General features: G+C 41.2%; 1 protein-coding gene across 2 annotated transcripts; it reads left to right on the top strand.

Moving 5' to 3' along the window:
- Nucleotides 1–31,157: 31,157 nt before the first annotated feature.
- Nucleotides 31,158–107,023, top strand: E2F3 (E2F transcription factor 3). 2 transcript variants are annotated; one of them, XM_012638677.1, is made up of 7 exons: nucleotides 31,158–31,871; nucleotides 94,264–94,375; nucleotides 95,611–95,830; nucleotides 97,172–97,330; nucleotides 100,319–100,433; nucleotides 102,086–102,221; nucleotides 103,475–107,023. In XM_012638677.1, exons 1-7 carry the CDS (start codon nucleotides 31,482–31,484, stop codon nucleotides 103,735–103,737), a joined length of 1,395 nt encoding a protein of 464 aa, XP_012494131.1. In that variant the 5' UTR covers nucleotides 31,158–31,481; the 3' UTR covers nucleotides 103,738–107,023. The 2 variants fall into 2 exon arrangements, with proteins under 2 accessions (XP_012494131.1, XP_012494132.1); XM_012638678.1 differs by lacking the exon at nucleotides 31,158–31,871 and adding an exon at nucleotides 32,927–33,067 and having other exon boundaries at nucleotides 95,629–95,830.
- The last annotated feature ends 15,836 nt before the right edge of the window (nucleotides 107,024–122,859 follow it).

Below are 122,859 nucleotides of genomic sequence, written 5' to 3'. Positions count from 1 at the left end.
CTTGCTCAGGCTGGTCTCGAACTCCTGAGCTCAAACAATCCGCCCGCCTTGGCCTCCCAGAGAGCTAGGATTACAGGCGTGAGCCACTGCGCCCGGCCAAAATACATATAGTTTTGATTACTTAAATAGTTATTAAAATTATCCCAGAGAATTGAATATTAACGTTAGAGCACTATCAGGAGTAATTCAGACCAGGAAACTGTTACAAAAAGAATATCAATAATAATATGTAGTTTGGGTACCAGTTTATTTCAAATGTTGCCTAATGAATATATTGACTGATAAAATGTTTGAGATCCTTCCTCAAACATTAGTATAGTGATTAAAAAAAAAAGAAATGAAAAAAGTAACAATATTTTTATTCTAAAAATAAAAACATGTTTGTGGTCTTTTTTAAAGAGTAGTATATTATATAGATTATGAGAAAACTATATCTTTGGCTACTGTATTATGAGTCTAAGATATTATGATCTGTTAAATTTATTAATGGGTTCCAAGAGACCTTGGCCTTGGGAAAGAGAACAATATGATAGGATATCAGAGGGCACCTGAGACGAGGACAACTTGGATATTCACTGGAGCCAAAGTCTGCAGCTGTCTGTCTTAGGTGGGGGCTAGACAAGAAGTGACAGTAGCCTGTTAACTCTGGTTGGAAGCTACAGATTTTGGGCAGGCAGGTTCCAGATATGCCTCTGGTGAGACTAGACACATCTGCTCATTTAGAACCAACCTCATCAACTCACTGGCAAATGCACATCAGGCACAGCAAGAGCAAAATGGGAGAGATGGTGGGACTCCAGTAATGACAGTTTGCAACTCTCAGAAAGGAAAAATATGAACATTTTCCTATGCATTAAAAAACTCTAACACTATTTTAATGAACATTCAACATCTTAGTGATTTACCAACATTTGTTCATTTTCCTACTGTTAGTCATTAAGTTTATTTCTAATACTTCATTATTATAAATTATACTGATATATATATATATATATATATATGTGCATAAAGCTTGGTCTACATTTTGAATTATTTTGTTAAGATAAATTCCTAGAAGTGAAATCACTGGGTCAAAAGACATAAACACTGTGGCAGTTCTGAAATATGACCCCAAAATTCTTTGACACTCCTCCCATGGAGAACTGGGGTCTATTTCCACTCCCTTCGAATCTGGGTAGGCTTATGACAACTTCAGCCAATAGAGTAAGCAGAAGTGACACCACGTGATCTCTTAACCATGCTGGCTGGAGCATTCAGGCTTGGAACCCTGAGCCACCATATAAATGATCTGACTACCCTAAGGCCACCATGCTGTGAGGAAGCCAAGCCACACGGAGGCCGCATGAGGCATTCCAGGTTCCTAGTTTTTGTGTCACACCAGTCCAGGTGCCCAACTCATGAGTGAACAAAACTTCAGAAGGTTCTAGCCCCAGCCTCTGAGTCACCCCTTTACCAGCTGACATGCTACACATTGTAGAACAGAGACGAGTCATCCCCACTGTACCCTGTCCAAATTCCTGATCCACAGAATCTGTGAACATAATAAAATGGTTGTTTTAAGCCAAGTTCCTGCATGATTTTTTTGTATAGCAATAGTAACTGGAACAAACATTTTTAGGGTTCTCGATGTATCCTGTCAAATTGTTGTCTAAGCAGCTCGTAGCAATTTGACCTCCCACCTAGAATATATGAGAGCACCCATGTCACTGTACTTGATCCACGCTGACATTTCAGAGTTCTATTTCATTATTTTTAAGGTTTTATTCTGTAAAATGAATATTCACAAAAATGAGAGAGGTATAATGAATACCTGTGTACCCATCACCCAGTTTCAGTAATTCCTGCTTATTTGATCTCTTCTGCTTCCTGTCCCCATTCCCGCTTCCTATCAGCAGAGCTGTTGTATTTCTACATCACTTCTGTTAAGTAAAAGTATATTTGCTTCTTCTGGTCAGTGAAGACCAGGATTTGTCAGAAATAGCTAGATTAGACACTAAGCAAATAAAACAGCAATAGAAGAAGAAAAGAAGATAATAGCTGCTATATAATAAATAGTCACAATGAGTTAGGCACCATCCTAAACATATTATGCAAAATAACTCATGTAAGTTTCATAGGAACCCTGAGAGGTGGGTGAAAGGAATTCTCATCGTCCCATTTTACAGATGAGGAAACAGAGATACAGGAAACTAAATAACTTGTCCACGTTTGCACAGCTTGCTAGTTAGTGGTAGAGACAGAAACTGAACTTAAGCAGTCTGGCTCCAAAATCTATACTGATAATCACTCTACTACATCACTGCTCTTCTGGGAGACCTGTTTCTATGGCTGGTTACAGCAAATTAGTTTGTGTGGCACATTGAACCAATTCCCTGCTCTACCATTACTTCAGTTCCTGAGGAGATATTTGAAAGCTGGAGATAAAATATGGTGCCATTTGATTAGGTGGCTCGAGAAGTATTGCTGGTTTATGTGCAGAGCCTTGTAAAGAAAAAGCCAGCCCAGAGAGAAATTATAGCTTAATAAGGTCAGGGTTTCTATTTCATAAGGAGTAGGTTCTCATCCATGCTAAAAGGAAAAAATACAACTTCTGGATTAACGTGGAGCAATGATGCTGCCTTCTAGCTAATTCCTGAGAAAACACTAGTAAAAATAAAAGCAAGCCCTCCAAAAATTCACCAGCAGCAATTAAATGAGGAAAGGAGCACATTCCAATACTATAAACCTCAGAAAAAGGTGGTCAAGGAAGAAAACAAGATTCTGGAGCTAAGCAGGACAGTGTCTTGGTGGGGCTGCCAACCCCAACGCCTTTTCTTATGAGCCATAAAATCTTAAGTATTCTCATCAATATTCCAAATCTGCAAAGAGCCAATCTGTGTGCTTTACCCTTATCTTTTCTGTTTTCCAATCGTAGTGAATGAAAATGGCCACTGGGGAGAAACTGGGTGAAACAGTCAACTGGAATAACATGAATGGGGAGATTCCAGGGCTACGCTCTGAATCTGAGTAGGGAGCCAAAGCCTGTGGAAATGGGGTACACCGGGGGGGAATGAACGCTGAGATGGAAATAAACACAAGCTCAGGTTATCTAATGAAGTGTACACACAGTCTCAGCTGAGACCCCTACCATGCAGAAAAACAGGAAACACTGAACCTGCAAAGTATACACTTTGGGGAAAACAAACTGGTCTCAGACAAGGTGGGAGGGCAGTCACGAAGTCACCCACACTCCATCAGAGCAAACAGGGGCTTTGACAGAGCTGCCTGAACTTGAGCAAGATAAAAAGAATCAGTCCTGGCAAGGAGGCAATGGTGCCTGCGGGGCCGGGGGCGGAGAGGGGGTGGAAGGAACATAGCCTCATGAAAGGCAGCGCACACCACAGCCTGCACGAAAACTCAACTCAAGGAAAAGAAGGAATTGCCCTTATCAGAGTCCCAAGGCCAAGGCAGAGCCAACTGGCAATCAGAGCTCTCAAGAGAGGACACTATAGAAAGGAGACATGGAGGAGAAGAGAATAGAGAACAAGAGAATCTCCGCATGAGACTTCCTCTTACTGCTTCATGTGATTCAAGGTGGTGAGTCAGCTCCAACGTTAGGCCCCCTACATGAACCCTTCAGAAGACAGCTACTTGAGCACACAGTGTGTAGGGCACTACGCTCCTTTCATATATTAACTCATCTAATCCTTACAGCAACCCCATGGGATAGGTGCTGCTATCGTCCCATTTTGCAGATGAGAAAACTTGCCCAAGAGCTCACAGCTCTGGATCCAGAGTCTATGTTCTTATCCATTAAACTCCCCTGGCCCTCTTTTACTCAAAAAAAAAGGTTTAATCTTCCTCTAGAGGTGGAGAATCCTGTGGTTTACCATGTAGACAGGAGAACTAGGCACAGGCTGCCCAGCCTGGGAGAAGTTAAGAGTTCTTTGATTCTCTTCCTACTCCTATCCCCAGAGAGTAGCTGGGCAGGAAGGAGGAAGGCAGCTCCATCCGGTTACACTTTCTTTTGCTAACAAACCTTATTTTATACGTAAATAACCCATTGAAATTAATCTGATCGCTACTAAGTGTTAAGATCTTTCTCTTAGGTAAATGAAAATCCCTTCACCAACAGGTTTAGCTTCCCAGGCTGTAGACTACACCCATGCATAAAACACCCACACAGGCATACACGGCTTGCAGCAGTGTTTTAATACACTCATAATTATGACTCACAAATAAGCATGGCTGGCGCATAAAGCACTCAGCTAGAAGTTACATAAGCATGGATGACATCCATTTTCTACTTGAGCAATACCAACATGATGCATTGTGGATCGGAGATTAAATTAACAGAGGGCAGAATAGGCCATTTATTGTGATGAATTCCTGCAGGCGGGGATTTGCCTTGTAATCACCAGTCCACTGTGGGGGTGTAATAGTCCACCAATTAACAATAAACCCGAATGTTGCTTCCAGAAAGGCACTTGGCTTGCAAACCAGTGACTCTAGAAGCTTTCTCTCTAGACCTCATATCTGCTGTTCTAGAGTTGATTATTCTTCAGTGATCCCATTACCACCTGTGAATGACGATGGGTTTTGATAACTCCAAGAAAGTATCTAAATTATATCAAACTCAAATCAAAAATATGAAAGACGAACAAAGCCAGGACCCTCAGCTCGGAAGTGTGGGGGAAATTTGAAGTGCCTACAGCACAAAGGGTAGCAAAAGTGTTTGGCCCCAATGTTGTTCCCTCCTCCCTAATTAACCACCTCTGTCTTATATTTGCTCTTTGATCTTTCTCTAGAATTTTTGATGTGTGAGTATGTGGAACACTTGTGAGTATAGGAGAGATAGCAGCTGATTACAGCCCTACCTCCAATGAGCTATTCTTCATAAATATTATTATATATTATTATCATTACTATAGAGAGTGCCAGTGACCTTACATGTTTAGAGGACAGAAGAAAGAAGTACATCCATGGAGGAATTAGAAAGAGGATAAGAGAAAGAGAAGGATCAGAGGGAAACCCACAGAAGCCAAGAGAGTTGTTTCAAGAAGGAGGGGGATCAGACCACGTTGAAAAACTGGAAGAAAAGAGAAAAAAAAAGAGGGGGAGACTTAGACTTGACACTTTTGCCCTTGAACATTTCCAAGTTCATTGCCTCATTTCCAGCCCTAGTACCTGCCTCATATCTCTCTCCTCTACCACCCCTGGAGTCTCCTGTTATTGGTCCCCCATCTCTAGTCCTGCCTCCCTCAAATCCTTCCTTCCCACATCCTCAGAGGCAGCTGGATGCACAGCTCACCATTTCACTCTCCTGCCTATTTTTATTTCTATTCTATTACATGCTGAGCTCATTGAGGACTTGCTGGATACCTTCCCTTTGCCCATCCAGATTCCTTCTCTATATATCTCTTCCCAGCTATGCTCCAGGCAGCTGATGTATGGACACCGTCAGTGGGCTTCCTCCCTCACTGGTTCCAACTGGTTTGGAAGGAGCACTGGTGGGCTAAGGAGAGTGAGGTCAGTGTACTTATTTCCCAGCTCCCTCTTTGCCAGGCAGCCATGGGCTGACTGCATCCTTGACTTACGGCCATACCCCATCAGGAAGCATCTCCACACAGCTTGGTGGTACTTCTCCCTCACTTCCATGTTCCAATAGCTGTGTCCCCTTCCCCCTTTTCAGGCCTAGGATGGTAATGGATTCTCATTATTACTAACCTTAGGAGACTACACTGGCCCATGTGGTTTCCCAAACTCTGTCTATGTTCTCTTTAAATTACCTAGTTTGAAGTGCTGTCTGTTTTCTGCCAGGATCCTAACTGGTACAGGGACAGATATGGCTTCTTATTTATCTCTGTAGCCTCATACCCAGCATAGTGCTTGGCATACAGTTGGTGCTCAATAATGGTTGTTGAATGAATAAATGTGTCATCCTGCTGCAGTTAGCCAAGTCATGCCCAACGATGTCTGAGATACCAGATAGTAGTGGTAATTAGTGAACTCACTGAACTTAGGTTCAAGAGGAGATAGAAAGAGATGCTTCCAACAGCAGAGGAGGGAGATTAGTCTCAGCAAGGGGATTTATAATCACTTAAGATAAGAGGAATGGGAATGGTCTGAATCTTCCTGGCAAATTTAGGAGAAAGGAAGTTTGCCTCTGGAATGTGAAGAAGGGGTGGAACGATTTGATGTGAGAGATGAGATATGGAAGATATAGAAACAAGAACAGTCAATTAGCAGAGTAAGCTGAGTGGATGTTAGCATTTGTTTGCATTTGTGCATATTTATAGTAGGCCAGGGCAATAATTCTCAGACTTAGACACAGGAACCAAGTTCAAAGAAACATTGATGAAACACTCCCATGTACCAGGCATTCTGCCTAGGATCTGGAGACATGGCCGTGAATAAGATTCGATTTCTAGCCTCAAAAAGTTCACAGTAGAGCGGGAAAGATCAATACATAAATAGATATTTCAAACCTCCTGGTAAGTACTGGGATAACAGCATGTGGGGAATGGCGGCCGACACAGCAAGAGCCATTCAACACAGCCTGGAGCAGAGGATGAGAGAAAAGTCCAGAAAGACTTTCTGAGGGGTGAGCTCTGAGAGGTGTCCCAAAACAGTCAGCCAGGTGAAGAAGGGCAACTTAAAATTGAGGATAGGTATAGTGAGCAGAGGAGACTGTCAAAGGGTGGAAAAGCACAGGATACGTATACCCTAACCCAAGCCCAACATCCAGACACTATGGCCTACTTGGAAACATCTGTCGTTTTTTTAATCGTTGGTTTTAATTACAAAAGATAAGATTAAAACATATCTATAAACAATTCAGAGGAAGCAAAAGAGGTTTTCAGAATAAAACTAGAAATTCTGCTTTCACCCCACTGTCAATCCTCCTCTTTCTCAAAGGTAAACCCTGCTAACAGCCAGACAGGTTTCCCAGATCTTCTTCTGTGTGTGGTGGGATAATACTTTGGTAGATCAATCACTATGATTTTGTCTTCAATATTTCTTGTTTTTGTTTTTAATGGTTTTAAAAAATACTTCTTGTTTGGCCGGGCGCGGTGGCTCACGCCTGTAATCCTAGCTCTGTGGAAGGCCGAGGCGGGCGGATTGTTTGAGCTCAGGAGTTCGAAACCAGCCTGAGCAAGAGTGAGACCCCCATCCCTACTAAAAATAGAAAAAAATTAGCAAGTTAACTAAAAATAGAAAGAAAAAATTAGCTGGGTGTGGTGGCTCGCACCTGTAATACCAGCTACTTGGGAGGCTGAGGCAGGAGGATCGCTTGAGCCCAGGAGTTTGAGGCTGCTGTGAGCTAGGCTGATGCCACGGCACTCTAGCCTGGGCAACACAGTGAGACTCTGTCTCAAAAAAAAATACTTCTTGTTTATGTTTTAACTCTTTTTGTCATACTCCTCACCACATTAAAGCAGGGCCACGAGGTGGGGGCGTAGCAAGAATCAAGATGACTCATGGCCAAAGCTTTCAACTCCAAAGACCTGAGCTTTGGGGGAAATGAAAATATTTTCAGTTTCCAAATCTCACTATTAAAAATCAACATCAGGGCTGGACGCAGTGGCTCACGCCTGTAGTCCTAGCACTTTGGGAGGATTGCTTGAGCTCAGGAGCTCGAGACCAGCTTGAGCAAGAGCAAGACCTAATCTCTAATAAAAATAGAAAAATTAGCTGGGCATGATGGCGTGCACCTGTAGTCCCAGCTGCTTGGGAGGCTCAGGCAGGAGGATTGCTTGAGCCCAGGAGTTTGAGGCTGTAGTGAGCTATGATGACACTTCTGCACTCTAACCCAGGAGACAGGAGCAAGACCCTGTCTCAAAAAAAAAAAAAAAAAAAGAGACATGCCCTGAAGTATTTGGGGCTAAAAGCTCATGGCATGAATAGTCGTTTGGAAATAGAATGGATGAAGAGCCCAACTTCCTTGCCTCGAGAGTAGACAAGAAATGGAATGAAGGCTCGGACAAGGTATGACGAGGGCCTGTGTGGCTCAGGTTGAGAGGCAGGACTGGATGCAAGCACAGCAATATGAGAGGGAACTGTCACCTTTCTCTCTCAGAGCACCAGAGAGCTGCCAGGGGCCAGAATGCTGTCTGCAGAGGGTCCAGCACCCGCCTGAATGAACAGAGCCGAAGAATACTTCAGCAGCTCTTCCTATGAGCAGCAGTCAGCTGGACGGCCATCAGCTGTGTAGCAGATATGAGAGTTGTTTACGCCAAGGTCACTCACAGGTCTCCAAGATGGAACGTGGAGCCACAATACATAAGAAGGTATTGTGGGAAAGCAAGCCCCAATACCCACATTGGGTAGACTGAGGAAAGCCAACTTGAGACCTTTCTGCAGCCTGGACAGAAGAGACCCCAGCTCAATATACATTTGTACACAGGTGCAGATAATTGTTTAACACTTATTGGATCATACTACATAGACTATTCCATGATGTAATAGTTTTAACTTTCAGCACCTGCAACCACGAGGACGAAGTAAGTCCTCAATAAACTTTTCATGGCTAAATGGATGATATATGGGTGATCTTTCCATGCCAGAAACATATAGACTTCCATTATTCTTTTTATTGGCTGCATAGTATTCTATCATATTTAACTATTCCCTACTAATGGACATTCCAGAAAATCCATTTCTGTAGATTAAATACAAGGTACAATTGCTGAGCCAAAGTATATGGACACTCTGATAGACACAGCCGAATTTCCCTCCAAAGAGGATGTACAAATTTATGCCCTAGCAAAGGTTAATGATAATGACAGCTACTGTTGACTGAGAGTTTATTGTTCTCAAGGCACCTTCTCAAACATTATGCATGGTTTGATTTGGTTATTCCTTAAAACAGTCTTTTAAGATAGGTGTTTTGGTCTCCCATGTTACATATTTAGAAACTGAAGCATAGAGAAGTCAAATAACTTGACCAAAGTCATGGATTAGCAAGTTGGAGTCTAGAGCATGTCCTTACCCACAAGCCTCTGTAGGGAGTGTACTATTTCCCTACACCTTCATTAATAATAGGGACTTATGTATTTTTGACAATCTCTCATGAGATGTGAGCGAACATACTATATGATCTCTAGAATGGATATAAAGGATAAGTTGGAAAGTGGACTCCGGGTGCCTACTTCTCCAATAGAAACAATTATTTATGTTTTTGTGGCTAAAAGAAAAGTTCTAATGTTCTTGGTGGCAGTGCAAGAGTATTAGTTAGGGATCTGAGTTGCAGACCACAGAATCTACTCTAGCTAGTTTCAACAGAAATAGATTTATCATTGCTATCTAATCTTAGAGTTTCCAAGAGGGACACAACCAAGTTTGGTGGCCACACAGCCAAGAATAGTGCCACCCAACCACACAAGGAGCCTAACACCAGGAAACCTCTCAGATACTGCTGAGACCAATGAACCTGGACAGTTAAGCCACCATCATGGCTGCCTGAGGAGAAAGACAGCCTCCACTACAGGTCCTATCTCCCCATGGGCTGTCACTCATATTATTCACTCCACCTTCCAAGTTTCTGGAGGAAGTTACTTGCTACAGTGTTTGAGAAACATTGTTTTAGCTTTCTAGCCTCTAAAATACAACCCAGAAGGTGTGGGGTGAGTTCTATACAATCAGCAAATTCTGCTACAAGAAAACATATAATTTTTCTCCCTAAGGAGTCAATAAAATGTCCTCTGTGAATGAAGAAAAAAAGAAGTGATTTTTAAACATCTTTATTTTTCCTGAATTGTCTCTCTTGTGATTTGTCCTAAACTTTAGGGTAGGGCTGAGCTGTGAGTGAGAATTGAGTGGCTTCAGCTGTGAGAACAAAGAGCAGAATAGGAAATCGGTGAAGATATAACATTGCCAAACCACTACAGCTGAGCACCTGTTAGTATAGACATAGCAGTGAAGGACATCAATGCATTGTCCACCCATCCTGCTCCTAAGAAGTGCACCTCCCACCCACGTGGCCACTACAGGACATGCCTTACTCATTGAGCTCTTCATAATTCTTGCACCATTACATGTCCCTGGCCAAATGTGATCCCACTGATTTGGCGTGGGCACCTGACTCAAGCTAAAACCACTTTACTGGTTTTGAATTTGCAACTCAGTGATAAAACTCATTCGATGTGAAATTGCAGAGCTGTAGGTAGCCCTGTCACTTGCCATGTTGGCAAAGCCAGTCTGCAGTCAAAGAGAAATAAAGCCAACCCAGATGGGGGGAGCCAAGGTCACAGAGAGCTCCAACAGTGTTTGCACTTCTGGTTCAAGTAGTCCCTGAGACCCAGATGCATTACCCTGACAGTCACAATTACTTTCAGGGTAATTTAATGCTCTTTGCAATTCTTCTGTAAAATAATTTTTCTTTCTCTTGAAACGTGCCATATCTGATCAAGTTTAAGATGCTATCAATTAAAAGATGCACCACTATATTATGTATATCTTCCATGTAAAATACACTTGCAATTAAACTATAACATGTTATCAATCATTAGATTCATTCTGTTTCAGAGATATTGGAAAGAAATGTAAGGCAGAGTTTAAAATCAATGAAATAGAGAAGTTACTCAGCTCCTCCTTGGAGCCCAAGCAAACTCAGGTTGGCTTGCTGTGATGTACGGTCACAAGCAGAACTTGTATATTATGGACTTACATATGTGAATATGATGCAGAGAAAAGTTCCAGCCTGGGAATAGGATAATGTGAAAAAGACTCGGCAGTAAGTACTTCTTAAGGGAAAAATTATTTCACAGAAGAATTATAAAGAGCATAAATTACCCTGAAAGTAATTGTGACTGTCAGTGTCCTCGTTTGCTCCAGTATTAACTTAGAAGCACTCTAGTGACCCATCTTGAGGTAAAGAACTAATGACAGTAACGACAGTTTCAAGCAAGCCAATTAAGATATTTCCCTATAATTACCATGCATAAACACAATTTTGGATATTGGATAATATACATGAGCTTCTTTTCCAGAGTAGCAAAGTCCTCAGCATCCATCATCATTTGATAACAATTAGTGATGAAAGAATGATTCAAACTGAAGAAAGCTTTGAAACTCTACAAATAAGCCAATTTTCTCTGGTAACAAAACAGTTTGGCAACTAAGATTTACCTTTGTCAGTGTAGGTAAAGGGCCCTGTCTGAAAGGCTACAGACATTTACAAGCTGTTAAAGATGGTAGTCCCAACGGAAAGAACGTAGGCAGCTAAAGGAGAGTTCATTCTCGCAGGTATGACTGCCCTGTAGCCCACTTTTACTTTAAATGTGGCTTGTGGTCTTGCTTCTGCTGTAATGTGAGCTGTGAACTCACACAGCCTGCCAGATGGCGGTGGGAAGCCCATTAGTTATGCATCACACATCCTGATCAAAACTGAAAGAAATTATGTTCAGATTGAGAAGAGAGGCTCGAGAGTGAGGCAACAATTAGAATTTTCTGTATTTCTACAGAAAATTTCACATAATCATTGTCCATAAATAAACTCATTCTTATGATCTCCAGACCCAAATCTGGGATAAGTTCCAGAGGAACTCCTCTCGTGATTTGGGTCATAACATGCACGTTCCCGTGGTACTCATTAAGGAATGCCATAGAGCTGATGCCCTTTCAAGGTTATCTAGAAAAGTCTGAGAGCCAAGGTGTAAGTTAATACATTGAATGTTGTGCCTTTCAGAGGAGATTCATTCTTTAATAGGTGCTGGGAAGGAAATAGAGGGATTCAGTTACAAGGGAAGCTTATTAGGATCTTTTTGAGAGAAGCAGCTTGATGAAAATACATGGGAAATGCAGTATATAAATACTGCTGATGAGGAAGATTCTAAGTAGTGCTTTGAAAGGGGCTGAGGGATCCAAAGTGTATAAAATAACATTAACTGATTGTAAAGTTTATAATCTTTCAAATGAAACATAAGATTGTGTTTGTTGCTCAACACAATCATGGGATTGTATTGTAATCATACGTTACCGGTTTTCCACTAAATAGAAGACATTTATATAAGGGCTTATTCTAATGTACTTTCCTGAGAAAACATTTTTCTTTTTGTTACTTAAGGAGAACCAACCACCGTAAACATGTCCATGGAAGCTAGTCCCAGCTCTGCTTCAAATTTTTAAATTGTCTTTTTGGGTAGGAAACAAATGAATAAATATTCCTAGTCCTCAATTTTCCCATCTATGAAATAAGAATGAAAATGCCTGTCCTCCCCCACCCACTGAGATGCTGTGAAGAGAAATGAGTAAGAGAGAGACATTTCAAAAGAAGAAAGCTCTGTCTCAGAGGAAGAGAAGGAAAAAAAATCTTTCTGCCCTATTGTCAAATTTTCTGAAAAAGCTACACTAAGTTAACAGACATTCACTGAGCATCTATTATAACTCTAACAATCCTTGTAATCCAAAATCAGCTATGAGGGAAACTTCGTAGACCTCAAACATGCAACTGCAGTAACAGAGGTAGGGAAATTAGTGCTGGGGTCTAAAGTTAACTTGATCTCCAGCTCTGAGGGATGCACGTGAACTCTCCCTGCCCTTGTGGAGCACCCAGTCTTGTGCTCAGTGTAGCCCCGGAACTGTGGTTTCCAAGCCTGGCTCTGAATCAGTATCACCTACAAAGCTTCCTAAGGACACTGATCGCTGGGTGCCTCTCCCCAGATTCAGTGAATTGGAGTTTGCAGAATGGGGAGGGGCGTGGCTGGCAGAGGTGACTGAATGACGTCACTGGACTTCCCATTTGGGTTTGCATCCGTGTAGCTCTGCCTTTATTTATGCTCAGCAAGGTTTCCTTTGAACAGAGAATTCAACATCTAAAATAAAACAATATCAAATAACTCTTTGATTTTGAAAAGCCATAGGTCTAATGGGGTTTCCACATAGACAAGAAATTATTTCTAGAATTTCTTTTATTCATTTATTCATTAACAAATATTTGCTTTGGTGCTGGGTCTCGGCAGTAGAAAGGACAGGCAAAGACCCAGCTCTTAGGAAGCAATCCCCCGCATCAACTGGACATCCAGGCCCCCAGCACTTTTTTTCCTTTAGGTTTTATTCTTTAATTGAACCAGATGTTCTTTCAATAATTCCATGCATTCCTTCTTACCGTCATCCCCTCTCTGCCACCCTTTCATCCCTACAGAAATCCATTTCTATTTATTTGCAAACACGGATTCTAACGCTTGTTCATCTGAAGTATATTAGTCCCTGCATATTTCTGCCATCGGCTCTGAACCATGCGGCGCCGTAAAACAAGCATTGTCTGTGTAACACGTGCGTGTTCCCTTGCTTCGTTTTCTTCTGCATGATTTGATGGGCAATGCAGACATAATCAATCAATCAGCAATATGTATGGAGACATTCTTGAAAATAGAAAACAATATTCTCGTTCTCAAGGAGCCTATTGAGCCTGCAGTGAGGGCCGCATCCCTTCAGGAATGTGAGAAGAGGAGAAGGAAGGATTTTTGAAGGTGAGGGGCAGATTATCTCCTCTTGTAGTCCAAAGCCAAGATAGTGACAGCCTCATAGAGAACAGCTTTATATTAAGGTCTATTTTTTTTTTTTTTTTTGGTGCCACGCAAGAACAGGACTAGTGGGTGACAGAGGGACAGATTAGATTTAGAGTTTCACCATTCCTGATGGCAGCTCAACAGCTTTGGGCAGGAGGAAAATAAGGTCAACTCTAGACAAAATCATCTAAAGGGAAAGATGACCCTCTGAGCGTTATTTTCTATTTGTTCCTGCTGTTCCCTCTCAGCTCTACTTTCCTGTCATCGTCACCTCATCAGCATCCAGCCCCATCTTTCTGCTCCTAGAACCCTGTGTGCTCCCCTCCTTACTAGGGCATGAGGATGCAGCATTTGCAGCATGCAGACTCACCCCTAACCTCCATTCATCAACAGGACCCACCCAGCCACTCCTCGGTGGGCTGGGAAGCCCTTCCTTCCTGCCTCCTGCAGACGTCCCTCCTGAAGCTGGCTGGTCCCAGGGAGAGGATGACCTTCCCAGATAGAGAAGGACCACTGTCCAAGCAAGAAGCCTGCCAGTCTCTTCAACAACCCTCCAAGTTCTTGTTACTGTGTTTTCTCCACCACCAAACAGGCTCTCTGATCCAGATTCTCTGACATTGCTGGTAACTTTTAGCAGGTCAAGTACATTATTTCATGTTAAGTGGCCAAGGGGAAAAGAGCCATAGAGACTCTAGACACTCACCTTCTACCTTTCTCAGATGTCATCTGGGAATTATTCCAACCTCTAAAGACAACAAACAAGGTCCCGACATTTATTCTCTAACCCAAAGGAATGACTGTAAGAAATTTCAGGCCAGCATAGGAAAGAGCTGGGAAATATATTAGAACTGGAGGGACCTTCACCTTATACTACTATATATAGGTCATCCTCACACAAAACCAGTTCAGAAGAAAAAATTCAATGACCTTACAAGCCATCTTCTGCAAGGAGAGAAAAAAATAATATATACTTCAGATAGTATTCATGCTTTATAAATTTTTCTGCCATAGTTTAAGTTGAAAAGGTTTTCCTACAACCACAACGTATAAGTATTTCTCTATACTTTTCCAATAAAATGACCTCAGAATTTTAAAACATTTTATATATTAAGTATTGGGGAAAATAACCTTAGAGACTATCAACTATTTGCTGTTAAACCAAGGATCCATTATTTTCTTTGAACTCTTAAACCATCGTTGAGTAACCGAAAGCTATAAATTTTGTTTGTTTGTTTGTTCTTTGTTTTTTTAGAGACAGGTCTCACTCTGTCACCCAGGCTGGAGTGCAGAGCACAATCATAGCTCACTATAATCTTGAACTCCCAGCCTCAAGCAATCCTTGTGCCTTGGCCTCCCAAAATGCTGGGATTATAGGCGTGAGCCACCACGCACCTACTTCTGGCTTTTTATAGGAGTTTTGTTTTTCTTTTTTTTTTTTTGAACAACTTAAGATATAAACAGAAAATATTATCTTGAACAAAAGAATATGATTTTTTTCAAAGAAAAAGTTGTTAGCCAAAGCATTTACCTTTCTTGTGTAGAATTTATTAGAAAGGAATTTATTTGGTGTATTAATATCCTCGGGCTACCACAACAAAGTACCACAAATTGGGTGGCTTAAACAACCGAAATTTATCACCTCACAGTTCTGGAGGCTAGAAATTTGAACCAACATGTTGGCAAGATCATACTGCCTCTGAAACCTTCTCTGCCTGTTTTAGCTTCTGGTAATTTGCTGACAATCTTTGGCATCCCTTGGCTTGCAGCTGCATCACACCAACCCCTGCCTTCATTAGATGGTGTTTTCCCTGTGTCTCTGTGTCTTCGTATGGCTGGTCTTCTTATAAAGACTATTAGCAGTCCTATTAGATTAGGGGCTGTCTTCTTACAAGGATGCCAGTCAGTCATATTGGATCAGCGGCCCACCTTATTCCAGTATGACTTCATTTAACTTAGCTAGTTATATTTGCAATGATCCTATTTCCAAATAAGGTCACATTCTGAGGTATTGGGAGTTAGGACCTCAATAAACATTTTCGGAGGGACAAAATTCAACCCATAGCATATGGGATCTGCAGTTTTATTTGAGAATAACTTGGAAACCAGATCTTTCTGTCTGGAGAAGCTGAGTACTCAGTTTAAACCAGTGTCCCATGTTCAGAGCTGTGTCATTTATAGGCCACTGGGCTTCCATTTAGCGGGTGTGAGCTGTAGAGGGAGCATTGAATCAAGAGTATGAACACCAGAGTTAGAAATTCTGCCATCTAGCAGGTATGTGGCTTTAGGTTAAGCATTTCATATTTGTAATGCTCTGTATTAGAGAGGGTAAAAATATCTATGCTTTACAGAAGTAGAAAACCTATGTGTTACAAAGGGTAAAAATACTTAGCCCCATTGTTGACTGTAAATATTTTGTTTGAATTTCTTACAAACAAGAATGCACTCATATATTACTTTTAAAACTAAGATATTTTATGTATAAAGCAGAAGACTTTATAATCTGTAAAGCACTCACAAATTAAGATATCATTATATTTAACAAATCAGACCCAATATCTTTAAAATGTTAACATTCCTTCTTAAGCATCTGCCATTCATCTTAGATTTCGCTGGTGCAAATAATTGGCATTTGAGGCCCTTGTCCGTAGCACTTCCAGAGTTCTGTATTCCACGTCTTTGTCTTCTGGCCTTTCACCTTTCCCACTTGTTCTTCTTTTACTTTTCCCCTGTGGTTTCTCTTAGGGCTTCTTCTCCATCCAAGGGCATTCCTAAAAGCACGTGGGATGAAAAGAGGTTGCTGACCACTAACACAGCATCTGTACCATTTGTAGCCTACCCTCTTAGTGCCCTGTGTCATACTCATCCCTGACACACCTTTGATTTCAGAGTAAATGCTGTGGATGGTTCCACGTACCCTGATGCTGTTGCACCTCAGAAATATGCCCAGCATCTCCCCACTCTTCTGCCTGGAGTTTTCTCCAAAGCTGAGGAAGCCGACTCAGCTGCTGCATCAGTGACCCAAAATTATTGAGGAATTAATGACCCCATGGTTAATGCTCAACCAATGAGGGATTATCAGAGCGGCAGGAAGAATGCCCCAGTTTCCTTTTCCTTGGAGGGACAATTCTGGGACATTCTACCCAGAGTATCCCCAGCAGGACTGAGCCCCAGTTGCTCTTAGTAGGAATCAGCTCATTAACAAACCCTCTTTATGGGCTTTTCCTCTTTTTCTCTCGCTGTTCCCTCACCCCTGCTTTCTGATATCATCTCCCCAAAGCAGCTGCCTGCACCCAATTACTATCTTAGGCTCTGGAACCCAGACTAAGACAACATCTAACAGGCTTGAGCTCTGTATGTCTTTAGATATGAATCATCCCATTTGAAATAACAGAAACCCAATTCATACTAGCTTAAGAAAAAAGAAAGTACTTATTGACTCACATAATGAAAAAGTACAGGAGCCCAGTTTCAAGTATACCTGGGCCTAAGGGCTCTAGTTACATTATTAAGACTTGAGGCTGAGTGCAATGGCTCACACCTATAATCTTAGCACCTCAGGAGGCCAAAGCAGGAGGATCGCTTGAGCCCATGGGTTTGAGGTTATGGAGAGCTACGATTAGGCCACTGCACTCCAACCTGGGCAACAGAGCAAGACACTGTCTAAAAAAAAAAGAAAGAGGCCGGGTGCGGTGGCTCTCGCCTGTAATCCTAGCACTCTGGGAGGCCGAGGCGGGTGGATCGTTTGAGCTCAGGAGTTCGAGACCAGCCTGAGCAAGAATGAGACCCCATCTCTACTAAAAATAGAAAGAAATTATCTGGACAACTAAAAATATATAGAAAAAATTAGCCGGGCATGGTGGCGCATGCCTGTAGTCCCAGCTACTCAGGAGGCTGAGGCAGGAGGATCGCTTGAGCCCAGGAGTTTGAGGTTGCTGTGAGCTAGGCTGATGCCACGGCACTCACTCTAGCCAGGGCAACAGAGCGAGACTCTGTCTCAAAAAAAAAAAAAAAAAGAAAGAAAGAAAGAAAAAAGATTTGGATTCTCTTCTCTCTCTCAGTCCCATTTTCCTCTGTGTTGACTTCATTCTCAGGCTTTCTGTCTTCAAGTGGTGGCCCCTAAATAATTTAGGCTTATTTCCTCCCAGCTTCAAATAGAGCATAAACAAAGGGTTCCTCTTTTCTAGTAAGTATAGAAAAAGTCCTGAGTTGAGTTTCATTGGTTTGGTTTAGCCTACATGCTCACCTTTACATTAGATTCTACTTCTATTATGTGCTGTATGTATGTGTGTATGTATTTAGGTGTCATGCAAGGACAGGAATAGTAAATACCTGGAGGGATAAACCTTTCACTTTTCCTGATGAATATCTCAGCAGCTTTGGGCGGGACAAAACTAAGATAAACTCTAGGCAAAATCAAAATAAAGGAAAAGATGGCCCACTGAGTTTTTAAGTATTAAAGTCAAATGCCTAGAAAAGACTGTCGAACCCCGGAGTACATTCCCACCCTTAGACTGGGGGTGGGGGGGGTTGATCTCAGCTAAATCAAGTGGCATAGGGATGGTTCCTGGCAGTAAAGAATAGGGGAAAAGCTAGCAAAAGCAGAAGATGCTATATATATCTATATCTATCTATCCATCTATATATGTATCTATCTACACATGTGAATATCACACACGTAAATCAACATGTATCTATCCAACAAACACTAAGCCAGTACTATGTACTAAGCACTAAAAAGACAAAGTTGACCACAGAAAGAAAAATCTTCTTTCAATATGTTCACAGTTTACTGAACATCTTGAGAGTAGAATAGAGAAGAACAGAAAACAATAAGAAATCAAGAGGGTGTCATTTTAATTCACACACTGTGGAAAAGGAGAGAAGAACACATATGCATTGGCCTGGGTTGTCTGGCCCTATTCACCAGGATGTCTCACCTAGATAGATCGGGAGTAGACAATTTTTTTATGTAAACAGCAAAAGAGTAAATATTTTTCAGCTTTGTGGGCCCAGCTGTCTCTGTTGCAAGTACTCAACTCTGTGCATATAGCTTGAAAGCAGCCACAGACAACACGTTCACAGATGTGCATGGCTGTGTTCCAGTAAAACGTTATTAATAGAAATCAAAATTGAATTTCGTTTAAGTTTTCACTTGTCGTAAGATACTCTTCTTTTGATTTTTTTCCAACCATTCAGAAATGTAAAAAGTCTAAATATCATTCTTAGATTGTAAAAACAGAGGTCCAGATTTGGCCCATGGGCCACAATTTGCCTATCCTTGGCTTAGATTATTGCTAAAGTCCTGGCCCCTCCAATGCATTCTCCATACTGTAGCCAAAGGAATTCTTTCTTTCTTTTCTTTTCTTTTCTTTTTTTTTTTTTTTGACACATGTTCTTACTCTGTCACGAGGTTAGAGTGCAGTGACACAATCATAACTCACTGCACCCTTGAATGCCTGGGCTCAAGCAATCCTTCCGCCTCAGCCTCCCAAAGGGCTGGGATTATAGGCATGAGCCACTGTACCCAGCCGGGAATTCTTCTTAGACCAAATCTTCTCATGCCACACACCTGTATGAAACTTTCTAATAACTTTTCATTGCCCTCAGGATAAAATCCAAATGTCTTGGTAAATGTTTATAAGCTTTTTCAGGATTTCATGCTGAACCACTTTCATTTCCTCCAACAAGTCATGCATTCCATGTTCCCTGTTCCCATCCCATATTACCAAAATAATTCCTACTCATTCTTCTACCATTACCTCCTCCAGGAAGCCTTCCTGGATGCTCCCCCAAGCCTGGGTTAGGCATCTTTCTGCAGTATTTTCATACCACCATGTATTGCCTCACATTGTAGCACTTATGCATTATTATTATTAATATTACATATTATAACATATAATCATATTATTATTATTAATCCCTGTTTGCTAGACTACATCTTCAAGCTTGATGAGGGCACCCTTAAGTCTATCTGTTTCTCACTTACATCCAAAGTTTCTAAATAGTGGTCTTGCACAAAGTAGATGCTATGCTGAATAAACATTTATTGGATAAGTGAATACTATTGGAGGCGGGGTGACCTGAGGACATGTTTCAGATAAGGCATTGCCTCAGCTGAGTCCTAGACAAAAAGTAATAATTTACCATTGACAGGGGAATGGTAGGCATTTTCAGGCAGTATAACAGCTATATCAGACATGGAAGTGGGAGAGAGCATTTGAAGAACTCCAGGTAGTTTGGCATGGTTGGAGTATATGCTGCCTGTTGGAAAATGAGGTGAAATGAGGCTAAAGAGATGACTTGAGAACTTGGAGGCTAAGATAAAGAATTTGGTTTTAATTCTTCAGGTAATGGGGAGCCTCAGAAAGACAAAGTTTGTTGGACTTACATTTTAGAAAGTTTAGAAAGATCTCGTTGCCCATGTAGATAGTCTAGATCCAATTAAAATGTCTTGGATGAAGTAGACAAGATCATCTTGGCAGTAGAGTTGACTGGAATTTGATGCCAACTTCACATTAGGAGATAAATTTGGAGTCTGCAGCAACAGTTCATATAAGAAGTGAGGGCCGCATGAATTAAAAAAATGTTCATGGAAACACATTGGAAGTATGTATTTGAAACTCAGAAAAAATGGTCAGATTGGAAGTACTGAATTAGAAAAAGCCACAGCCTATAGATATATACTGTCCAACACACTAGCCCACAGGTAGCTATTTAAGTTTGAATTTAAATTAATTAAAATTAAACAGAACTTTAAAATCCTGGTCATCAGTCATACTAGCTATATTTCATGTGCTAGTATGGCTACCACATTGGACAGTGCAGAATTATAGAACATTGGCACCATTGTAGAAAGCTCTACTTGACAACACCACATAGACTGTAGTTAACATTGTAGCTTAGGTGAAGATTATGCTGGGAGTTCCTCAAAAAGTCAAACATAGAACTACAATATGACCTGGAAATTCCACTCCTAGGTGTATATCCAAAAGAATTGAAAGCAGAGACTTGAAAAGATATTTATACATCAGTGTTCATACCAGAATTATTCACAATAGCCAAAAGGTGGAAACCATCCAAGAGTCCATCAACAGATGAATACATAAACAAAATGTGGTGTGTATACATATATATATACACTCCATGTGTGTGTACATATATATTTATATACACACACAGATATATTTATATTTTCATACACTGTATATATATATATATATATATACACACACACACACACACACACACACACATACAATGGAATATTATTCAGCTGTAAAATGTAATGGAATTTTGACATATACGCATAACTCAAAGATATTGTAGATCACAGCAATAAAACAAATATTGCAGTAAAGCAAGTCACATGAATTTTTTGGCTTTCCAATGCATATCAAAGTTATGTTTACATTATACTATAATCTATTAAGTGTGCAACATCATTATATCTTAAAAAGAATGCATATACCTTAATTTAAAAATACTTTGTTGCTAAAAAATGCTAAGGATCATCTGAGCCTCCAGCAAGTTGTATCCTTTTTGCTGGTGGAGGATTTTGCCTCAATGTTGATGGCTGCTGCCTGATTAGGGTGGGGGTTACTGAAAGTTGGGGTGGCTGTGGCAATTTCTTAAAATAAGACAATAACGGATTTTGCTGCATCCATTGACTCTTCCCTTCACAAAAGATTTCTCTAGCATATGATGCTGTTTGATAGCATTTTACCCACAGAACTTCTTTCAAAATGGCAGTCAATCCTCTCAAACTCTGCTGCTGCTTTATCAATTAAGTTTATGTAATATTCTAAATCTTCTGTTTACTTTATTTATTTATTTATTTATGTTTTTGAGACAGAGTCTCACTCTGTTGCCCGGGCTAGAGTGCCGTGGCTTCAGCCTAGCTCACAGCAACCTCAAACTCCTGGGCTCAAGTGGTCCTACTGCCTCAGCCTCCCGAGTAGCTGGGACTACAGGCATGTGCCACCATGCCCAGCTAATTTTTTCTATATATATATTTTTAGTTGTCCAGATCATTTCTTTCTATTTTTTAGTAGAGATGGGGGTCTCACTCTTGCTCCGGCTGGTCTCGAACTCCTGACCTTGAGCGATCCACCCGCCTCGGCCTCCCAGAGTGCTAGGATTACACCGCACCCGGCCCTAAATCTTCTGCTTTCATTTCAACAATGTTCATAGCATCTTCACCAGAAGTAGATTCCATCTCAAGAAACCACTTTCTTTGCTCGTCCATAAGAAGCAACTCATCCATTCAAGTTTGATCATGAGATTGTAGCAATTCAGTCACATCTTCAGGCTCCACTTCTAATCTAGTTTTCTTGCTATTTCCACCACAACTGCGATTGCTTATGCCACTAATGTCTCGAACCTCTCAAAGTCATCCATGAGGACTGGAATCAACTTCTTCCAGACTTCTGTTAATGTTGATATTTTAACCTCCTCCCATGAATCAAAAATCAATCTTAATGGCACCTAGAATGGTGAATCCTTTCCAGAATGTTTTCAAATTACTTTGTCCAGATCTATCAGAGGAATCACTATCTATGGCGACTATAGCCTTATAAAATGTATTTCTTAACTAATAAGACTGAAAAGGCAAAATTACTCCTTGATCTATGGACTGCAGAATGGGTGTTGTGTTAGCAGACATAAAAACAACATATTAATCTTCTTACAATTCTGTCAGAGCTCTTGGGTGACCAGGTGCATTGTTAATGAGCAGTAATATTTTGAAATTTTTCTGAGCAGTAGGTCTCAACAGTGAGCTTAAAATATTCAGTAACCATAGTATAAACAGATGTGCTGTCATCCAAGCTTTGTTGTTCCATTTATAGGGCCCAGGTAGAGTTGATTTAACATAATTCTTAAGGACCCTAAGATTTTTGAAATGATAAATGAACATTGACTTCCATGAAGTGTAACCACCTTCATCAGTGATCTTAGCTAAATCTTCAGGATAACTTGTGGCAACTTGCACATTAATGTGACTCTTCCTTGCACTTGAACAATTAGAGGCCATTTTAGGGTTATTAATTGTTCCAATTTCAATATTGTTGTGTCTCAGGGAATAGGGAGGCCTGAGGAAAGGGAGACATGCAGGAAAACGGCAGCTGGTGGAGCAGTCAGAACATATACAACATTTATTGATTAAGTTCACCGTCTTATATGAGCACATTTAGTGGCACCTCAAAACAATTATAATAGTAACATCAAAGATTACTGATCACAGATCGCCATAATAGCTATAATAATAATAAAAAAGTTTGAAATATTGTGAGAATTACCAAAATATGACACAGAGACATGAAGTGAGCATATACTGTTGAAAAAATGGGGCCAATCGACTTCCTTGGCACAGGGTTGCCACAAGCATTCAATTTGTAAAAAGACACATCTATGAAGTGCAAGAAAATGAGATATGCCTGTATGTTACAACATGAGTGGACCTCGAAAACATTAGGATACATGAAATAAGCCAGACACAGAAGGATAAATATTGTACGATTGCACTTAAATGAGGTACCTAAAAGAGTCAAAGTCATGGAAACAGAAAGTAGAAAACTGGTTACAAAGGACTAGGGGAGAGGGGAATGGGGAGCTTTTGTTTAATGGGAACAGAGTTTCTGGTGGGGATGATGACAATGTATAGGGTATAGATAGTGGTGATGGTTATACAACATTGTGAAAGTATTTAATTGCACAAAACAAATAGTTAAAATAACTACTATGTATATTTTACCACAATAAAAAATATAGTCCAGGGAGAATGTATAGAAGAGGAAGAAGAGATTTTTAAGGGAATATAGAAGAAAATGAAGCCATCAATGCGATCTGGAAAGTCAGAGGGGCAGAACGGGAATGAAGAGAGGGTGCTGTCGAGGAAACAAAGGGAGAAAAGAAAAAGTAATTTTCTACCCACAGGCCCATGTATGATATGCTGCCAACAGTGTTCCCTATTTAAACCCACAAGAAAGTGGTACAATCAGCCTATCAAACATGAAAATGTAGTGCGTGTTCCTCTGCTTCCTCCTGAAATGTGTGGGGAACCTATAGCCTCGGGGCCATGTGTGGCCTTCTGGATCCTTGAGTGCAGCCTTTTGACTGAATCCAGATTAATAAAGGGATTTGTTCTGTGAAATTTGGATTTGGTTGAGGGGCACACTTGGGGATCTGGAGGGTCATATGTGGTCTCGAGCCCGCAGGTTCCGCACCCCTGCTGGGCAGTGGGAGTTCTTTGACTCCCATCCTCTTCTTCAACTCACTTTGGCAAGTTCTCTCTGAGAAACTGAGAAGAAAACCACTTATAACTCTCCTTTCCCCTAATGCTTGGGGAAATGCCTTCCTACATGACTTTGTTTCCATGGCAATCCAATATGGTGGGTTCAAAATACAAGTTTAAAAGGAAAAGGAAGATCAATGTGAAGATGGGGATGAGGCAGCATCGCTCTCCCATCTCTCCTTAATCCCACAGGAAAACATAAAGGACATCTGGATAGCAAAACCAAAACCCACAGGCAATGGTTACAACAGAGAAACTCCATGAATTTCAAAGTACAAATGAGTGGGAACAAACCACCAACTGCTAAAAGAGCTGTGTGGTGTCAGCAGTGAGAAGAAGGGAAATCGGGTAGAGTCTGCCAGACCTAAGAACAGAACCCCCAGACAGCCCACAGGTCTTCACTGGGATGCCAGTGAGCTGGTGATGTGCGGACAGCCTCGGAAACTGACCAGGGTTTTGTCCTCCAGCAGCAGATGAGAGCAAGGGGCTGTGGTAGGAAGGCTTGCAGGCACTGGAGCAGTCTAGCCTGTCTCCCTCTCAAAGTCAACCCCCCACCCAGGGTCCCACACTGAGGAGAAACTGCTGGGAGTGGAATCAAAATTGATCAGGACAGGAATGAGAGAGAGGAAAGAAAGGAAAGGTCGAAACTAGACTGAAGTGGAGAGTGGGGGAGAAAAAACCAGGAAATCTCAGAAAGTCAGCCTCCATATTCATGAAAACAAAAGGAGATGGAGCTCTGTGCAGTTGGACAAGCTTTTCTGAATGCTTCTCACTCTAAAAGTCCAAGAATACTAACTTCACATAAAAACGAGCAATGGGTAAGTATTAAGGACAATTTTTTTTTTTTTGAGACAAGATCTTGCTCTATCATCCAGGCTTGATTACAGTGGAGTCATCATAGCTCACTGCAGCCTCCAACTGCTAGGCTTAAGTGGTCCTCCCACCTTGGCCTCCCAAAGTGCTAGAATTACAGGCCTGAGCCACCATGCCCGGCCTAAGGACAAATTTAAATACAAAATTATTGTAAGAAAGAAAAAAAGAAAAGGAGCACAATGATTGCTAAGATCACAAAATGAGGGACAAGCAGACATGATGTGCCTCAGATTTGCCAAAGGGATCAAACCTGAGCAGGACTCTCCTTGCGTGTGCAATCTGCCAACTCTACCATGAGGTTTAACAGCTCAGGTTCTTTGAATGAGTTTCCTGGAGCCATTGTAAAAAAATACTACATGCCTGGTGGTTTAAAACAATGAAAATGTATTCTTTAAGTTCTGGAGGACAGAAATCCAAAATCAAGCTGTCTTCTTGTTGGTTCCTTCTGGAGACTAAGGCAGAATCTGCTATCCTCTCTAGGAGTTTCTGGTGGCTGCCGGCAATCCTTGGTGTTCCTTGGCTGGTAGACACACCACTTCAGTCTCTGCCTGCAGTTTCACATGGCCCTCTCCTCTGTGTTTCTCCTCTTATAAGGCCACTTGCCATTGGATTAAGGCCCATCCTAACCCAGGATGCTCTCCTCATGACATCCTTACATTAATTATTCTGCAAACGTTCTTTTTCTAAATAAGGTCTAATTCACAGGTTCTGGCAAACATATCTTTTGGTGGAGCCACCATTCTGCTCACTACATTCCTCACTACATTCTTCAAGATAAATTGTAAGGTAAATGACAGGGATGGATGAGGAGCCATAGATGAAAAGAGACTTAAAAGACATGTCAACCTTTTTTAAATGGGCAAGACTAAACTGTATCTCCTAGAGATGCATATTTGCTTGGTGGAAGTTTAAAGAAACACAAGGCAGTGAAGACTGAAAATGCCAGGCTAACAGTTACATTTGGTGGGAGGGAGAGTGTTGTGCTCAGGATGGGGCACGGGAAAGGGACTTCAGGGATGCAAGTAAAGTTCTATTTCTGGACCAGGCTTTTAGTTACAAGGATGTTCACCTTATAATAATTCATTTAGCCATATGTTTGTTTCCTTTATCTGTATTTTATGTTACAATAAAAATCTGTTTCAAAAAGGCAACGAAACACATACCTTTGAGATAATACCTTTCTTTTCCATCCAGTATATTTTGTCTGAATCACATTACTTGTTAACTGTGCAAGAAGAGCTTTAGTAAAAGAGGCAATCTGCAATCACTCTACAGTCTAAATAAACAATGACACTCACAATGGTAATATTCGTTGCTCAAAAGATACTACCTACAAGAGAGTTTTCCATGCCATAATTGCCAAATAAGCCAATTTACAGTGCAGAGATTGCTAGGTCTTGGATGGCAGTGTTTCTCAAAGTGGGTTCTGTGGACCACCTGCATCAAAATTATCCTGCTTATAATGCAGATTCCTGGTTCCCAACCAGAGATAGAGATTCAGATTCAGAAGACATAATTGAGAACAGTGCTCTATGGCAAAAGTTCATCCTAGATTTATTTAAAAATACAGAATCTCTATCCAGACAGTACCTTTCTGGTCAATGAACTGAGGACAAGAAATTCTACACTGGTATCTACACCACTATCTATAATAATTACATGGTCAATTTTCCAGGATAAGCACTTGGAAATTTTGTTAATGGTGTTTGATGTGGTAATGGCTCAAGAACATACTCCTCTTTTTTTTCAAACCAGGAAGATAAAACAGAGAATGTTATTTCTTTGTGGGCAACTAACTGAATTGCAATTTAAAAAAAAACCCTTAAACTCCAAAACTTGTCTTCTCTAGACCCTAAAATTTAAAATGTACACTCCAAATCTAATGTGGCAACCAGATTTGGCTGAACTAAATTAAAGGCACATTTAAACTCTTGATGTTCCAAAGACTTTCTGGGCTTATAAGCAGTTTCCTTAATCTCCTTAAACTACAATTTTTCCATCTGAAGATGTAACATTGAATTTCCATGCAACTGTTGAATAGTATTGTTTCTTGGGAGTCATTTATATAGACCTTATGAATGTTGGTCAAATTGTATTTCTAAATTGAAAATGAAGACTTTTAGAGAAAATTGTAATGTCCAACTTTATATAGACATTATGTATATGTGTGCATATACATGTATATATGTGTGTGTGCATGTGTTTAGTATCCAGAGCTCATGATAACTGACAAGATGGGAAGGGAGGGAGATTAGAAACACCCACCAAGGCATTTAGGCACAGGGCTGGCAATTCTAGCTGTAGCAGCAGGAAATAATAGGAAGAGGTCTGAAGGCATACAGCTGACTCTGGCCTTTAGGCTCTAGTGCTCAAAGAAATTACCTGAAGGGACTTGTGAAAAGCAGATTCTCAGGTCCTGCCTCAAAGGATTTTGATTCATTAGACTGGAGTAGAGCTCAGGAATCTACACTTTCACAAGCTCCTTAGGTGAGTCTGTGTCTGCTGGTTAGCAAGTCATGCTTTGAAAAATCTCCAATAGTCTATAGTTCAGGCTAGAAATTCATATCATTGGTATCCGGCAAGGAATGATGGTATTTTGGCCGGAATAAAAACAAGTAGAAATTGAGAGTAGAAGTTGAGAGAGGGTTGAAGGTTTAGGTAGGCAGGATAACAGGCTGTATTAGTTTCCTAGGCTAACATACAAATTACTACAAATTGGGTAGCTTAAAACAACAAAAATTTATTCTAGCACAGTTCTGGAGACCAGAAGTCCAAACTCTAGCTGTTTGACAGGGCTCTGCCCCCTCCAGAGGCACTAAGACAGATTCCGTTCCTTGCCTCTTCCAGCTGCTGGTGGCTGTTGGCCTTCTTGACTTGTGGCTGCTCATTCCAATTTCTGCCTCCACTTTCATGTGGCTTTCTTCTCCTCTCTGTGTATCTCTCCTCTGGGTGTCTCCTATAAGGACAATTGTCACCGGATTTAGGGGCCACTCCCAGATAATCCAGAATGATTTTATCTCAAGATTCTTAAACTTAGTTACATTTGTAAAGACCTCCCCTCTTTCCACCCCTGTCCCCCCAAATAAGGTGATAATCACAGGTTCCGGAGATTGGGATGTAGACATATCTTTTGGAAGGCCACCATTCAGTCAACCACACAGGCCAATTCTGGCACAGTTAGCTGCCTTGGGCCACTGTCAGAGCAAGGGAAAGGGGATGTTAGTTGGCAAGAACACACTGGCTCTAGTGCTAGAGGAATTCATCTTCAGGCAAGGTGAGGAGGGATCAGACTTAGGAAAAAGCCAGAAGCTGCCCATAAATAGATAAGCAGGTGGGATGAACCTGCTTTATGTTATTATTCTGAATTTCTGAATCAGGATTCTGTAATCCTTTCTAACCAGGACATGACTGTACTCCTCGTCTGGGACAAAGCTAAGCTGCCCCAGAAAATGAACATCCAGGAGCTCTAGAAAATCAGAGGCTAGGAGTAAGACTGGGTTACAAAGAGCTGCAAAGCATGATCACACAAATAAGTAAAATCATAAATAGCTACAATTTATTGAGCACCTGCTATATACCTGGCACTTTACATTTATTATTGCCCAATTTCATCATAATCTTGCATATGAGTATTGAAATATGGATTCCCATTTAATATATGAGAAAATAGACTTTTGAAGATTAAAGTTATATAGCTAGTTAAGTGGCAGAGCTAGGATTTAATCTCGGATCACTCTGACTTCAAAGCCCATTATCTTTCCACTAAAAACATGCTACCTCTTCCACAAAGTAATAGCCTACCTCCAATTTTAGCATCTTATCTTCCCATACATCCTCTCTTTGAACTCTTCCCTCCATCTCCTCATCCTGGGGTTCACTAGACATAAAATGTCTAAACATTTGTTTCTCTACCAAATACCCTACATTAAAAAATATAACTTGGATAAAGAAGAATGATAAATATTTCAAAGCTTTCTAAACCAGAATTCCAGGTGTGGGTCAGGGTGTGAACACTTGCTTTCTGTGTCATATTTATCTTATAGCAATCACTTATGGGAGCTCAAGCAGAGATTCTGTGCATAGTCCCAGGCTCATCTCTAATTCTAAAATGCAGGTTTACACTGACTGTGTATGTTGCACCACTCCTCCCTGACAACCCCTACTACCACCAGCAAATGCATGCTCCTGGTGATGTTCTGCAGATGGCAATATCCAAGTAGTGACAGTACTAGTTTCCTCCATAGGTACCCATGGTGGAAAGCAACATTGACGGAACAAGATCAAGGAAGTTGCAAATATATTACACCTCTAGCTCAACCAGGAATTGATATCCTTTGAGTACCACTTAATTTTCCCTAAAGGTAGTGTCAGTTCTATCACATGTTTGGGTCCTAGGCCATGAATCCTCAACTAGCTTGAATGCAAGATCAAAATATTCCTGAGCCTGATGAAAGATTCAATAGTACTTTTGGCCGGGCGCGGTGGCTCACGCCTGTAATCCTAGCTCTCTGGGAGGCCGAGGCGGGAGGATTGTTTGAGCTCAGGAGTTCGAAACCAGCCTGAGCAAGAGCGAGACTCCGTCTCTACTAAAAATAGAAAGAAATTAATTGGACAACTAAAAATATATAGAAAAAAATTAGCCGGGCATGCATGCCTGTAGCCCCAGCTACTCGGGAGGCTGAGGCAGGAGGATCGCTTGAGTCCAGGAGTTTGAGGTTACTGTGAGCTAGGATGATGCCACGGCACTCTAGCCCAGGCAACACAGTGAGACTCTGTCTCAAAAAAATAAATAAATAAAATAAAAGGACATGTTCTGTTCACACGATAAAGTGCTTGCAAAAAAGAAAACAATAATGAAATGACATTTGCAATTACTTAGGATATGCTTATGATAGAATATTAAGTACAAAAAGCAAGATAAAAAAATTATATTCTTCTAAATAGTACTTTTAACTCATCCTATTTCAGAAAAGGTAACAGGACTGAAATATTAAGGAGTCCTGGCCTAAACTGATATTAATCTTGTCAGGCCATTCAGAGCATTCTGAGTATATGAGTTTTGAGAAATTAATAACAATAATAATAAAAATAATAATAATGAAAGTCTTGTGAAAGGGCTCAAAGTATTGAAATCCTCATGACCCAGTAAGCACCTGCTCAGCAACTGTTTAGCACAATTGTCAGTGACTGGAACTGTAAATGATGACCTGGTGGCTATACGTACACCTTTCCCCACCTTCCTGCAGGAGTCTCTTTTCCTGCTAAGTCTCATAGGAATAGGAGCAATCTTCAATTTTAAGACCCTTGAATCCTTGCACCATTACAGAAGTCAGTTTGACAATCATTTCATAATATTTTTCTTATGACAATTTCTAGTTTACAAAAAAAATATTTTAAAATATTTTGGGATGGGTTTGGGTTGTTGTGTTTGTTTTCAGAACTTCACAGGTAACCGAAGTGCTCTCGCCCAGGCGTGCAGCGTTCGTTGGGGGTAAGACGTCATCGTGGGAAGCGTGTACTTCCTCGGATTACGGCTTGGCGGATTAGAAACCCGCAGATCAGTTGTAGGTTAGCCCTGATTAACATGCCCTGGGTGCTTCTGGGCCAGAGGGGGTGTCTGCTGGACTCTCACCAATACTCGTGGTAAGACTTCACTTGACAAAAGAGTTAATTTTTACTTAAACCCAATCCAGGCTAATAATGAAGCTACCAGGAAAGATCTGGAATATTAACTAAATGGTGCCCGCAATCGCGTCTGCTGAACCTTCTGCCCCCACGATTCTGTCTGCCCACATGCTTCTGTCTATCAGCCTCGGCCTCGGGATCAGCTCTCGCCGCGTCACTGGTTGGATTTCAGGAAGGAACAAACCCACGATTTAAAGGGCTCCTTCTCCACCTGCCAGGCATCGTCCACATGGTCCAACTTGCCTGTGGCACATATCTGGAAGAATCTCTTGCTGTTGTTCATATATTACATTGACTGGCCAAAGAAAAGAGAGTTCCCGAAAGTGTACCCTTGGTCACCTTGACAATTTCCAAAACCGAAACTTGCGCTCTGGACTAGATTGACACTGAGTCTGCGGGGTGCGGAGTCCCTGCCCAGGTCAGTAGCGCCGGCCCCGCGGGCGGGCGGGGCCAGGGGCGGGGTCCAGGTCAGGCGTGGTCTGCCGTGGGAGAGAAGGAAAGGCTTTGCCCCACCCCCTAAAAAACCCTGCTCTGCTCTCAGCCAATCAAAGGGGGCTATGCAAATAGGGCCCCCTGTCGCCCGGGTAACCGTGATGCGTGGCAGCCAATGGAAACCAGGAAGTCGCGGCCCTGCTCCATGATTGGGACCGAAGTAAGGGAATAGAGGCCCAATGGGCTAAGGGAACGGTCCTCGGCGGGTTGAGGGGCGGGGATATGCAAATATAGTTTGAAAAGCCGGCGGGAAATCCGAGTTTCGCGGGAGGACCTTGGCGCGTAAACCGTATCCCTTCATTCATTGTCAGCAGCAGCTTCCTGGAGCCATTTTTCAGCTGCCGGCCGCAGCACCCGGGCTGCCGCCGCCGCCTCGCAATCCGTTGCATCGGCCGCCCCCGACGCCTCCATCCCCTCTCGGGGCCCGATATCCGTGCGGCCGGGACCCTCCTCTCTCCAGAGCCCCGATTATTTTTGGCCCCCGGGGCCTGTGCGGTGCGGAAAAATAAAAAGAAAAGAGAGAGAGGGGGCTCGGAAGCGCCGGGCGGGGAGGAGAGAAGGAGAGACTTGGAAACTCCGACTGCAAATAATAAAGAAATTGAAAACAATACGTTAATATACCGTAACACTAAAAAGAGCAGGAGCGAGAGATGAGAAAGGGGATCCAGCCCGCCCTGGAGCAGTACCTGGTGACCGCCGGGGGTGGGGAGGGGGCGGCTGTCGTCGCCGCCGCCGCTGCAGCCTCCATGGACAAAAGGGCACTGCTAGCCAGCCCGGGCTTCGCCGCCGCTGCCGCTGCCGCCGCCCCGGGCGCGTACATCCAGATCCTCACCACGAACACTTCCACCACCTCCTGTTCCTCCTCCCTCCAAAGTGGCGCCGTCGCCGCCGGCCCCCTCCTCCCCAGTGCCCCCGGCGCGGAGCAGACCGCTGGCAGCCTCCTCTACACCACGCCGCACGGACCCTCCAGCAGAGCCGGGCTGCTGCAGCAGCCACCAGCGCTGGGACGCGGCGGCAGCGGCGGCGGCGGCGGCCCTCCGGTAATACCCTCCCACCCCACCGTCCCCATCCCAGGCGGGAGGTGGGCTCGCACCGCGCGGGGTGGTGGGCGCGCTGCGGGCAGTCCCAGGAGCGCGCGGGGCCGAGCATCGTGGGCCTTGGAGGCTGCCCCTCCAACGAGGGCTTATTGTTAGACTTGTGTGCTCCCCCCAGCGCCAGGAGGGTCGGGGGGCTCGGCCAGGCTCGCGGGGCGGCGGGGATTGCCTTGGCGCGAACCACATCAAACACTCCAAAACTTTTCGCTGCCCCCCTTCTTTTCCTGCACTTTTCCCTACCCCCACTCTCCCTTCCCCTCCAACTCGAAGCTTCCTCTTTCTCGGGCGTAGGAAGGGGTCACGCCCCGGATGGAGAAGGGGTGGAGGAGGGAGTAGTGAACTGGGGAGTGGGGGGCTGTGAGGGGGTGGAAACCGGGGGACTGTAGGGGTGCTCGTCCCCGGTCGGCCTCGGAGGCCAGTTGGCGGCCGGGGGTCGCTGAGGCGTGCTCCGAGTACAGGGGCTCCGCTGGGCTGCGCTTGACACATTTTGGGATCTGTAACTCCCGGCAACAAAGGGGCTGGGGGAGGTGGAGGGGAGTCGGGGTGAGGGAGGTGGAGCTGGAAGCCGGTGCTAGCTCGGGCGTGGGGCTGTCTGGGTGAGGGGCTATGGGCTGGCGCTCCGGCCTGGGCGCATCCTGGCGGTGGCAGCGGCGGCGCCCGCGTGGCCCGAGAGCCCAGGCCTTCCTCGCCGGGCCCCGGGCCTGCCCTTGACCCGCCTCTCCCCTTGCCCCTTCCTTCCCCGCCCTGTCCCCCTCCCCGCCCCCGGGCGACGGAGGGCGGGAGCAGCCGGGTTCCCGTCCCGCCGCCTGGGTCTGTCCCTCTCCCCGGGACCCGCCGGTGACGTTTCGCACACGTGCGCGGAGGACGCGCCTGTGACTGGGGAGGAGGCGGCGGCGGGAGGGGGCGCTGGAGGGGGAGAGGGGGGCACCCACTTCCTCCTGCTCGCCGGCTCCCTGGCCTGGGACCGTCCCGGCGCCCTCGCACCCGCCCCCGGCACCGCCACCCTCCCTCTCCTCTCCCCACCGGCGCCCGCCCTCGCCCGGCGCCGCTGGTCTGTTCGGCCCTCCGGGCCCCCTCTCCAGCCGTCCCCCCCACCTCCCCCCGGAGCCAGGCTGGTTTCGGAAATGCCCTTACAGCAGCAGGTTAGTGACCGGGCCGGCTCGGGGGCCGCCGACGCCGCGGGGGCACCGGGTTCCGTTGGGGGCTGAAGCCGTAAGGGTAGGCGGTTGAGCGGGGTTTTGGAGTGGGAACGGGGGGTTGGGTGCTCGAGGGAAATGAGTAAGCAAGAAAAATCTAACTAAGTAAATGCCCCGGCCTCCGGTCCTAGGAACCTTGGGGTGGGAGTGTCCGCCCCAGGAGGTGGGTATGGTGTTTACGTATATTTTTTCCAGGGGGCGGATGGATGGGCGATTGAAAACCGGAGGGGGCTTCTCGCCAATGGCCGAGTTGAGCTCTGTTTTCTGTCTTCCCTTGTGCTGGAGGGGGAGGGGGGCGGGTCAGAGGGTAGGGTGTCTGTAGGATTCCCAGGCCACCCGCCACCCCCTCCCTTTGTCCCTGTAATTTATAAAGCGCCTTTGAGAGATGATTTAGGTCAGTATGCAGCTTCGCTTTTTGTTGGTACTAGAAAGAAGTGTGGCCCAGAGGTCTCCCCCTTTCTCCTTTTCTCTCCTTCATTCCCTTCCTCCATGCCTCCTAGTCTTCGCCCTCGTGGTGAGGTTTGGCCTCCACGAGGCTAGAACCGAACCCGACTCAGATAAATGGTTGCTTGATTATACCAGGCGTGGACCTCACCTTGTCTCAGCTCCAAATGGGTTTATTTTTTTGGAGAATCAGGATTTTGTGGGGGTCTTTAAGAAAGTCTCTGCATAAGCCAGGCAACACTTTGGGAAATGGGATAGGTTTGGGAATAATTACAATTTTTTTATTTCCTTACTGTTCTCAGTTTCTCCCCGGGTTGGATCTTAACTGCTTTCTAGCCCCAGAGATACTTGCTGGGGATGCGTGATGTAGTCTTAGGCAAAGAAGCTCATCATTTTTTAGTGACTGGGGTCTGCCAGCAGGGGGGAAACGGAGTACTGTACCTGCTTACACATACAGTATCCGGCGTGCTGGACTCGAAGTCACAAGAATATTCCATGCTTCTATTAGCATTAAATACTCTTACTGACTTAACCCGATCGTGTGTGGGCATATTTTAAGCATATTTGCCCCCTGCACAGTTCTGTTACTATATCATAAACCTTAAACAACCAGATATTGACATACTTCTTGGATTGGATTCAGATTTATTGGCGGGGGGTAGCTTTGATGATGGGAAATTGTGAGACCATCAAATGGCTTTGTTAAAAAAATCTTAGAGTGCTTGCTGGGCCAGGTCTGCAAGATTGTCTAGTCAAATTAATTCTATGTAGTTCATTGTTTGTAAGTATTTAAGGTATAAAAAATTGCCCTCGCCACCTTCCAAGTTATTTCAAAAGTTTATCCTCCTTGCCATGAAATTATTATTCTGGGAATATATATCATTTTGAATTTATGTGATTCACAAAATATTTTTCATTACAGGAATGTAAATGTTACTTATATATGTATTCAGAAGCATTTTTATGTAAGATTGCTATGTATGCTGAATCATTGGTTAATCTACACTGTTAAGAGCTATTTCTTCTGGGAGGGTATAGGCAATTTATCTAGTCAATGCACATAAATTCCTAAGCACCGAATATAAAGTTTGATTTTTTTCCTTACAAAATTATATTAGACTTCCATTTAAGTCTTGGAATTTTGTTGATATTCTTTCCCCTAAGCAGGACCAACAGGATGGGGATAGTTAAGTGATTGGGTGAACAAAGAACATCTAAACACTTTGTGTCCAAGATGAGGTTGAGAATTCTTCAGGTGGCCAGAGTTGTAGACCCATCTGGTTCTGATTTCAAGTTTTGTCTCAAGAACATCTAAGAACTGAACCAGGAGCAAATTCTTCACCTTTTTTTTAATGGGAGAAAAATATATGTGTACTACCTTACTACCTGTATAGCCTCTATTGTTTATGAGTTTTTAGGCAAATAACTTCATCTCTCAAAGCTTGGTTTCTTCCGTAAAATAGAGGCAATAACAATACTAACTTTAAGGTTCTTTATGATAATAAGAGTTAAATATGATGATGCTTATAAAATACTTAGCACAGTGCCTAGCAAATAATAGATACCCAATAAAATCAGTATTCAGAAAATTCTTTTTTTTTAACTTAGAGAAATAGTATAAGACCATGTGCACCCTGTCCCTTTGTTCGCATATATGAGCAGAATGGTTAAGTTTCTAAAGAGGTATGTAATTATACCTGATTCATTTGAGTTCTAAAATTTATAAAACATAGTTATCCTAGCAAATGGGCAAAATAGGGACATTTCAGTAAGACATGCCTATGTAGAGATGGTGGTGTTGAACTGCCTGAGCATGTGCCTTGAGTTGTGACAAATTTAGGTCAAATCCTCACTTTTTTGCCAGAATTCCACCCCTCCCATGACTCCATGGATCTGCCAACTTTTGGGTGCAGTTTATGCTTAGTGGCTTTTGTTAGAACTGAACTTTCAACCTTCACCATGTCAGAGACATGTACTAGATGAATTCAGTTTTACATGGTGAACTGTTGGAAATTTAATAACTCTAGAGAAACTGTAGTCAGAAGTGCCATTCACTGGGACAGATAGGGCTTTATCATTTTCTGCCTCTTCATTCTAAAAAGAAGCTGAAATTATTCTAAAAAGTTTGGGATCTATTAATGCAAGAGACCATAGCCTGTCAAAGTCATAACAACCTACTGATTATACTTTGGGAAAGAACCCTCAATGCTTGAAGTTTTCATCTAAGAATGGAGGAACCATAGGTGCTATTTCAGCAGGGTCTCTCTTCCTCTGCAAGTATAAAAGAAGAAAAGTGCTGGGTTCCTGTGGTTCTGTACTCAATAATCTTGCTTCTGCTGAGATATATGGTTGGTGCCAAGTTTAAGCTGGGAGAGAATTTTTAGTCACTACATACCCCAAAATGGAAGTTTTAATATAATGCGGTACCCAGACTTGGGCAGTACAAATAGCTCCACTATAATCAGTACCAAGGGCGCCACTCTAATCATCCTTTGAAACAAAGCGCCCTTAAATGTGGCACTGTGAGCTGAAGAACCCAAGTTTGTGAACAGGAAAGGATTTTTTGTTTTTCTATAAATCACCACCTTGTGTAATACTTGGAAGAGTAGATTCTGAGATTAATGTTGTGCTGTGCAAAGCTAACTTGAAAACAGAAAATAATACTCTAAGCTTAGACATGAATAAATAGCACCTGGAGATCGAAAGACTAGGGGCAAAAGCTTTTATTGTGGTTTCTCAGATACTGCCATCTGTAAAGATAATGCCATCTACACCTTTCACCTCTTTCCAAGGGACTTGGACCCATTTGGCAAATAACTTCAAATATATGAACATGAAGTTAGTTTTCTGGCTGGTTTTCTAACTTAACCTGATTTACAAATACTCTATTTGTATGTCCAGTTTATATGCATTTTCCCAAGCTAACCAATTCCCATTCCCTTTTAACGATCTACCTTCTACTAACGTTTTTAACTAGGATGAGTGAAAATCAGTTGCCTATGCTCATCAAGTCAACTCCCTCTAGATTCTCATGAAACCACCCCTGCAGATAGTGCAAGGTAAAGATGTAGATTTCATTTATCACATTCGGTTTCATTTTGTTTTTCAAAGAGGGGAACTTTCTTGAATTCTTTGAGGTACAAAGTATGTGGTTTAATGCATATTTTCATGCTTGTTAGCAGCTTAAAAATAGTGTTTCTGGGAAGTATTTACAATTGCTAAAAAGCATTTCGTCTGCTTATCATTCTTCATGGAACTAAGAAGGGAAGATAACTGGGAATGCAGTAAATATAGGAAAACCACTAATGGTATCTCCCTCCTATCCTGACCCTCTCTTTGGGTTCAAAGAGTGACTTGGAAAAATGTGTCTTGCACAAAGAAAAGTTATACAACAGAAAGTACAAAAAAGCAACAGCTGAGATGGGGGACAGGAAACTTGCAGCTTGGAAGTGGGGGTTATTATAGAGAGATAACACACACCTAGCTATTATTTTAATAAGAGGGAAATTGGTTTACTTTCTGTTTACATTTTTGCTTCAAACACTCTCCCATAAAACCAGTGTGTTTTTTAGACCTGAAGGAATGTATGTTACAAGAATGCATTGTCAGTCGCCCCCCAACCTTCATTGGGGGTCAGTCTTGCTGCCACCCACAATTGTCTATACTATAACTTTGAAGGAGAAATGATAAAGCCTACTGGTTGCCAGGCTGTATCATAAAGCCCCCATGCACTTTGCTTTGCTGGCGAATCTGAGCAACACAGGCCCCCACTTAGCTTTGTAAACTAAGGCAGGGGTTTATGTCACCTTGAGATTGAGAGCAATAAGAGCTGATGGAATAGGGAGGGGAAAAAAGTGATTGACTTTAGTCTGCTTTCTATTACTGTAGCCCAGCTGTCTGGGGCCATTTGTATGGTTCAGGCAGCATCCTTATAACTTGATAGTACTTTGGGTTAGCATAGGCAATAATTGATATTTACACTGGTGTTGGAATCATAACGTTTGAGAGCTATAAAGCAGCAGAGTCCTCATCTGCCCAACCCTTTTCATTTTGCAGGTGAGGAAATTAAGGCCCAGTGCTGTTGAACTACTTGCCCAAGGTCACTGGTCTTTGGTAGTGGCAAAGCCAGAACAGAAACTGGAGACTCTTGAATTCTTAGAAGAATCCTCATTCACCAAGAGAAGGTTAACTATGTCTCATGAGGCTACATGGGAAAATTGGGATGTGTAGAATACATTTTAGGTTTCTTTCAGGAGCGGTTACATTAAAAAATATATATAAAGGAATGTCCTTTGACCGGTTAGCTGTGGTATAATAATTTATTCCCAAAGATACAAAATAAGCAAGCCTACTTTAGAAGTTAAGCGAAAGGGGATTTTTTTAAAAAATGAAGGAATGACTCTTGAAAAGGAGATAGTATTTTTAAAGCTTTATATTTGCAAATTGTTTTCTGTGGTCATGACATTTCTGGTGCCCAAAAAGTGAAGCATATACTTCACAGAGAATAGAATCTAAAAGGATTTTTGAAACTTTCTTGGAGAGAGGGACACAGTGCAGCTTTGGTATGGGAGGTTTTGTCCTGGCCCATCGACATCCTAAGTGACTGTCATGATTTTCAGAGGTTCCCAGGCCTTTGCCCAGTAACACTGAACAAGGCGCTCTTCCTCTGGTTAGCTCCAGGAAGATTTCTGGTTTAACAAAGTGGCTGATGAGTTAACTCATTTAGAGGAAGTCATCATCCCCTAAAAGCCAGAACTACTTTCCTTAAAATGCCTTCTTTAACTTGTTGAACCAAGAAAGCTTAAAAATAGAATTGCTGGAGCCTGAAGCCTGAAAGTGAAACATAATCCAACATGGCTATGGTTCACTGACTCGTTAGGGGCAGGGATATATGGCTTACCTATAATCCACAAACCAGAAAGGTGCCCTGTATGGCTATGGTCTAACGGCCAGTGAGCATTAAGTAGCAATTGATGAGAGTGTGGTTATCAGTGAAACTGGTTTCCCCTAGAAGATTTTTTGGCAAGTGGAGTCCGTCTTAGGGAATGGAGTTGAATGTCTTGGTCCTTCCAGCTAGGTGCTCTTGACTGACTGTTGAGAGGGGCTTCTCTCTGCCCTAGAGTTCATGATCCCGAAGTGTGGTGGCTCTGGACTCTGAGGATCATGGGCATTGAACTCAGGGCATATAGATTTCACTCCACTCTGCCCTTCCTCGTTTCTGATGCTTTGGGGCTCCAGGAATGTGTAACCAGAGCAGCATCCCTGTGGCCCACACCATCCCCTCTGAGCCTTCCTGCATCTGGCAGCCCTTTGGAGAAAAGGAGGCTCATGTATATATTACCTGCACCCCTCCTCCCCCAAAAAAAGGCAAAGTGAGGGGCAGCTGTGTGTAAGGTCAAGTGACTGGACCTAGAGCCAGGGTGCCTGGGTTCTTGTCCTGGCTCCACTCACGTGGTGGAGTGGCCCTTCACTTGCACAGCCATCTCTTGGGCTGTCCTTGTGTGCTTTATTTTCTTAACTAGCCCTTAGTGTTCATTTCAACCCTGCTGCACCTGTCTGGAAGCGGTGGTGATGGGGAGGAGTGAGCCGTGGGACGGCTTAGGCCTAGTGCAATCTTTCGGGTCCGCAGAGTCTTTGTATTTCTTTATAAGCTGTCCATTGACTTGGGAGAAAGAACAGAAGAATAAGCTTATTATATTAGTACTATCGATAGTAATAGTGTCATGAATAAAACCTTTATTTGTGTGATTAAATATGTTAATAAAGTGGCACTATCAGCACGAATTACACTATTAACATAATTTCACTTTTGTACAGTAAACCATGGTTTCAGTCTGAATGGCAGAAATCAGGGTGTCTGAGCTCCTGGACCCTGGGTAGACTTGGTGGCCCCAGTCAGCATGTGTGTGTGGGGTGGGTGGGGGGGCTTGTCTTCCTCTCTCCCCTTCTCATCGACCTGTCACCCCTCTTTTTTTAATGTTATATCTGTTCCTGCCCCTTCCCTCTCCCTCTGTCAGACTCTTAGAAGAATGCAGAGCCTTCAGTGTCTGCTTCCCGGAGTTACCAAATTAATTACAACCTTTTCCCGGTGTGGAGCAATGCTGACATCTTGCCTTTCCTGTCTCATTTCCCATTTCTCCCCACTGGGACGCCGCTGTGCTGCAGTGTTTCCGGTGGCTGCAGGTTGCCTTGAGTGCATCTGCTCCCACACAACATGGCTCCTTTTGCCACCCTCCTGCCCACTGGCCCGTCGAGACTTATATCACGGGAAAGCTCCTGGCAGACGCTTCCTGGAGTCCCCAGGGGCTTAGACCTCGCCCTCTCCTCAGGTTACTGCTTCTTTCCTGTGGCACTTCATGGTCTGACTTGTACCCTAATCTTTCTTGTTCTTGACTTACTCCTCCATACCTGTAAGTGCTGAGATACGAATCTGCCTTGTTCATCGTGCGGTCCATGCAATGCCTTCCACACTGTAGGCTCAGATGTTTGAGAAGAGGCGTTTTCATTAGGCACTGACAATGTGCTTGGCACCCCATTAGTCCTATTGGGGATGCAAAAGAAGTATGAGTTGTGATCTGCCCACTCTTGAGTTTACAGTCTGTTTGGGCAGACCAGCTTTGAACACAGTTGATCTGCAAGCAAGACTAAACAGGAGTCGGGAAGAAAACAAGACTCATCTAGTCCTTGGTTGTATGGTGTCAACAGGGAGTACCAGAGGAGCAGGTGAGAGTCACCGGACTCCAGCGGGCCTGTGGGGATGAGGAGGCCACAGCTCCATGGCTGTCAGTCTGGGAGCACATTAGGGCACACATTCGAATCTCCCCGGGCGCTTTTTAAAAATACTGATACATGGTCCCCACCCAGACTAATTAGAATCTCTGGGGGTGGGATTGAGACGTGGCTTTTTTTTTTTTTTTAATATCCCAGATGATCTTAATGTGCTATTTCAGTTGGAACCACTGGGCTACGTGGAGAGGGAAGGCTGGGGCAGCTGTTCCTGGCCAGGAAATCGCAAGCCAAAGGTAGGGAGGCGGGAAGGCTACCATGAAGAGGGACCAGTTGGACTAGAGTCACTAAGGGAGAATAACAGGACTGAGCCTTGGATATGTTGGTAGAATTGGTCTAGAATTGGAGTTGTCTTCCTATGAGGGCCAGGCAGGGAGTAAATTGGGGGTGGGGGTTGTGTTTGAACAACAGGGGGCAGTGGGACCTCGCCCCAGGCAGTGGATGCCAGAGGTGGAGGCAGGCCCTGTGAGTTGCCAGATCTTCAACCTTCTCAAAATGCCGGAAATCTACCAGTTTTAAAATGTTGGCTCAGTTAAAAAGAAGAATGTGCAGGCCCAACAAAATAGGTCTCTAGGCCAGGTTTGGCTTAAGGGCTGCCACTCAGCAGTCTCTGGTCTATGGGATAATAATAGCTAATGTTTATCGAGTGCCCGCATGTGTTGAGGGCACTAAACTAAGTGCTTTACTCGCATTAGCGCATTATCCACATAACAGCCCATGAAGTGGGTATTACCATCCTTGTTCTACACAGGAGGAAACAGATAGCCAGGGGTTAAAGGGGCTGGCTCGGGGCCCCACTCATAAGTGGGGCAACTGAAATTAAACCCAAGGAGACTGGCTCCAAAATCTCAGCTTTTTTCTAGTTTTTATCCTCTCTCCTCTATGGTCTCTGGCATTGTATGGAGTAGTAGAAACCCAAGATCCCTGTCAAAAAGAAATAATCCAGTGTTTTCCAAGTTTACCTAATAAGAATTGCCTGTAGGACCTGTTCCAGATGTAGATTTCCAGGTTCCATCCTTACCCTCCTCAATCAGAAAAGCACCAAGATCTTCTGAAACATTTGAGAAGCACTGCTATAGGTAATTGAGCACAGGTAAATGCTCTTGAAGCCAGGTAGTCCAGGTGAAGGCTAGAGCCTTCTGCAGAGTCCCTGGACATTATGCCTGCCCCAGGGAGCCACGCCTCATGCCTAATTCTGGTGGTAGCAACTTATGGATTTCCAGGACATTGCCAAGGCAAGCCGAACAAAGGAGGGTCACCTAAAACTTAAAGGGGCAGAATCAAGAAGAGGTTCCCGATGGGAGAGGCGTGGGCACAAGGCAGGAAATGCTCCAAAAAAAGAGGTTCCCAAGTGGTTGAGAATCTAAGCTCGGGAGGTCAAAGTGGGCACGGTTGCTCTGTGCCAGCCACCAACGCCAGCTGAGTACCTGCCTTGATTGTTTACTTTGTAGTAGGAGGGTTTTCCATTCTTTCTGGTCTGGGCCTGCCTGGAACAGGTAACCAAGTGGACAGAAAGCCAGAAACTTGAATGTGAATAGAACCAGGGCACACCATTTAGAGTATGGGTGCTGCAGAGTTGATGAGTCTGGAAGCAGGATGGCAACAGTGACAGTGGGAAAGGCAGGTGGAAGTAAGGGACAGGTTAAGGAAGGAAGAAGTCCAAGACTTTTGACTCCCTAGATGTTCAACTCCTGGGGCTGGAAGATGGGGTGAGGCCAAGCTTCTCTGCCTGGGCATGCAGTGCATGGCGGGAATGCTTAGTTAGAATGGTTGACTTGGTTGTGAATGACAGCATGGGCCACCCAGCTTCCTGGGGGCCTGGGGCTGAGCACTGGAAATGTGACTTTGGCAGAGAGGGTTATAGTGGAAGTCTTAGGCCGGGCGCGTGGCTCACACCTGTAATCCTAGCACTCCGGGAGTCCGAGGTGGGAGGATTGCTTGAGCTCAGGAGTTCAAGACCAGCCTGAGCAAGAGTGAAACCCCGTCTCTACTGAAAATAGAAAAAGTTAGCCGGGTGTGGTGGCGTGTGCCCGTAGTCCCAGCTACTCAGTAGACTGAGGAAGGAGGATCGCTTAAGCCTAGGAGTTTGAGGTTGCTGCGAGCTGGGCTGACATCACGGCACTCGCCCAGGGCAAGAGTGAGACTCTGTCTCAAAAAAAAAAAGAGAGAGAGGATTATAGTGGAAGTCTTGATGAACAATAGCAGGCCAACTGGTCTCCCTAGCTTAAAAAAAATGTGGTACCACAAAAACCCTTCATCATTTTCACTTCTCCCTCTGTAATACGAAAACTAGACAAATTCATCAGGTTGATTTTTGGGGATTGATACTGTCAGGGCTCCGAGAGACGAGCCATCAGATGTTATTTATTACGTGCTTTACCAGGTCTGTGCCTGGCTCCTAGCTGCCTTGAGAAAGCGCGCAGTTTGCAACCTCTCAAAGCTAAGAGCCAGCTGGAGAGTGTTGTGCATAAAGAAAGGTCACACAGTTATGTCCTGAACCAAGATGGCTCTTCTTACCATTGTTTCCTATGCTTTCTGATTTTGCTGATTTAAAAAAAAAATCTCAAATTTATTTTCTTAAGCTCTAGCATGTTAAACTTTAAAAATGAGAGTCTTTGAGTGCTCCTCTGGAGGAAAGAGCCATGTAAATCCTAAGTATCTTTATAATTGATTTTTAAATATGTAACTTGTGTTTAAGCCTATTTGCAGCACTCCTTGAATTGACTGATTTTGTTGCTATATTGGGTAGCAAAACTTGTGACACTCACGCTAATGTGGTAATGTATCTAACCTTTCATGTTGCTGTTTTCCTTGTTAGCATCTCTCCCTAATTCTGGGAATGGTCTCTAGGAGGCAAGGTTTTCAGCCCTGGAAACCCGTGTGCGACAGTAGTGACGTGATATGGAAGGTGCGTGGACTTCGATCTGGCTCCAGAAACACGTTCTCCCACCTACTAGTGTGTGACCTTGTACAGCCTACATCTGTGAGCTGAAATTATCTAAAACAGTGATCCTCTCTCCCTCACTGGTTGGAAGGATTAAATGAGAGTGTTCATAGGACAGGTACTTCTGTGTTCCTTAGTGCCTCCCGCCCCCACAGTGGGAACTCTTAAGTATTGGTCGAATCTGAACTCAGCATTTTTACTCCTTCAGGGAAAACAAACTATTGGACAAGCACTTACTGAACACCCACTTTGTGCGGAATGCAGTTCCCAGCACTCTGGGGGGTTCCGAGGTGACTAAGGTGTCCTTCTGGCCCTCAAGGAGTTCATCAGGAGGCAGGGGAGAGGAAACATGTTCTTCAGTAACTAGGATACAGTAGAAGGCTGTGAAGACTATAGGAAAATATTAATGAAGTTTCTTAGACACCCAAGCTGGCAGGAGAGGACAAAGAAGGCTTTAGGAAGCCTTTTTTCTTAAATTGTTTTGGTATTGGTTTTCTTTTCTTGTATAATATTTATCTTAGGAAGTTTTAAACTAGAGCAGGGTTTCAGTATTATTGGCATTTTGGCCAGATACTTCTTTGTGGTTAGGACTGTCCTGTGCATTGTCGGATGTTTAGCAGCATCCCTGGCCTCCGCCCACTTAGATGCCAGTAACACCCCCTGGTTACAACAATCAAAATTGTCTTCAGACACTGCCAGGTGTCCCCTGGAAGCAGAGTCACCCCCAGTTGAGAACCACTGAACTAAACCCTGAACAAACGACAGAAATAGGGAATCATGTATATATCTTCTATATATAGTACATATTTAAATTTTAAAATATGATATAAAATTTTAAAGCAAATGATTTCTCATAATTGGATTTTAACTTTGGAATGCCTAACCATGCCATGGAACCCAGAATTGGGATTCACTGCTCCCACTCTTGGTAGTGCTCTGTGTAGCCAACTGAAGCCCTGTCTTTTTTATGATCAACCATATTAATTGGCTGCTAGGAGCCTCTCTGTAACTTGGAGAAGAAAGAATGAAAGTCTGCAGTTCAGAGAAGGAAGTTTTGCATTTATCATTGACTCAACTGGGTAATTAAGAGAGACCTTCTGCTCAGGATCAACTTCTCATCATGATTTTTAATCTCAGCTTCACCATTTCATAGTTAGATGATTCGAGTGCATCACTTTCCCTCTAAACCCTGTTTCCTCATCTGTTAAATGAAGAAAATCATGTTTCCTACCTCATATTGCGAACATCGAATGGAATAATGCGTGTAAAATGCTGGCTGCAGTCCTGGCCATGTGCTAAACGCTCCGACATATTTGTGGTCTTCATCATCTATATCGTTATTGTTGTCATCATTGTTACTAAGTTGAGCTTCCCTTTCAGGGCAGTTCTGCAGTTAGCAGTCACTCCCTTTGCTAGTGCTTCTGCAGCCGCTTTCCCTGCTCACCCATCCCCATGCTGGCGTGGTTTCAGCTGTGCACTGACTCGTTTGACTTGTTTAGCAGATATGTATTGAGTACCTAGTATATGCCATGCACCATTCTAGGTGCTGGGGAGGAGACAGCAGTGTCAGAAAAAATTCCCTGCTTTCATGTGGCTTGTGTCATTATCGATGAAGATTTTGCCATGTAATAAATACCCTCTTCTTGTCTTTGATGGTTTTCTGGTCTGTTTTTTTTTAGAACAATGGTTCTTAAATGTGTGGTCTTGAACCAGCAGTATTATGCTTGAGCTTGTACCCCGGACTTACTCAGTAAAAATCTGGGGGGGTGGAAGGCAGTGGTGTGTGGTTTAACAAGTCCTCTGGGTCATTCCAGTGCACCAAGTTTGGGAGCCATCGTTTGGGAAAAGAAAGGAGTTGGGGAAACCCCAGGCCTTAATTGGACTGCAGTGTTATGTGTTGCCATCAAATAAGGTGTTGCTCATATCATGTGATTTGAATAACATCAGAGTTTGCAAAGGATAGTCTTAGGTGAACAAAGGCAGTTAAAACTGGCAGTACCCTTTGATCTTTTCCCTGGGCCTGACCATCCCTCCTTTAAATGGAAGGGCTTTGGGAGGCCTCCTGAGTCCCATAGAACAGGACTCAATAACAGAAATTCCAAGCCTTCCTTGGGCCTTACATTGCCTGATGTACAAGGAAACTCCAAAGACTTTTTACATGTTTGTTTGACAAGTATTTTTCTTCTTTTCATTCCTTCTCTTTTAATTGTCCTCTTACCTAGCATCTTTAAAAATCTTTCTGTCTGTAATCAAGTTGCCAGTCAGATGTACAAGGCTTATCTGGAAATGAAATGGTGGCTCTCCTTCCATGTCTGGTAATTGAGGTATTTAAAGATATTGTGAGGAGCAAATGAAATGAGAGACCATGGGAAACTATCCAGCCTGGAGCTGGGCACAGAGGGACCATTCGATAGATGTTGGTGCATTTCCTGCCCCATCCCGACTCATAAAAACCAATAAAGTCATTAAATGGACACCACAGTTCTTTGTATGAAAAGCTTTGGATTATGCACAATTTGAATGAGTAGGAGTAACCATCAAATAAATTATAACCAAAATCAGAAATCTCGATTGCTCAAAACATTTATTTTAAAAAATACGTAATTAAATATTCTTTAAAAAATATGTTACGTGATTTTTCTTTTCATGATGGATTAAAAAAAAAAAAACCAAATGCAATTGGCAGAAATACTTTACTTCTGCACTAGCCCCAAACCTGGGTCTGCTTAGAACTAACTTATCCCTTTAACAACCATTATTCAATTTACAAACACTAATTAATTACCGCCATGTTAAAAGGAGTGTTTGGGATGGTTTGGTGGTTGCTTTTGAAAAAAGACTATATCTTGACAGTGCATATGAAAGATTATCAGGCTCTATTATGGCCCGGGTTTGTCTTGGTGGTTCTTTTCTAAAAATATCTTCCTGGCCATTGGTGGGCATTTCCTCTCCCTTTCTGTTCACCTTCAGTCAAAACAACTTCTGGTTACAATGACAGTTTTAAGTTTGCCCGTTGTGGTTGATTATATTACAGAGGTTGGGAAAGGAAGGCAAACAGTACTCACTTCTTGCTTCCTGCCTTGCTTTAGAATGTAAGGATCAGCTTCTCTAATTCCTTGATCTTCAAAGTTTGTTGCTCTGTATAGTGAGGGTAGAGGAGGTGTATGTGGCCCTTAAATGCCACCTGGAAGCCTGGCATGACTCAGTTACTGCCATCCTTTCCAAAACCAGCTCTGGAGACCGAGGTATGGGCCTCCCTCTGACCTGTGAAGAAAGAAATGAGAATAGAGGAGCACTGTCTATATAGTTAAGTTTTATATAATAAATATTTGTCAGATGGATCTATAGACACATTATCAATTTGGCAGTAACAAGTGGCCAAATGTTGAGCTCTTTTGAGTCTTGCTTTTCATTTCCTGTAATATAAGAATAACAGTGTTAAAATGGCTAGCCTGTCAGCTGCCTATTTTAGGTAAGGTAGATCTCCCACAATTTTTGCACCTTAGATCTCAATAGGAATAGGATTAGGGATTCAGATTTATTGCTCTAGACGGCTACTTTGTATTAATCAGAGTTCTGAAGGCTGATAAACTAGAATGTGAACTTATTAATTTACCTTGAGAAATAAAACTGCCAAGCGGACAGTTGCAGAAATTGGTATTGCCTGTGTTTCTGATCAGAAGGTTATTAGCTGAGTCAGAATAAAGGCATCGAATGATCCTGTTAGTATCCTCCAGCTGTGATGGCTTCTCTAGAGTGCACCTGCAGAGGCAGGGGTGCTGCTGGCTGTTTAAGGAACATATGGACACTGTCATTTACTCAGGTGTCCAATCCTGTGACTCTGGTATAAAACACTAAATTTGTTGCCTTTTTTTTTTTTAAAGAAAATATTTGTTTTACTACATGCTTATTTTTGAAAATCAAAGAATATATAAGGAAGTAGAGCGATCATGAAAATGCTCGCTTCATTCCTTCCTTGCCTTGCTGCCTTCCTAGAGAGAACCATAATAACAGGTTGGCCTTTTCATTTTAGAACCATATGAAAATACATATTTTATATAAAAGTACAAATGATACAAAAATACAAAAGAAGTACAAATTTTGGCTTTCAGTTTTTGTTTAGCAAAGTATTGGCTGTATTTCCATATCAGTATATAGCGATGCTCATTATTCTTTGTAATAGCTGCACCGCCACTCATTATATGGATATGCCAGAATGTTTTTAGTTATTCCTACTGGGTGGTCATTTCTGTCATTTTTTTTGGTTGTTTTTTTTTTTTTGAGATAGGGTGTCACTGTTGCCCAGTGCCATCATCATAGTTCACAGCTACTTCAAACTCCTGGGCCTAAGCAATCCTCCTGCCTCCTGAGTAGCTGGGACTACAAGCACGCACCACCACACTTAGATAATTTTTCTATTTTTTGTAGAGACAGAGTCTCGCTATGTTATTCAGCTGGTCTCAAACTCCTGGCTTCAAGTGATCCTCCTTCCTTGGCCTCCCAAAGTTCTGGGATTACAGGCATGAGCCACTGCTCCTGGCCATTTCTGTCATTTCTAATTTTAACTGTTGCTGTTATCAACAGTGCTACGTTGGATATCCATGCACATATGTTTTTGTGCCTGTGTGTATGTCTGTAGGCTACATTTCTGTATGTTGAATTTTTGTATCACAGGGCACATACATTAAAATGCTGATATATAGGGCAAAATTGTCCTCTAAAAACGATGAATCAATTTATATTGCTACCACTAGTGTGGAAAGTGCCTGTTTCCTCATACTCTTTCAAACACCAGATAGCATTAGTTCTTTTTGCAGTTTTGCTAGTGATGGTTTCCTAGTATGCTAGGTGGTATTTCCTTTTTTTTTTTTTTTTTTTTAAATTTGAGATAGTCTCGCTCTGTCTCCCAGGCTAGAGTGCAGTAGTGTAATCATAGCTCACTAAAGCCTCGAACTCAAGCGTGCCTCCTGCCTGAGTCTCCCCAGTTGCTGGGATTATAGGTATGAGCCACAATGCCTGGCTTTCCTTATTTTTATTTTGTGTTTCCTCAGTTATTGCTACTGTTATCACCACCACTGCTATTGTTACAGTGATGATGATGATGATAAAGAGATGGACTAGTACATTTAGCCATCTCTGCCCAAATTTGCATCTCTGTGAATTGCCTCTTCGAATTCTCTACCATTTTTGTTAACAAGGCCATTTATGGTTTTCTTACTGAATTATTGGAACTTTTAATGAATTATAGATAATTGGCTTTCTCTGCTGTGTGTGTGGTAAATATAGGCATACCTCAAAGATACTGCCAGTTCAGTTCTAGGCCATAGCAATAAAGCAAATATCACAATAAAGCAAGTGACATTAATTTTTTGGTTTCCCAGTGCAATAGCATTATTTCTTTAAAAACTTAATTTAAAAATACCTTAATTTAAAAATACTTTATTGCAAAGAAATGGTAACAATCATCTGAGTCTTCTGCAAGTCATAACCTTTTTGCTGGTGGAGGGTCTTACCTCGATGTCAAAGACTGTTGACGCATTAGGGTGGCTGTGGCAATTTCTTAAAATAAGACAACAGTGAAGTTTGCCACATCAATTGACTCTTTCTTTCACGAAAGATTTCTCTGTAGCGTGCAGTGCTGTTTGATAGCATTTTACTCACAGTAGAACTTCTTTCAAAATTGGAGTCAGTCCTCTCAAACCTTGCTGCTGTTATCAAATAAGTTCACGTACTGTTCTAAATCCTTTGTTGACATTTCTGAAATGTTTATAGCATCTTTATCAGAGTAGATTCCATCTCAAGAAACCACTTTTTTTGCCCTTTACAAGAATCAACTCCTCATTCGTTCAAGTTTGCTCATGAGATTGAAGCAATTCAGGCACATCTTCAGGCTCCACTTCTAATTCTAGTTCTCTTGCTGTTTCCACCACATCTGCAGTGACTTCCTCCACGGAAGTCTCGAACTCCTCAAAGTCACTCATGGGGGTTGGAATAAAATTCTTCCAAACTCCTGTTAATATTGATATCTTCACCTCCTCCCATGAATCACAAGTGTTCATAGTGGCATCTAAAATGATACAGGCTTTCCAGACGGTTTTCAATTTACTTTGCCCATATTTATCAGAGGAATCACTGTCTATAGTAGCTATATCCTTATGAAATATATTTCTTAAACGGTACAACTTGAAAGTCAAAATTACTCCTAGATCCATGGGCTGCGGAATGGATGTTGTGTTAGCAGGCATAAAAACAACATTAATCTCCTGTACATCTCCATCATAGCTTTTGGGTGACCAAGTGCATTGTCAATGAGCAGTAATTTTGAAATCTTTCTGAGCAGTAGATCTCAACAGTGGGCTTAAAATATTCAGTAAACCATGCTATAAACAGAGGTGCTGTCATCCAGACTTTGTTGTCCCGTTTATAGAGCACAGGCAGAGTCATTTTAGCATAATTCTTAAGGGCCCTAGGATTTTTGGAATGGTAAATGAGCCTTGGCTTGATCTTAAAGTCACCAGCTTCATTAGCCCCAAACAAGAGAGTCAGCTTGTTCTTTGAAGCTTTGAAGCCAGACATTGACTTCTCTCTAGCTATGAAAGTCCCAGATGGCATCTTCACTGAACAGAAGGCTATTTCGTCTACATGGAAAAGCTGCTTAGAAGCTACCTTCACCAATGATCTTAGCTAGATCTTCTGGATAACTTGCTGCAGCTTCCATATCATTAGCACTTGCTGCTTCACGATGCACTTTTATTTTATAGAGATGGCTTCTTTCCTTAAACCTCATGAACCAACCTCTGCTAGCTTCAGACTTTTCTTCTGCAGCTTCCTCACCTCTCTCAGCCTTCATAGACTTGTAAAGAGTTAGGGCCTTGCTTTGGGTTAGGCTTTGGCTTAAGGGAATGTTGTGGCTGGTTTGGTTTTCTATCCAGATCACTCAAACTTTCTCCATATCCATGATAAGGCTGTTTCACTTTGTTATCATTTGTGTGTTCACTGGAGTGGCACTTTTAATATCCTTCAAGAACTTTTCCTTTGCATTCACAGCTTAGCTAACTATTTGGCACAAGAGGCCTAGCTTTAGGCCTGTCTTGGCTTTCAATATGCCTTCTTCACTAAGTTTTTAATCATTTCTAGCTTTTGATTTAAAGTGAGAGACTTGTGACTCTTCCTTTAACTTGAACACTTAGAGGCCATTATGGGGTTATTACTTGGCCTAATTTCAATATTGTTGTATCTCAGGAAATGGGGAGGACCAAGGAGAGGGAGAGAGATGAGGAATGGCAGGTGGCTGGGTGGAGCAGTCAGAACACAGTCAGCATTGTATTGATTAAGTTCACCATCTTGTATGGGCGGGTTTCCTGGTGCCTCAGAACAATAACAGTAGTAACAATAGTGATCTTTGGATCACTAATCACAGATCATCATAACATATAATAAAAATGAAAAAGTTTGAAATATGGGGAGAATTACCAAAATGGAACACAGAGACATGAAGTGAGCACATGCTGTTGGAAAAATGGCACCAATATACTTGCTTGATGCAGAGTTGCCAGAAACCTTCAATGTTTTTAAAAAGCAAACAAAAAAATCTATAATGTCTGTAAGGCGCAATAAAATGATACATGTCTTTATATTTTTCCCAAGACTTGTCTTTCTTGATTTTTCTTGATTTTTTTAATGATTTTTTTCTCACTACAGAAGCTTTGTGCATTTTTTATATAGTCATGCATCATTTAACAATGGGGACGTGTTGTTAGACAGTTGTGTCACTGTGCAATCGTCACGGAGTGTACTTACACATACCTAGATGGGTATAGCCTATTGCTCCTAGTCTATAAACCCGTGAGGCATTTTAGTGTACTGAATGCTGTAGGTAGTTGTAACACGATGATAAATATTTATGTATCTAAACATAGAAAAGGTACAGTAAAAATACAGTGTGATAATCTTACGGGACCACTGTCATATACTCAGTCTGTTGTTGACTAAAACATCATTATTCCGCACATGGCTATATACAAAATTACAACTTTTATAGTTTGAGTTTGGTGGCTTGCTTTAGGAAGGCCTTTCCTAATCATCAAATTATAACAACGTTCTGTATTATATTTCTCTTGACTTCATAATTTTATTATTTTAACCTTTAACCTCTTTGGAAGGGTGCGGGTATGTGTGTATGTTAGTTAAAGGTGTGACGTTTTTCCTACATGAATAGCCAGGTATATTGATGCTGTTTGTTGAATGGTTCATTCAGCCTTTCCCCTAGAATTTAAAATGACTATTTCTCACATTCAAGAGAGTGTGTATACATGCGCGCATATGTACCGTGTACACATGTGTGCCGCGTGCATGCATGTCTGTGCTGTTCTGTATCTGGACTCTCTGCTGTGTTCCATTGATATCTTTGTCTTTTTATAAAGAAATAGCACACTTTTAAATACAGTAGCTTTATGGGAAAATCTGCCTCCTTTTATCATATACTATTTTTTTTCATTAAAATTATAGATTTCATGACTACGCTTTCTTGCATTTTTACATTTTGGGGCTCCTTCTTCCCCATCCACTATGAGTTTAGGATTATAAGAAAGATAACAACTGTCTACACTTACTGGATAGTTTTCTGCACTGGGAATGTAGTAAATATTTATAGTTTCTATTTCCTCCAATACAACAAACCTTGAGAATTGGTGCCAGTATCCTCCTCTGTAGATGAGGAAGGTGAGGCTCAGTTATTAAGCAATTTGTCCAAGGCTACACTTCTGGATATTTGTAGAACCAGGGTTCCAGACCAAGTCCAGATGCTTTTGAAACCTCTCTTGACATTATGCAACCCAGGCACATGGAGTTTTCTCATGGGACAGGCCATTGCCTAGGATGGGTTATCAGGTGCTTCTGCATGTCCTGCGGGGCAGTCAATGACTTTTACAGGGCAAGTGTGTGTGAAGTGAAGACCTAACAATTTCCTCTCCTAAGGAGGATGGTTTGGAATACAAAGGTGAGGAAGACACAGCCCTGGACATTAAGGATGGGGCAGTCTGCTGGGAGAAACCATATGTACAACCCTGGGAATTTTCTACTTTTTGAAGAAAACACATGTGTTAGCTCTCTAGTAGAAGAACAGAGGTCTGAGGTGGATCTAGAAATGCTTTGCCGTGGAGGGGCATTTAAACTGGAGCATTACTCATGTGTCTAAATCAGTCTACCTAACAACCTGTGTCTTCCCTTCCCCTCAGGCGGTAGCCTCTTGGCTTGGATTCTCTCAGGTGCCTTCTGTTGGTTCTTAGGGGTGAATATCAGGAAAGTAATTTTCTTTGGAGAACTTTGAAGCTGCCTCCCAAACAGAAGTCCTGCTGAGCTCCCACCGGGAGTCTTGGAAAAGTAATCCTATTTATTAGGAGTAGTGTATTGATTTTGTGTGTAAAATGGACCCAGAGGCCTGTGACAATGAGTCCATTTCAAATTATAATTTTAAATATCCAACAGAATAGCTGTGCAGAAATACTACCCCAGAATATAAATGATTAGATGCTTAGTGAATTTCTCATGTGCATGTAATTAATTGGCAATTGGGGGGGATTCAAGTTTGTTTTCAAATCCTAAGTCCTTGAATTTATCTTTTCTTCAACAGTTACAAGTGTAAGTAAGTGTAGGGAAAGTGTAAGTAAGTATAGGGAAATTAAATCTTACAGGCTTTCATAAAAACATATAGTTTTGCATTGTCATTCACTTATTTGTTTATTGGCCCACATTACCCGATTTTGTATTATACAATGGAAGGCACCTAATCAGAGACTTCTTGTTTTTACTGCATGGTTACACTCTTAATTTTATGAAAGCATAGAGGGTTTCCTTCCAGATTGGAAGGTAAGTGAATAATTATTTTGTTATTTATTTAGCACATGCTGCCCCGACCTTGTTTCTTATGTCTGAAACATCTACTCTATTCCCAGACTCCCCGTTGGTGGCATCTGTCTGATCACCACCTAGTATCACTTTGGGATTATGGCCACATGTGGGTCTCCCACACATGGATGGGCCTTCTGGGGCCCACTAGTGCTTATAACCTTGAAGTCTTGGCTTGGCCTCAGCTGTCCAGGCTTTCCCTCATGCCCAGGGCTTAAGCTTGAACTCTGCCCACTCTGTTAGCAGTTTTTCTTTACATTTCCTTTAAAATATACTTTCACTTCTTCCTTCCCATCCCCCCCAATACAACTACCTGGCATCCTGGCTTTTTCCATTCTTGACAAATGATCTGTCCACTGTAACTGTAGCTCAGCTGTGCTGATATCTGTTGAAATTAGACCTAGAATCTAAATGTGGCTTCATGAAACTATGGTTGAGACATTTTTCTCTTCAAATAGTCTGTGGTCTATTGGCACTTGAAACCCCCTATCAGTATCTTCTCCACTATGGTGTTAGGGGAAGAAAATAGGATAAAAGTGATTTAGAATTAAAGGCTCTATATAAGGTGCAGCGTTAGCTGTTTTTTACATCTATGATAGAGAAATGTTCGCCACCACTGCTGCCTGCCTCCCCCGAGCCCGTTGAACTGACTCCAACCTAATTTCGTTTCTTATCATGTAATAGGAATCACAAACCCTCCCTATGTCCGTTCCTGCAGCTCCTTCTTATCCTAATGAGGCTTTGTAACCAAAAGATTAAATGTTTCACTTATGCTCCATTGACTGAGTTACCCAAACACTTTGTATTTGGCCCTTTTCCTCTTAGACGTTCAAAACAATAATTTAGTCCTGAAACTGCTCCTGCAAAATCTAGGTCCATGACAAATGTGACTCCGTTATGCTGGAGGCGGGCCAGACTGCGCGGTGATTACTTGGACCGTGCACTAAGGGAACGGCAGGCAGCTTAGGGCAGGGGGGCTGGCCAAGGCAGGGGGGCTGGCCAAGGCAGGGGCGACCACAGGGTTTGCTGTAAAGTCAGAGTCGGGGCACCCAGGACCCGGCAGGGGTCATGGCCTGGCTAGGTGGGATCAGTTCTTCCACCTCTGGGCTCCAGTTTCTCATCTGTCAAATATAAGTGATCTTTAAGGCACCCTTCCGCTCAGGCCTTCTTTGATTCTGCCCGATAAGCCACAGGGACTGACTGGCCATTGAGTTCTTGGAGACTTTGGGGAGGTTTTGCTGCCAAGATGGCCACTCATTCTGCCGCCATGCTTTTTGGCCTGTCATTTAAAGTACTCAGGTCTGTGCAAGAAGAGAAATGTCACTGTGGGAGTTGGTCCCTCCTACCACCTGCCACCCCCCTTCCACCGCCAGACTTGATGTCCCTTGCTTCTCCTCTTTTCAAAGTCCTAGGCGTTACTTACGATATTTATTATTTACATTTACATTCCTGAGTGTGCTCTTTCAAAGTGAGTTGGCACCAGTTCATTTTAAATTTTAAAGTAGATCTCTGAATTAGGATGTGGTTCTTGCCTTTGAGATGGGCACTGCTCAAATGTAGCAGGCCTAGGTGGCTGTCACTGCCTGCTGGGTGCTAGGACCTTGGTCCCTGTCTGCCAGTGACTCAGAACTGCCTTTAAGTTCTTAATGTGGCTCTGTGAAGTACTGAAATGTCATTTTGGAGTTACAGGTGAGGAAACAAGGTCAGAGACATTTAGTGATTTTCTTTTCCCCCAAGGTAAGGGGAGTGGTTAAAGGCTTGGACTTTGGAGTTACTTGGGTTTAAAGTCTTACAAGCTACAGGAGCTTAGGCAAGTTATTTCACTTTTCTAGACCTGAGTTTCCTCATCTGTAACATGGGACAATTAATGACCTACCTCTCAGGGTTGATTGGGGAGTGGGTGGCTGAATGAGAACACACGTCTGGAACATAGAAAGGGTCAGAAAGTTTAGCACTTCCTGGATATGGTGAACCAGGAGTGGAGGTGGAGTCTAAATCTTCTATTGGCACACAACTTCCCATGTATAAAGAAAATTAGAGGCAGTAAGTAGATAGACCTATTTATTCTCATTGTTCCATAAATATATTTAGAACAATTTTAGTCAGCATGGATTTGGTACAAATTTTGTTGTAGCTTTTTTTTTTTCCTTTTGTTATTCTAAGCTGCCCTAGAATATTTTTAGAAATTTCTGGGAACTCAGGACTATGTAATTGCCAGGGCAGAGCCAAGACACTGAAGGTTCTCCTAGACCAGTGGTTCTCAACTGGGGACAGTTCTGCCCCGCAGGTGACATTTGGCAATGTCTGGAGATATTTTGAGTGTCATAACAGCAGGTGGGGGTGCTACTGGCATCTAGTGGGTTGAGACCAGAAATGCTGTTAAATATCCTATAATACACATGACAGCCCCCCTCACAACAAAGAATTATCTGGCCCAAAATGCCAAGAAATCTCAAGTAATCCTGTTTCTGTTGCAGACAATCTTTCTCCCCTAATTGCAAAGTATATAAGCCTTCCCAAACTAGGTATATCACTTTCCATGGTTTCAGTTACTTGAAGTCTGAAAATATTAAATGGAAAATTCCAGAATTAAACATTTCATAAGTTTTAAATTGAGCACTGTTCTGAGAAGTGTAATGAAATATTGCACTGTGCTGCCTGGGACATGAATCGTCCCCTTTGACCAGCATATCCATGCTATATGTACTCCTCACTCCCCCACGGTAAGGGAAAAAAACATAGTGGATACAGGATTTGTACTATCCGAGGTTTCAGGCATCCACTGGGAGTCTTAGAAGTATCCCTCTCCGATAAGGGGGGGCTCTATATTTTGGTTTTCCATGTGAATGATCTTAAAAGTCCTGAAAATCTAGGACCATTTCTCTAACTGTAAGGGAAGGAGGAAATTGGAGAAGAAAGCATTTCTGTTCTTCCACATGAGTTTGAGGTATATAAAACTTTCAGATCCCATCAGAAATTTTTCTTAACTATTTTTTTTTGTGTGTGTTTTTTCCCCCAGTGTCATAATCCACTTTGATGTTTTAGTTTCTGTAAGCACAAAACAGTGGCAAGCTATAGAAATAAAATGTGTACTTTTACATTTTAATTGCTTTTTTTGTACAAATAATACATGGCTTTCTGTTCTTACACATTGATTCCTAGGGGAATTTTAATATTTTATTGAATAGTAAATAAAATGGCCTATTTTTTTCTTTCAAATTGAACTACCTTAGTTGTTATAATGAACCGTAGGTTCTAAAATGAATACTCTCTATTAACGTAGCAGCTTGTTCTAACTAACCATGCTTTGAGTATTCTGCTATGGTTAATCAAAGTTAAAACAAGTTGTTTTATTTTAAATACAAGTTCTACTTTTAAATTCTAATTTTGCTTATTTTCCATTCTGGACTATTAAGATAGGTAGGGTTGCCAGATAAAATATAGCATGCCAAGTTCAATCTGAATTTCAGATAAACAACAAATAACTTTTTCAGTATAAGTAGGTCCCATGCACTGTTTGCAATATACTTATTGTAAAGAAATTATTTATTGCTTGTCTGAAATTCTAATTAACTGGTGTTTTGTATTTTTATTTGCTAAATCTGGCAACCCTAAAGATAGGACTCAGGGTAATTGGAACATGCCAGGAAATAGCATTCATATTTGACATCTCCCTGCATAACTTTATCTTGGATGTTGTACTTTATGAAAGTGTTAAGTAATAAATCTCAGATAATTTGCCAAAAAGAAGAAAATAAATTTCTGAAGGTGATGTAGAAAATTTGTTCCATAATCACATTTATTGGTCTTAAAGGGCAGCTTGTATGAACTGGAGTTAGTAATCTAGGTGACATTCAGCAGTGCCATATTTGATCTACCACCTCAATTCCAGAGGGGAAACTGGATGAGAGAGAAAATCCTTTTTATGAGTTGGCTTCCGGGGATTACCTAGAATTTAAGTGAGATGATTCTACAGTATCTAAACTCTTTCCGCTTTTCATAAGCAGTAGAACTCGCTTTAGAGCTGAGGGCCAGTTACAACAAGTGGAACAGATTGACTATAAAAGAATTAGATTAGCTGGGAAAATCACAACAAAAAAAAAAAACCCTAACCAAAATTTTTATAATTCACAAGAGTCAACTGAAAATAAGCATGTCAAGACACTTAATCTTCAACACTTGTCTCCATCGTCTAAAGATACCCATATATCTACCTTTTGGGAAGAAAGCAACTGTCCCAGGCTATCTTTGTGGCCTCAAAATGGGTCCATTTCAAAATCTTGCTACCTTCAGCAACCTTAAAGATGTTTTTTTTGCCTCTGGAGGAAGAAGCAGCTGCGTCAACTGTGATCTGCTAACCATCTGCAGTTTTCCCTCTGGTCCCACCTCTTATCCCCAGGGCCCACCTTGGTTTTCAGCCGGTGTCCTGTGAGCTGAGATTCACCTGTGAGCTGAGATTCACCTCTGCTGACGGCGTCTTGCCTCAGGTGCACGCAGCACTGCGCCTGCGCTTCGCTCTCTCCCTAGGAGTGGAGTGTTTCTACTGCACATCTGCAACCTGCAAGCTCTGGAGTCAGTGCCCCCAGGGCATCCCTCCATCCAGTGAGAATGGAAGCCAGGGGATAAAAGATCCTGCCTCCGAGAACAGTTTAGGGGGCTTTCTGGATACTTCTCGGGAGGCCTCAAAGGAATTAAGCTCCTGATAACTGTAGCCGTGACCTTATTCACACACCCTTAAACAATACACCTGCCTCACTCTCCCTGCTCCTGGGATCACTTCCAAATAAACCAGCTGCACCCAAGTCCTTGTCTCCGTCTTTGCTTTTGGAAATATCTAAATTTAGACACCTATTCTGTTAGTGTGGTAGGGCTGCCATGACAAAGTACCACAGACTGGGGAAACTTACCCTCTCACAGTTCTGGAGGCTGGAAGCCCAAGATCAAGGTGTCAGCAGAGCGGATTTCCTCTGAGACCTCTCTCCTTGGCTTGCAGGTGGCGACTTCTTCACAGGGCTGTCTCTCTGTGCACAAGTGTCCTGGGCGTCTTTTCCTCTTCTTGTAAGGTCACCAATCTGATTGGGTTTGGGCCCACCCCAGTGGCCTCTTTTTAACGTAATCACCTCTTTAAAAGTCCTTTCTCCAAATACAGCCACATCCGAAGGCACTGCAGGTTATGACTGCAAATATGAGTGTGGAGGGACATAATTCAGCCCATAACATTTGTGAAGAAGAAGAACTTGATCTAGAATACAGACTACCCTAACATAATTACCTGACCTCAAGATTGTGGCTGTTTTCACAAAATTTTCCTGTCTAAACTTACCTACTCTAGAGCCTTGGGGCTGTGACTCTGTGAATTGGGCAGGGAACAAATCATGTTAGTTGGCCATCTTCCTTTAAATTTATTGAGCAGCTGCTATGTGCTCACTTCTCTGTACATTCCAGAGAAGACATGGAAGACAAGGCTGCTGCTAACCTGAAGGAACTTAAAGTGTAAATAAGAAGGCAAGACCATTAGACATCAGCAGAGAACAATTTAAGTTTGTTTGAGACAGATACGTGGCACGGACCATAAACTTAGAAGTGTAGAGGAAACATGCTGCTTCAGTGGGGTTGGGTTTCTTGTTACAGAAGGAGTGGTTGGATTTGATGATTTATGCAACTGCTTCTGTCCTGATTGAGAGATCTGTATGGCCTGGAGTATGTGAAAATGTGGTAGACGGAGGGAAGATTAGGGGAAAAAGAAACAGGGCCTCTTCCAGGGTCTTGAAGAGACCAGGTTTGTTTGCGGAAATGTCAAAAGGGTGTGGTATGGTGAGGTGTGTTGGGAATAGGGAACTTTTTATATGTTTGAGAATGAGGTAAGGAAGGCCTGGGCCGAGCTTCCTGCCTCAGGGCCTTTGCACTTGCTGTTCCCTCTACCTGGAATGGTGTTGCCTCACATCTTCCCATGTAATCTTGGCTCCTTGTCATCACTGATTTAACTGTCATTTCAGAAAGCCCTTGATACCATCCAGTCTACCAGTCATTTTTTATCCTATTTCCATGTTTTGTTTTCTTAGCATTCATCACCATCGAAAGTTAGACTCTTGGGTTCGTTTACTCATAGCCTAGAATGTTGCCTGACATTTGGTGCTCTGTGGATATTTGCTAAGTGAATGAAGAACTTGAACTAGGCTAGCAATGGGTGGACTAGCTGAGATTTGGCAGTTTGGAAGGTTACTTGAGGCTGCGTTGGCCCCTTTCTAATTGTTTAAACATTTTTAAAAACTGACTCTGTTTGACTCAGTTTAATTCACACATTTGCTAAGTGCCTATTTGTGCCGTGCACTGTGCTAATTAGATCTCATAAATAAATGAACCAGACCTTAAGGAGATCATAGACCAGTTTCATATCCAGGTTCTTAACATGGATCCCTGGACAGAATTCTAGATACTACTTTTTATTTTTACTGCCCTCTAACTGAAATTTAGCATTTCCTTCCATTATGAATGTAGGCAGTAAACCATAGTAGAATTGGCAGTATCTGTGACTTTGTCACCCGTAGAAATCACAGATATTTTCATATCACATTACACACTTGTCATACAGATCTCAAAATACTGTTTATGGTCATCATGACTTCAAAATTGCAGTAATTTTGACCTGCTGGATCTTTTTATTTAATGCACTAACAAAGAAGCATGTAGATGACTGTGTCCTAAATTTCGTTTTAAAATATTTTGAATAGCTATTTCAATACAAAGTGTTTCCTTTGTAGTCCTGTGTATTTTACTTTAGGTATATAAAAACACTGGTCTCAGAAAAGGGGTCCCCAGCCTTCACCAGGAGGCCAAAGGAGTCCATGACACAAAAAAGGTTAAAAGCTCTGGTGGAATTATATAAAAAGAGAGGTCCTGTCACCTCATCTTAACTTAAATTCCCAGAGATTCCTATCAAAAGTGATCTCCACCTCCTGCTCTGGGCTTGTCACTTCCCTTTGAATCTTCTCCCCACCCCCATCTTTGTTACTTGCAGGATGGACTTTTGTGAGAGGTTCTTTTTTCATCGCTGGGTTGGAAGGGATGCTCACCTTATCAGGACTGTAAGAGGATATTACAAGCTTTGATGATTGCGCACAAAAATCTTAGGACAGCTGGTCAAAACAAGCTTGTCCTGCCTCGTGGGAGGGACAGAACTTTCCAAATGCTCTTTTGGTTAAGACCTTAATTAAAAACAGCCTAAATTCACTTGTGGCAAGAATTTATTAAAGGAAAATAACCATGAACAAATTCATTTTGTGGTGTAAAGAAAGCAGTACCCTTGTGGGAATCCAGCTTGATTTCTGGTGAACTTAGCACAAAGGAGCAAGAAACTTTGGACTGGTTACTTAACAATTTTCAGTCTGTATAATTAGGGGGTGGATTGATCTCTAAGATCTAAGAATCTGTGAACTTAAAGACACTATGCTTTGTGGTATAATTAGATGTAGCTTAAACTGTGATATCGAGGTGTCAGAAGAAAACTTGTACAAGAAATACATCTCAGTTCCTTTTCTCCTATACCCCTAAATTTTAAACCCACAAAAAGCATATAAATACATCAGTGGATTTTTCGTTATTACCAAAAAGTGTTCTGCTTGCTCTTTCTCTATAAACCGTAGAGAGAAACACAGGTTTCTCCCACAATGCCTTATTAAGTGTTGTACGGTAGAGCTTTGCTTCTTCGGTTCATTTAGGACCAGGAGGGGTCCCGGTAGCTGAATATCCCTTGCCTGCCCTGACACTGTTTGCTGCTGTAGGCTTTGTGATGCTCGTGGTCATCCTGGGTATGAATGAACCCTGGAGACTGCACCGTGGGCAACACTGAGCAGAGCCAGGCTTCTGCTCGTCAGAATTAGCAAAGGCGCACGCATGGAGTGAGAGCATGGCAGATGGGAGGGTGGGGAACCTAGAGAGGGACCAGTTCCAGGCCTCAGCAGTGGAGAGCAGGGCACGGGAACATGATGCCAGAGCCAACTCACTTGGCACCAGCCGCAGGTCCTCCACACAGCACCCATTTGCAAATGGGCGTGGCCCTAGACAAGAGAAGTCCTGCTGGATTATTTAAGAATATTTCTTTGTGATTTTTATTTGTTCTCCCCAGCAACAGCTCTTTGAAGTAGGGTTAGTGGTGTATTCATTTCACAGAGGAAGAACTTGAGACCCAGGTTGGTTAGAACATGCCCAAAGTCATGTACAAAATTAATAGTCGACCCAGAATGTGTGGGAGACTTGAGTATTGCTTGGCCTTTTGATTCGATAGTGAAACCAGATCACTTTAACATAATAAAAATTAGAGCTGGTTACCCAGCCAATTTGTTAACTTAAAAAAGAGGGTTACCCAGGCATGGTGGCTCACTCCTGCAGTCCCAGCTGCCCAGGAGGCTGAGACGGGTAGCATCACTTGAGCCCAGGAGTTTGAGGTTTCAGTAAGCTGTGATGAGGCCACTACACTCCAGCCTGGGTGACAGTTAAGATTCTGTCTCAAAGAAAAAGAAAGCGAGAGGGAACAATAAACATTACTAAAACTCATCAAATTGCTGAACAGCATAATTAAAGGAATACTGGAGGTAAGAAAAATGGGCTCCCTTTGTTGTTCTATAGCAATAATAGTAAGCACTGTTATTATTACAACTCTTTCTTTCCTTGCTTTCGTTCTTGTCCCTCCCCACCTCCCCTGGGAAAAGAACTTTTCTAAACTACAATCACATGCACTAAAGACTTGTCCTTATGACAAGAATGTTTGACTTTTCTTTTAGCACATTTATGGTAGAATGAGACTCTAGATTGTGTTCCTCTGTCTCTATATACTGGATGCTTTCCCACATTAATAACTCTTTTTCTCTCTCCCTTAAAATTATCAGGTGAGAGTAGGAAAACTTGAATTCCAGAAAGGTTTTAATACGGACTTCTATGTAAGCATAACAATTAAATCCACTTAGGGAGTGGGGAAGTCTTTCATACTTTAAAAACATCCAAAGTCAGTATTCCCAGGTGGGAAGTGCTACTGAGCAATAGAAGTCTCTCAGTTGGACCTAGCTTGTATGGAACATTAAAACAGCAGTCATTGCTGACTATAGGTGGTGGGTAATTTGGGCAAAATTTGATAGCTTTTAAATGGCATCAATTTAAAAGTAGTAGTTTTTGTCTTTTAATCCAGGGCAAGGCTGTTCTTACTCTGGTTTCTATCTGATCTATCTGAAGAGTATAAAAATTGGCCGATACAAATCAAGATTGGAAATGCAGCTGAGCAGCATAGTCACCTACAGAAAACATTAAATAATTCTAAAAAATGTTTGTCCCGTGGTGTTTATATATTGTTTTCCTGCTTAAATTAGGCAAAGATTGGTAAAAATGCATTTGTAGAACCCTGTTTTCATTTAGTTAAGAAGAATGAAGAGCCATTGACTTGGAGAAGCTTCTAATATCCAGAGGAGGAAGAAAATTGACACTTTTCATTCTGAGCAAGCGTGAACAGGAAAAACAGAAGCCACTTAGTTTCATAATCAGCTTGATGTGAAGGGACTTGAGAGACTCTCTCCATTCTTTCCCTTTACTGGTTAGGAAGCCGAGTCCAGGAGAAATCCCTTGCCCAGGGTCAGATAGAACTGCTGGAAAGCAGCCTTCATCATTACCACCCTCCTATGCACTCTGTACTCTCGAGCCAGGCTTGGTTATAAGATTTATTTAATGACACGTGTGACTCTAAAACTATTTGTGATGGTGAATACTACAGATTTTACTGGGTAATGTGATATTTGTTATTTGCTTTAAGTTAACTTTAGCCTTTAGCGTGGTGCGGTGGAAAGGGCACTAGACTTGTGATCCAGAAGACTTGGGTTTAAGTTTCAGCTTTGACATTAGCTTCCTTAAAGCTGACAGCCCTATTTCTTAATCCGTGAAATGGGAATAATAATACGCACCCAAGTTACCTTACGCAGTTGCGGGGATTAATTGTGAAGGGCTTTGTAAAAGTATAAAGTGCTAGATAAACATAAGGGTATTAATCTCATGTTTTTGGTGACAGGTTAAAAAGACATAGTTTTCAAATTTTGGATACTCTTTAATTTGCATAATCTTACACATTCTCTGTCTCTATTTTTACTATATTTTTTTTCTTTAGAATTTCTTTTGTCAGGAATTATAATATCTCTCTTCATCTGGGCTTTGTCTCAAGGTTTAAACACAAAGCATTTCCCCCAGTGCAATTTGTGAGCCCCTTGGCATATTTGAAATTTTTGGTAGTTTATTCAGTATACAAAAGCTGTATCCTATAAGGCCATAGGACACTTAAACAAACATTCAAATTTATAGTGTGAAAATCCTAGCATGCTCTTTATTGGGGATGAAGAATCGAGGATAGTTTGTCATACAATCACCACCTCAAAACAGCCCACCTAAGCACAGCCCTGGCAGCACAGATTGGAAAGGGATTTGGTAGTTACACTCTTTAGTTCTTCTATGAATATAACCAATCTGGGCAATTTGGGCACCAGAGTGAATTTTTAGGCATGAATTATCTGGTTAAGTTAGCCAGATAATTGCCAGCTGTCTCCTATGCTCTCTGTTCTGTAGACCCCAGCCTGAATAATTGTCTTCTGTTTACTCATGCAAGCAAGTTGCTGGTTTCCATTTTCAAACAAAAACTAACTGCATGTTAGAATGGTATTTTAATTGAGCTATTTTTGTTGCTGATTCGAAGATCTCCCACCCTTTGCCAAAGGAGTTGCCCAGATCAGAACCCATTAATTTAGTTGATTTTGGGGGGGCTTCCCTTGTTGACTTTGGGGAAGACTTAAATATAATGAAAGAGATTCGGAAGTTAATGATATGAGGTTTTGTGAAACATTTAAAACTTATCTCAAATTCTGACCAAACATTTTTCTACTAATTTTTCTTAACTAAATGGAAACTCCAGCTGTATAAATAATGATTTTTGTTTGAAAATATTTCTTCCCTTGTTTTTAGAACCATCAGGGGAATTAAATTATAAATAAGTAGCAGCAAAGAACTACTTTGTCTATGTGAAGCAGAATGCAAAATTGCTCAAATTTTGAACTGAGTTCCAGAATGTAGAGACCACCTTTTAGCATGGGTTGATGAAGTAAGCTGCTCTTTTGGGGAAGAGGAAGAGGCTGACTCAGATGTTTCCTTTTTTATTTGTTTCTTTATTTTAATTAATTAATTTGCCCATTTCTCTGTTAGATCTGCAGGTCTTTCCATTCTGCACCTGGCAGGCTTGACTCCTCCTCTGGTCTCTCAGGCTTCTTGGTAGGAAGTCAGTGATACCCTAGAAAAAGGCTGACTCTCTTACTTAGGATTTGCTCTGCTCTCTGCAACCCACTCAACAAACTGAAGTTTTCTTTCCATAATGATGTGAATTGTTGCTAGTTACCATCTCTGTGAAAGCCCGTTAAGAATGACTTATTTTCCTTTGGAAGAAGAGCTCTGGTGCTGGAGCTAGCGGTGGAAATGTCAGGACTAAGGAGCGTAAGGCTCCTGCTAACTCTGGTTTCCAGATTTATTCAAGCCTATTTCTGCCAGGAGGGATTCTGTGGGCATCTTGAACGCGGAAGTGTACAGATGGCCAAAGAGAGGGAAAGTGGTCAAAGATAGAGGGAGAAGACCCCGCCGTCCAGTGTGGACAGACAAGGGAAGGACCTGCAGGGGTGAGGGCATACATAACACAAAATTTACTATTTCAGCCATTTTTAGGTGTGCAATTCAGTAGCTTTAGGTATATTTACAATGTTGTGCAACCATCACCTCCGTTTATCTCCAGAATTTTTTCACCATCTCTAACAGAAACTCTGTACCGTTAAATACCAACTCCCCTCCCCTTCCTTCCAGTGTCTAGTAAGCTCTATTCTACTTTTTGTCTCTATGAACTTGACTACTCTAGGTACCTCATGTAAGCCGAATCATAAAATATGTGTCTTTCTGTATCTGGCCTATTTCCCTTAGCACGGTGTCTTCAGGTTTCATCCATGTTGCAGCACATATCAGAATATCATTCTTTCTTATGGCCGAATAATATTCCATTGTCTGTATATACCACATTCTGTTTATTCATTCATTCAACAGTGGACACGTGGGTTGTTTCCACCTCCTGGCTATCATAAATAATGCTGCAGCGAACATTGGTGTACGAGTATCTGTTTGAGTCCCTGTTTTCAATTCCTTTGGGTTTATACCCAGAAGGAGAATTGCTGGGCCTATGGTAATTCCATATTTAACTTTTTGAGGAGCTGTCAAACTATTTTCCACAGTGGCTGCACCGTTTTACATTCCCACTAGCCATGCACGAGAAGGAGGGAGGACCCTTGCTTTGACTCCTCTGAATGTCACCCAGCTGTATTATAATTTGCTAACCAGGCCTCATCCTCATTCATCACTTGGTCTCCCGTAGCTGTTTGTGCTCTTTGGTGAGTCTGCCTGCCCCTTTGTGTTGGCTTTGGCTGGAGAAAGGTCCTTGACCTGGCTGGATATGCCATTCCTGTTTGTGAGGTGTCGGAAGGCTTTCTCTGGCTGTGGGGTCAGGTGTTGTGCGCCCGTCTTCAGTGTGAAGGCCAGCGGGCGTGGCGAAGCATGCTCACCCTGCCTCCTCCAGAAACAGTCTGCCTTTGAGTGTTTTCATTCTCCTGGTAACCGTCTTCCTTAATAGCTGTGGCTCCAGCTAAATGAAAAATTTATCTTGTGCTGCTTACCCAAAGGAGAGGCTCCTCACATGTCAGATATTATTTCACCAATTATCTTAGTAACTTCTACACTTTTTATTCCTTAAAGCAAAGTTTAGAATGATATCAGTTTCCATAGCATGGAACTTCTTATACATTTTTATTATTATGTAGTTCTAAGAAATGAAGCAAAATTTGGAATTATTTGAAATGCTTTTAACACCTTCAATTTGATATGTTGTTGGGTGTATATTTATGTCGGGACACGATTCTTTTCATTGGCCAGTGTAGACAAAGCCTTTAGCTGGAGTGCAGTGTCTCAATCATAGCTCACTGCAGCCTCGAACTCCTGGGCTCAAGTGATCCTCTTGCCTCAGCCTCCCAAGTAGCCGGGGCTACAGGCCCGTGCCACCATGACTGGCTAATTTTTCTATTTTTTGTAGAGTCACAGTCTTGCTATGTTACTCAGGCTGGTCTCAAACTCCTGGCTTTAAGGGGTCTTCATGCCTCGGCCTCCCAAAGTGCTGGGATACAGGTGTGAGCCACCACGCCCAGCCTCAAATCCGTTTTTTAAGTTTAGCCTTTGAAACAGTTGTGTGATGCAGGTGGCCCGTAGGCACCATCATCTTCTTTTGGCAGATGAGGAAACTGAAGCATGTCTGTGCACACGGAAAGCTGGACCTGCCCAGGAAGTGCTGTCGGGCACATTGGGAGGGAAACAAGTGGGGAATGGGGCCCCACCTCCGTGTCTGTGGCTTCTCTCCACAGACAGATCCTTCTCAAAGTCTGTGGCTGTCCTTCTTCGGTCCTCATTCTTTTTCTCTTCATGGAATTATTCTGTGGGGTCTGTACATAATTCTGCTTTCTAACACATAACTTCTCCATACCTTATTCTTTACAAAATACTCACTTTCTTGGTCTGAAATCCCTGTAGTTTCTTGTACCCTGTAGGTATATACCACATATTTATAATATGAAATGGCGTTTTTAGGCAAGGAGATTTTTATATTAACTACTCGTGATTCATAACAAGTTCAGTCTTTATGAAATAAACTTCATTCAAATCCTTGAGAATTCTATTTTTCAGTGTAGCTACATAGTTGACACATTAGACAAATTAAGTTTGTCTACTGTCTTAGTTCATTGCTTCAGAAAACAAGAATGTCTAGAATCTAATATGATCCCTAGTGGGCCCTCAAAATATATTAGTTTCCACCTCCACCAAAAGTCGAGTTGTGGGTTCTTTTATCTTTATTCCATTGTTTGTGCCTTCCTTGTTCCAGCTACATGTGGAAGAAAATGCAGAAAATCAGTGTGGTTCCTGTCCTTGCAGTTTTGCACAAGCTGTTTGCATCCTCACCCAGAAGCAAGATCCTTGGAAATGAAATATTATATCAAAAACAGACAATAAAAAAACCAAAACACATTTTCATAAGCATTTGATTCAAGACTTTGTTAAGTCTTGGGTCTTGGAAAATGTTGCTAGTCAACCCAAAGGTCTTGGGAAGTCCCCCTGAGTCATGAAGGGGTGTGGTAGGACTGGGCTGTGTACCTCTGGGCTTTGGCTCTGATGCTAAGTCCCCTGAGGGCAGCAGTCGGCAAAGCAGCTGTTTAGTCTCTTTATCCCCAGGCACAGCCCAGTTCCAGTCACATAATATTAATAGATGCTCATTACATGGCTCTCTTTTTTTTTTTATTTTTTTATTTTTGAGACAGGGTGTCACTGTGTTGCCCGGGCTGGAATGCAGGGGCATGATCACAGCTCACTGCAACCTCAAACTCATGGGCTTAAGTGATCCTCCTGCCTCAGCCTCCAGAGTAGCTGGAACTACAGGCATGCACCACCATGCCCAGCTAATTTTTCTATTTTTTGTAGGGATGAAGTCTCACTGTGTTGCCCAAGCTGGTCTGGAACTTCTGGCCTCAAGCAATCCTCCCCCCTCAGTCTCCCAAAGTGCTGGGATTACAGGCATGAGCCATTGTACTGGTCTCATTACATATCATTTGAACTGACCTGCATTGATGTTGCTACTCCTTGGACCCTTGGACAAATTACAGTCTCTGGGTCTCAAGTTCCTCCTCAGTTGGGTTAGGGAGTGGGGAGCACGTCCTAGTGAGTTGTTCCTTTTGTGTAAGAATCCCTGGCAGCAGTAGCAGCACCCTGTACTCAAACATAGAATAGTATCAGCATCATCTTCCTTCGCAGGATTACAAGACTTTGCAAAAATTAGAATGAGTATATTTTCTCAATTTTGTGAGACATGCGTTTTTTTCATTTGTACATATGTCTCTCAGCATTGATCTCCTGCTACATTTATTTATAAAACAGTGGTGCATCTTATAATCAGTAGCTTCTTAGAAATGAGGAATTCATTTTCTCCTCACTCTGGGAGGCAATATAGCTCAGTACAGTAAGTCTTCATTTAACGTCTTCGATAGGTTCTTAGAAACTGAGGTTTTAAGCGAAATGACGTATAACAAAACCAATTTGACCACAGGCTAATCGAGATAAATAAGAGTTAAGTTCCTATGATAAGTTTCTAGTCACAAAAACATAACCAAACTTCTAAATAAAGACCAAAACACTTCTAATATTAAATTTGGAAATAAAGATGAAGTATACGTGCATTTAAGAAAGATTAATAAAAATAGGTAAATTAGTTATTTACCCTGTTGGGCATAGTGGCTCATGCCTGTAATCCCAGCACTTTGGGACACCAAGGTGAGAGAATCACTTGAGGCCAGAAGTTCAAGACCAGCCTGGGCAACATAGCAAGACCCTGTCTCTAAAAAAATTTTAAAAATTAGCTAGGCATAATAGTCCTATAGTCACAGCTACTCGGGAGGCTGGGGCAGGAGGATCACTTGAGCCCAGGTGTTGTAGGCTGCAGTAAGGTATGATCGCACCACTGTAATCCAGCCTGGTTGACAGAGCGAGACTCTGACTCTTAAAAAAAGTTATTTACCCAGTTATTCCAGTTCCAGTTCAGTGTGGAGAGTGGCCAAAGCCTATCCCGGCAGCTGAGGGCCCCAGGTGGGAACCAGCCCTGGACAGGAAGCTGTCCCATCGCGGGTGTGCTCACACTCCTCACAGCCACTCAGACGACAAGCATGTAGACATGCCCGTTTACCTAACGTGCACATCTTTGGGATGTGGGAGGAATCCAGAGGACCCAAAGAAAACCCACAGAAACATGGGGAGAATGGGCAAACCACACAAGACAGTGGTCCCGGGTGGGAATTGATTTTTTTTTTTTCACATCAGTGTTACAACAAAATATCATTGAACAAAATGATGTTATTTGAGGACCTACTATAGTTACAAATTGGGTGTTAGACTTGGATTCAAGTCTCCACTTTGTCACTTTCTAGCTGACGTTAAGTTTCTCATCTGTGACTTAAAAGCTAAGGGAAGATGAAATAATACGGTTTAGCACAGCAGCCTGACTTACAGCAGAGGGTCAGTACATATTAACTGTAATCGTTTTCACAAAATTATCTCACCAAAAGCTTAGGGACTTATCCTTGAAGACATTAGGTGTGCCTATTCGACACATACAGGTGTTATTATGTGTCACACCACAGGTAGCCCTTAAGGTTAGAATCACTGCTGACCCCCGTGTAAAATACCCATTTCTGGACAAGGAAATGGAAAATGAAATTTGCAATCCATCCTCTGTTATTTTTGACAGGATAGACACCTCAACATTCAGAGGGAACCTAAAAAGTTAAAAGTAAAAACAAATTTTTATAACAGAAAGCAGCTTCATGAAATGTCACTTTTACTGCATCTTTATAGAGAATTACAGCCACTTAGAGACTCAGAAGATGATTCTTTTTTTTTTTTTTTGTCTTCCTTAGGTAATATTAGGATGCAGTGTAATAAGTTAGATTAACATATTAGCTTGCATCTTCTCGGGGAAAATAGGTAGAGCACAGAGGAGGGAGGAACCTCCACATTGCCCTGTCTAATGTCATTCTGAAGGGAAGTATGACCAGCCGATGCCTGGTACTCTACAGCTTGGCACAGATGTGGGGGAAGGGTACCGCCTCTCTTTTGAGGTTTCTTGCCCAAGGGAAGCTAAGCAATCTTGCGTTATAGTGGGTGTGTGTGTGTGTGTGTGTGTGTGAGAGAGAGAGAGAGAGGAGAGAGAGAGAAAAGACTATACACAGACAGGGCCAATAAATCTTGCCATTTTGCTTCATATCAGAACCCACCCCCAGCCCTCAGCACAGGAATGTAGTCATAACCCCAAGCCACTGCTTTTTCCTCTAAACTTGAGCAGGTCTTGGAGGCAGTTCACCACTGCACCAGACAGGCCCATAGCAATCTTTTGGTATTGTTTTTTCCTTAATGGCAGTGATTTGCACCAATCCAGCCTCCAAGGGTGAGGGCCACGATGAAATAGAGAATTTATTTTTATATTATATCATCTCGTGCAGAGACTGCTGTATAATCAGGAGTCAAAAATCTAAGGGATTAGGCTGTGAAGTCATTTTGTCCATGAGTTGGGTTACAACACATTCATTCATTGTAAACAATCACCAACAGTCACTGCCATAATTTATTCTTACCAGTAAGTTGGGTTTTCAAGTGACAGAGTAAGCTATCAGAATCAAGCAACCACGAGTTCTTAGTGTGTGAGTGCTGGCAGAGACTTTTGTGAGACTTCAGGTACCCCCACTGCAGCCTGGAGATGAGCAAATGGAGGACCAGAAAGGGGAAGTGACCTCCCAAGGTCAATAGTGGGTTGGGGCCATGTTGAGGACTAAAACACTGGTGATGCTTGACACTCCATCCTTAGGTCTGACTACTCCAGTTTCATTCCTAGGGATTGATACGAAACTTTTTTCCCTTGTCTAACCCCATTCTCTTTCTCCAGGAAGATTACAGGTAGTAATTTAAGAAACTGAACAAGGGATGGTGAAACCTGGTTTGTAGTGGCTCTTTTTGGTTTGGTTGTCATGAGTGCTCTTGATGCATAGCTTAGAAATCTCTCCAGAGAAATAATAATCAGCTCTCCAAGGAGTGCTAGTGCAGACTGGCATGTTGCTGTGCTTGCGGGTGTATATCTTCCAGTAAATTCCTGGTATGGAGAGTCTGTACTGGAGAAATTGGCTGACTTGTTTTCTTGCACTGTTGTATGACAATCATGGAAATATAACTCTGGTGCCTCGTGATGTGCCCAGAGTAAGTTAAATGTGTTTGCCTTTATTTTATACATGCATATACATATACACACAGAACTCTGAACATAGGAATGTGCTTTTAAATATGATATTTTAGAGAATATGTAAAAACTTCCTTCTCTTCAGAGAGACATGGATGTGCTAAAAGACCTTGGTTACTATGACTTACTTGTATATTCTATGTGGTGTATTTTATACAGTATCTAAAGGTATTTCCTCATTTTAAATTAGATAAAAGGCAAATTTGAGATGTGGGGGAAGGGTAGGTTGTATTTCTTGTCTGCTCTGGGGAATTTTATATTCCTAAAGTCTATAATTAGGTGCGTGTGCTGATTGTTTATTTATTAAAACAAAGCTGGGGGCAGGGGTGAGGGGAGTGCCACATGGTTGAGAACATTCTATGGCAAACATCAGAGCTTCACTTAAAAGCATGGGCTGCAAAGAAATGTAAATTCATTGGCTTAATTAGAAGAGAATATTTATAGAAATCGAATGATCCAGTAAAACTAAAAGCCCGGCTTCTCTCATCTTCAGAGAACTGCTTTAGTAAATGCTGTTCTGAAAAGCCCTTTCCTGCAAAGTGGACTTTGCCATCTAATTTCTGGCCTCCTGGAGGTCAATAACTTTGGCCTAGCCCTATCACTTGGCTCATATTTACTAAGTACTTTTCTTTTTTGGCTTTGGGTTGTAGTGAAAGCATACATGTAAAGAAAAAAATGTTCATGTACACCAAAGTTTTCTGATTTTTTATATGGTTCCATAATTTGATTGTAATAACTGTTATAAAGAAACTTTTCTGAGAAAATACACCTTGCAAATCTTGCTGTCCAGCCTGTTCCCACTACCCTGCCCTTCTATGCCTTTTACAGATCATGATTTCCATTAGTTTCATGTAAATTCTTCTACCGTTTATGCAAATTCAAAAAATTAAAAAATGCTTTTCATTTTTTCTTCTTCTCTTAGAAACGGTGACTAGATGTTATTCTGCACCTTGTTTTTACATCTTACTTTAATGAGCTTTTTGTGTCAGTACATACAGAGCTATCTCATCCTTTTCAGTGCTGTGTAGTATTCCATCGTGTGGACATCTCCAAGTTATTAACCAGTCCCGAATAGACCCCTTGATTCTTCCCATCTTCTGCTATTATAAAGTTGCAGTGAATAATTTTGTGCGAGTATCACTTGTGCAGATATCGCTGTATAGTGGTTTCCTGTAAGGAAGATGGAGATTTTGGCCAGCAGATACATGCATATGTATTTGTGATAATGTTGCTTTCCCTACCTGTGGACTGTTTTTGTTGTTGTTTTATGGAACACTTCACAAATTTGCATGTCATCCTTGCAGGGGGGCCATGCTAATCCCTGTATCATTCCAATTTTAGTATATGTGCTGCCAAAGTGAGCACCCCATGGACTATTTGATTTATGCACTCTTACCAACTTATGAGGGCTTCACCAACAGCGTGGGTTTCAAACTTTTGGATTTGTGCCAATCTCGTGTGTGAAATATACTGTATTGATAGATATGGTCTAAATTTGTATACCTTTGAGAAAAGCAAGAGGTTAAACATCTTTTAATATATTCAAAAGCCACTCGTATTTTTTCTTTTTATTTTTTTTTCAAACTGTATATTCCTGTACTTGATTTACTCTTTTATTGGGTTGTTGATCTTTTGTTGATGTGTAAGGGCTCTTTAAATGACAGGGAGATTAGCTGTAAGTCTGTGATATGATCTCCAAATATTTTTTTCAGTTTATCATTTTCTTTAGTCTTTGAGGTTTTTATTTGCCTCACAGAAATTAAGCTTTATATAGTACATTTTTTCCATTCTTTATTTTATGGTTTCTGGGTGATTTTAAGTCACAGAAAGCATCCTCCACTAACCCCCTTCCACATACACACACGTACAGGAGTTGATCCATATTTTCTTGCAGAATTTCTGTGCTATCACATTTTTTACATTTAAATATTTGCTCCATTTGAAGTTTATCCTCATAGTCTGTTGAGTATGAATTCAACTTTTTTTCCAGATGGCTACCCAGTTGCCCTAACATCTTTGTCAAGAAGTCTACTTTCCCCACTAAAATGCCACCATTATAAAGTAAACATCTTGTAAATGAAAAATAGCCACTCTTCCTTTGTAAAACAAGAAACTGCGGGTCAACAATTTTTGGAAAGAGTGTTTAGGTCCTTCTCTTTTTAACTTAACACACCTCTTCCACTTTCTCTTCCAAGGCTAATGTTTACTCATGAGTGAATGAATGACGTTAACTGAACCCACCTGTTTGTTACTAGTAGGGGAATGAAAAAATTTTACCTCTTGGCACAAATGCCAAGATTTATCTTAAGACAGCGTCTCTTGTCACTCAAAGTATTTGTTTCTTTGTCACAACGCCTGAAGCTCGACAGAAACATTGGTTACTCAAAGGCCATGCCTTTTGTGAGCCCTTAGAACGGCTCTCCAAGTGTGGTCCTCACACCAGGAGCATCAGCGTCACCTGGGAACTTGTCAGAAATGCAAATTGCCATCCTTGACCTACAGAATCAGAGATCCTGTGTGGATGGGCCCAACAATCTGCATTTAACAAGCCTTCCAGGTGATTCTGAGCATGCTCAAGTTTGAGACGCCCCCCCATGACCTTAGAAGTCATATTTAATTTCATAATGGCAAATCGCAACCCTATAGCACTGCCTCGTGGGGCTAGGTTTAGTCCTTATCTTCTTGACATGTAAAAATGTAAAGACTAGCAGGAAGTGACAGTATCGGTCCTTTGACAGTGGTATTCTTAGGGTGGGAAATTTCTCTGGGTTTTTTCCAGAAGCCACAAAGATACCTCACTATTGCTTTGGATTAGTACATCTTACATCCAAAAAGTTGCCACTGGGTCAGTGCTTCCCTTTGTCATATAATAAAAAACCAGCAAAACTGGTTTCTATAATATGCTAGGAAGTTTTGTAGCACTGAAGACTTGTCTTACTCCCACAAAAGCATCATTGTCTCTTCTCATCCTTTGCCCCTCTGCCTTTAAAAATAATTTGATACCAAAACAGAATACCTCTGATGACTGTTAGCCACACCATAGTGGCACTTATATTTGACAGGTTAAGGCAGAGTTCCCATAAATAGCAGAACCCTCTGAGCCTAATTGCCAACCAGGGTTCAGCTTAGAGTGGTAGTTCTAAAACTTTTCTGTACAATAGAATCCCCTGAATAGCTTTTTAAAATCCTGCCACCCATGTAACTAACTCCATATCTCAGGGATGGGGGACCCAGGGATCAGGATTTTTAAAAAAATTTCCCAGTTGATTCCAAGGTGTATCCAAGTTTGAGAACCAGAAACTTGTACATTTGTTTTAAAAGTAATTTTTGTTATCATAACAAGGACCGTAAGAGAGACCAAATATCACATGCAAGAAAGTGGTCCTGAACGCTGATACAATCAGAATAAGAAATTTATAGTTTAAACAGCAAGTTGCTTGCAAATTAAAGCAACTCCTTTTTGGATGGCTTTCCCATCTAAAGAACCCACGTTGTTGTAGTGTGTGTTTCTCTCTGCATCCTGTGTATTTCATTGTAATAGTCCCGCTGATTGATTTTGTTGGCTGCAAGCAAAGTGATAAAATGCCAGTGGTCGCCTGTGCCAGCGAGGTTAGCACTGGACTTTCCTATTTGGCTCTATTTTGATGCATTTAGCAGATTGAATCCAACCCTCTTTGGAGACTCTGACCTACAGAAGCTTCTGCTGTCTTTGAGAGCTCCTGGGAAAGCTATAGTCCTTCTAGATCTTTTCTACCTTTTGACCCTTCGAATAGTGCCTTGTCCCCAGCAGCAGTTGACAGTCCAACATAGAAGTCCATCATATTTATTGACTCTGCTGCACAATTTTCCCTGTAGCGAGTCATAGTTGGCTGAAAAGGGAGATGAGGATTGAGAACAAAACTTTCTAAACATCCTGCTTTCTCTGAAGACAGCACAATCGTAATAAACTAAGCATTCTTTTGCACAGGCCCTGGGGCAAGGGTGTCCCAAATGCTTGGACAGGGGTGCCGTTTGGGTCATAAATAGTGTGGTAATTGGGCGGGGACAAAAAGAAATTCTCTCCTACCTTTTACAACTCTAGACAATTCTAGAACCGACCCTTAGGAACCCAGGGAAAGAACTAACTCATAAAATGATACACGGCTAAGGTTTGCCACAGCCACCCCTCAAGTTTAAGCTAGGCAAAGAGCTTATGTGGTTGGCTACAAATTAAGTCACAAGTCAAGAGACTTTTGGTATTCTTCAATTTTTGTTTTGGATTCTATGATGGTTTTTGAAGTATATTTTGCTTACTTTATGTTCTTCACTGTAATCTAGTAAAAGTTTCTGGTGAATTTAGCATTTGCCGGGTTCTGGTCAGTCTCTTGCTCAGAGATGGCAAAGGGAAATGAACAAAAGAGGTAAACCCATTAACATTATCACTATGTGAGGCTTCAGAGCCTCTTACAGGCATTCAAGCCCTGGGAATATTTTAGGGAATTTTCAGTCCTCTCTTTACTTTGTAACAAATGAAGAAACTGAGGCCCAGGGAGGATCTGTAACTTGGCCAAGGTTTCTTGCCAGTCCTCCAGTCTCCCAGTTTAAAAAAAAAAAATTTAAGTTATATTTTGCATACTGACAAAAAGAATTATACAACAGAAATAAAACTCATTTTAATGTATCCGTTCTTGTAGTTTCTTATTTTATTCACCTTTATAAATGACTCTGAGAACGCTGTCATAAAGAGAATTCTCCTAAATTGGAATGTGATTCAAATAGTCCTGTTTTCCTCCTTGCTTTTTATGAAATGACTGCCTACATTCACTCACACACATATTTTAGTGAGCAATGCAGTGTGCGAACACAAACAGAAATAGATTTTGTAAAAAAATTAATGTCTGTCCACTAGTTGAAAGAAAGTACCAGTCATTATAAGATTCATTAACCATATGTTTAATAAAACTATCAGGGTTTTTTTAATTAGATAACTTTAATTTATAAATAATGTTCTCATATCGGTAAACTTCAATTGATCTGTACAGATCATGAAGTTTTGTTTATCTCACAGTTAAGTATCCATTGTTTTTAAAATAACCAGGTACTTATTTTGCATTTGTAATGATTTCATTGCAAAAAGTTAACCCTGATAATAGGAATCTGTCCATGAATTCTCAGGTCAGTCTCATATGGAGTTCTTTGAAGTTCACGTGGAGTCATTCATCAAGAAAAGCAATGCATTTCAGGTTTGTGACCTCACTTTGCCCACAGGTGAGATTTCCAGGCTGTGAACCAGCAGGAGGAGAGGCAGTGGGAGGATGTGAGGCAAGTGGGGCTTCAGAGGTGAAGGGAGTTTCTCCTCTGCACCCCCCTTGCCTACATCTGGAAATAAGTATAGCCTAGGGAGAAATTGTTCTCTGACTTGTCAGGTTCAGCTAGATTGCCTCTTGAGATCCTTAGTTGTCTCTTTAATCTTCCAATTAACAAGCATCTATTGAGGTAGCATCTAGTGCCTAGAATTGTTGCAAGATATATAGACTAGAGGTAATGAAGAGATAAGTGGGTTGGAAAATAAGTGCTCGTAAAAAGGAGACACACTCTGAGTGGCCACCTAGCTACACCTGCCACTGTTGCCCACCGCCCCCAGCCTTGTTTGCTCCACTTGAGCTAAATTCCTGTTCAGATATATTGTTGCTCTTCCTGTACTCACTCATCAGGCTGCTGCATGGAGCCAGGGGTCTTGATAAACTTTGCAGTTTGTTATTGACTTTATCATTAGTAAAGGTTAGTATTATCGTCATCCCTTTCCTGCACAACACACTAGCATTTTTTTCCAAAACTTACTTAGATAAAGAACATTTTTCTTTCTATACATGTTCAACGAATTCAGTATTACCTAGTTTGTATATTTTTATAGCTTCTGGATCACTGTTCCAGCCCACATTTTTTAAAAAGCAATTTTTTCCCTACTATTTTTTTCAAGATCTTTTTATGTGCATTTGAAAAATGAGCATGATTTCCAATGTGTTCATTAGTAATCACTGCCGTAGGCCTTTCAGTTTGATTTTTCTTCTGAACCTCAAAGGTAGTGGCTCATTATGAAGTAGAAAAAGGCTAAGACCTTGTTCTGAATCTATGGTGGGGAAGCCAGAGGCTTCTAAACCATGATCTCTATCAAAATGTTTGCCCACATTAGCGTAACAGGGGGTTAAAGTCTGATTGAGGATGTGACTGGAGGAATTGGACGCCTTTGAAAGAACTGTGTGTGCATTTTCTATTTTGATGGCTGTATTGTTTTGCCCAGTAGATTTAAGAAGAGGAGAGTCACACTTTGTGTACCCCACATGGCTCGGTCAGGAATCACTCTGCCCATTGGCAGTCCTGCCCACTCACCAGCCCAGCTCTTCTCTGTGCCTTCCTCCCAGACCATTCTCCATTTCCTCAGCCTTAGAAAAAACAGCTCACTCACCGTACTCACTAGTGGAGCTTGGAGATAAGTTTCTGTTCTTTATTGTTGTTTTTAAGAAAGTGGAATTCTCTTCTTAGAGCCAATACATCTTATCAGTGTAACTTTACTCACTTTCTAAGGATTCCATTCTGTCCTTGAAACACTAAATTTCTCTAATGTAAATAAACCTGTTGGTAAAGCTCTATCATGACAAAAGGGCTAAAATATTGCTTTTGTGTGTGGATAATGCATTTTTAATATTCTGTTCCCCAGAAATGGTTCCAGGATGCTTCCCTGGAAGTTTCAGGGAAAAACAAATAGAATAAGGGAGCTTTTTCCACTGTCTGCCCCCATAGGGTGTTTTGTTTTAGGATGATTCTGTCACCTCAAAAGTTGTTTAATCCTGTATTTACTGGTTTGGGATCATATGAAATGAGGTGTATGTCAGATTTTCCACAGTTGTTTTTTCTTTAGTGATATAGCCAGGAAGAGCTTCAGGGGGAAGAATGGAGGAGGGATGTCAGGTCCCAGGGATTATCTGAAAAGACTTAGTGATCCCAGAACACTGATGCTGTCTGTAAAAACCAAGTACCACTTCTACCCTTAGATGAAGAGCCTATTCTGAAATTCTCCTGTTACCAATAAATTATATTAAATAGTATAGTTCTGAATAGTCAGTGTATTTGAGAATTGACATCACTGTGTTTACATTTTTTAAAAATTTTTTTCCTTTTTTTTGAGACAGAGTCTCTGTCGCCAGGCTAGAGTGCAGTGTCGTAATCATAGCTCACAGCAACCTCAAACTCCTGGGCTCAAGCCATCCTCCTGCTTTAGCCTCCCGGGTAGCTGGGACTACAGGCGCTCGCCTCTATGCCCAGCCTACATTTTTTTTTTTTTTAATACAACAAAAAATTTTATCTTAACAAATTAAAGGTTTGTTAGAGCAGGGGTCCCCAACCCATGGTGAGTTGTATAATTATTTCATTATATATTACAGTGTAACAATAATAGAAATAAAGTACACAATAAATGTAATGCACTTGAATCATCTAGAAACCATCTCCCCCCTCCCTGGTCCGTGGAAAAATTGTCCTCCATGAAAATGGTCCCTGGTGCCAAAAAGGTTGGGGACCACTGCCTTACTAGATAAAGCAAAGATGTACCTTGCCCATTAAATACTGCAGGTACATAATGTTCTATATTATGTATATATAATATAGAATGGTTATATAAACATTCCCTTATTGATGAACAATATAGTCATTTAGATTGTTTTTAGCTTACCCCTATTAATTACAATGCTATAATAAACATCCTTATACATGCCCCTCTGTGCACATTCTTCAGTATTTCTCTAGGATAAATTGACTCCCAGAAGTATACTTGCAGTGTCAAAAGGTTATGCATGTTTAAAATATTAACACTGCCAGATTTTCCTCCAAAATAGTTATACTAAGTCACATGCTCATCCTTCTCCCTCACTAGTTGACTTCTCATTTGTAATTTTTAAAAAATTTACTTTAAAATATTTCAGACACAAAGGATAGAAAGAGTAGCCCCCATGTAAAGACATTAACAATACAGTTAATAAAGATGATTTTGTTTTCCTCCCCACTGTCCTTTTTTCCCTACATTTCTCTGTGTTTCTCATATTTTTCTATATCTGTATTATGTATATATACTTCTACTATGTATTGATTATTCTAATGCTATTTGGTTTTCTTTTTGTTTTTTTCTCTCTTTTTTTTTTTTTTTGAGACAGGGTCTCACTATGGTGCCCAGGCTGGTTTTAAACTCCTGGGCTCAGGCAATCCTCCTGCCTTAGCCTCCTGAGTAGCTGGAACTATAGGACTGCACCACTGCACCTATCTTCTAATGCTATTTAATAATGTTTGCAATGCTTTAAAATTTTATAAAAGGATATCATATACATTCTGTGGGGGTTTTTTACTCAGTGTTATGTTTATGTGATTGATCTGTGTTGATAACTATAGCCTGGTACTAATGCTGCTCTACAAATTCTTGTTCACGTGTCCTTGCACATATGTGCAAGAGTTTGTGGTGCATACTGAGGAGGTGATGGAAGTCACTAAATAGTGACAGAACTGTTCTCCAGAGGGGTCACCCACGCCACCAACCCTGCCTCAAGCAGGGTATCATGGTTTCTCATGTTTATAGCACTTGGTATTTTCAGACTTTATAATTTTTGTCAATCTGATGAATGGCCAGTTTATTTCATTTTTATTATAATTTGTTTCCCTGATTTCATAACTAATATTTTCAACCAGATTTAGTATCCTCTTCTGGGAATCGCCGATTCCTATCTTTTGTCTATTTTTCTCTTGGGTTATATGCCCTTTTCTTACTTGTTAGTACTATAATAATTCCTTACCTATTCTGGATAATAATTCTTAGATGGTTATGTGCATTGTCCATATATTCTCCTGATGTGTTACTTAACTTTTCATTATTTTATTGTGGTCGTTTGATGACCAGAGTCAATTTTAATATAGTTTTACACGTGTATGATTTGTGCATTTTGTCTTCTTTGAGCAATCCTTCTCTCCCATGCAGTGAAGTGTTTTCTTCGTCGTCTCCTGCTTCCCTCATTAGGTCAATTTTGTGTATAATTTGAAGGAGGGGGCCATCCAATTTTATTTGTTCTTCTTGGATAAACAGTTTATTAAATAGTCCATCGTTTGCTGTGATCCGACCTATTTGCAATATACGACATTCCTATGTATTAATGTGTAGAATTGTTTCTGGGTTTTCTATTCTATTCTTATGGTCTATTTGCCTATCCCTGTGCTGGTACACATTTCACTAGTTATCACAGTTGCACAGTAAAAGTCTGGATATCTAGTAGGGCAAGTGGCTCTACCTTGTTCTTTTTCTTCAGAATTGTCTTGGTTATTCTTGGCCTTTTGCACTTGCCCCCGCTCACTCCAGGTTTGCTTAATGCTGTACCGCTTAGCTTACAATGTCCACTGCCATTTCTCCCCTCTGACTTTGATGCTATTAATGTTATGCATTTTACTTATACATATGTTGTTACAAGCTCCACAATACAATTTACTATTTTTTTAGATAGTCAAATATCTTTTGAAGAGATTGAAGTATAAGGTGGGGGGAAACTTAAATATTTACTCACATAATTACCATTTCTGATGCTCTTAATTGCTTTGCGTAGATCCATATTTCCATCTGGCATCATTTCCTTCTACCTGAAGGACTTCCTTTAATATTTCTTCTAGTGCAGAGCTGCTGGTGAAGAATTCTTTTAGCTTTCGTATCTCTGGGAAAGTCTCTATTTTGCCTTTGGATTTTTGAAAGATACTTTTGCTGGTTATATCTGAGAATTATAGAGGAATAAGCAAAATCAGTTTCCCCTACTATACTTTTCACAACACGATTCTGACACCAGATATGTGGGGGGTTCCCCAGACATCAAGCAAGCAATCAGTTCTGCAGTGGACACCAGCTGGGTGTCCTCCAATTCGATTCCGACACTGTCTCCCTGGAGAAGCGTCAGATCCCACAGGTTGAGGGCTCAGACCTATAAGACTGCCCCCTACTTCCACTGCCAGTCGCGAGCCTCAGGCTGTTTCACCTGTGCTCCTGACCCACTGGCTATAAATCGGGAATCCCATGACCCCACTTTTTGTGATGGATTAATTTTCTAGAGCGGCTCACAGAACTCAGGGAGACATGTATGCTGGTTTATTATAAAGGATATTGCAAAGGATACAGATGCAGAGATGTGTAGGGTGAGGTATGGGGGAGGGGTGTACAGAGCGTCCGTGCCCTCCCCAGGGGTGCCACCCTCCCGGCACCTCCACGTATTCAGCTATCCAAAAGCTCTCTGAACCCAGTCCCTCTGGGTTTTTATGGAAGCTTCATTATGTAGGCATAATTGATTACATCACTGGACATGGGTGATCAGATAGGATGTTGTCTGTTCACCTTGGAACTGCCATCCATAAACACAGCGGCTCTTTGTCGGTCAGTTGAGAGCTGTTTGTGGGACACTGTAGAATCCAGCAGTCCTCATAGTTCCAGAGTCAGTCCTAGGGGAAAAGAGGCTCCTTGCTCGTGAGTGTCTCCTTGCACTCCCCAGGTAGCATGAACCTGTATAAACCACTCCCGTTTTATTATGGGACTCTTCCTGGCACTGCCATCCCCATTAGAGTGTTTCTCTGACGTCACCCAAAACATGGGTACTTCAGGTTTCAGGATTATTTTATGTTCTTCACTCATATGCTTCAGTAATGTCCCACAGCAAGGTAGTAAATGTCCCTCAAGTGGGAAGTCTCTAGTCCAAAGTCCCCAGGAGTCGTTGCTGGGAGGTGCTCACAGGCTTTTGGCATAACCCCTGGTGTAGGCTGCCACAGGGCTATGGCACCGAGAATTTGTCCCCACCAGCACTCAGTGGGCTCAGGCAGGCTTCCTGGTTCCCATTTAGTGTGTCTAATTAATATTGCTTGAGAGGCAGATTTTCATGGCTGCTGTTTCACAGTATTAGGTAGGGAACTATTTCCCAGGCAGGTGCATCGTCCATCCCCATAATACAGTCAGGTAAAAGAGATGCAGCCACTTCACATGGGGTGTTTTCAGATATACCACATCTCCTATAAACTTTTATCTTAATTCCGTCAACCCTCACTTTCCTAACTGTAGCCTCCATTCGGCCTTTATCAGCAGGCTTTGGTTTTATTAATACAGTACTGAGTCTGGGAAGTGTCCCCCAGCCAGACACAATGTCCATTCCTGTCAAGCATTTAGGTAAAACAGACATTTCTGTAGGTAAAGTCTATTTAAACATCCCAACTGTTACAGTCCTGTCAACTCTTAGGTTCTTATGTTCTCTCAATCTAAATGTAGCCCAGGTCCAGGCTTCCCCAGTGGGTATCGGTTCCACAGTGCGTGGCAGTACATGGGGCTCCGTAGCAAGGAGGCCCAGAATTTTCTTCAGCACCCCCTGGCCTTTCTCCCACTTGTACACATAACGCTTTGAGTCCCCAGCAAGGGGTTGGGCTGAGAGACCCTTGCTGTTGGTCAGTCTTTATCTTGATTAATCTGACTATTGCCCCGGATTTTTCATTGTAATCTCTGTCTTCTGACTTTAAATTTCTTCAAACTAGGGTAAATATAGCAAACTTGTTTGGAGCTGCTTAATGTTGGGAAACCAGCAGGGCTTCCCTTTGCTCCATCCAATCTTCCATAGTGTTGCATTAATAAGACCTTTGCCTTAACCCCATTTTATTCCAATTTCCATTTTATTCGTCTCATTTCTTAATAACCATCTAAAGATTTCCACCCTAATGGGATAAGTCCCTTGACTCTCCCCTTTCTTTTTCCCCTAGTTTCATCCTTATCAATGTGTTCTTTATTCACACTATTTCTTAATAACCAGTTAAAAATTTCCACCTTCCTGGGATGAGTCTTTTGACCCTGCCCTATGCCTTTCTCCATTCTCTCATTAATTAACTCTGTTTTTATTAGTGTCTATAAGACGTACGAGGGGAAGCTGAGACAGTAAATCTCACAAGGCTTCTTGAACTGTCTCTGGATTTTGCAGCAGCAAGTTTGTGTGGGGCGTCCACATTAAAAGGACACCCATAACCACACCATTTACCATGACCTGGGTAACAGGCATGTCCAGCAGGTGAATATCCCGGTTGTCACAGAGTCAGTTTCACATGGCTGGAATACAAAGCATGTCAGCCACTTCATCTGGGGTGCTGCACTCGGCAATTTATAGGTGGAGTCCGGCAGCCCCCCTTCTCAGGATAGACAGACTTTGCTCTCCACCAGGCTGGCTGTTCCCTCAGGAATGCCTCCTGTGTGTGTGGAACATGTCCATCCTTCTGTGGTTGTTCAGTCAAGAGCCGTGGGTCCTGCATCAACCCAAACATGCTCTTCCACTCTGCAGCGCTCACAAAGACACTGCTTCCAAATTCGTTACTCTCAGAATCCATGTTAGCAAAGCCTCATCAGGAAGCTGATGGTACCGATCTACAAAATGAAACAGTTCCTTCCCACCATAGCCTCTACTGCCAGTGGTCTCTTGGTTTTGCCCTTCCCCACACTGGCTGTCTTCTTAGTGACCAAAGGTGCTAGAGGTACTTTCTGATTCCCCTGTGTAATTTTTCCCTTGGGGCATGGCGGGAGCTTCGAGGCTGGTGGCCAAAGCTCAGACCAACTGAAATCTGAGCTTGGACTAACTAGCATCAAGGTCCGACCCAGCACTCTTTTTACTTTCATTTTAACTATCACAGATAACAATAATGGGTAAGGGGATTGCACATTTTCCCTTTTTCTTATTAGTTTGCATTTCTTAATACACCCAGTGAAACAACTCCCTGGGAGGCGAATCATTCCGTCTCTAAATTCCCCAGGTAACTTTTACCGCTAGTAAATGGTTGTTGATTGCAGCACAGCTGCGGCGCCATACCATGGGTGGCCACGTGGGCATCTAGGAATCCAAGATTTCTCATCCCCCACCCTTTTATCCTTTTTCTTCCTAAACCACCTGTTTCTGTGAGCAAGGCCGTTCTAGCAATCCCAGCTGACACCAATTCTGAGAATATAGAGGGAAAAACAAACTCAGTTTCTCCTACTATACTCTCACAACACATGAGTGACACAAGATTGGGGGTGGGAGGGGTTCCCCAGACATCAAGCAAGCAATTCATTCTGCAGTGGACACCAGCTGAGTGTCCTCCAATTCAACTCGGACACTATTCAGAGAAGCATCAGATCTCACGGGCTGACGGCTCAGTCCACAAGACTGCTCCCCACTTCCAGTGCCAATCGCAAGCCCCAGGTTGTTTTGCCTGTGCTCCTGACTGGCCGACTATGAATCAAGGTTCTCACTGATTGGGGAACACCTCTCAGGTTTGATTAATTTGTTAGGGCGGCTCACAGAACTCAGAGAAACACTGACATTTACTGGTTTATTATGAAGGATGTTACAGAGGATACAGATGAAGAGATGCATAGGGTGAGGTATGGGGGAAGGGGCGCGGAGCTTCCATGCCCTCCCTGGGTGCACCCCTCCTCCAGACACCTCCGCATGTTCAGCTGCCCAGAAGCCATCCATACCCTGTGCTCTTGGCTTTTTATGGACGCTTCCTTAACCTTTAGCGCCCTCTTTCCTCCCTGGAGGTTGGGGAGTGAGTCTCAAAGTCCCAACTCTCTAATCATGCCTTGGTTTTTCTGGTGACTGGCACCCATCCTGAAGCTACCAGCCATCACTGAACACATTAGCGCACAAAAAGTTACTTCATCTTCTATAGTAGGTGGGCTTGTCTCACATCAAGACAATAAAAGTGGGGAATTTTCTAAACCTAGGAGAGGAAGTTCAGGTGCTGGACACTCAAATAAAATGACAAATGTCCACCCTAGGCTTCAACACTACCGATGGTGAAGGAAAATTGCCAAATGACAGCCATGCAGCAGGCTTGGAGAGCCTGGAGTCCGTGTCAGGTCTAGATAGCAGGAGGTCTGAGAGCTTCAGGCAGGAGGAAAAGTGGGGACTTGCTAGAATATCGGATATGATGGTGAGCTGGAAAAATGTTGAGGATTTGGTGAAGGCAAATGGTACCAAAGAGCAAGAAAGACAATTGGAAATGCCAAGGAAAACAAACAAGCTTTACAAGAAAGGAAATGCAATGTCAGTATATTATTTGACCCTGTGGCAAACAATATTTATATAATCCTGATGTACAGCACTGTTTTTTTATTTAACCAAAAATAATGGTGTAACTCTTGGGAACGGGAGGAAGCACGGTATGTGTTGTATCATTGAAGGATGTCAGTACATAATAACTAAAATGGCAAAACCAGAAAGAGCTGTGTAAGCATATTGGAGATACAGAGAAATAATAAAGTTGGTTACTTCGAGGAGGTAGCCCTTATAAGCTCTCAGAGCTAGTAGGCTTTTAAAAATCACATGCATCTATTTATTTTTTAATTGTCTCAAATTAATAAATGTATATGGAAAGGAACATTCTTTCTTCTGCCAGGCCTGGTGGTGCACACCTGTAATCCCTGCTCTGCGGGAGGATTGCTTGAAGCCAGAAGTTTGAGAACAGCCTCAGGAACATAGTGAGACCCTCATCTCTAAGAACTTAAAAAAATTTTTTTAATAAATTAACTTTAAAAAAAGAAAGGAACGGCTGGGCGCGGTGGCTCACGCCTGTAATCCTAGCTCTCTGGGAGGCCGAGGCGGGCGGATTGTTTGAGCTCAAGAGTTCGAGACCAGCCTGAGCAAGAGCGAGACCCCCCGTCTTTACTAAAATTAGAAAGAAATTAATTGGACAACTAAAAATATATAGAAAAAATTAGCCGGGCATGGTGGCACATGCCTGTAGTCCCAGCTACTCGGGAGGCTGAGGCAGGAGGATCGCTTGAGCCCAGGAGTTTGAGGTTGCTGTGAGCTAGGATGACGCCACGGCACTCTAGCCCAGGCAACACAGTGAGACTCTGTCTCAAAAAAAAAAAAAAAGAAAGGAACACAATCACCAGTTCATAGGTAAATGGCTTCTACTCCAAAAGTTTTAAGTCAGTTTAAGATTACTTTTCCTTTAGAAACATTCATATGTACGTGGTTAGAGTCCCAAACTAGTCCTCAAATAAGGCTATTGTGAAATTTAAATACTGTAGATATTTTAGAAATGAAAAGAAAAATGACCAACTTTGGAGTCCATCCTATTAATAGTAATCCAAGTGAGAAATGATGGATGTTACAGCTAGAGTTTTCTGCATACCTATTTGTTCACCGTTTATTCTTTTCTGAGATAGTTTGGTTTCTGATTAGGCTTCTCCCTAATTGCTGCTCTGATTAGATTCTGAACTTGCCTCTCCCTGAAATAAGCTGAAGACCGTGGAGCTCTTCAACTTAAGTAACCTCATCTCCATGCCAGGTTGACAGGGGAGCATGGTTATTAGCATGGCACACCAGGGACCGTGAGCTGGCCCCTTCCTCATCCTTCTGCACCCAAAGCCCCTCCCTACCCACCAGCACCTCCAAACCAGGGGTCTTCAAGTGTCTGTGCTTCTGTCCTTGTTCGGACAGCCCATTCAGCTCCCCTGACTTCACTCCCTTCTCTGCAAGACAAAGCTCATCCACCTACGAAGACACAGCTCAGGAGCAACCAACTAGATCTCCACCACTTCTCCATGCAGCCCTTTGTCGTGCCCTCCTGGAACCCTCCCTGGGCTCACTGCAGCATTTATAATGCATTTCCCGGCTGGGCACAGTGGCTCATGCCTGTAATCCTAGCGCTCTGGGAGGCCGAGGCCGGAGGATCTCTTGAGCTTAGGAGTTCGAGACCAACCTGAGTCCTGAGCAAAAACGAGAGCCGTCTCTACTAAAAATAGAAAAAATTAGCTGGGCGTGGTGGCACACACCTGTAGTCCCAGCTACTCCGGAGGCTGAGGCGGGAGGATCACTTGAGCCCAGGAGTTTGAGGTTGCTGTGAGCTAGGCTGACACCATTGCGCTCTAGCCCAGGCAACAGAGCAAGACTCTGCCTCAAAAAGAAAAAAAAAAATTGGTTACCCAGATCGAGTTAATATATAGTCGCAACTGGAAACGAGGTGTTCTTTTCTTAAAATCCTCATGCCCTGACCCACTGACCTAATGGCCAGAATCCAAGTGAGATTCAGCTCTGGTCTGGTCTCAGGCTGGAAATCTCCTTTTGGTTATTTCATTGAGGTGCTGAACTTGTTCCTCATTCTGTTCATTTCCATTTTCTTTTATTTTCCTTCTTTCTCTGTTCAGAATGCCCTGTCTCATCTTTGGCTTTGAGACGGACTGTACCATGTATCTAGTTCTTTCCCTATTCCAGATCCCTTATTAACTAGGGGGAAGGGAGTTGATTTCAGCAGTTATAGTTTGTTAACCTACAGCAGGTCACGCCTTGTTCTTGATTTAATTTTTCCTGCGGCTCAGGTGCATGGCAGATAAGAACATCACTTCCCTTCCCACCGTGAAGCTGGGTGCCCGTGCTGGTAGCATATCTCATTTCTGTTTTGAACCCATACACATTGAATGATACATAAGATGTTGAGTCTAAAAAATAAACCACCAGACTTCTTCTGTTTAACCCCAAATGGAAACGATTTTTGCTTTTCTTGTTATGCAAGTAACCCACGCTCACTTTAACATGATTTTGCAATATAAAAAGCTAAGAAGATGCAAGTAAAATCACCATAAGCCTACCATCCAAAGATGAATGCTTTAAAACTATTTGGTGTGTGGTGTATATCCTTAGTTACTTGCTTTCTATGCATATAATTTCTCCACAAAAAGTATAGTTTTACTATTCACACCTGCTTTTTTAAAAACTTACATATATAGATGTGCATCATTATTAATTGTGTAACATTCCGATATATAAATGTACAGTGACTTACTGAATTTTTCTTCTGAGGCTGGGCATTTATGTTGTACATATGTGGAAAAATACAAGTACTCAATAAACTGGCTATGATGTTTTTAATAGACGAACCCTAGAAACAACATAAATGTTCAGGATGTACTCCAAGAAGTGGAGTTGATAGTTTGAATAGTATAAATTCAATGTATGCAGACACGTCACCTTTTTTTTTATTATTTTTAGAGACAAAGTCTTACTCTGTTGCTCAGGCTGAAGCACCGTGGCACCATCATAGCTCACTGTAGCCTTGAACTCCTGGGCTCAAGTGATCATCCTGCCTCAGCTTCCTGAGTAGCTGAGGTTATAAGCATGTACTGCCAAGCCTGGCTAATTTTTTTATTTTCTGTAGAGATGGGGTCTCACTATGTTGCCCAGGCTAGTGTTGGACTCCTGGGCTCAAGCTATCCTCCTGCCTCAAGCTCCCAAAGTGTTAGGATTACAGGTATGAGCCATGGCACCCAGCCAACATATCACTTTAAAATACAGTCAAATACTGCAGAAATGAGAACATGAAGTCACTACTCCATCTTTAATTTTCCTTCCTGAGATAACTACCATTAGCATTTGATGTGGATCTTTCTAGACTTTTTCCCTCTATAGATAATATGGAAAATTATTTATAATGAGGTCTATAGTTTTATATTAATAGATTTTTACCCTTATGGAATCGTACCATACACATCTTTCTACAACTTTAATTTTTCCCCTTTATATTTCTTGACAATCTTTTCAAGTCATATGTAGAAATTAAACTCCAGCCTCTCTCTTGATCTCTCTCCTTATTTCTTTCTTTCTTTCTTTATTTATTTATACACACCATTCTTCCTCTCTCACACATCTATCCCTTCTGCAGGTTGGTAACATTGGAGCTTTGTAATTTAACTGCTGAGGGACTTTGGGAGTTTATTCCTTGGTTTATTCAAAATAAATAAGTCAATCTGACTGAGTGCATGGTGCGTGCTATATGCAAGGCTCTGGGGAAACTAAGCTGCTTATCACCTGAGCTTAGAGTCCAGTGAGAAAACCTGGAGTGTGTATTTGTCAAGGTGGTAAAACCATGCAACGGCAGCCCAGAAGTTGCTGTGGAAGCAGAGGAGGGACATCGCAATAAGGCCAAGGAAGTGGTCATTGACATTATTTGAACAGACCAGGGTTCAAATCCTGGTATCTGTCGCTTATTAACAGATGCCTCGGGTAAATTCTTAACTTCTCTGCCTCAGTGCCAAATGGATAAAGCAGTACCTACTGCACAATGCCAGCACGAATATTCACTGGGAAAATGATTATAGTAGAGGAATGTAGAATGTCCATTAGTAGATGTCTGGTTAAGTGAATAAATCATGATATATGAATTAATATTATGCAGCTATAAAAAATAAGTCATTTCTATATGTTGCAATAGGGATCAAATTTGGACATCTGTTACTAATAGAATAGTGTGTGGTTTGCTGCTGCTGTGTAAAGACTCTTTAAAAGGTATGGTGGCATATATCTATACACGTGCTTGCATTTTCCTAGACTATCTGAAAGAATATCCAAGTAACCGAAGGTGCTTGCCTTTGAGGAAGGGAACTGGGGATCGGGAGTGGGAGAGAAGTTTGCTTTCCATGTATGCCCATTTGTGCTGCATAAGTTCCCATGTGCATTTATTATGTAAAGAAGGACTTTTAAAAATTATGAATGAAATAAAGTTACTTAAGCTTATATTAAGATGTTGTCAATTTAATATAGCTTTTCAATGTTTTATATGGCAATTTTTCATAATCTTTTCATGAAGTATTAAATAGTTAATAAGCACGGACTCGAATAGGCACCCTTACCTATTCCACTTTCCAATGGTGGAATCTTGTTAAAGTTATTTAAGCACTCTAAACCTCAGTTTTCTTCTGTAAAATAGGATGTAATAATAACTACCATATAGAGTTGTTGTGAAATGAGATCACATAATTGAGTGGGAAGCAGGTTGACATGGTATATTGTAAGGCATTCAAATGTTCATTGCATAATAATTAATACTAAAGGTCTGTATCTATCAGATATTGATTGCAAGTGTGAGTAATCTAACTCCGCTGCCTTACACCCAAAGGAATTTGTTGGCTCACACAAATGAAATTCTGTGGTATTATCTGCCTTTGGGCATGGCTGTATCTAGCACCTCTCTTAAAGGCATTGGGACTCAGCCTCTCTCCAGCTCTTTCTTCTTCTGTATTGGCTCAGTTCCCAACTATCTCCAGGCCTACAACCTACTGGCCTCATAACTCCCAGTGAAAAGAACCCAGTACTTTCCCAGTGATTCCCAACAAAAATCCCAGGCTTGACTGATTCATCTTGCGTTATTCATGGGCCCATCCTTACACCAGACACTTTAGCCCCAGGATTGGAATACACTGATTGGTGGGCAAGATAACAGTACTTACCTCTGCAGCCTTGTTAGGAAGGATCAGCCTAAAATGTTGAGCAATCTCAGTCCTTTTATTTTCAGGCATGGAGATAATAGGAACCACCTGAACTAAGAACTGTGGAAGCGTTCCTTCCCCAAAGGAAAAAAATAAGGGTAACAAATATTAGCCGTGCAGAAACTATGGATGCTCCCCACAACTCACTGCATGGCTGCCCAACAGTTACTCTTCTTTTCGTATGTGTGTTTTCAGAAATGCTTAACATTATAACCATTTCGTTACAGAGGCTTATTATCTTGCATGGGTCTGAGGTTCTGACATTAGCAAGATTATCATCTATTTAAATCCTACCATCTAGTTTTTTGTTTTACCAAGCATGTGTGCTTGGATTTGCTAAGTTAAGCATTGAAATAATGGTGCTCCATCATGTATCAAAATTCTTAGCCCTTCTTCAAAAGGGAGTCTGATTATTGCACCCATGATCAGATCTGGGACCAAACAGGGAATGTGTGATCCTCTCAAATCCAGTTCAGCCCTCCCCATTCATTAAACATCGGGGGAAAGGTAACAGGATAACCTTATGGAAACATCCACTTGGAAAAGGGGAAACAATGTCAATTGGTCACCTCCCAGAGCTTGTCATGCCCTCCTCAACAGGGATGGCAGGCACTTGGTGACTTGTTTATGGGGCCACTATGACTGCCTTGAGTCCTACCCTCTGGGAGGAATTTCTGGAGCTGCCCTTCTCTCACAGCTCATTTATTTATGGTATGGGTTTATGGGCTAGTGATTTGATTCCCTTATAGGCTAAGATGTCCTAGTCCTTTGCTTTCTAGATTTAGTGATTCTCTGGCAATAAAAGTGCCTTTAATTTTAGGAGATTGTCTTATCTAGTATTTAGGTTTGTTCAATTTAGGGCTTGGTGGTTAGTAATCAAAGTCACACATTGAGCTTAGTCCTAGTCCTTGAAGTTAGATCTCGATCTCTTACAGCAGAGCTCTGAAATGTCTCCAGTCTACAGCTAAGTGCTTCCTTGCTTCCTTAGGCCTTTGCTCAAGGCAATCTGAAACAATAGCCTAGAATGAAAAGGCAAAGCTAATATGCCCTCGGGCTGCTGGCCAGTGGCTAGTTCTCAAGGAGAGTACAGCCTTAGGGACCCAGGAGTTGGGGTGGGGAGCAGTGTCTCAAACTCTTTTCTAACTTTGTATTCCTTCTGTTGACTTTAGTTTGGGCAGAGGATGTAGCTCTCTGTCTTCTTAGATTGCTTTCTACAGAGAAAAATGGCCTTCGTAGCAAAGCCATTTTCTTTTAGGTGAGCCAGCCTCAAATGAAGCTTATCTCTGTCTGTTATACCTCCCTGATAACCACGAGAAGTGACCAACACACTCTGCCACTCTAACTAGGCTTGCCAGCTCCCCTTTGCACCATAGCTCAGCTAGCCTCAGCCAGTTCCACAGCTGTCACTTACAACACTTCCAGGTTCCCAACTCAAAGTGCTGTGAGCAAAAAGGAAATTTTCTTGGCTAATGCAACTGTAAAGCCTAGGAAAGACCAAGTGCCCGATGCGTGACTGGAGTCAGAGTTTCCATGGTGGTCTGGGACCTTTTCTCTCCATCTCTCTTCTCTGCTTTCCCCTGAGGAGGCTCCATTCTCAGGTAGCTTCAAGCCACCAGCTCATCAACCCTACTGAAAAGACATGCCTGCTTTTTGCCGAGTAGTTCCAGAAAAATGCCTAGGGTTAGCCTTTGTTCACCCAGGTTTGGTCATATGCCACTTGACCCAGTCACTGTTGGGGAGAGGAGGAGCAGGATAGGACACAATGATTAGCGGGGCCTGGGGCACCTGTGTGCACAAATGCACTTAGGCTGTGAGAGGGAAGGAGTGGCTCCCCAAAGAACGGTCACAGGGCTTCTACTTGACGAAGAGGGAATGTTTGCTGGACCAACCAAAACAACAGGCCCACAAAAGATTTGACAGAATAACTGGGAGAGCAAAATGAAATTGAGAAAGCAAATTGCCAAATTGTCCTTCCTGCACCGTCAGAGTAATGTTTACCTCAGCGCTACCCAGTAAAAAGATAATGAGTGCCAGAAATGCAACCCACATAGTAGAAAAACATATGAAAAGAAACAGGTGAAATAATTTTAATACTACAGTTGACCCTTAAACAAAACAGAGGTTAGGGTGCCAAGCCTCACACAGTCAAAACTCCACATGTAACTTTTGACTCCCCAAAACTCACCTATAGTAGCCTACTCTTGGCCGGAAGACTTACCAATAACATTAACAGTCTGTTGACACATATTTTGTACATTAAATGTAATATGTACTGTATTCTTACAATAAAATAAGCTAGAGAGAAGAAAATATTTTAAAAATTGTAAGGAAGAGAAAATATATTTGCTACTCATTAATGGAATTGGATCATCATAAAGGTCTTCATCCTCATCTTCACATCGAGTAGGCTGAGGAGGAGGAAGAGGGGTTAGTCTTGCTGCCCTATCCAGTCTTGCTGACATATAAGTGGACCATGCAGTTCAAAGGTCAATTGTATTTTTTATTTAGTAATATTTTATAAAGCCAAAATATCATTTACCATGTAATCACTATCAAAATTGTTGCGATGGTTTACCATTTTTTATACTAAGTCTTCAAAATCCAGTGTATATTTTACACGTATCGCATGTGTCAATTTGGATGAGCTAGTGGCCAGTGGCTACTGGGGTGGACAGCGCTGGTTTAGCTGATAACTCTCTGTAGAGAAGCTGGATATCTGTCATCAGCTGATAAGTTATCACTGATGTTTCCACATCATGGGGAGTTATTTTGAAATTGCAGATCCCCTCACTGGAAGAACTACCTAAATACACACTGCCATGCCAGGTGTCTGGGTGGAGCCACTTCTGCCTAAACCCATCATACTCATACAATTAGCACTTAACAACTACTTATTTAATCATGTGTCTTCCGTCTTGGACTCTAAGCCCTAGGAAGGCAGGGGCAGTTATCTGTCTTGCCCATTGCCCAGTACATAGAAGGCACTACGTGGATATTTTAAAATTGAAATGGAGTTCAGTTAAAAACTTAGGCAATGGCTTCTCATTTGCCAGGCTTAATGACAAAATGGAGAAAGTAATATTGGTTGAAGCCCAAGACTGAGTGTGTGTGATATTTGTTTTTCTGATGAAGGACCATTTGTAGTCTGTGGCTAGTTGTGGTACTATTCAATCAGTCTTTCTTTCGTTGAATGTACAGTATATAGAGAGAGTGATTGAATACCTACAGAAACCCAGGCTCTGTGCCAAGCACTGGGTATACAAAGATAAATGGGAAACAGTCCCTGCCTTAAAGGAAATGAGAAACAGATAAGTAAAATAACTCTTACAGTAATACCCAATAAGTGTTATGGTACCAATAAATACAGAGTGTTTGGGGAGCCCAAAGAAGGGGGTCCAGTGCAGGTCGGAGAATAGGAAGTAGGCAGGAACAGCTCACTGGGGGAAAGTGAATTTAAGTTCCGTGGCGCCTGCGATATTCTTAGTATCTAGCCCTATGCCTGGCACGTTCGTTGAACCAATGAGTGAATGAACAAAGTGGCTCCTGAACCTACCGCTAAAGAATCACTGGGTTTGTCCATCTGAGTGTGGACAGGTGATCACGGCAGGCGAAGAGAGAGAGTGCGTGACAGCCAGGCCTCCAGAGCCAGGATCCTGGCTCCAGGGAATGACAAGATGCTGAGTGGGGTGGAGCAGAGGGGTGAGAGCTGGCACGAGGCAGCAGCATTTGGCAGGGCAGACCACAAACAGCCTCCCTTCTTGTTATTGTCCATATGACCAGTGACGAACGAGCACACTTTCTTATTCCAGGCAAAGCGAAGGCTGGAGCTAGGAGAAAGTGGTCATCAGTACCTCTCAGATGGTTTAAAAACCCCCAAGGGCAAAGGAAGAGCTGCACTACGAAGTCCAGATAGTCCAAAAAGTAAGGATTCTTTCATCTCTTTCCTTATTCTCCTTGGTGTGGGATTCCCAACTTTCAAAGCTTGTGGCTGGAAGGATGCCAAGGTGTGAATAATTTTGGCATGTTTTGTTCTTTTTCATTCCTTTCTATGCTTATCCAAAAAAATAAATACAATGTCTGTAGACAGCCAGCGCAAGGCTACAGAGTCACTCTGGTACCTGAATACTGACATAAAGGACAGCTTCTTTAACTGTATGCAGTTTTTATTTTTTAACTCAGAATGCAAGCTTTGGGCATCGTTCTATAATCAAATTTAATTTTAACTTCCCTTAATGGACATTGCTTCAGAGTCTGAGGCAAACTGGGTGTCCACGAGCTATGCCAGAATCGGTAATGTCTGTGCCGACCTCAATCTCCAGCTCAGCATATGGTAGTATAAGAATTGATTGAGCCCAGTAAATTGCGGCTTTTCTCCCTTTCCCTCAAATACTATTATTGTTTCTTGTGAGAGAGAGAGAAAAAAAATAGGTTAGAAATAGCCACATAGTTCCTTTATGTGTGTTGCATTTAATGTAAAGACTGTTCTTTCCTGTCCTGCATTTATGCATTAGGCAATCCATAAATTGTGTGTGATGCTAAATTAAAACCTGGACCTGTGTGCCGGTGAGGCAATAAGTACAATATTAAATAAGGAAATTTCATCTAAGGGAGATGGGGAGATTTGATAGAAAAACTTTTCCAGGTATTACTCATCAAAATGAAGCATCATTTGAAAGAGTAGTGAACAAGCGATACACACACACAGATACCAGAGCCTAAAAGGCCAGGTGAGACGGGTCTGTGTGGACCTTGTCCCGCAGTGCTGGGGAGACTCCTCGCCTGGCTCCCTCAGGGCAGGCCCCCCATGAGCTGATCCCCTGAGGCCAGAACACTTTTTCATTCACTCAGCAGATATTTTTGAGCACCTACTAGGTGTGAGATTACTTATTAAACCCAGGGTAAGCCAAAGTAGAAACTCAGAAATTCAAAGTGAACTGCTTTAATCGAACACAGGAATTTTTACTGTGCCTTCCTCTTCTAATAAAGCAATTCCATAGCTTTCTATAACTTGCCAAAAACAACAACAACAGCTTGGCTTCGGATACTAATACTTGGGCTGCAGTGGGAAAGAGGGCTTGCTTAACTGCAAAGACACCCTTCATTTCTTTACCTTTCCCCCATCCCCCCTACCCGCTCGGTTTTTGTTTTTCTTTAAGCTCCAAAATCTCCCTCAGAAAAAACGCGGTATGATACGTCCCTTGGTCTGCTCACCAAGAAGTTCATTCAGCTCCTGAGCCAGTCACCTGACGGGGTCTTGGATTTGAACAAGGCAGCAGAGGTGCTAAAAGTGCAAAAGAGAAGGATTTACGATATCACCAACGTTCTGGAAGGCATCCACCTCATTAAGAAGAAGTCTAAAAACAACGTCCAGTGGATGTGAGTAGGAGTCTACGGCCACCCTGGGCCCCAGGTCTGAGGGGGGGATTTCAAATTGCCCGTTCCAGCTTTCTTATCCATGCCCACACATCCTTTCTCCTCTCGCATTCTCTCTTCCCTCTCTTCCCTTCAGCTTCTTAGCCAGAAGTTCAGAGTCTCTTTACAAAGAGACTTTCTGTTTAGATATTGTCAGAGGTGAAAGGATTTGTATTTGTTTAGTGTCAAGCAAGGGGACCCTGCAGTTGTAACTGGAGTGCTGTTCATTGGTTACACTGATGTCTATGTGTCTGCTCACATGATGCCTGCACGTGTCTTTGGCTTGTTTCTAATAGAAATTTGGAAATGAACTATGGGTTAAGAGTCATCTGTGTGTACATTCACATTCGCACACTCACAAAACATCTTTATTCCTGGTTATAATAACAGATTAACTCACTTTGTACATAAATTAAGGCAGGACTTAAATGCCTCAGTTTCTTCTGTAAAGCGGGGATGAGAGCACTTGCTACCTGTACACCCACATGTGGGATAATGTCATTTGTGAATTTTGGACAGCGTCTGAATAGCCAATTTTTATTAGTATTGAACTATTAGAGCATAATAGAAGGAATAAATCTGTTATGGGGTATGTCTGAAAAAAATACTAATTCAGATATTATAATGGGTAACTTTTTTATGCATTTTGGAATTTTATGACAGTCTGGTAATCTTACATACACCACACACATCTGTTTCCTTTGCTTCCTTTTCTTTTTAGGTGTTGGTATAAAACCCTCAGAAATTACCTGAGTCTTTCATACTTTTTGGATGATTTGTTTTGAATTTTGAACCGTTTCGGCCGAGCACGGTGGCTCACGCCTATAATCCTGGCATTCTGTGAGGCCGAGGCAGGAGGATCGCTTGAGCTCAGGAGTTCAAGACCAGCCTGAGCAAGAGTGAGACCCTGTCTCTATTTTTAAAAAAAGAATGAATTTTGAACCATTTCATCTTTTCTGTTTTTCTGTCCTTTCCCCCACCCCACCTTTTTTTCCCCCGCAGAAGTCATGTTGGGGGAGGGGTGGAGGTGGCTGCCTTCTTTTGCCCTCTGGATTTGAGCCCTCTGAAGAAAGAGGCCTCTTCTGGAAGAAAAAACCCTGAGAATAGGAATACTTTTTCACTTAATTTCTATGATGTGAAAAGTGCAGGACTGTATTTATGAAAAAATGTATAAGTGTTCTTATAACACTTGGATAACAAGCAATGTAACCTCCCATGTCAAGAGGGAACATTCACCCAAAGGGCCATTTCTCCCTCCCCTCCCTCTCGTGAATAGCCATGAAGAGTCTGTGTTTGGGTTTCCAGGGGCTGCAGTCTGTCTGAGGATGGGGGCATGCTGGCCCAGTGCCAAGGCCTGTCAAAAGAAGTGACCGAGCTCAGTCAGGAAGAGAAGAAGTTAGATGAACTGATCCAAAGCTGCACCCTGGACCTCAAACTGTTAACCGAGGATTCAGAGAATCAAAGATATCCTTTGTGCCACCAGTTCGTTGGGGGTTAGTGCTTTCTAGACTATTGCCAGTGTTGACAATCTGATTTATACACAAGGTAGATTTTCACTCTGATTTCATGCAAATAAGTGTGTGCATGTGTGTGCGTGTACATGTAACCCACTTAGCTTTGCCTAAGAAGTCAGTATTTATGGTAAGATAGTCATCAGACTGGATCCTATCCTTATCTAGTTTGGTAGCCAGGTGGAAACTGTTTTTTAAAGTATTTTATTCATGTATGGTTGAGACATATGGGTACACTCATAGCGTAAGGCCATACTATTAAAAGATACATAAGGTGTCAGTATTAATATTAATGACAACACTAAGCAGATTCATCTTTGGCTTTCCAGATTTTTGGTGGGTGTTAGCTGTCACTGTTGGGGTTTGCACATTCTATTTTCTTTTCATCAGATATTGTAGCAATTGGAATTTGTTGAATCTGTCTGATGGAACTGTGTTGAAGGTTTGAAAGAATACAGGAAGATCATACTATAACTTTTAAAGTGCATTATGCTGATTCCCATTCCAAACTGATTTCGGAAGCACCCCAAGACCAGAGAAATCTCAGTTCATCTTTTCTTTTACAAACACGAGTCCTCAGAAATAAAAATACGAAAAGCCAATTCTCGTTCCCTACTTGCTGAAAATCTGTTGACCGTCTCCGGAAAACTTGCTCTTCATCACCTCACTACAGACAAAATAAGAGGGAGATTGCTTCATTATGCCAGCAAGATTTGCCTATAAGCTCAGTTACTAGTAGAAGACAGAAAACAAGATTTTAAGTTATCCCATCTCTAGTTTTGAGTTCCAAACTTCTGATGATTCCATATTTACCTTTATTAGACAGAAGATGAAATATGTCCTGCCCAGATTCTTCTAGTGTCTCACCTTGAACAGGCCCTCCCTTGGAAGGTACAGGGACATTTAGTAACATTTTCCAATGCTGGCAGTTTTTTAAACCTGCAATTGTTCATTTCCTATTGACCAAATAATTAACCTTGTCAGCTGATAATTAGTGAGATGGAGAAGAGGTGTGATGATTTGGCCTCCCAGTGGTGGCCAGAGTGGGTTTACACGGGGAAGAAAACCAACAATTGGGCTGTTTCATTCATTGTTTAGTTGGGAGCCCCATTGTGGAAGAGATGTGTGGTTACACATGATTGGCAGCCTTCTGGAACATGTGGCTTATACCTTTGTCACCTATATGGCTTTCTCTGGGGCCTTTGTTGCAGCAAATGAAAGTGTCCTTGCAGGGGACTGTGAACCCAAGGAGCAAATTTAGGAGAGAGCCACAAAGGAAACACTTTTAAGTTTGTAAGATTAGAAAATATGTTTGCACAATTTATTTCAATTCGCCATTCAGTTCCCAAATTGGTACAGCTTGTTCACAAATGTGTTGAAATTTTCCTTCCTGCAGCATGTTGAGTAATTGTAGATGAGTTTTCATTTTAATAAGTTCTTGTCACATAGCTTTTTGACAGTGGGCTGTAGAGTAAGTACCTGCTTATCAGTTTTCCCCAGTGTTCTCAGTAAAAATTCAGAATTGCCCAGTTTTCCATGAAGGCATCAGTTGGCTTTGTTGATGGGATAAGTGGCACCCCCAAACCCAGAATCCTGCAAGAGCTACCATGATTGAGCTCAACACTGAACTGGCTATTGTGCAACTATAGAGACTTGAAGAAGATAGTCTGTGATAGATGCCCCTAAATGTGTATGCAGATTTTGTGTGGATGTGCTTTTTATCTGGGGAACAGTTTTGTAGCTTCCTTCAGCTGCTGGTAAGAAGTTACTTTTCTAAGGGACATCATATCCTCTAGGCTCTCTAAGCCCTTTTTCTGTATTAAACTTGTTAGATCATAGACTGTATTTGCTATATTACCTGCCAAAATGCCTTCATCGGTTTGTTATTTACTGTTTTATCCTGGGAATTTTTTGTGGGTTCATACAAAAAAAAGTAACTGGCTAAAGACATTGTACATCAGTTGTGTTACTCCATATCCCTTATATAAGACAGCCATGTGACCTATTCTCTTTTAGTGTCAAGCTCACGTGAATACTTTTGTCATATAGTAAGTCATATAGTAAGTACTATATTCTTTCATGATATCCTTTTAGGCTTGGCTGCCAGGACAGTTAAAAGAATTATTCAGTGCTTAGAAATAAATAACCACCAAGAGTACTGAAAGAAATATCGTTCTTTTCTCTTTTCCTAAATCAGTATTTCTCAAATTCATTCAGGTCACAGAACACCTGGAAGCTGCTTTCCTCCTTGTGAACACTGAAATATTGATAGAGTTAATAATATCACACAAAGGATAATTTTTCTAACAGAGAAATAATGGCACTTTTATCTGTGGGCAATATATAATCACAACCAGCCCAAGTGCACTTAAGAAAACAAGCTGTCTGTCTGAGCAGTATCTTGAGTTCTTCCACTAATATATTTGTTACTTATTCATTTATGTGTAGCTGCTGACACTTGCTAATAGCAGATAGAAGTAACTGGAGTTTCAAAAACATTATGGTTAGTAGAGCCGAAATGTTTTCTGCAAATTGGGATCTGTCATCATTCAGTTTGAGTGACAGAACACTCACTGGAGATCACGGAATATCTGTGTTCCAGAAGACCCTGGTTTCAAAATTTCTGACTTAAAAGGGTTTTGATTTTCTTTTGATAGTTTATTTTAACTATTCTGTTTATGCATTTATTTCAATATTTTATATAGCCATAGACTCTTTAGAAATGGGCAAGATGAAGCTATACATTTCTTTTGTTGTTTAGAATATCAACCGAAAAAGAAGATTCATGGGGGACCCAATATATTTGAAGATCCAGAAAGGGAGACCAATATATGTTTATAAGTCATAAAATACTTTAAATTTTTTCCATGGATCATTTTGTCATTTTCATAATGGTTACATCCGAAGCAATTAGGTGGAAGATTTCCTTGACACTCTTTACGTTAGCTTATGTTACATATCAAGATATTCGAAAAATTAGTGGCCTTAAAGACCAAACTGTTATAGTTGTGAAAGCCCCTCCAGAAACAAGACTTGAAGTGCCTGACTCAATAGAGGTAAGGAGACAGCGTCTTTGTTCATCTGCAAAGATCTTTCTGGAATGCCTAAAATTCATGAATCACTGACTTGTAAAGTCTGTCCCCTCCTAAGAACTTGATCATTTTTTCCTATTTGTTTTACTTAACCGTAAATTTAAAAACATTTCAATAGCTCAGTGTCTATCGACTGTTCAAGAAGTCTAATTTTAACCTGGCAGGGCATTCAATTCTAACTAGTGTAGGATGTCTTGTACTTCCTCTTTTTCATAATTTGTTACTTGGTGATTCTGATCAATTTGAATGACTTGAGAAAATTTATATTGATTACCCTGTATATGGTCCCCACCATGAATAGAGACATGAATGTTTTAAAGTATCTCCCTAACTTAGAACATTTTAAGAATTTTTTTTATTATTTATAACATATTTACTTTTAAGAAATAAAATGAGGCTTTGAGTTAATTGATAGACTGGAATATTTTAAGAAAGTAGGGAGCATATTTTTTGATTTTCAAATATACTTTGATAATATAGGCTTAGACTTAACTATGAGATAAGAACTATAGTAAAAAGAAAATACATAGAAAATAAGAAGGGAATGAAATTTACAAGCTCCCATCTAGGGTAGATGTCTCACCTTAAAAGATAATAATAGCTCCCTGACTTAGATGAGAAAGAATTTTAAGTATTAGTGTGCTGTATTCTCTTATTAAATGCAATTCCTAGCACTTAAGAATACTATTCATCAGCTGGTTGTTAAAGTTCAATATTAAAAAGCCCTACCATAGGCCAGGCATGGTGGCTCGCGCCTGTAATCCTAGCACTCTGGGAGGCCGAGGTGAGTGGATCATTTGAGCTCAGGAGTTCCAGACCAGCCTGAGCAAGAGCGAGACCCCGTCTCTACTAAAAAAAAAATAGAAAGAAATTAGCTGGACAACTAAAAATATATAGAAAAAATTAGCCAGGCATGGTGGTGCGTGCCTGTAGTCCCAGCAACTCAGGAGGCTGAGGCAGGAGGATCACATGAGCCCAGGAGTTTGAGGTTGCTGTGAGCTAGGCTGACGCCACGGCACTCTAGCCCGGGCAACAGAATGAGACTATGTCTCAAAGAAGAAAAAAGAAAGCCCTACCATAAAGAACAACATAATGGAAATACTGTATTTGGAACACTTAAAGGACCTTTTAATAATTTTCAGAAAAAGAATATATTTAAAGAACACAATTTACTCCACCCATAGTGCCATTTTCAGACTGACCCCCCAAAAATGTTTTCTTTCTCTGGGGCAGAACTCAGCAAACTTTTTCTTTAAAGTGCCATATAGTAAATATTTTTGACTTTGGGAGCCATAGTGTCTCTGTCCAGACTACTCAACTACTCAACCCTGCCACTGTAGTATGAAAACAGCCAGAGGCAATACATAATCAGTGGGAATGGGCGTGACTCTCTTCCAATAAAACTTTATTTACAAAGCCAGCTGGTGGACTGGACTTGGCCCTCAGACTGTAGTTTGCTGGCCCCTGCTCTAAATGGTGACAGTAATTGATAGACTAGCAAGGAAGAGGCAAAATGAACAATGAACATTGCTCTTACTTTCCGTTTTTAGATGAAAATTACTATGGCTTTTATTTCTAAAAGAACGTCTGTTTTGAACTTCTGCTTCTGTTCATAGAACCTACAAATACATTTGGCAAGTACCCAAGGACCCATTGAGGTTTACTTGTGTCCAGAAGAGAATGAAACACACAGTCCAATGAAAACAAACAATCAAGACCACAATGGGAATATCCCTAAACCCACTTCCAAAGGTAAAAATTCCACTTTTGTCTTTTGGAAACTATGTTAAAAGTGAAAGTGACTAGGAAGATCCTGTATTGGAACCACAAGTCTAGGCAAGAAACACAAACTTCCGTTGTTATTAAGGTAACATTTTTAAAAGGACATTCTGACCAGTTTGCAGAATGAAATGATGATTTTGGGCAAATGGCTCCTTTCACCCACTTAGGAGTTGCCTTAGGCTTTTGCTATTGGCAGAAAACATTTCCTCATGATGTTTTGGAAAACCAGCAGGAGTGAGAGCTAAGCCGTGAGCTGTTCTTGGTGTATCATCAGCTACACTCGGCCACACACCTTTGAATGAGGCAGCAAAGACTGTTAGAGAGGGACGTGAAAAAATTTGGACAGAAGAGCCTTGGTCAGAGAATTTTTGTCTTATTTTTCCCTCCAGTGAGTTGGGGGAAGGATGGAGGAAGAAAACCCCCAGGAAAATAAATCTAACTTCTTCTTCCCTCTCTGTCCCTGGAGCAAAGGAAGCTCTTTGCAGTTTGGTTTTTTGGGGGTTTTGGTTGTTGCTGTTGTTTTCAGTTTTAGCTTGGGGATATGTATTTAATTTTTTTCCCTGCTATATCCCGGTATAGCAGCAAGAATAGGGGTGATTTTACATGAACAGGTCTGATTTAATACTGAGCAAAAATACAGCACCTGAAATGGTAAAACAAAAGGCCATCTTTTTGCACCACAGAAATTCAAAGTAGAAATATCTTATTTATACGTACTTTTAGAGGTATCTTTAATAAGCTGGTTGTTCAAAAAAGACTCAGTTAAAAAAATTGGTGAGTTTTGCCTCTACTCCCAGCTACTTGGGAGGCAGAGGCAGGAGGATCGTTGGAGCCTAAGTGTTCGAGGCCAGCCTGGGCAACATAGCAAACCTGTCTCTTAAAAAAGGTTTTTTTCTTAAATTAGAAAAAAATTGCTGAGTTTCTATTATGGAGTCAACTTTTTAATAATTATATTTTGTTTTTTGAACTTGTTAGCCTCTCATCATTGAAGCTATTTGCATTCTTGTTTGTTGACAGTATTTTAAAAGATAAGTGAGTGGACTAGGACAAAGGAAGGCCACACATCACTCTTTTGTGTCTGTTAGCATAAAAGTCGATCTGCCTCATTGTCGTTATTAGCAGAGAGTATGTGCTTTTTTATAGCAGCAGCATATTCATTCTTCTAGAAAAATCCATTTGATTTTTCTCCTGATTTTTTGTTTCCACCACTATTTTCCTTTCAGACTTGGCTTCAACCAACTCAGGACATAGCGACTGCTCCATTTCCATGGCAAACCTTTCTCCCTTGACCTCTCCGGCCAACCTTCTACAGCAGACTGAGGACCAAATTCCTTCCAACCTAGAAGGACCGTTTGTGAACTTACTGCCCCCGCTTCTCCAAGAGGACTACCTCCTGAGCCTTGGGGAGGAGGAAGGCATCAGCGATCTCTTTGATGCTTACGATTTGGAAAAGCTCCCACTGGTGGAAGACTTCATGTGTAGTTGATTATGCTTTGTGTGAACTCTCCTTACAAACCAATATTTTTTTATCACGGAACCAGAACATCTGTCATGCAGTGTTGTCCCTTCCTACCTTCTTCCTCCAAGAGAGTATCATGAAGTCAACTACAAACTTCAGAAGAAAGCTGACATTTTAATGAATTTTTTTTTAAAAAAATAAACAAACTGTCTAAACGCACAGTTGCAGGCTCCCTTGGGAAAGCCCTGCTTTGCCCAGGCTCCAAGATCTCCTGGATTCGTCAGCAAGTGAGAAAATGTGCAATCAGGTGTCTCTCACCCAGACTTTTCCTTCCTTCGCCGCTCCCTTCCTCCCGGATTGGCTTGCTGTGCCTGACGGATGGGCTGTAGAATGGGGTCTGGCCACCTGGCCCACTCGGAAACAGCAATCTTCCTTAATAGCATTTCAAGCCGTGCCTTCTCCGCAGAATGCATGTCTTTGGGGTCTGCTAATATGGAATGGAACTGCAGCAATTGCAAACTTGAAGTCATGCAAAAGTATGAAATGAATTTCTTCAGCTCTTCTTAGGAATATTTAAATTACTGTCATAATTCAGTTTAAGCTATGGACTGTGTGTCCCACTAGGAGGTCAAGAGAACCTCCAAAGCCTTTCAGATGAAGAACCTGTTTTCAGATATACTTGTTGCAGATACGGAAGACTAATAGAGTTCTGCCACTCTAAGCTGTTGTGGATTTTCCTGTCTCCATAAGCCACTCCCACTCCCCTATCCCCAACGTATTTGTAGTCTCCATTTGATTTGTAGCAAATGCCTACTTAGGAGTTCTTTGTGGATTGTTTTAGACTTTTTATTTTTTTAGCTGCCATTTAAGCATTCCTGTGGCACCCATCACCATTTCAATTTAATTGTTTACTTTGAAGCGGTTTTTGCAAATTCACATTACTTAAGCAGAGGGAGAGAACCTCTACTGATCAGAATATCTAAACCTGTGTGATCTACAGTCTACCAGCCTCTGCAAGCATCGTCCCATCTTGCTTCCTTTCCCGGTAGGGGGAGCTTGGAGCGAGTCAGTCCTGGCGCTCGCTGACAGGGGTGGCCCATCAGAAAGGAGAACCAGGTCTGATGACATAGCAGTCCCAAGGAGCAGCAGGCATGGATCCCTCCGTCCTTGGGCTTCCCAGGCCCCTGCGACCGGGGAAAGGGCTCTCTTACTCCGCACTCAGGGAGACCACTTCTCAGGATGGGGTCAGATGGAGAGGCCTCTAGGTAGAAAGACATCCCCCTTGCGTGAGTGGCATTTCCTCAAGCTGGTAAGAACAAGGAGCTCCCACTGTGTCGGGAGCTGGAATAGTTCTGGCCAGAACCCGTCCCCCTTCCTCTGTGAAGGAATGAGAGTAAGGGAAGTTGGGACGTAGAAAATGAAGGGAAAGAATGCCAGGGCATCTTCACTTTACTCTTCAGGAATGGTGGCCCATGTTGGGGGCTTTGTGTCAGCTGCAAATCCTACAGGTCATGTCCAAGAATGGCTTTCCCATTGGCAGGTGGCCCAGGCCATCTCCCGCTGGGAATGTGGCATCATAGGATCTCCAGTCCATTCCTTGGATGCTAAGGACTGCGGGAATGAGGGAGTCGGTTAAAGAACAAACCTCAGTAGGAACAGTTAAATTGAAATGCTGTGTGCCTGCCCCAGCAGCAGGCACCATAGTAGGCACTCAACTCATACGTGTTTAATCGAATTGAAAATATCCCTTAGGGAAAAAACAAAAACAGAAACCACAAGAGCCCCAGCCAGTTTACTCTAGGTAGATGTCCACAATATGCAAAGTGGTGGTGGGGTCAAGTCCAATGACACCAGCACTTTAAACTCTTTGTGTGGGTATGCATGAGTGTATGTTTGGGAAGAAAAACAAAGGTGCAGACTATCTTCCTTTTTCTTCTTCAGCCTCCATCCCCGGCCTCCTCCCCTCACACACACTGGACTTGGTACAAAATATCGGTGTGGTCCGAGATGAAGCTTTGGGGTGGGGGAGGCAGAGGGAGCTTTGTGTTAAGTGCCTACTGGAAATGCACTGTGGGGTTTTTTCCTGTATGGGAAACCATTTATGCCAAGCTTTTCCCCATTTCCCATATTTATCTCATCTGGTTAGCTGCCTCTGCTTCCAGCTTTGTGTAATTCTCTTTGCCAGCTGCACAAAGCTGATTTTTTCCAAAGTCTAAAGACTGAGCTCACCTGGCTAGGTTGTTGTGTGTTTTGTTGACTTTCTCGTTGAACCTTTTCGTAATGTAATGCCATATTTATTGTTTTAAAAATGAAAGGAATACTAATAAGTCTTAAAAGTTCCTTCATGCATAAGATTTTTCCAGTTACTGGGCATAACTGGTGTACATGAATTAGATGTCCATACTGTATTCTGTTTGCATTAGTCATTTTCTTTTTGACATAGTATCTGGCACACAAAGTGGGTTAGTACTACAGTATTTGTGTTACTTTAAGTACTAAGTATGCAGGTCTCCTGGTACCATTGAGTTGCTGCTATTAAAGCTCACACATGAAATGGCTAAAAGTTACAAGTGTGCGAATTATGACTGCGTGAGCCTTAGAAAATAAAATGTATAAAGGGCAACACATGAGCTGTCAAACAGTGTTAGGTGTGTGTTTGTATGTACAGAGTTGTGCATAGCAATCGTTTTATTTAAGTTGATATGTAGTCTACTCACATTTTCATTATTTAGCAATTTTGTACAAAAATAGCAATTAATTTGTAAACACTGCCAGAATATTTTCTAGCTGGTTTGTAATTTTTTAAGAGCGTTATTTTGTTTGTTTTTTTGTTGTGGTTCTTGTTTTCATTTTTGTTGTACGTGTAGATCTGTAAATAAAATTGCAGTATTTAAAGCTTTAGCTTTCAGGAAAAAGAAAATAAGAACTCAGTGTGTGCATGACAACTCGTGTGTGTGAGAAGGAGGGATTTGAAGGAAGATGCCTGGCAGAGTAAGTTGGGTGGCAATTGTCAGGGTGTGGGAATTTCTTTTCCTACGGGGTACATGATTTTGTAAAAAGGAAGTATTTCTCCCAAAATTGGGAGTAGGCAAACTACTAATCAGTTTAGCTTTGTGTTGTATGCTAGTTTAAAAAAGAAAATATGTAATATAATGTAAAAAACAAACAAAAAAAAAAGCTTTTATGATGGATTTTGTAAATAGATTTGTTACAGGGTGACCTGTTCTCTAGCTGTGATCTTACCACTTCAAATGGGTGTAATTTGAATAAATTTTGTATGGTAAAGGATCAATAAAATGATTTTTTTTATGAGATCAGACGTGTGGATGGACTTTCTTAATATTATCCTATGCTCCTATATTAACTAAATTTTTAAAGACATTCTTTAACAAGTTAAGGAGAAAGGTTGAACAAAAGCTCAAAACATAGTATGCTTTGCCCTTTATTTGGGACTCTGAGAACGTTAAGTATTTAAACACCTGTGGTGTGCTCTACACTCTGAACTTACCATGTCCCTGTGACCTTATGCAGAAGCCACTCCTACACATTGAAGGAGGATTTTTACACAGAGAGTGGCAAGTTTTACTCCTTATAAGGAGTATGAAGCCAATAAATTTTAATTCTCATTTGGTAATTACCTAACATGTTCTAGATTCTATATTTCTTATAATGCCACCTATGAGATTAGAATTATTTGACCGCCATGTCACACTATTAACTCTGAACTTATCCAGAAACCCCAAGGTGCTATATATTGTACACACACAAAATCAATATAGAAGGGTATGAAGTAAAACAAATACAAAGGAAACCTTGCCTGGCACGCCCCCATCTTATTCACCCAAGATAACCACTGTTCTTATTTTTCTTGTATCATCCTTCCAGTCCATGCATTTTATAGGCATGTATAATAAACGTGTGTGCATTGGCATGTGTATTTTAACATGATTTTACATAAATCACACCATATATGCTGATCTGCAGCTTTTTTGTTCACTAAATACATCGACATCTTTCCATGTTAGTACTTACAGATTCTGTTCATGTTCTTCAAAGACTGCATAGCATTCCAGTGATTTAAAATTTATTTAATCATTTACTTACCCAGGTAATTTACCGTTTGAGAGATATTTTATATTTCTGTTTTACAATAAAAATATTTTGTAAAATTTATAGAATGCTTATAATAATTATGTCAGGTACTATTTTTTAATGTGGCACAATACACAAAACAAAATTAACCATTAGTGACATTTAATACATTCGCAATGTTGTACAACTATCACGTTTATCTAGTTCCAGAATATTTTTGTCACCCCAAGAGGAAACCTTGTACCCATTAAGCAGTCACTCCCTGACCCCTACCCCCAGCAGCCTCTGGCAACCGCTAATCTGGATTTGCCTAGTCTGCATCTTTCCTATAAATGGAATCATATAACATGTGGCCTTTTGTGTCTTCTTTCGCTTAGCATAATGTTTTCAGGGTTCATCCACATTACTGCATGTATCAATCGTTCGTTCCTTCTCATAGCTGAATAATACTCCATACCGTGTCTTGTGTATCCGTTTATCAGCTGATGAACATGTGAGTTGTTTCTACTTTTAGGAATGCTAGGCACTATTTTAAGTGCTTTATACAACTGTGCTATGTTTTTTCGAAGTAGCCATCAGCCATCACTATTTCTTCCATTATCTCTCTCCTAGAATGTGACCTCAGAGGAGAGGTACAGTACTTTGTATGGCTCACTGGAATACTGCCTGGCAAACAATAAGCACCTGATAAATACTTGAACGAAATATTCCTATTTTGCAGATGAGTAATCTGAGGTTTAAAAATTTTTTTTTCAAATACCCAAAAACAACACATAATGATGTAGTGAGCTCAAAGGCTTTTTCCCCTAAGCTGTCCTCATCGTCTTCATCTTGTACTTAACTTGTTTTTTTGTTTTTGTTTTTGGTTTTTTTTTTAACATTTTTGCATTTCATCTTCTTTAATTCTGTATAGAGTCCTGTTTACCCAGACTTTGGGAGCCGATTTCTGTCATCCAACATTGCTGCTGTCCTACCCAGGGGTCTGCATATTTGGTCAGCAGGCAGTCAAGCCAGTGACAAAGCTGAATGCCACAGTACAAAGACATATTCCTTCATCCAGGTAGACTACTGATGGGGGAAAAAACTAGCAGATAAAACAAGGATTGCCCATCTACGAAAGCAGGTGAAAAACATAGACAAGATGAATGTGAATCAATCATGTAGTGCTGCATTCTTTAAAAAGGTGAATATAGGACTATAATATGTATAAATATTTTATAATTCAGAACCTTATCCAAGTACTGTTTTAGAAAGGGGCCTCAGAAATATTACTGAGGTGTCAGTAACATTAAGAGATAGAAAACAGGACTATTACAGAAAAGTGAATTATATTCAGTGCCCATTAAGGGAAATAGTTATTCATTTATTCAGTTATTCAGCCATTCTTTAGGTGAATATAAAGTGATTAGTATATGCCAGGCACTGTTTTGGTGCTGGAGTCCAAATTTCCTGTCAGCAAGAGAAAGTTTACAGTCTAGTTGGGGGGGAAGCAAGTTTTAGCTAGGAGAAGCAAAACGGAGGGCCAGATCTCAAGTAAGCTATTTTTCTTTCTGAAGCCATTTTTGGAAGAATTGGAAGGACAGATGGTTAGAGGCCGAAACAGAAACGGCAAGTAGGTGTAGCCTTGCCTCGGGAAAGCTTTACAAAACAGCAGAGATCCTGAACTGGGGTGGTTTGGGGGCAATGGCCAGTCCCAGGCCTATGTGTCTGAATGCAGGAGTGCTTGCAGAGGACTGCCCCGGTAGGCATGACTCGAAATAAACCAATGGATTCATTTTCTGGGATCAAGGATCTGGGGAACCCTAATGTACTTCTAAACTACAACTCTGATACAAAGGAAGATGACAAGATTAAATTGTAGGTCATGCTTCAGGATATTAGGGAGAATATGATTACCTAGAACTGACCCTCCTGGAGTCAATCAGAAGTTAAAGGAGTAGCATTCATAGCAAGAAATTACAGAGTTCCACAGAATACAAACAGCAAGACTTCATTGTGCCCTTAAATCTGGGACTCAAAGACTGAAAGACAAACAGAAGAATTTAGTAATGTATTCTGAAATTTTTACAACACCAGACATCACTATTATGCTTTCTGTAGCGTGTGAAGCGCACTGTCAAAATGTTTGGGAGTTCCTCACTCTTACACTGCTGGTGGGACTGCAAATTAGTGCAACCTCTCTGGAAAAGAATGTGGAGATACCTCAAAGAGCTAAAAATAGAAATACCATTCGATCCAGCAGTAGCACTATTAGGCATCTACCCAAAAGAGCAAAAAACATCCTACGATAAAGACATCTGCACCCGAACGTTTATGGCAGCACAATTCACTATTGTAAGGATGTGGAAACAACCCAAGTGCCCGTCAATCCATGAGTGGATTATTAAAATTTCGTATATGTATACAATGGCATATTGCTCAATCATAAGAAACGACAGTGATCTAGAACCTCTTATACTTTCCTGGATTAAACTTAAGCCCATTATCCAAAGTGAGGCACCACAAGAGCAGAAGAACGGGATCCATTTGTACTCACCATCAAATTGGTACTAACTGATCAACATTAGGGTGCTCACATGGCAGTAATACTCTCCAGGGATTAGGGGGATGGGGGTAATCTCTCAACTAAAGGACATGGGGAGCATTGTAGGGGGGAAGGGCATGCCTTTAACCCTCGCTTGGGTGAGGAAAAGACATAAAGTGTAACCAAAATGTTTGTAACCTCGTAATACCCTGAAATAAAAAAAAAAAAAAAATGATAAAAAAAAAAAGCTTGGAAGTTCCTGATGCTGGAGTGTCTGGGCAGTGCTGTGGGAAACAGAAAGAACAAAGTCCCATGTTATCAGGGACTTGCCGCAGAAGCAACATTGGAAACCCCAGCATTGCTGCTATTATGGTGTTCTAGGCCTTGGGCATGTATCTGTCACAGGGTAGACAGAGTTAGTGCCTAGCTGAAGGAGGAGCTGTATCTTCTCTTCCCTACATCAACCCCAGTGCCCGAATTCACACAAATCAGGAGTACAGAAGCACGGAAACTAAAACGTAAGGGATTGAGATAAACCAACAAAACCATGTCAGCTGGTAGAATCAGATACTATAGAATCATAATATCTCAGTTGGAAGGCCACATCACATCCAACAAGGAGCTGGTTTCATCATTGACAATTCAGTGATCAGTTGAGGCTTTTTTCCCCATCAATAACAGTCTCTATACTCGTACTCCAATGCTCTTTGTCTGCATCTCTAAGGTCTCTTAGTTCCCTACTTAGATATGCACATCAGAAACCTGCCTCTTCCCAGGGTTAGCCCTGGAACCATAGCCCGGCTGTCATGATTAATTAATCATTTTGAATTAACATGAGCTTCTAGAAGATCCCTGTTTATATTCTCCACCAGCACTGTAATTCCTTCTACTCCTCCATACCATGTTTCACAGGTGCACGGCAGTCATTATACTCTTAGCCTGTATGCCAAGCAACAAATTAGGAGACATGAAAACCTTTAGGAAGCATAAGTTTGGAGGACTTCTCGGTGCTTCTTTTGTCCTTAGTATTTGATAAAAATGGATTTGCTCTATTTAAATGGAGGAAGAATCAAATTGACAGCAGCTTCTAAATAGGGTGTTCCATTTCCTCCTTGAAAGACTTCTCTTCCTCTATAGACCACTTTTCAGCGTCAGGAGCCTTTAAGACAGTTTTTCTGCATAATCAAAGTCAGGTGCATTTGCCTCAACTGAAGCCTAAATTATACTGTATATCTTATGCCTGAATAAGCCTTAGCATTGTAGAGGGCTGTACAGTTTGCAAAGTAGTTTCATATGCCTGTCTCTTCATTTAAAGCCATTTGTAACTGATGGCAACAGCTGCAGAAGTAACTAATCAATCTGAAAATGACAGGACAGTATGTGGGCAGTGCTGTAAATGGAGGAAGAAAAGCATTTTGCTCTGAGCCATACCCTGGAGACCCAAGGACCAAAAAAGAGCACTGCAGTTCCACAGAAGAGACCTGAAATAATGATGTCAGTGAACAAAAATTAAACTGTGCCAACAAAGAGAGCATGTTTAAGTGGGTGGAAATAAGAATAGAGTGTGTGTGTGTGTGTGTGTGTGTGTGTGTGCGTGTGTGATGTGTGTTTAGAAATGGGAGGAGACAGAAGGAGACCCAAGATGTTTAAAAAGAGCCACAAACTAAATTCTGTCCTTGGAAAGAAACCAAAGAATGAATGTTCCTTCAGTCAAAGAGGAACTACCATCACCATTGACCAAGAGCTTGGGTATCTGTTAAGGGAAGAGAGTGGGTGCTAAAGAAAAGGGCAAGCAAAGGGGTGTAATGAAGAAAAGGGGAAGGTAGAAAGTTTAGAAACAAGGTCCCACGCCTGGTCCTGGGAAGGAGATGAGCCAGCAAGTGGGGACCAAACTTAGATGTAAGTACAGAAAAAAGAATTGGATGGCACTTCTGCTGCTGGCTATATGGCAAATTAGGTAACCAGGAAACCTCCTGTTATAAAACATCTAGATTCAACAGAGAACATAATTTTGTTTTGTTGCTGAGATTATAGGAAATTCCCAAAGGACCAGAAGAAGAAAAAATAACACTTAGCTGAAAAGAAAGGTTGAGAAGCATGCATGTGAGAAAGACACCTAAGGACACCTGCCAATTTTGTTGTCAATATTGTTACTGGAATTGAGAAATAAAGTCTTGGGCCAACAGAGAAAGATTGAGGAACTGAACCTAACACTCCCAAATTAAGCCAGAGAAATTGGAAGAAGGCTCTAGTGTTCTCAGATCATAGTCATCTTCCTGGCTATCAGCAAAAGCAAACACAAATCCTCTCTGGACAAGGCATCCTTAATGTAGTATCCAAGACAGGATCTACCAAATACGAGCTCACAATCAAAGATCATCTAATATATAAGGAAATAAACCATAAAAAATAGCAGAAGCTGCAAACATCAGATTCAGACTTGAAAGAATTCAAATAATGGAATTATCAGATACAGAATATAAAATGAATATGTGTGAAATGCTAAAGAAATAAAAGAGGATATCACAAAAATGACTGCACAGCATGAGATGATTATAACTTGCCAGACAGATTAGAAAAAGAATTTTTTTAAATGTCAGAAATTAAAAATACGATTGTTAAAGAAAAGAAAAAAAACAATCGATAAATAAATGAGCAGATTAGATCTAGTGAAAGAGATAGCAAACTAGAAAATAAATCTGACAAAATTACCCAGGATGTAGAACAGAGAGAAAAGAACGTGAAAAATATAAAGAAATGTTTGGAGATTTGGAGCAGGGCTTAAATTTTTTATTTTCCTGTAAAGAACCAGATAATAAACATTTTAGGCATTGTGGGCCATAAGATCTGTCAAAACTACTCAACTTTGCCTCTGTAACATGAAAGCAGTCATAAATCCCATGTAAATAAGTGAAGATGGCTTTGCTTCAATAAAACTTTATTCATGGAGGCTAAAATTTTTTTTTCATGGAATTTTTACTTGTCATGAAGTAATATTCTTCTTTCGATTTAGTTCAACCATTTAAAAAATATAAAATTCATATTTAGCTCATGGGTTGTACAAAAACAGGTGGTAGGCAGTTTCCGGTCTGCTGTGGCTTGAATATTTGCCCCCTCCAAAACTCATGTTGAAATTTAATCCCCAAGGTGGTGGTATTGAAAAGTGGGGCCTTTAAGTGGTGGCTGGGTCATTAGGGCTCTGCCTCCATGAATGGATTAATTAGTGGATCATGGGAGTGGGACTCGTGGCTTTATAAGAAGGGGGAGAGAGACCTGAGCTAGCATGTTCAGCCCCCTTACCATGTGAACCCTCATGCTACCTTGGAATTCTGCAGGGAGTACTCACAAGCAAGAAGGCCCTCACCAGATGTGCCCCCTTGACCTTGGACTTCCCAGTCTACAGAACTGTAAGAAATAAATTCCTTTTCTTTATAAATTACCCAGTTTCAAATATTCTGTTATAAGCAACAGAAAAGAGACTAAGACCAGAAAATTTGTACTGAGAAGTAGGGTGTTGCTGATAACAATTACCTGAAAATGTGGGAGCAGCTTTGGAACTGGGTAATGGGCAGAGATTGGAATGATTTGGAGGAGGAGGATAGAAAACGCCTATATTCTGGTGAGGGCTTGGAAGACAAGAAGACTAGGGAAAGTTTGGAACTCCTTAGAGATTGGTTAAGTGGTCATCACCAGAATGCTGATAGAAATATGAACGGTAGAGGCCATTCTGACAAGGTTTCAGATGGACTTGAAGAGCAAGGTATTAGAAACTGGAGTAAAAGGCCATTCTTGTTATAAGCTGGCAAAGAACTTGCCAGCATTGTGTTCATTCCTTAGGGATTTATGGAATGTAGAACTTAAGAACAAAGAATTAGGCTATCTGGCAGAAGAAATATCTAAGCAGCAAAGCACTGAAGCTGCTGCATGGCTACTTTTAACCACTTACATTAAGATGTGAGAGGGAAAAATGACTTAAAGACTCTAATTTATAAAATAATTAAAAAGGGAAGCAAAGCAAAACATTTGGAAAACTTTCAGCCTCGCTATGTAAAGAGTTAAAAAGCATGTCGAGAGAGGAAACCAAGGGTGTGGCCCAGCTTCCTTTTGCTAAGGAGATTAGTTCAAAGAGTAGAGATCATCAAGAGAATGGAAGAAAGACCTTGAAGGCATTTCAGAGATCTTCAAGCATGCCCCTTCCACCACAGACCCAGAGGCCCAGGAGGCCAGAATGGTTTTGGGAGACAGATATCTGTACTTCTCTGTTGGATTGCAGCATTATTCACAATAACCAAGATGTGGAAACAACCTAATTGTCCACCAATGAATGAATAGATTAAAAAAAAGATATGTACATACAATGAAATACTATTCAAACTTTAAAAAGAAGGATGTGACAACATCGATGAACCTAGAGGATATTATGCTAAGTGAAATAAGCAAGTTACAGAAGGGCAAATACTGCATGATTCCATTTATATGAGTATCTGAAACAGTCAACACATAGAATTAGAGAGTGGAGCAGTGGTTGCCAGGAGCTGGAGGAGGGGGAAATGGGGAGTTGCTAGTCAAGAGGTCTAAAGTCTCAGTTATACCAGATAATTAAGTTCTAGAGATCTAGGGTACAACATTGCACCTGTAGTTCACAACATGGTGTTGTACAGTTATAAATTAGTTAAGAGGGTAGAGCTCATGTTAAGTGCATTTACCAAAACAAAAATTTAAAAAAAAAAAAAAATAAAGGGATGGAGAAAGATATAAATCTGAACACTAATCAAAGAAACCCGGAGCAGCTATGTTAATTTCCGACAGAGCATACTACTGAGCAAGTAAAATTATCAGGGATAGGAAGGGGCATTATATAATGACAAAGGGGTCAATCCTCCAAGAAGACATAACAGTCCCAAAGGTGTATGCACCTAACAACATGGTGTCAAAATACAAGAGGCAAAAATTTATAGAACTGTAAGGTGAAATAAACAAATCTACTATTGTGATTGGAGATTTTAACACCCCTCTATTAGTAATTAACAGATCCATTAGGCAGAAAATCAGTAAGGACATAGTTGAACTGAATCAATCAACTAGATCTAATTGACATCTATAGAATACTTCATACAACAGCAGAATGCACATTCTTCTTTAACGCACATGGAATATTCACTAAGGTATAATATAATACTTTCTGGACCACAAAAGATACCTTCACAAATTTGAAAGAATGGGGGAGTCACACAAAGTATTCTCTTGGACCACAATGGAATTAAACTAGAAATCAATGACAGAAAGATACCTGAAAAACCCTCAAACACTTGGAGGTTAAATAACATACTTCTAAATAACACATGGATCAAAGAAGTCTTGAGAGAAATTTTAAAACATTTTGAACTAAAATGAAAATACAACATATCAACAATTGTGGGATGTAGTGAAGGCAGTGCTTAGAGCCATTGTATATATGTATATATATTGGAACAGAAGAAAGATCTAAAATAAATCTTCTAGGCTTCCACTTTAGGAAACTAGAAAAAGAAAAGCAAATTAAATCCAAAGTAAGCAGAAGAAAAGAACTAATGAAAATTAGAGCAGAAATCAATGAAATTGGAAACAGGAACTCAGTACAGAAAATCAATAAAACCAAAAGCTGCTTTATTGGGAAAAAAATGATAAAACTGGTAAATCATTAGCCAGGCTAACTAAGGAAAAAAAAGAGAGAGAGAGAAAGAAATTGCCAACATAAACAAAAGAGTGGCCATCACTACAGATCTCACAGACATTAAAAAGATAGTAAAGGAATATTATTATTAACAACTCTATGACTGCAAATTTGATAACCTAGATGAAATAGACCAACTCCTTGAAGACACAATCAATGAAAACTCATATAAGAAGAAATCTGAATAGGTCTACATACATTAAAGATAATGAATCATTAGTTAATGGTCTTCTGAAATAGAAATTACCAGGCACAAATGGGTTCACTGGTGAATTCTAGCAAACACTTAAGGGAGAAATTATACAAATTGTCTACAACCTTTTCCGGAAAATGAAGCAGAGGGAATACTTCCTAACTTATTCTATGAAGCCAACATTACCCTAATACTGAAACCAGACAAAGACATTATAAAAATCAAAAACTACAAATATCTCTCATGAATATAGATGAAAAAATCCTCAAGAAAATATTAGCAAATCAAATGGAATGATCTATAAAAAGAATTATATACCATAACCAAGTGGGATTTATTCCAGTTATGCAAGCCTGTTTCAACATTAAAAAATCAATTAATTTATTATGTCAACAGACTAAAGAAGAAAAATCATATGGTCTTATCAGTAGATGCAGAAAGAACATTTCACAAAATCTAATACCCATTCATGATAAAAACTCTCAGCAAACTAGAATTAAAGGGGAACTTCCTCAACTTGATAAAGAACATCTAAAAAACTTGATAGCTAACATCATACTTAATGGTAAGAAACTAAATGCTTTCCCCCTAAAATTAGGAACAAGGCAAGTATATTTCCTCTTACCTATTCAGTTCAACATTATACTAGAAGTCCTAACTAATACAATAAGACAAGAAAAGTAAATAAAATGTACACCGATTGAGAAGGAAAAAATAAAACCATGTTTGCAGATGACATGATTGTCTAAATAGAAAATCCCGAAGAATCAACAACAACAACAAATTAGAATTAATGTGATTATAGCAATGTTGCAGGATATGGGGTTTATATACAGCATTAATTGTATTGCTGTATACCAGAAATTAACAATTTGAATTTGAAATTTAAAATACAACACTATTTACATTAGCAACGAAAAATGAAAAATACTTAAGTATAAACATAACAAAATATGTACAAGCTCTACATGAGGAAAACTACAAACCTCTGATGAAAGAAATCCAAGATCTATAAAAATGGAGAGATTCCACATTCACAGATAGAAAGATTCAATATTTTCAAGATGTCAGTTTTTCCCAACTTGATCTATAGATTCAACTCGGTTCCAATCACAACCCCAGAAAATTGTTTTCTGGATTTTGACATATGCTTTCTAATGTTTATATGGAGAAGCAAAAGCAAAAATCCCAGAATAGCCCATACAAAGTTTGAGAACTGACACTATCCAATCTGAAGAGTTACTATAATGCTACAGTGATCAAAACAGTATGGCATTGGCAAAGGAATAGACAAATACACCCATGGAACAGAATAGAGAGTCCAGAAATAGACCCATGTAAATATAATCAACTGATATTTGATAAAGGAGTAAACATAATTTAGTGGAGAAAGGATAGTCTTTTCAACAAATGGTGCAATAATGACTAGATATTCACATGCAAAAGAAAAATTTAGACACAGTCTTTATATCTTTTACAAAAATCAACTCAAAATGGATCATAGGCCTAAATATAAAATATAAATCTATAAAACTTCCAGAAGATAACATAGAAGAAAATACGTAACCTTGGATTTCGTGATGACTTCTTAGATAAAACACCAAAAGGATGATCCATGAAGAAAAAACTCATTAAGTTGGATCTAGTTTGATACAATAGTATTGGTACCTTGTTCTTAAGTTGAGTTCCCAGGTACTCAATTTACTACTAAGCATCACAATTTACATTTATATTACATATACTCTTTTTGTATATGAAATTATTATATAATTTAAAATAATTTTTTTAAGGTTGGGTCCCAAAATGCCAGAAGGATAAAGGTAAGTGATTGACAGAGTCTTTTAACAACCAACTGGTCTTTAGAGGGCCAAATGTGATGCTTCATTACCCAATGTATTGCTAATCTAATTATGGTAAAGATCTAAATTAGTTATAGAAGAATAACATATCATAGATTGAGTTAATCTCTTTGTCTTGCTGTGTGCTGCAATAAAGGCTTCTGATAGAGACAGATAAAAAGAGAATTGAGTTGAATTAAGAGAAAGTCAAAGCTTTAAAGTTCTTTTTTTTTTTAAAGCCAAGAATTAAATCAGAAACAGAAAACTTAGAGTTTTTATTGCACCGGGACTATTGAGTGCTTTGCTTAGCCCTTCTCTGAAGGGCTGGTATGTGCAGATGGTGTCAGGAACGGCCCTTGATAAAAACTGCTTTTCTTCCAGGCCCCTTGTCCAGCTGTGTTCAGTTACCTTCTCTTCAAAAGCCCCAGGCACGACGACTGGTTGGTGGAGACATGTCAACAGGGAGGGCTGATGAGAGCAGGAGGAGCTAAGGAGCAAGAAATGCTACTGATACTGTACCATCTACCCCATCCCTTTCTTGGTAATTTCATGAAAATACTAGGGAGGCAGGGCAAACCCTGGAGTTAGAAAGGCGTTTTTAAGCCTTTTTATTACTTCTTGATTCTGTCTCGCCTTCAGATTTCATGGCCTACTTCATATCTTCTTTGCTTTCCCTCGTTCTTCCTTCTCCCAGGCTCGTGTGTGCTTGACATGGATGCACCTGCCCAGCACCGACACCTGTCCCTCCCCGAGGGCCCCACAAGCCCAAATCTCCTCCTGCCACCCTGTGTTGGGATTTGGCATCTCAGACCTTACTATCCCAGTGCTGGCTTTCACAGCATGCAGTTAATGGAAGAGCAGAGACAATAAAATAATATTCTTATTAAATATTTTTTGGAAATAGCCACTCAACTCAGTTTAAGATCTGCTTGCGGGATCTGTTCATCCCCCCCCATTTATTGTACTTTGGGGGAAACCGTCATGCAATTGATATATACTTTTGATCCTTTAATTATTTGGCTCCTTCCATAAAAATGACAAAAGTATTCAATTCATGGTGAAATTACCCATTTTTTCTTCTCATATTTCTTCAGGTGACTATTTGGCATATCTGAAATGGATAGTACTAACTTTTTAATGAAATTTTGCATTACTTATGAAAATTTCTGTTTTAGGACTACTATTTTTTTTTAACCAGGTCAAGGAGGTGACATGATGATAGAAATAAAAATGGAGATTATCTTCTGGCCTCTTCCTATTTTGTGATGCACTGTGCAAAGCTGCCACATGCAAGGACTGCTTGCAAGACACCAACTAAAGACAACGTGGAAAGTCTCAATTTTTAAGAGTATCATAGTGAAGTTCCTTTTGCTTTCTTTACCAAAAATATAGTGGTTGCAATGTAATCTCCCACACTTCAATTATGTAACTATATGCAGGTATAATTAAGGAGATTTTTCAGATTGTTCAGGAAAATTCTAATGCCAGCCATGTTTATTGAACAGATTCAGATATCATCACACATTTCATTCTTCTCTTGGTTTGGTTTTTGCCCTCAGCTCCTCTCTCTTATTTTTGCCTGACTTTTCAGTTCTACCACTACTGAACAAAGGGCCACTTTGAGAAGTCAACATTTTTGAAGATCTGAGGAAAAGACCATATGTTTTGAGATGGTAAAGGAAGAGCAATTTAAGCTGGTAAAAAAAAAAAATGCCTGAAGATGTTTTGACAACATATTGCAGCATCGGACACTTGACTTTCATTGTGCTTTGAATAGTAAGAGATTGATGATATATACTGAGTTTCTTTTAAAACTGTAAACAGGAATTCTGGAATGGAAAGGATGTGGGAATCAGATCATCTGACGACTTGAAAAATATCAACTGCTCATTTCAGAATCAGTAAAAATGAAGGATGTTGGTCTTTGCTCTGTGAAAAGCAGATCTTGAATTCTGACAAGTGCTTTCTTTCTTTATTCATTCATGCTCTTCCCATAAAGTGCTGTTAAATAAAACAAACTAGTGAGGCAATTGAGAAATGAAAAATGAGAGTTGTTTTAAAGATAATACATAGACAGGAATGAGATTAGTCTACAAAATGCCTCTGTTGGGTACTGCACATTTGCTAGAAAAGAAACACTAATCCAGCTCCAACTTTTCTAGAACCAAAATGAAGAGAGAAATATGATCCATCATGTGATTCCAGGTTCATGGGATAAAACAAACTAGGGCTCAGGAGAAGGCCTATTACTGGTTCTGAGATCCTGAAATCACAATTTCTCTGATGATCTTCACAGAGCGAACACTGTTTAAAGGTAGTGGGCAATAAAAATAGCTCAATTCAACAAATGCTTATTGAGCATCTGTGATAGTTAATTTTATATGTCACCTTGGCTGGGCCATGATGCCTAGATATGTGGTCAAACATTATTCTGGGTGTTTCGGAGAGGGTGTTTTTGAATGAGATTAACATTTAAATCAGTGGATTTTGAGTAAAGCAGATTGTCCTCCTTGACGTGAGTGAGTCTCATACAATAAGATGAAAGTCCAAATAGAACAAGAGACTGACTTCAGAGCAAGAAGGGATTCTACCAGCAGACTGCCTTTGGACTCGAACTACAACACCAGCACCCCCTCCCCAGGTCTCCAGCCTGCCAGCCCACCCTTGAAGATTTGCCCTTGCCAGCCTCGATAATCACATGAGCCAATTCCTTAAATAAATCTCTTTATACACATACACACATCCTATGGATTCTATTCTCTGAGAACCCTGACTGATACAGCGTCTACGTAGTAGAAACTTTCTTCTGCCCTTCCTCCGCTATCAAACCACGGGGTGACAGATGAGTCCCTCATTATCACATGACCTTCAGCTGATTGAACACATTCCCTTCCCCAGAAATTGTAATTGGTGTTAAGAGAAACTAGTGTCATCTTGAATGGAGAAAATGTAACCATTCAGGAGTGTTGCTCAGCCAACTTCCAAATGAATTGAGTAGCAGAGAAAGCCTTAGCAATCAGAGTAGAAAGAAGCTCAGCAACTGAGAGAGATAGATGAGAGACAAAGAGAGAACAATGGGCTCGTGAGCTTCCTGAAGCCAGCTGCACTCTGGCCCTGGAATTCTCATCACAAGTCCTTCGTTGCTTAATTGGGCTTGAGTTTGTGTCTACTACTTGCAACCCAAAGATCCTAACTCATATAATCTAGTATGTCAGATACTTTGCCAGCCACTAGAGCATCGGAGATTTAAAAAAAAAAAAAAAAAAGATAATGGTTTGCATCCTGCCATTCTCCCAACAAACAAAAAAAAAAAAAAAAAAAAAAAAAAAGACATGGTCCCTTCCTACAAGGAACTTCCAGTACCCTAAGGGAGGGGAACACATGTAAGCAGATAAAATCTATACAGTATAGCAAGTAAGGAGATGTTTAGTCTTCTTTCTAAATCTTGCCAAATTTATAAAATGATAACAAAAACAGGATGCCTAGCTCAATTTGAATCTCGGATAAACAATGAATAAATTTTTAGTGTGTGTACCAAATATTTTATCTGGCAACCTCAGAGATATATCGTGTACAGGTATCAGAGAAGGGGGGCTTAACCCAAGTGGAGGCATCTTAGAAATCTTATTTTATTCATTTAGTTAGTTAGATGGTTAGTTCTTTCCTGGAGGAAAAAAATGCTTGGGTCAAGTTGTGAAGGATATGTAAGAATCCACCAGGTGAAGAAAAGTCAGAAGACTTATGTCAGTGAGAAAGAGAAAACAATAGAGATGGCACAGAAGCGCAACACAGCATTGTGTGTGTGTGTGTGTGTGTGTGTGTGTGTGTGTGTGTGTGTGTTTTGGGAACTCAAGTATTCTGGTGTCACTAAAGCTCACAAGGGGTGGGTTTAACACATTCGGTTGGGATTAAGATGGCATGCTAATCGTAACGATGTCTTCCTTTCCTGTGCACACCCCATTGGAATGTGAGGAAAGAAGTTTTAAAACACAGTAATTCATAATGACACTAGAAACCTAGAAGGGCTGAAGCAGCAGATAAAAGATTTGAGGAATTCCTGGAACAGAACATTTACAGGATCAGATTAGCAGAGAAACAAGATGAAGAAACTGTAGCCAAAACCCTAAACAGGAGAAAGTCACTTCAATGATATTTCAAGGGGGAGAATAGATTTTCCCAAGTTCATTGTCAACAAATAAAAACAAGAGAAGTTGAATGCTTCGTTATTGCCAAAAGACCTGACTTGAAACAGCAGGGCCTGTTGGCTCCCCTTCCCCTCCCCATGTGCCAGATGACAGTTTGTTCCCAGGACAAAACCCTGAGAATGTGTTTTTTCTAAACATGGCAAGGAAGGGTTAGGGTTAGCGTTAGAATGATCGTGAATATTTGGGTCAGAGAGCAAAGCAAGGAAGAGCCAGAGGGAACATTAGACTTTGGTCCAGACTATAGAGGGTGAAAAATTCCAAGCTAAAGTCCTGAGCACTGCTCTCTGAAGAGAGTCGTGTTTCAGAAGATAGCTAGAGTGCCCCAGGTAAGAGTAAGGTGCCTCCATAACTTTAACTCTAAGGCAACTGTGTGCTTTCTCTCTCTCTCTCTCTCTCTGTGTCTGTATTTATATATATATATATATATGCTATCTTTCTACCTTGACAAATACTCCTTTGTATCAATAAAAAGTTTTAAAGTACGCAAAGCTATGGTTTTGCAAACTATCAAAGATATCTGACTTTTACTAGTATTACACCTGTCTGTATATTTATTGATGGACTAATCATGTTTAGATGTATTT

This window comes from Propithecus coquereli, unplaced genomic scaffold (assembly GCF_000956105.1).
Source record: "Propithecus coquereli isolate 6110/MARCELLA unplaced genomic scaffold, Pcoq_1.0 Scaffold131, whole genome shotgun sequence".
In the NCBI taxonomy this organism is placed as follows: Eukaryota; Metazoa; Chordata; class Mammalia; order Primates; family Indriidae; genus Propithecus; species Propithecus coquereli.
Note: the sequence above shows the minus strand (reverse complement) of the source record. Positions and strands in the feature narration are given on the sequence as shown.

Coding starts and splice junctions, on each gene's coding strand:
- E2F3 (XM_012638677.1), top strand. CDS start 31,482: ATGAGAAAGGGGATCCAGCCCGCCCTGGAGCAGTACCTGGTGACCGCC. Junction 95,831..97,171: donor AAAAACAACGTCCAGTGGAT/GTGAGTAGGAGT, acceptor TTGGGTTTCCAG/GGGCTGCAGTCTGTCTGAGG. Junction 97,331..100,318: donor GAGGATTCAGAGAATCAAAG/ATATCCTTTGTG, acceptor GACACTCTTTAC/GTTAGCTTATGTTACATATC.